Source organism: Grus americana, chromosome 9, assembly GCF_028858705.1.
Source record: "Grus americana isolate bGruAme1 chromosome 9, bGruAme1.mat, whole genome shotgun sequence".
NCBI classification, from domain to species: domain Eukaryota; kingdom Metazoa; phylum Chordata; class Aves; order Gruiformes; family Gruidae; genus Grus; species Grus americana.
In genome coordinates, this window is record NC_072860.1 from 5715999 (window position 1) to 5855417 (window position 139419).

At 49.9% G+C, this 139419-nt stretch overlaps 5 protein-coding genes and 2 long non-coding RNA genes across 20 annotated transcripts; 4 read left to right on the top strand and 3 right to left on the bottom strand.

Annotated features, from left to right (window-relative positions):
• The first annotated feature begins 909 nt into the window (after positions 1 to 909).
• Positions 910 to 46896, top strand: ST6GAL1 (ST6 beta-galactoside alpha-2,6-sialyltransferase 1). Of its 9 annotated transcripts, none has more exons than XM_054835193.1 (9): positions 910 to 1039; positions 8954 to 9078; positions 15812 to 15978; positions 31871 to 31998; positions 32860 to 33541; positions 36688 to 36785; positions 41936 to 42037; positions 43279 to 43453; positions 45417 to 46896. In XM_054835193.1, exons 5-9 carry the CDS (start codon positions 32911 to 32913, stop codon positions 45656 to 45658), a joined length of 1248 nt encoding a protein of 415 aa, XP_054691168.1. In that variant the 5' UTR covers positions 910 to 1039; positions 8954 to 9078; positions 15812 to 15978; positions 31871 to 31998; positions 32860 to 32910; the 3' UTR covers positions 45659 to 46896. The 9 variants fall into 9 exon arrangements, with proteins under 9 accessions (XP_054691168.1, XP_054691167.1, XP_054691170.1 ...); XM_054835197.1 differs by lacking the exon at positions 910 to 1039 and adding an exon at positions 28013 to 28160; XM_054835192.1 differs by lacking the exon at positions 8954 to 9078.
• A 7706-nt stretch (positions 46897 to 54602) lies between these two features.
• Positions 54603 to 89300, bottom strand: LOC129210009 (pinopsin-like). 6 transcript variants are annotated; one of them, XR_008578285.1, is made up of 6 exons: positions 88878 to 89300; positions 86413 to 86738; positions 71296 to 71529; positions 65890 to 67036; positions 64751 to 65791; positions 54872 to 54946 (listed from the first exon to the last, which is right to left on the bottom strand). XR_008578285.1 is itself a non-coding variant. In XM_054835416.1 (4 exons), the coding sequence occupies exons 1-4, from the start codon at positions 89221 to 89223 to the stop codon at positions 54884 to 54886; spliced, it is 969 nt and encodes a 322-aa protein (XP_054691391.1). In that variant the 5' UTR covers positions 89224 to 89300; the 3' UTR covers positions 54603 to 54883. The 6 variants fall into 6 exon arrangements, 4 of the variants coding, with proteins under 4 accessions (XP_054691391.1, XP_054691389.1, XP_054691390.1 ...); XR_008578284.1 differs by lacking the exon at positions 54872 to 54946 and having other exon boundaries at positions 64072 to 65791; XM_054835416.1 differs by lacking the exons at positions 64751 to 65791; positions 65890 to 67036 and having other exon boundaries at positions 54603 to 54946.
• Positions 89301 to 104282: 14982 nt separating this feature from the next.
• Positions 104283 to 113556, bottom strand: LOC129210208 (uncharacterized). The gene is made up of 4 exons (XR_008578345.1): positions 112396 to 113556; positions 110643 to 110837; positions 109056 to 109481; positions 104283 to 106883 (listed from the first exon to the last, which is right to left on the bottom strand). It is a non-coding gene; the product is annotated as an uncharacterized LOC129210208 (long non-coding RNA).
• LOC129210207 (G-protein coupled receptor 35-like) lies at positions 109481 to 114498 on the top strand. Its single transcript, XM_054835898.1, has 2 exons — positions 109481 to 110441; positions 113520 to 114498. Exon 2 carries the CDS (start codon positions 113557 to 113559, stop codon positions 114487 to 114489), a length of 933 nt encoding a protein of 310 aa, XP_054691873.1. The 5' UTR covers positions 109481 to 110441; positions 113520 to 113556; the 3' UTR covers positions 114490 to 114498.
• LOC129210209 (uncharacterized) lies at positions 114022 to 122457 on the bottom strand. The gene is made up of 3 exons (XR_008578346.1): positions 121572 to 122457; positions 114259 to 114442; positions 114022 to 114159 (listed from the first exon to the last, which is right to left on the bottom strand). It is a non-coding gene; the product is annotated as an uncharacterized LOC129210209 (long non-coding RNA).
• LOC129210206 (G-protein coupled receptor 35-like) lies at positions 115636 to 121573 on the top strand. Its single transcript, XM_054835897.1, has 2 exons — positions 115636 to 116697; positions 118311 to 121573. The coding sequence occupies exon 2, from the start codon at positions 118323 to 118325 to the stop codon at positions 119277 to 119279; it is 957 nt and encodes a 318-aa protein (XP_054691872.1). The 5' UTR covers positions 115636 to 116697; positions 118311 to 118322; the 3' UTR covers positions 119280 to 121573.
• A 2115-nt stretch (positions 122458 to 124572) lies between the features above and the next one.
• LOC129209990 (G-protein coupled receptor 35-like) lies at positions 124573 to 129157 on the top strand. The gene is made up of 2 exons (XM_054835376.1): positions 124573 to 126010; positions 127404 to 129157. Exon 2 carries the CDS (start codon positions 127430 to 127432, stop codon positions 128363 to 128365), a length of 936 nt encoding a protein of 311 aa, XP_054691351.1. The 5' UTR covers positions 124573 to 126010; positions 127404 to 127429; the 3' UTR covers positions 128366 to 129157.
• The last annotated feature ends 10262 nt before the right edge of the window (positions 129158 to 139419 follow it).

Genomic DNA, 139419 nt, shown 5'->3' on the forward strand with positions numbered 1-139419 from the left:
ACCTTTGCTTTGGCTTGCATGGCCAGGGTCTCTCCTGTTCCAGTGTTCAGGCTTTTGTGATAACAATAATCATGTTAGCCTGCCTGGAGCCTAATGAGTACATAACTTGGCAAAATGTATTTGCACACACTGTCCCTGCTCGTGCTTGTATCTTTGACGGAGAAATAGAAAAGGCTGAAAGAGGTTAAAGCCTGAACCTAGTTGAAGGCAGAAAGGAGCCGTGAGCCCTGTTCTCCGTGCTGCGGGCAGCCCTCGGGCACGTGCCCTGCACCACCGGCACGCACGGGGCTCGGTCTGTGTTTGTAACAGGGGTGCGATTGCTTTTTGTGTGGTTCCAGAAAAAGCTCCCTAAAAGCAGACGGGCAGGGAAGGATGCTGTGTGCTCCCACCCAAGGGTTTCTGCGGGGGCATGTGGAAACTTTCTCCCAGGCAAGCGCACCACCGAGCAAGCCCCTCTCCCCCGGCGCGCTCCTCCATCAGAACAGCGTCACCCTTCACGCTTCAGCCTCGCTAGCGGCTGCCCGGGCTGAGGACAGCTCCGTTCCCGCGGGGAGCGGGCGAGGAGCACGCAGGGCCGTGCCGGGGGAAGGCTCGGGGTCTGCCGGCCGCGGGCAGCCCTTTCTCTTCCCCGCAGCTCTGCCATGGCGGGAGGAGGAGGAGGAGGAGAGAGGATGCTGTGGCGCCGCTGCCCTGCTCCGAATGACTCGTCCTTTCCAGGAAAGCAGCCCCCCCTGAGTTTTTGACCAGGCTTTACCGGTGCCAGCCCCCCTCCCCGGTACCGTTTACCGCCTAACACCTCTCAGCTCGCTCCCCACCCGGGGCGGCTGCGGCAGCGGGCAGCTCTCGCCGGCGGGGCGGGGGCCGCTTGCCGTGTCCCCGCCGGAGGCAGCCGGGCTGGCGGCGGCGCCTCCCCCAGTGCGGCGGCCCCGGTTCCCCCCACACCCTCCCGCCTCGGCGCAGCGCCGCGCGGGGGAGCGCCGCTTAAATGCCTCGGCCGCGGCGGCAACAAAGGCGGGCGGCGGCGGGCGCCGGAGCGGCGGTGAGTGAGTGCCCGAGCGGGCGGCGGGGCCGGGGCCGGGGCCGCAGGTGCCGCGGGAGGGCGGGAAGGGCCGCGCCGCCCCCAGCCCGGCCAAGCCCCGCGGCCCTCGGGGGTCTCGGCGTGGCCGGGCGGCCTCGAGTGAGGGGCGCGGGGCGCTGCCTTGATTGACAAGTGCCAGCTCCGCTGCGGAGTGGCTTTATTAATTCCTCTTATAATCATTGTTGTTATTACGCCATAAATATAAACTTTTAAGCGGTAGTTGTTCACGGCTGTAGCTGCCCGGGGCTGCTCGTCCCCACTGCCTCGGCTGGACGCCCCGGCCGCTGCCCGGGCTCCTCTCCGCGGGAAGCGGCGGGGCCCCGGCGCCGCTCGGCAGGGCTTTGCCAGCGGAACCCCCGGTCGGTCCTGGCCGGGGAGCCTGCCCGGTGCCGGCACCGAGGGAGGTCGGGCGGGGATGAGGCAGATAATGCCGGCGGAACCCGCACCCCGCGCCTCCAGCCCCCTCCTCGCCTCCTGTCTGTGCTTATTTCGTCTCAATTCAGCCGATCCTGGCTGGCGTGGGTCAGTCCGCACGGACCTACGAGTTGTAGCAAGGGAGAGACACCGTAATTAATTTTAGAAGTAGCTAGATTTGGTTTTAATAGCTCACAGCAGGTCAGACTGCAGAAAGGGAAAATAACGTTTAACGTGTTTTCTGTGTTGCCGTGCACTAGCGTTTTCTTTGGGGGCAAATCTCAGCTGCTGTGTTTACAAGTTCCCCTGCAAATCGGGGCAGTGGAAGGGGACCCGGGGAGGTAAAGGAATGAAAACTGCTGCTGCTGGATGCTGTTTCCATAACTGCTTGCTGCAACTGGATCTAATCACTGACAGTGTCAAAACAAAAATAATCCGAGAGGGAAAAGGTGCCATCGCGGGGCAGCTGGATGTAGCAGGAGATTTTCTTGGCTGTGAGGGAGTGAGAAACCAGAGCTGCCTATTAATGTGTGAGGAACGAATGTAACTTGCAATGTGTGACTCCTTCCTTAGTGGCACGCTCACCGGACTGCACTTGCCTAAAAGGTTGGTAGCTAACCTAACGGGATTTTGTAACCCTCCTTACACAAAGGATTGGGGAAAAATTTTCCTGAGCTGGGATAACCTTAAATATGTGGGAGCATTGTGATGCACGCCTGCACCTCCTCCTGCTCTCGCAGGGGAGTCAGTGGAAGGAGACCCCAGCGGCGTGGGGCAGGCTTACCTGAAGCGTGTTAGCGAGGGGGAAAGGGGCAGCTGTCTGTCACAGCTTTTGCTGCAAAACCTGGCTGTCGGCCTTGGTCGTGCGTCTTACAGTTGTTCTTATCTGCTGGGGTCCAGGACAAGATAAGGTCACTAGCACACATCCCTTGCACTTCATAACTGTGCCCTTTTGCCTGGGTCACTCTGTCAGGGAAGGTTTAAGTGAAGCTTTCAGTAACTGAGGAGTTTGTATAGACGTGAGTGATGTTGAATGTTCCCCAGGAGGAAGAATATTCCCAGGAAAAACCTTCCCCAGAAGGCCCCTGGGACAGAGGCCAAGAGCGTCTAATGAGGCAAACTTTTCCTATTAGCTGCAGCTTTTGCTGTTGGAGGGCGAGGGCTTGGGGGACTGGAGTCAGCAGGCATGGGGACCTCCGAGGGCAGGCAGCCCATCTCCAGGTCTCCTCTCCTCCGAGCAGCCGATCTGCTCACCTCGGCATAAGCTGCTGCTTTGGAGGGGATGCAGGTGCTGAGTCTAGACAAATCATCTGCTTTCTTCTGGTTTAGCTAATAAATTGGTTCGCCGCTGCTGGAGGTGATCGTGCTGCAGAGACGAGCAGCTCCGCGGTGCTGAGGAGGAGCTCGGGGAGCTCTGGCACAGCCGCCATGGGTGCTGGGGACAGGACAGCCGCGCGGGCTGCAGCTTGGCTCCAGGCAGATCTATCCACCGGCTCGCTTTCCTTCGTTTTGTGGTCGCTTCCCTTAGGCACATGTAATACTGTGGAAGGAGCTGTGGTTTGGGCTGCGTTTGTACGCAGCAGCGGTGACTTAGCGTGGGTTTTGTGGGTATATCGTGGGGTTCTCTGCCTAAACGTGTGCCTCTGGCAATAGGCGGTGGCTGGCCTGCCGATGGAGAGGGACAGGCAGCCTGTGCGGTGAGCTGCCGCGTTACCAGCGGGGCTGCAGTGCTCAGCTGGGCAGGTATCTGTCTCTTGCTGACAGCAAATGTGAGGTTAAATTTCAGAAAACAGGAGGAATATGTGATCGTCTCTACCTGATTCCTGCGCAAACAAATGTTTGTTGATGAGGCTTTAATAAGCAGGCTGATTGCTCTGGTGGCTAGTGGTTGTTTGCAAATAAGCTGTAACTTGGTTAAAACAAAACTGTGGAAATGGACGTGCGTTGTCGTTCACTAAGACCTGGTTTTCTAGGGACAAAACAGGCACCTACTTAAGTCTGGATGTGAAGCGATTGCTGGCAGAGCCTGTTGCAGGAGCTGGAAACACGCGGGAGGAATTAGAGGTGCCGGGATGAGGTGGCCAGCGGGGGTCTAATGAATGGCGAAGCAGACGCAGCCAGTAATGCTTCGTATCTTTAACTCTGTCCTTGAGACTGTGGTGCAAGAGGAGCTCGGCTGCAGAAGCAGATTACTGTATATTCAGAGGCTTATTTCCCTGCCCGCCTCTGTCAGAGGATAGATGTCCTGCTGAAGGGCAGCCCTTTGCCGAAGGTAGTGCGTGTGTGACGCCGCTCACGCCGGCGTCTTGCCCACAGACACTTGGGAAGCGCGTGTCTCTGCTTCTGCGTTGCTCCAGACTGGAGGAAGCGGGGGGTGATAATGGGTGCTGGTCAAAATCCATTTCAGGTTGTACTGCCCTTTGCTCTCAGGCTGGCTGGCACAGAGATGTTCGAACTCAAGTTCTTTCCCCTCCTGTGCTTCTCCTGACCCACCTGATCCGTTGCATTGGCAGATTTTGAAAGGGCAGAAATGATGCAGCAGAGTCGTGGTCCTTCTCCCTTCCGCAGGAGAGGCTCGGCGACATGCACAGCGCTCAGTGAACATGGCATTTTCCTGTTCTCAACTCGACGTTCACAAAGATGACAATAAAAGATCTCATGGAATTGTTCTGATGATCTTTTACAAAATGCACAGACCTTTTCCGTAGCCCTCAGACTTTGCTAGAGTGATGTAAATCACAATTCTGCACAGGATTAGCAATCCAAGAGCATTATGAATCAATCTGATACTTTGTCTTAACCGTAGCCCTTCTTAGATTGATGACCTATATATAGCTTTTGCTATAAGTGCTTCACTGAGGACAGGCTTTGTTTCTGAGTGTAAGGTGGTGCAACTGCTGGAGATCTTTGTGTCTGGAGAACATTTTCCTTGAGATTATGTAGAGATTGACTACAATTTCTGGTGACTTCAGATGTGCTTGAAGTCTGTGCTGCTTGACTGGTAACTTGTCTGTGAAGTGTGAAATAGAAGTGGTTCCTTTGAATGTTCTTTTAATTATAATTGTGCTGATTAAAGAACTAGAAGATGAAATAAGATGCTTTCAGTGTAAAGTGCTCTTAGATGTCTAGCTAGCAGGGATCATTGTTATCAGACGCTCTAATCACTTGTGTGGTTAAAAACCTTGGAAAAATACGTGTGAACCACTTGTAAGAGAAAATCACGGTTTGTTGCCTTTCTGAAACGTGCACTGCCGTTCAGCCGTTAGTGAGATGTGCGCCCAAAGCTTCCTCCATAAAATCCCTCCTTGAGGCTCACCGACGGTACCAATGTGAATGCACATCTCTTTCTTCCACTCGCAGGTGAGTTTTCCTTCTGATTGCTGGAGTAACGAGGTGAACGATGATACAAAGGAGGCTCTAGAACTGGGTCTGCGAAGCAGTGACTTAGCTGTTTTATGGCAGCGCTTAAGCCCGTTCCTACCTGTTGTTGTGATTTCAGCTCTGCAAGATAGATCCCTTAGTTTGAAGGATGCCGGGAAGCAACGAGAAGTGCATGTACACGAGAAGCGTGCGTGTGCTTCCCAACGTAAAGGTCCTTTCAAGTGGAGTGTGTGTATGGCAGCACGTTCACCTGCAGATCTCGGGTGTGGAATCTAATTTGCTCCTGTGAGCTGCTGAGGAGCTCATCGGTGAAACTGGTACCAGGGCTGCGTGACCGAGCACTCCTGTGCAACGCAGGAGCTCTGTCCTCTTGGGTTTTGTCTCAGCAGGTCCCAAGTGGTGCCTCTGCTTAGCTCGGGTTTGCCGGTCCCTCAGCAGTGTTTGGAAGCCGCTTGCTGAGTCTCTGCCTTGGGCGCTTGGCTTGCAGTGTCTCTGACCTTACAGCTCTGCCAGCATGTCATCAGATGATCTTAAATACCTGCTCATCATCTGTTGCTCACAAGTTATCACAGCCCCTGCTCTCAAGCAAAGGTTGCACAGAAAGCTGTAACACAGCATCTTGCTGCTGCTTCTTCTGATAGCTCAAAAAAGGTCTGTTTATGAGATCTGTATTTAAAACAGAAACATTGCACAGAGCAGCCCCCCCTGTTACCAACAGGATGCTGAAGGGCAGGGAGGCCTCCGCTCTTTCACATTTACTCCTGTGCCCCAGATGCCTTGGCCTGGGAGCGGAACGTCTGCGCAGGCCGAAGAAGAGAGCTCTTTGCCAGGCTGCGCTGACATCTCTGCGCGCTCCTGATGCGTGTTTCCTCTGGGAACTGGCAGCTACTGAAAATTAACTGAGCGAAGCTGCTTGCTGCTGGAGGAAGCAGAGAACCTCAACGCATCGAGCGCAGGACGCCGATCTGTGTGCGCGTTGCATTCTGAGCTTCCTTTAGCAGCTCCCGTGGTACCGCCGGGCGGGTTTGTCCTGGAGCCCCGGGTCGTGCCTGGGATTCCTGGGGGCCACAGAAACTGGAAACAAGCTAACGCTCCCCTCGTGAATGTTGCATGCATTCCCGCTTACGATGGATGAAGCGGTTTGCATTTTCAGCTGTAAAATTTTGCAGAAAAATAGAAGTTGTTGACAGCACTGATTCATTTTTTTTTTAGTATGCATTATGGCTTGCCCTTTGTATCTTTGTAATACAGCATTCACTCATTAGAAAATCAAAGGGGTTCAAATCAGCTTGGCTGCGCTCACCGGATTTTCTGCAAATACCCAGGGTGTGCCAGCGACGTCCCTGGTCTGTGGGGAGGGCGTGCTGGCACTCCACGGGATGGGACACCAGTGGAAATTGTCACACCAGTCTTGCAGCAATGATAGCTACTTTCTGAAATGGATCTCCTGGGGACTAAAAGAGATCTGTGGTCACGGTTTTCCCCCTGCAGATGACTAATCTCAAGGAGCTGCTTTTTATCTTGAAATAACATTTTACTCTCAATACCAGAGTAAGGAGGTTTTTGGTTTTTTCTAAATTTGTTTGTAAGACAAAATCCTCAGGAAACGCTGCTGGCAGAGGGGGAGCGTAGAGCTCCCTGCGCTGTCTGATCCGAGCGGCTCAGGCACAGAGCATCTCGAAAGCAATCAGTTTGTCTTTTAAATACATAAATAAAAATCATCTCTGATTGCTTGGAGAAGACACCCTCATGCTATGAGCAGCGTTGCCTAGCAGGACGGAAAATGCGAGCGTGATCCTTTGTTAGCTATGTTGGGACGTTATGTTTCTTTGGTTGGTTGGTTTTTGTTTTCTCCTGTCCCCAAGGTATAGTTCTGCATAACTTAAAGATTTTACTTTGGTCCAGGGATAGATAATCACCGTGTTATTTCTTGATTGTCCTTATGGCCCGACTGTAATCCTACCGTTCTTGGTGCAAGGGATCTTAAGGAAATTAGAGGTTTCGATGTACAAGATTATAATTGTTGGGATCAAACTATGTATTTTTTTTTTGTTTGTTTACATTTTTATATAAATATATGTTAATACTCCACCCAGCTCTTATTTCCCCAGCAGAGATTCAGTATAAAGAATTGTTGGGGAGTTGGGTGCTTCGTAAGTGAGGTCCGTCAGCAGAAACGGAGCAGAGATGGAAACGTGGTGTTCTGGCTCCTCCGTGCTGGTTTGTTCACGAGCAAGTCTGACTGAAATACCGTGTATGTTTTATGAGGGTCTGGAAGGTGCTGCGTGGACTTTGCTCTCATCCAGATAATCGCCTCTGTGAATTCTGTTCGTTTCCTATTAACAGCTGTTCTTGCAATCTTGAAATTCACTTTTCGCAAATGCTTATGTCCATGTTTCAAAGAGCGGGGCTTTCCTGGGAAGATCATAAAAGAGCGACCAGTTGTGCCTTAACAAATTCCTTCCAGAGCTCGATGGCGTATATTTTATGGAGTCTGTAACTCTGCGTAGGAAGCTGCCTCGTGCCTCTCTGAACGCAGCGCATCCTGGAGAGGAATCTCCTCTCCGGTGAGTGACGTGCTCTGGGTTACACCTGACAAGTGCTGCAGGGGCAGGTTTCAGTGGAACAGAGATGGGACTCAGGTTGAATGAATCAGGAGTGGAGATGACAGTGGATTTAGATGAGATCTGAGGAAGAAATTCTTCCCTGTGAGGGCGGTGAGACCCTGGCACAGGTTGCCCAGAGAAGCTGTGGATGCCCCTGGCTCCCTGGAAGTGTTCAAGGCCAGGTTGGATGGGGCTTTGGGCAACCTGGGCTAGTGGAGGGTGTCCCTGCCCATGGCAGGGGGGTTGGAGCTAGATGGGCTTTAAGGTCCCTTCCAACCCAAACCATCCTGTGATTCTGTGATGAAGGAAATAGTCCCAAGGATGCGTTTTAGTGCTGGAGGCAGGGGGATTCCTGAAGTGCCTGTAACGTGAAAGGGTGTTTTGAGGGCAGGAAGAGAGGGAGAGCAACTCTGGAAGGGCACTTTAATTCAAGAATGACTTGTGTGATGGGTTAGTCAGGCTTTCTGCTCATGATGCAAAGTGGGGACTGAGGGATCACTGGCATTTTCAGGCTCTTCAAATTTAATTTAACGTGTATTTAAATACCAGCCATCTTGAATCTGGCAAAATGAGTAGTTCACCTATGGATTGAGGAGTCTGAAAAGGTGATGGAGACTCGACGTTGAGTAGCGGCCCCATGTGTTGTGTGCACGGACCTCTGCTGAGCTGACCGTGTTGAGCTGGCAGCAACGCTGCCTGCTTTTAACTGGGATCTGGAAAGCGTGGAGAGATGGGAGAGCTGCTCAGAAGGAATCATCTCATTTTCTTCAGATTTATCTGCTGGTTTTCAGAGCAGTCACTACTTGCTGCCTTCTATTTTATTCTTTTATAATCTAGCGTGGATGTGGCCTGGGAATATTTTAGGTCCCGTGGATGTGGCTCAGCAATTTCAAATGCGGTTAGAAGTGCATTTTTAAAAATTAAGGTGAACTTCTTCAAGTCTGCACCTGGGGTAAAAATCAAGATAATTTTCAAGTGTGGCGTAGCTTCCTTCTGCTTTTCCACGCTTTAATTTTGGAAACTTCTTATCACTTGGTAAATCACTTTGCAAAACACTAATGTCTTTCATATGGACAACACCATTTCAATGAACTACTTCTTCTGAGGTTGAGGCATTTTCCCTAGTTACTAAGGGAGTGCAATTGGATAAATATTTTATTAGATATTCATGGATTGTTTAATTAGATGAATAGATGATCATATACTTGCAATCTACGGAGAAAAATTCAGAAAGGTTAATTAAAGATTAGTTGTAAAATTTGATGTCAGAAACGGCGTTAAGTTTCAGCATGGACAGTATTAAATAAATTTAGTTAAGTTCATGCTGGAAGTGAATGGAAATGAATGCAATTTAAGCTTACCGTAGCTACAGATGTGAAGGTGTACCAAGGTCATTAATGCGTATTAACTCATACTTTTAAAATTCATGCCTGCCATTAATTTGGCCTGATTTTTCCCATCTGTCTCCATACAGACAACATAGCGGAACCCTGACTTTTTTTGAGGCGTTGCAGAAATGCCTTTTTCCCCCTACTATCCCTTCGCAACCTCCGAGCTGAGATTTTACGCTGGGTGAGGACAGCGAGCAAAACCCCACGGGTAATAGTTCAAATGCTTAACTTTGCGCCTAAACATTGTCTCGCCGGCGTTTCACACCTGTGAAGCGTTCTCGGGTGCGAACGTCACGTCCTGCCGCGCGTGCACCGAAGCAGGCGGGTACGGCGGTGGGGTGGCAGCCTCCGAGGCTGCAGGAGGGGGGTGGCTCCGTCACAGCCGCTTCTGCTCGCGGCTCAGCTCCGCCGTCCGCAGGGTTTTAAAGCCGAGTCTTAGCCTGTCCGTTTGTCAGAGCCCTTACCAGGCCGCGCTCAGCACCTCAGCGGTGGTCTGACCTGGGCCGAGCTGATAAAACCAATTGCTGCTTTCAGGAGGTCTTGGGTCTTTCTTCCCAGCTTCCACCGGTGTGGACCTCCCCTGCTTGCTGTAACCCCATAACCTGGAAGAAAACAAACCCGGGGGGTGATTAAACCCTACGCGGGGCTCCCAGTAAGCAGAGGCAGCGGCTGCGAGTGTGCTGCCAGCCCCCCGCGTCCCTAGAGCATGCAGCCCCAACAGATGCTGTTCTGGGCCAGCTGGCCCCGGGGGCTGCGGGACAGTGGTGGTGACTTTTGGAGAGCGTGGCCCGCCACGTCTGCCCTAAGCTCACCTGCCAGGATTTCGGTTACCACGGGCTGTGCTGGTGGGGGGGTTTTGTGGCTAGATTTTTCCATTGCTGGCTGCTTTTCTAAAGTGAAAACACGCAGGCTGGGCAAGAAGGTAATCACATCCCACGTCTCCCCACCTGAGATTGCCCCGTGGGCTATTGCATGTTTTAATGCTGCGCGTCGCAATCTTAAAATGGTTTTCAAGCATTTCTTAGATGGGCAGCCTCGAGAGCACCTTGCAGCCATTCCCAGAATATCAAATCTGCACACCTTTTCCCTTGGCCAAATGCCTGGCTAACCATATGCCCCAAGAAACCTTCTTCTCCTTCCAGTATTACTGCTTCTCAGCTCCTGCCAGATTCCTAAGCAGCCATCTCCTAGAGAGCTTTGGGGGTCTCTGGCCCTTGAGCATCTTTGAGCCCCCCCCCACATCTTTTTGCTTTCTTTCTCTTAGGTTTCATGAAAACACACTCTGGGGAAAAAAAAAAACCAAACCCAAAAACCAACCCAAAACCAACCAACCACTCCAATGTCCAGATACGTTCTGCCTCTCTCCTCTGTAGTTACACTTCCTATTTTTCCCCAAAGTGAATTTAACTGTTGGTGTTATCAGTAGTTCTAATGAATTTTTTATAGCCAATTACCAGGAGTCTATTAGCTGTGTGTTTGTGTCAAAAAGTAGGTGTACTGGTTCAGAGCAGATGAGCTGCAAAAACTACCTGCTTAAAAAAAGCCCGGGGAGAAGCTACTTTGGTGTTGCTCACTGGAAAAAGAGCAGTTCTTCAGCTCTGGTTTGGGGAGGAGGGTCGAGGAAGTTGAGTTTATCTCGAGCAAGATGGGTGTGAAATGGAAGTGTTTGTGCTCGCAGTACCTTGTCTGGAGAAAGCAGTGAGAAACTTCCTCAAAGCCGGTAGGTGTGGAAGAAGGATCCTGCTGGGGTATTGCCTGGGTGGAGCTGCTGCTGGGGCAAAGAGATTGGGTTAGCTGTCATTTGCACAGGTAATCTTTCTTCACGGCCATGATGTAGCTCCTGCTTGAACCGTGGCTGTAGTGTGGGTTGGCTGTGTTCCTGTTCCTGCACTGTGTCCTGGTGAGGTGTGGGAAACAAAGTCCTGCCTTGCCTTTCAACAGAGAAGTTTCTAGCTGTGTTCATGGGAAGGTGGTGTGATGGCAGGGGATTTCTTCACTAGCGTATCCTGGTAGTGTCACACCTTGGGCATGTGCTTCCCCAGGCGTACGGTCAAGGTAGCAATCAGTAACTGGAGTTTCAATCCCTGCCCTTGAGGGCTGTAACCCTGTTCCGGGGTAGCAGAGGTTGAAGTCTGGCAGCAGTGATTGCATCATCCCCAATTCCCCGCCAAAGGTAGCCCCTTAGTGCCTGCGCTGCTCTCTTTGGCCGCTGAGCCCCTTTTCTACAGAAGGGATGGTGTTTGGCATACTGTGTCTTCTGCAGTGCAGTTGCCTTTGTCCAGTGTTTGCAAAGACTTGTTGCTCTGAGGTGGAGTTGGGCCACCTAAGCGTAAACTGGCAGTATTGTGAAGCGTTTGGATTGAGGGAGGGTCAACAATAGCATGTTAGGCTGAAGGCATCAAAACCAAGCAAAGCTACATCCCATCAAAATGAACACAACTCATGGAATTCCTGTAGTTCAGGCTACGTTCATGCCTTTGCTTTTATTTTTTATTATAATTTATTTATAAGAAGGTTCCATTTTGTAGCAGAGGTAGTAGCATCAGCCATACCAAAATTTATATCTAAATGCAACAGTTTACATTGTAGAAATGGCAGGTTTATCAGGTATTATTGTGTCCTTGTGGAGTTGTTAAGCTGTCAACCTCGGCCTCAATAGCAGGAGGAAAGGGTTGCAAAGCCAGGCTCCCAGAAAGCAGGATGGCGTTTAAGTTACTTACACAGCCCAAATTTGACTTGTGTGTGCACTACAGCTTCTGATTGCGTGGTTTCACAGCTGCTTCTCAGCGTGGCGCTGCCTTGCTCATTTTGCACAACGAATGTCTATTTGTAGTTCTGTGATTTTGGTTTGGGTTTTCTTTCTTTTCTTTATGCTGCTTGAGATTGTGCTTTACTGGTTGTGCTCTTAAACCATCCCCCAAAGATAGAAACCCAAGTTCTCCAGTGTGCTTCTCTGTGGTCTTCTCATAAATGTCACAGCGTCCTGCAGTTTGCAATGCCTTTGTAGGAAAGTATCTGTCTATAGATGAAGACCTAAGACATGCACAGGGTGCCCAGTCAATTTTGGGTGCTCTTCTGGGAGTTTGCCAGGACTTTGCTCCTCTTAATAATTTGTGATGTCCCTGAAATGCAGTTCTGGTGCTGAGAGCTCAGCCCATGTGCAGGCTTGATCATGGGTCTGAGCTTGTGCAAGGGTCTGGCAATAAGGGATGTGAAAAATTTATTTTAAGGTGTGTGTTTGGTTTCATAGCAGCTCTAACAGAAGCAGGCAGGAATTGCTTCTCTCTGGCAGCTTCGATTTGCCTCTGTCATGGGACTTCTTCTGGACTTTGTGCCTTATTTATGGCACCTTTTTTTTTAATTATTTTTATTTTTAAACTTACTTAGTGGAAAAACCCCAGGCAGAACCTTGCTTCAGTGCTGTCATTCAGAGAGTGCTTCTGCTGCGTGAAGGAAGTGTGCTATGACAAAATGAGGTGCAGGATTATAATGCTGTTGGGGTTTTTTTTGGTGTTTCGTAATGTGTGGGGAGAGGAGAAGGCTGTTCTGCCAGGGGCTGGGCTCCTCAGTCCACCACATAGGCTTCTGCCGTTTGAGTGATCAGTCAGTGGTAGCAGTGAAACAGTCTTCTCTATGGACCATCGGTGGGGAGTATGAGGTGCTTCGCTGATAGCTTGCGCAAAGAGGATTTGTTGGCTGGCGGGCACTGCTGCCCTGGGGAGCCGTGGGCTCTGTCAGTGGCCCGAGAGGCAGGTAATTGCTCCAGCCATTGCCCCTTCTCCAGCCGGTTCCCAGACCACCTCCAGGTCCTTGCCTTGGTCTTCTTCATTGACCAGTCCTGGTCTGAAGCTCCACAGCATCTCATTCCGGTCCTTGGCTGAGCCCTTGTCTGGGCTTCACGTCCCACTCCTCTGCATCCGGCAGACCCAGGCTCCTTCCTTCCTCATGTCTTCTCCTCATCCGACTGACATGAGTGGTGGGTGCAGGTGTCTCTGCTAGCGGTGATGGGCATTCGTGCCCCTGCTCCTGGGCAGGATGCCCTGCGTCAGCATGCGGGTGCCCTCCCGGCCATGCTGGCACCCTGCTCTGAGCCGCTGGCGAGAGGGAGCTGCTGCACCGCTTGGCCTGGGGGCAATTAATGATTTTTCTATTTAACCATAATTAACCTGACAGGCGGGGTTGTGATTATGTTGTAGAACGAGTCGTGGTGGCAAGATTTCTAGTTTTGGGATGAATCAGCATTAACAATTAAGCAATAACCACGTACCGTTTCTTTTACAAGAACGCAGACAGCAGGATGTTTTCCCCTGCCGAAGCAGCCGCCAGACACTGGTTGTGCTGCAGCTGGGGAAGGCGGGAAGGGGAAGTAATTTCTCACCTGTAGAAGGAAGATGAGCCGTAAGTCTCTGCCAGTGGGAGGGATGCTGAACCACAGCGCAGGCTTGCTGCCTCCTCTTGCCTCCTGGTCCCACTGCCTGTGGTTACTGGGTGCTGGTGCACGTACCTGTCGCGCTGGAGCCTGGGTGTTACTAGGGCATTAATCCAGTCCCTTCGGGCAGATAAACTCACCTGGGCTGGTACGAGACCTTCAGCATCCTCCAGTATCTTTCCATACAGATCTTCTGTCTGAGGAGGGAGGAGGAACTGATGATATATTAATGGTAATTTTTACAACATTGTTGTGCATGAGGGGATAATTTTGGGTCCTTACTTAACCTTGGCATCTTCCAAGGTATCTTCTCTCCCAGTAACTCCCTGTTATTATTGCTGGGGGTGCAAACGCTTGCCCTGTAGAAATGCCGTGTTGATGAATCTGTCAAACCCAGGCTTGACCAGAAGGCAAGGGGGGCTGATCACTCCTGTGCTTGTGGCTTGTAGGACAAGCGCTGAGGATTCCAGCTCTGCTGAGGGACGCTGCCCATCCCACAGCTGGTGGCTGCTGGCTCCCAGCACGGGCTCTGTGCACATCTGGAAGGAGCCGGGCTGCCAGAGGTGCTCCTGAGCAGGCAAACTTGCTGTCCTGCTGTGGTGAGGGGCGCGTGTCTCCTCAACTCTCTTACCTCCCGGAGATGCTGGTGAATGTTTCCGAGCATCGTGCCCTGTTAGTGGGAGGGAGCGGACGGACAGCTGAGCAGCTCCCTCGGCCCCAGCCTGGCCGTCGTGCTTCTCCCCCAGCTCTGCGGCTGCCCCAGGCGCTGCCACGGCAGAACCTGCACGCCTCTGATGGCATCTCTGGGTTTGCTTTTCAGTCACTCTAAAGGCTGGCTCGGGCAGGGAGGGGAGAGCCAGAGGTGGGTTGTCGTATGTTTTTAAAAGTGTTGTCCCTGAAGAAGTGCTGTGTGGCTGGACAACCAGTGTGCAGGGCTTGCTCCACCTCCTGTGCTCCTCTGCCTCCCTTTTCTCTCCTGTTTGCACCGTTTCCCAAACTCAGATGTGCCCTTTCTGCAGGTCACAAGGCCCGGTGGGAGCACAGCCTGCAGCCAGGGCATCTTGCAGCTCTGCTGAGCTCACTGGCCGGGGATTTCCTAGCCTGGCATGTAAATGTGCTGGGGCTTAGGCTCATCATTACTCATCCAGTCTTCCTGTACTGCGTTACAGCTGTCCTGTGGTCTGCCTGTCCAAATTTCCTTGCCGGAGGGTGGCTTGCTCTAATTGCTGGCTGTGATGGCTGACCCCTTGCTGGGTGAGGTGGCTTTCAAAGGTGCAGCTACGCTGAGCGAGAAGCGAAGAACTTTTCAGTCTAGCAGCCAGCTCTTTGTTTTCCTCCCCTTTGACCTAACCCTCAAGTGCCATTTTAGTTTCATTATTCCTCACCCAGCGAGAACCTGCATCAGCCGGTGCTGGTGGAACCTCAGCACCTGTGGTAAGGCATTGCATGTTGGTGTCTCTTTGCCCCTTCTTTTTTCTGTCTTCCACCTTTCTTGCCTTTTACCCCTCTTTTTTTCTATCTTCCTTCCTTTCCTCATCACGCAAACTTTGTAAAGCGTAGGCTTACCTTTTTCCCCGCTGCTTTCCCTCCCCTGCCGTGGTGTGCTGCAGTGGGTCAGGGTCCCCGGCTGGTTCGAGCCGGCAGTAATTTGGGATATCAGCGTGTCAGGACCTCTCCTTAAGCTGTGAGCGCTTGGGTTCCCTGCTGAGAGCAGAAAGCCGAGCTGCTGGACACAGGGGTGAAACATATGCCGGGCCATGCACATACACTGGAAACTTGCCCAGGGCAGGATAATTACGGGAGGCGGTGGTTTTTTCGAGCGGACCGTGTGCTCTCACTTGCTAAACAGTCTTGTGATTAATATCTTATTTAAGAGGATTTTAGGACACGTGCTGCAGTTACACTGAGTTTCTTTTAGAAGTAGAGGAGAGGTTAGAAAAATAAACTCTGTAAAGGCTCTTTTGTGTTTCCAGCAAGGGTCATCAGCTGAGTGCAGCGCATCACTGCTCTGCTGCGTCAGTGTAGGCGGCGGGTTTTGCTATTAGTGGGTCAGTGGGAGAGGGGTCCGCAGGAGGGGCTCTGCACATGCCTTTGTACAGGCTGCACTGTGGAGATCTCCTTAGGGACCCACAACTCCAGTGCTGAGGGCAAGTTCTTCTGCCCCGATGGCGGCATTACCAGCTCTCCCTGACCCTGGCTCCTGGCGTTAGACTCTGGGGAGTTCTGCAGCCAGCAGGTCTTCGCCAGCAGATTTTGCCTTCAAAGTAAGGCTCTGTGTGCTGTTTTACTTGAGCACAAGTTATCTTTACAGGTGTTGGCAGCTCGGTTCTTGGCCTTACCCAGGACACCCTTGCCTGTGGTGTGGGCGCAGCAGCATCTGCAGGCTCTGGGTGTTTCCTTGTCACTGCTGACCTGCTGTGTGGTCCCAGCTGGCGGTTGTCATCCCCAGTCCGGTGGTTCCTGTTCAGTCTGATGTGGCTGTCTAACATCTTCCTCTTAATTTCTTCCCTAGGCTAGAGAACTCGATTAAAAGGGAGATGGGAGCATGAAGAATTGTGTGCAGAGCACGGATGTGCTCCCCGTGGTGGCATCTCCTACAGATCTTACCTGGCAATCTGTCCCTGCCTGGAAGGGTTTGACAGGAACTGCTGCGGCCAGCGAAGGAACCTGGAGTTGAAGGTGATGACCATGGCTCTTCTTCTTCTTTTCCCTGCCCCTCTTTTCCCTTTCACACGCCTGCAGCAAGAGCACGGCTGCTGTCGGTGTGACGAGGCCACGTGCGTTCAGAGGCGCTGCCGTTTGCACGGGGGCTGTCTGGTGTTGTGTGCAGGGTCGGGAGGACGGTAAAGAAAACAGGAAGGGTGCTCTGCCGTTCCCCTCGTAACTATCCTATGTTTCTCTTTTAAAGCAAAATAAAACATGTATTCTGCTTCTTGTGGGAGTCCTTGTAGATGTTGATACGTGTTGGTTGTGCTCCAGAGATACATGCCTAAGACCCAGTGAATATTCTTACTTGCAGAGAATTAATATAAAATGTGTGCTGGGGGTTGCTTCGGTTAGGGCTTTCGCCAGAAACCCTCTGGGGGTCCTGCCAGTGGTGCTAGGTTAGAGTCATTAGCTGGCTGCTTTCATAGCTGACCGCTGCTGAACGTGCCTCAAGTGCTTTCGTTACTGGTGCCACTACTTTTCCTTTCTGTCACTCTTCCCCACCGGCACGCTGCCCCTTATTGCCGGCTGCCTCCTGGGAGCTGGTCCAAAACGTCCGTGTCATGCCCTGAATATTCCTAGAGCTCTGTGCTTCGGCTTCGGGCCTGATTAGTGCCATAATTGTGTGAACGCTCCTGCCCTTTGCTATACAGCGAGTGTACGCCGTGAGGTTTTGGTCATGCGAAGTGAAACTTTGGGGCAGCGTGAGCCATTGCAGTGACTGGGGAAGGTGGTGATGCTGGGACCCCCCTTTCCTCTTGCGCACGGGAAAGCTGACTTAGCAGGGCGCATTCTTAGAGGTGACTACAAATACAAGTATTGAATTCAGGCCTGCTTTCATGTGGGAAGAAGGTTTGGGATGACCTCGTTATGTAGCTGTTTCTTTAAATCCTTAACTTGCTGGCATCAAGAGCGCCAGATGTTGCTCCCCACTTCCTCTTCTGCTGGTAACACGCTAGTCTCCTCTGCTCTGCTCAAAACCTGAATCTTTAATATGGAAAATGCGCCACTCTCTCTTCCTTTCTGGCCAGGGAACTCTTCTCCCTCCCAGTGTTGTGTTACCTTTAGCATTGCAAACCGCGGCGCTTGGGCTGGGGCGGCGGAGCTCCAGCTGCCTGCCTACCTGGGGGCTGCGGGATTCCCATCCCCACAGAGGACAGAGGGCAGCTAAAATTTGCGTGGATGTCACAGACAGAGTAGTGTGGGGCCTGGGGAGCACTGACAGGAGTGACCATGCACTGCTGGAGGTAGGTGAGTGGAAAAGGAGGAGTGTGGCATGTTGCCTTGGGCATCTTCGGGAGCTGCTCCTTTCATGGGGAAAGAAGGAAACCAAGCTGGAGACAGCTTGACTTCTGCCTAGGTGGGATTTGTATGGAATAGAGAATCAAAAAGCAGGTCAGCTATGGAGCTCCGCCCCTGTAAAAATTTGGGGGTTTAGTTTTGTTTTTCTTCCTTGTTCCTCTGTGGAAATCCTCTGCTCGCTGGACAAAGATGCGTCTTGGGGTGTGACCTCACGTGGGCTGGTGAGCTAGCAGGATCTCGTGTGGGCACGGGAGTCATCCTCCCTCGGGAGGCGTGGGAGCACGCGGCAGCCCTGTGTGCAGGGAAAATACAGATGTGCAGCAGTGACGGGTTACTGTTATTTTGGCCTTGGTCGAATCCCAGTCTTCGGGAGAGCTGAAATCTAAGGCCAGGCCAGCCTCTCAAGCACAGGTTCGCTTTTGGTGCAGAGATATTCCTTCTCTTAATCTGCTTTGCTAACACTGACCTGAAGAGCTACCTTCCATTAGTGCCAGGGCAAAACCTTTAGCCCCTTTTGAAAGGCTCAGAGCTCTTCCCGTGGAACAGCCAAACCCAACCCCCTGTTCCTAAACACGGTTTCAGGCTAGGCAGCCTGCTGAGGCCTGGCTTGTAATACGCAAAGGCTGCTGGGGGAGTTGAATATTTGAAAACCGGCAAAGTGGTATATTTGGTCTGTAATATCTGTATCTCTCAGTCTGCCCAAGCCTCTTGTCAGCAGTTACGCTGTGTGATGTGTTAATATCTGAAATGGAAAAGGGCCTTTTCTCCTTCCTCCTTTGGGCGCATCCGAAATAGGGAAGTAAAACCAAAAATAGGCGCACCCCCTCCATCACCCCCCGGTGCTCCAGGTAGCTGTGTGGGAGCTCTGACCCCCGCTCTGCGGGCAGCGTTTGGGCTGAGCAGAGCCTGCCCCTTGGAGAAGAGGGGCTGTCCGTGCGTTGGGGCTGGGTGGTCGAAGGCGGAGGAGAAAAGGACGGGGATGTGCTTCGGTGTGTCGCGGCCAGGTTTAGCAGTGGTTCGCCAAGGTGGGCGTCCAGACCGGTGGGGCACACTCGCAAAAACCTTGGGCCACGTATTCATGCATCGGCCCCGAAACGTCTTGGTGAGCAGAGGACACAGGCACTGCACACAGGGGATCCAGGAGAGGTGGGAGAAGAGCTGGCCGAAAATGCAGATAAGGAAAGGACTTCCAACAAGGAGGGTTTGTGGAGGGTGGGAGGAGGGCTGGAGGTGGGCATACGGATCTCACCAAGGCGGGGGGGGCAGCTGCCTGCCACTGCACTGTGGGGAAGGGCCACGGAAATTGGGGCATCCCGTCGTGCGGTGCCAATGCTGGAAGGGGTGTGGGAGGATTTCCCAGGAGGAAGAGGAGAGTCCTGCAGATGCAGACATGGTAGGAAGGCACCCGGTTCCTCACGGGTAGCACGTATATCCATCTCCAGCCCTCCTCCCCTCCTCCACGCAGTGCTGTGCATCCTTGGTGTCTTAAAAACAGCTCTCCTAAGTACCGCTGCAGTCAGAGGAGCGGTTTCGCCGGGCGCTAACCACCGGTGCTGCCACGCGAGCGTTTGATCAGACGGTGCAGAGCACCTTTCATCTTCCCGGGCAGCAGCGGCGCCCTGGCGAAGTCAGAGGGAGCCGGCGCCTCTAGACGAGCGCATGGGAAATTTCTGCTCGGCTTCCTGGCTCTCACACAGATGGTTTTTCACCTCTTTGGGCTGTAAACTGGTGAGATATCTGAGAGCTCTGATGTTCGGTCAGCTTATAACAACCTCCCAAAAGAGGTCAGGGGAGGTTAGCTGCAAGCGTGCTCGTTTCTGAAGCGCTGATGTGCTGTTTGAGGTGGCAACAGATAGAGCCAAGATAAGGCTTTATATACAACCCAAAGTGATAGGAAACTAAAAACTGGGGCAGGCTTATAATTTTTACCACTTTGCTTTGGGGAAAAAAAAAAGAAAAAGAAAATTACTGTTCCTAACTGACTTCAGAAAATATTCATCAGACTGATGCATTTTTTTAACTAGCGATTTCTGTATTTAATAAATTCAGAGATGACTCGTAGAGTAATTTCCCTTGACGACTTACAACTCTGACCTATATGCGTGTTGGGCAGCTTATGAAAAAGCTTTTATTTCAGCAATATCAATTTGTTACTGTATCCTTAATGCATTACTACCGAATTCAAAAGTAGGTGGGAATAGGTATATAAGTACATACGTATAGGTATTTGTTATATCTTGGAGAGACACACACGTTTCAGTGGAAGCAGAAGAACTTTAGCTGAATTGGCCTGATTCTTGAAAATAAATTAAGAAAAACCCAAACCCGAACAAAAAGACCAATGAAATGCAAATTAATAATCCCAAAATAGCGTGAGGGCTCTGCTAGGCTTCTCTGTCGTTTTCCTTCGCTTTGATACTGGAGCGCTGCAGCTCCTCCTACACGAAGAGGAGACGGTCTCACCAGCACAGCCAGGGCTTGGTGGCTCTCTGCCTCGGGGGCTGCGGGGGTGATGGCCTGAGGATGGAAGAGAAACGGTGTGCCTCCTGGCCAGGGAGGAGACGCCGGGACGGCCAGGGCTGCGTGCCTTCGGATGTCTCTGCGACAGAGCTTCCCACCCTGAGAAGCTGGAGCGGGAGGTCGTGGGACAGAGCGAGGCGTGCCGTTGGGAAGGATCCCTTCGGAGAGAAGGGGGAGGAAAGCGGAGATGAAGGGTCGCCCAGGAGCAGCTCCATGAGACTATGGTGGCGTTCCCAAATAAACACCCTAAAAACTTGTCCCTTAAAAGCGTACTGGAGTAAAAGTTGGCAGATTTGTTTAAATAAAATGAAGGAGTAACTTTTAACCTAAAGCTTGATCTGAGACAGATCAAAAGTCAGCCTTGTTTGAAGTTCGGTGAACTTTAATGCCAGTGCTTTTCCACTTTGAGCTTGGATCAGACGTTGAGCAGCAAGAAGAAATGGCCTTGGCTGAGGTAAATTGGGCATGTGCTGAAGGTGGCACGAGAGCCCCCTGCCAGCCTCGAGCACCCTGCGGGGTGTTGCAGCGTGCGAGGTCACGGCTGTGTGGAAACACCGTGTGGGCGCTCTGACGCGGTTAGGCACGGTGCGTGTGTCCCGGGGTGTCCTATCAGCCACCCCAGCAGCTGGCAGCCACCGCTGCGCCTGTGGAACATCTCGGCTGGATTTCGCCAGGTTCCTTGTCCGCACAGAAGCGTGTCTGCTGCTGGGATGCGGATGGTTTTGGCGCTTGCGCTTACCTGTGCGGTCCGCCGAGGCGTGGTGTTGTTAGAGATGACTGTACGTAGTGTTTGCTGCACAGCCTCACCTCGGAGACGAGTTTTGCAGTATTCTGCATGTTCTCCCTGGTTCATAAAGGTTTGTTTCAACCAAATGACAATTTTTGATGCTGCGGCACAGTTTCCTTCTTCGAGGGTGGGGGAAGCCCCAGCAAAGCACTTTGGTCTTCTGTGTCTGGGCTGTTCAGTTGTTGCTTGAAAGAATTGGGTGGATTTTGGGATTAGGCTTCCTGAGTGATGCAGCATACATTTGGTTAACGTTGAAGTTGAGGGCATCTGCTTCAGTGGTGCGCTCTGGACCGAGATTGTGCCATCGAAGCTGACCTGCTGATCGCCCCACGTGTACCGTGTTTCCATCCATACTGGGAAGCAGCTTCTGATCAAAGATAGTTCAAGTCAGGTGAAACCCGACAAAAAGAAGCTTTCCAAGAATGGTCCAACCTCTTGTGGTTGCACCGGCTACTTGGGTTACTGCATTTCCCAGCAGCAGGACACCAACAGAAGTCATAAGGAACACCCCCTCCTATCCCCCTGATTTTTCACGTGCACTTTTTTGAGCTTCCCTTTAGGATTTACTTGGTGAAGAAGATGAAGTCGGGATTGGCAGTGCTGACTGATACGGCGAAATGCTGGAAGAACTTCAATATTAAATCAGAACCAATTGGCGATGTTATAAAAAGAGAAATTGCAGTACAGATAAATTTGGGTTTCTCTCGGGGGATGAACTTTGCGAATTAACGCTGTTACACGTGTGCTTATCTCGGGGCCCTCCAGCTCTTAAGTGCTAGGAGGTTTTACAGTTATGTTTAGAAAACAAGGTGGGGGTGAGGAGTGGAGTGTGGTAACCAGTAATGGAAATTACTGGTGGTTGAGAATGGCCTCTTCCAAAGCCATCTGTCCTAGGCACGACAGATGCCCGACTTCTATCTTTGGGGGGAGTTTCCGTCACGAAAGTAGTAGTCTGGTGTCTTTGTGGCCAGGTGGCACTGAGCGGGCGGGAAGAGAGCTGCGTGCCCGTGTGCAGGAGTCGAGCTCTTGGCACTGACGTCTTCCTCCCATGTCTCATCCCTCCTCCCGTATCTCATCCGTTCTTCCAGCGAAGTGCTGGTGGTCCTAGGGGAGGACAGGGATCTTTCATTGCTCTGGGAGGTTCAGAGAGCTTTTTTAGGTCATGCAAGAACTCTGTAAGACTGCTGAAATGTGTTGTGCTAAAAGCAGTGCGAGAGCAAATATTGAATGGAGGAGATAGATACAAAATGTCTGGGGCCTCCTTTACTGCGTTAGGGAGTAACTTATGTTTCTGCTGGAGCTACCTGCCTAGCTCTCCTCCTCCATGCTGTAAGTTGCTACCTGGCTTTGACGAAGAACACGTTTGCGCTGAGATTCATCGGTTGTCTTGCTTTTTTTCCGCTTTCTCAGCCACCTCGTTCTCTGTTTCGTGCGCCTGGTTCGGCGCGGTGCGGCGAGCCCTGCACGCTCAGCTGGTCTGCCGTCGTGCCGTGCGCGAGGCTGGCACGCTCAGCCTCGTGCCGTTTGCACGTGTGTGCCTGCAGTGCCTTCAGAGGCCGCTTGCAGCCGCGGCTGGCACAAGCGAGCTGGCTGCGTTTCTCCCCGGCCCTGCGCGCGCCCGGGGAAGACGGGCCGTGGTGAGTGACACCCTGGGAGAGCCGTGTCCTGCAGGCATCAGGGACGGGTGCTGCCGTGGGTCGTGACCGAGTGAATCCTGTCCGCTCTTGCCAGTGAGGTTGGCGCAAGGGGTTGGCATCCTTCGTGGTGGAGGCACAAACTCCCGTGAGCGTGGAATTTCTGCGGCCACAAATACCAGAGTGGAGCGAGCAGCCTGCTTCGTGGGGAGGTGCGCGGTTCAGGTCCGTGGCGGATCCGTCGAGCTGCCGCCTGCGAGCTCTGCTGCCAGGCTGATTTCTGAAGTGCCGACGGTGGGGAGCGCGTGATGTGTTTGGGGGCAGGAGCTGGGTAGCGCTCGCCAGGCTTTACACCCGCTCTCCTGACGGAGGAGGAAGCAGGGTAAAGGCACCTGGAGCAGGAGATGCTAAATAGAGCGGAGAGACACTAAAATGGCTTTTATTGCCTTTTTGGCCTCTCTGAACCTCAGCAAACTTTAAATGTGTTTCAATTTCCCAAGCACGGTGTTTTCCTCCCTCCAGCAACTGCGTAGATTTGATGCACTTGAGCTCACTTGGTATCATGCCCGTAATCATGCTGCTCCGTCGCTGGGACGCTGTCAGGGTGCATAAGTGGGGAAGAAAAAGGGAATTCCTTGGGTAGGTCGTACCTGGCACCACGGAGCTGCCGGATGCACGGCACGCTCCATTCAGGAGCTTACGGCTGGAGCCGGTGCGAGGCCATGCCAGGTCCTCTGTCCCACCGGAGAGCGGGCGTTGGAGGCCGGTTTGAGAGGCACCTGCTTGCCCCTGCAAAGCCTGCTCCGTGCTGGGTCCTTAAGCGCAGGACGTAGCCTTGGGTTTGGGTGGGAGGTATCGTTGAACCTGGTTTTCTTTCCTAAGCGCCTGGGGGGGATGCTGAGAGAAGAAAATAGCAAGGAGGTTTTCAAGGGAGGCTTTATCAGGAAAGTTTCATTAATGTTTTCTGATAAATACCTATGTGAAACTTGGAGGGCAGAGGAGCGTCTAAAGCTCTTGCAATGTCTTTATATCTAGGCACCCAGATTTGCGCTATACATTTGTGTTGCCCGTGATTTACAAAATTGCATTTTATTCAGGCAAGGTCACTTCTCTGGCGACATTCTTGTGGGCTGATTGACGGTAGACACATTTGAAATGATGCTCCAAGGGGATAGCGTTACCAGATGAATAAATCAGACTTTTGTTTAAAAACCAGAGCCGTTATTAACATCTGAAGTCCAGCCATGCTGTGAGCTCCTCGCACAAGGACGTGACTCACTGACGTGCCTTGGCAAAACGCGTATTTGACATCTGCTACTGCAAATATTTTGATTTCTGAGAACCTGGCTGCTGCTTCGCCAGTGAGCGATGTCCGGGACTTTGGGGTATATGGATTCCTGCTACCTCGGCTGCTCTGCTGCAGCCTGACGCTGAGCTTGGACCAGGGCTTCCTCGACAGCTTGCGTTGAGTTAGACCCGGCTTTCCTGTGGTCATTTCAGTCTTGGTTTAACCAGTGGAACTGATGATGCGTGGTAGAAGCTGTATCAATTTAGCTTACCTAACACCCTGGCTGTGGAGAGCGAAAGCAAGCATTTTTGGTTTGTGGAAAAACATCTGATTATTGTAATGTCTTTTTTTCCACCTCCTTTTCTGTCAGAGATGAAATACTTAACTGTAATTTTGGTGTTTCCAGTTGTCTCCCATGCCTCAAGTTCCTTGCATAGAAAGGAGCTGTTTTGATTTTTGATGGATAAGCAATCAAAGTGCTTGTTAAATATTTTTCTTACGATTCCTCTGAACGTTATTTGCTTTGATGGGCTCTAACGTGTGTCCGTTCCGATAGTCTCTTTATTGCCATCGGAACGTGCCTCTTTTCACAGCGCCTGATGCTTCTTGACATCTGTATGCCTCTCTTACGTTATGAAGTGTGGATTTCTTAGTGGAAAACCGATTTATTTTAAATGTAATGCAAGAAGTGTTTTGCTTAACACAGAGGGGGTTGAATAGTGCTTTCTGAAGGCAGTTGCCAGAATTCCCATTTTACTTCTCTCCTCCAGTGAAGTTGGCGTGATGGGGCGCTGCTGTTGAGTGCCAGCCCTGCCATCCCTGCCAGGGATGAGCTCTGGGCGTGAGAAGGAAAACCAGATCTCTAGCAATGGCAGACGCGCGGTTCTGCAAGTGTATTTCACTGTCTTAATTTCAATTGAGACGCTTCTCTGAGTAAGTTGTAAAGCGTTATTGCGTTGTCCTTGAGGAGATGGAAGGACACGTGTACGGTGTTCTCATGAGGAAGAAACACAGGTGTGGTGTTCTTCACCATGGCCGGTATCAGAGAAACGGTACCTTGAAGGGTATCATAACTGCAGCTGGCACAAAGTGTGTTTATTGTCCTGGGGCCATGGAACACCAATTACATGTCTTTTATATTGCAGAGGCATTAAGTGTTCACCTGCCACATGCTGCTAGTTTAAAATAAGGAAGTGCTCCCCTCCCATTTGGAAAGATAAGCATCGTAGAGAAACATGACTGTGGGCAACGGACAAGTGATTTGTTTGTTTGATTTGAAGGTGAAATGTTCCATGTAAAGTAAATAGTCCTAAATGAGTGATCAAGAGTTGGGGAGGATTTTTATTGTTGGCTTCAGCGTGGGAATGGTCATGGTAAAGCTGACTGAGAATGAAAACCTCACTTGTAAAGTCCCGATGCTGAGGGGTCCGGGTATGGGAGGAGAAGCAGCACTTTTGGGCATCGGTGCTCTTCAGGCATGGTAAGATGCACTTTCTCTTTCTTCAATTTGAACATGAAACTGGCAACTTTAGAAACTGAAAAGGTTTGTTAAATGCAGTGGTCTCCAAACACCTTACGGAGCGAGGCTGCCACGGGCACATGCCCATCATGACGTGGCTTCTGTGTTGGACCGCACTCTGAAGGCTCCCGTGGTGGCTGGCTGGCCGCGTCCGAGCGGGAACACGCTGCCAGAGCCCGGGGCTTGCCTGGGGCATGCCGGCACCCCACGCGCGTGGGGTCTCTTTCCTGCCCATTACTATTAAGGGGGAGTATTTGGCAGGCGTCTGTCCGTGGCGTAGGAAGCAGGGGTTTGCAAGGAAGAGGCGCTGGTCCCACCAGCCGAGAGCTCGGTCCTGTTAGAGAGCTCGTGAACGCACCGTCCCTCTGGGCGAGTAATCCACCAAGCAAGAAACGTGTGTGGCATTCTCCACCATGGCATGCCTTGATAATTATTTTTTCTTGTCCTAAGAGTTAAATTGTCCTTCCAACTTCATGCACCTGCACAGGACCGTGCAGTAGCCCATTTCTGCCTTAGCCAGCAGGGTCAGGGACTGTTACTGGTGATCCAGGGCGATGGTTAGAGCTTGTGGCTTTGCAGAAGGAGAAGATAAGCTTTTTGGTGTTAACCGCTTTCCTGACAGCATTGGAGGGATGGGTGGTAACATGATGCGCTTGTCGGAGCTGAAGGTCGTCCCTCTGCGGGTGCCAGTCTCTGCACAGGAAGGCGAAGGGGCAGGAGGACCGGCCCTTCTCCAGGCGCCCGCTGTTGGAGCACGCTGCAGCGCTGTTTGGGGAATCCCTCCCTTTCTCTCTCGCTACGTCGGTGTTGAAGATGGTCCCTGCACACGTGTGTGTGTGTGTGTGTGTGTCCCCACTCCGGGTCTGGACAGGAGCACAACAGCAAACTCGCTTCTTGGGACAGCTGCTTCTCAGGCCTGCGGGCGCTGCTGGGCGTACTGCGTCTTGCTGCGGCCGGGACGCTTGGTATGTCCTTATCTGCGTGCGCTACCTGGTTCGGGCGCCCTGGAGCGGAGTTGTCATCGCGTATGTCATACTCGCTAACATAAAGCGGTTTATTAGAGCTGAGCTCCGACAGCTCCAGACATGCGCTTTGTTTAAGGCCGTGCCCTGGTACGGGCTGCCCCGGGGCCAGAGCTGCGCTGGCGCCCGGCCGGGGTGGGGGGACCTGGGGACGGGGAGCCCCAGCAGCGCCGGTCGCCTCTTGGGGCTGGGTGGCCGATGGAGAGCGTGCGGTTCTGCAGGTGCCTGGCGGAGCATCTGCAGTGAGTGAAAGCAAAACTGCTGCTTTTTAGTTGGGGCAGAAGGAAGGGGAGGCAGCGTGCTGCTGCTATGCAGAGCCACCCTCCAAAAACAACACGGGACCTCGGAAAAGGGGGGGATAAAGGGCTGACACAGCCAGAAGCGAAGGCTGCTGCCTTTATTAAATCCCACTGTTTGTTGACACGTAAACCCAAAATGAAACACATGCTTAAGCTGTCCCCCGTGCCTCCCCCCCAAAATCTGCCTCTCCTGTTCTCCCGGAGGATTGTTTTTCAGCTGTGACAGCAGCGTATTTTTTCTGGCACATGCAGAGATTTTTAATGCAGGCAGGACTAATGGAATGATTTACACAAGTGACTTGTATAGCTCCTCAACACGTCATCTGAAATTTAACCATGTTCCTCACTTAAAACACTTCTTTTCCTCATTCTCCACTTTTTTTGGTTGTTTTTTTTTTTTTTTGTTCTGTTTGGTGGCATTGGAAGCACTTACATAAATATATGGCTTAACAGATGTTTTATTTTCACAACACAGTGATGTTTTGAAAAAAACCTCAGGAATTGCTAGAAGGGAGTCCTCCCTGTTTACGTATTTACAAAATTGAAATACACACAGTTGAATTAACAGGCCAGGCTAAAGAAAGTATCAGAGAGATCTTCTGAACCTCAGGTCCAGAGGGACAGATCTTTAGCTTGAGCAAATGTATTATCACCTTTCATCTGATGTCTTGAGTATATGAAAAGTACAGCTTCTTCATCTGCAAAATGGCATGATCATAGTTTGTTTAATACTATAAAGGATCTTGACTTTTTTTTTCCCGAGGACAGGAATAGGGAATTTTAAGAGCAGATGTGGATTCAAGGTTACTTCTAGAATCTGAATTTTTTTCTCCTCTTCAGTTTCTTTGGGTATGTTATTTTATTTTGAAAGGACGGATTCCTGCCCTACACCTCCATGTCTTTCCTTCAGGTATCCTCTTTTCCCACGCTTTCACGTGAAGTCGTTCTGCCCCAGCCACCAGCCGCTGCTTTCTTCACAGCCGCTTTCCAGAGGGTGCTGGGTGGAGGAAGGGATTAGTAACAAGAATGTACAAAAAAGGAACAAAAAGGGTAGCTGAAGTATAAAATGTTTGTGTGGGGGAGCATAAAAGCCTTTAAAAATACACCGGGAAAAGCTGGGAACGAAGCTTTGCTGCTTTGTATTTGGGCACGGCACAGTTGTAGGTACAGATGGAAAGGCATCAGTGACGGAAGCCTGGAAAGAAATGTAAACGCTCCAAGTTTAAATATGAAATCATTATCACATTACCCAAAAAAAGACTAAGGAACAACTTGCTAAAGTGAAAAGCTTCTGTGCGTGCATCAGAGGCAAGAAAACTGCAGGTGAATGGTGCCGATGTGTGAACGGAGGGAGCGAGGAGAGGCGCGGGGGAACGGGTGGATGTGACCCCCGCACGTGCCCATCCCCGGGGGCTGCCTCTCTCAACTTCTCCTTTAAATTAAATTAAAGGCGTTATTTGACACGACCGCGTCTTAGAGGCACTCTGGTGGGATCCATTGCTTCAAACCAGTAAACATAATAAAAATAGCTAACACCTGTAGAATACGTAAGAATTAACGGAGAAGTCTCATCATCTGTTTGCAGAAGGGTCACGTTTCAAATCTATCTGGCTGTTTCCTCTTCTCTCATTTTCAGAAGTTAGTGAACCTGGAGAGGGGGAGACAGCACGCTTGAATTTTCAAGGTTTTGGTGAGATTGCTCACCAAGAGCCTCAGAAAAAACCAAACCCTAAGCTGTCGTGGGATGAGAGAGTTCCCGTCCTGGATTAGTGACTGCCTAGCAGGTAGGAAACCAAGCGGTCAGGTTTCACATCATCGCAGAAGTCCCACAGGGATTTGCTCCGAGATCTCCGCCGTTGAGCAGCGATAATGGATCTGCGGAGGAGAGGAGGAAGGGCTAGGTTATGGGCTTTGTCTTCTGAGGGCTGCCGGGACCAGAGGAGACACCGGCAGAGGGATCCGGTGGTCCCGGGTGGCTGGGCAGCCTGTGTTGGCATGGGCGGGATAACGCTGTCTCGTGCTTTGCTCATGCCCTGCGCTGGGGACGACTCTCGGAGAGCCAGCGCTGCTTGCAAAGTGCCCTGAAGTCACTGCTGAGAGCCTAGAGCTCAGGGCTTAGAAACGGTCGGGGAGGGAAATAGAAGGGGAGGAAGTTTTGGAAGGAGAACAAAGCGGCCCCCTTGTTGTGTTTCTGCTGGAGTACGTGGCCTGAGCGCGTGCAGCTGGGGCGTCCCGGTGTGCCGGCCTCGCGGGATGTTCACTGGCTGCAAACAGTGCCAGGGAAGTTCACCGAGAGAGTCGGAGGTACGGAAAAGCTGCTGTGCAAGGCGGGATTGGAACAAGTGGGGTTCAGCCTGGGGAAACAACGGGTGGGGAAAGGAGGGTGTTTGTTAGGAGAGGTGGTGCGACCGCGAACGACGGGCAGAAGATGCAGGCAGAAGGATTACCGTTGGTGCGATCGGGTTTGCCCGGGTGAGGCGGAGAGAGGAGGGCTTGTCTCTGTACGGTGCACAATTGCAGAATTCATTGCCTTGGGCTGTTTGGGAAATGCGAGTGGTTTCAAGAAGCAATTAAACAAATGTGCAGAGGATGGGCATTGGTACAGCTGATGACACAGCTTTTTGGAAGCTGTGTGTATTTACTGGAAGAGAAATATATTCATACGTTTGCCCATACGTACGTGGTTTCTCTGTGTATCTGCTGTCGGACGCTACAGGAGACAGGTAAGGGCTTGATGGACTTTTTCTTTAACGAGGTGAAGATGCTGTTGTTAGCAGTTTTAGGGTAAATCTGCTGTGGGTTGTGGACATGGGGATTGCCTGGCGTTCTCTGCAGGGGCACTGCTGGCCGCAGCTCCCCGGGCGGGTGGCAGGGTCTGGGACGCGAGAGCAGGACTTTCGCGCTCTTCTGTGCTTTGATGATCAAGACCTGAGTCCAGTGAGATATTTGGACAATAAAGGTTAAGTATAAGAGTGTGTGGACAGGATATAATGCCCCGACTTCCCTGAAGATAGCGCATCACTGACTTGTTCTCCGCGCAGGATTAATTTGTGCCCGGGGGACGTGCTGTGTGGGGTTAGCCTGCCAGCCAGCGCTGCACCCCGCAGCCGCGGCAGGATCTGGGTTTCAGGAAGGCAGCAGCTATTTATTTCAGTATTTTTATAGGTTTGGGGGATTTTTTTTTTTTTTTTTGTCCTTTCTCAGTGCTCATAGCTGACACCTTGTGCTTTGTGTAGGTGATAAGTTTCCATCAGCTCCAGAAGAGCTTGTTTGTACTAACCGCTGCGATGCGGAAGCACACGCAAGTGACTTATCTAAGGGCACGGAGCTATCCTACCTTGCCTGGAAGGGTGGCTGCCTTCCCGCTCTTGCAGAAAAGCTTCGGTGGCAAAATGCTACATCACGCTAGGACGCTACTTGTGCAAATAAAATAGAATCGTATCATGTGAAGCAGTAGTAATAATTAAACTGAACTGCAGTGAACCCCTGGTGAACAAAAGGTACCTTGAAATGTTGTGGCTCTGCTGCAGTGGACTCGCTTGCAGAAACTACTTTGCCAACTGAAAAATCAAAGCAAAATAACTGTTCACGTTGCAGCAGCACGTATAGCCATCAAAGGAAGGGATCACGTTGTGATCTCCTGAGCGCTGAAGGTGAGTTTTCCAGGTTCCTTTGTGTGGCCTGGAAAGGAGAGAAGGTGTCGTGACTTGTTGGACATCTTCAGCTGTGCGGCATCGGGAGGAGCGTCCCAGTGGGAATTTGCACTGAGCTGTAAGGTTGTTCCACCCTGATGAACCTGCCACTCGAGATTATCCTAGCCGTGGGAAAGGAGAGCTGACAGCACTGAGACGCCCTGCTGTCACCGACCCCTGGAAACCCCTCAGGAGACGCTTCTGGAGCCAAAAGCCTGGCAGATCCCTCCAGGGCCCGGCGCGACGAACTCCGCTCCACGGGGCGGCGGGACGGCCGAGACACCTCCCGTGGTGCGGAGGCTCAGTCCTGCCCCGCAGAAGATCTTGGCTGAGTGTCCTGGAAGCCAGATCCTCATCTTTGGTAGAGAAGTACAGCGTGAATAAAGTCAGGTCGGGGGCTGCACGGAGGGAGGTGTCTCGGAGTTCTGTACTGAGCTGACGTTGGACAACTCTATTTCGGTGTTTCGATTTGGAGAACGTTGCTGTCCAAGTGTGGTTTGTTCGCAGAGCCCCTGGCAGCGTGGGGGCTGGCTCAGCAGCACTTTCCGCTGTAGCAAATGGCTTTTGCAGTCCCCCGCCTTCACGCGGCTCTTTCTGTTCCCGGGGGCACCAGGCAGACCCCGAGCGGGCCGACCCGCTGGCGTCTCTGGCTGCGGAGGGGACCGGGACAGAGGCGGGGGGAGAGCGTCTTGCAGAGACCGCAGCAGAAGAGGAACTGCAAACATCACAGGGAACCTTGCAGTAACTCCTCGCAGAAGAGAGCGCGGTGACGGCCCGCACCCCCTCCTGACACCCCCCTGCCCCAAGCTGCTGCACCTCTGCGTCTGAAAACACGCCGGCCAAAAAGCTTCTGCATGCCTTTATAGCACTTGCTTCTCGAGCAAATGGAAAGTGAGGTGGTCTGTCAAGGCGGGGGAAATTATTTCAGTAAAAGCTAGAATTACTTGTGCTTCTTGAATCTTTTTTTTTTTCTGTCGTTGTTGTTTAAGAACTGGAGGTAGAACAATGTTTGCTTTTTAATTGCGGGGTGCTCTGTGAGGAATCGAGTTCCGTAATAGAGTTAAAAGAAAATGTAAGTAGTCAGCATTAGGAAGCTTTAATAATTTAGTGTTTAATCCCGTGAAGGGTAACATTCGTGATTTAGCTTATGTAGCATTGTACTGACTCGGAGTTCCTGCAAAAGCAAGCTACTTCTTGAATTGTACAATACCGTGAAATCTCCCTTTCTCTTGCTGCGTTTCCTTGGTAGAGTGAAGCCGTAAAGTCTAAAATACATTTTTCTGTTTTGTGAAGTCCTGTGGATTGAGATATATGTTATAAAGGCACTTGTCGTACGACTTCCTCCAAAAAAGCAGGGAGACTTCTCTGCCACTGCATTTGAGGAAGAGAGCGTGACCTGCCCATGAATAGGCAGTAAGACATTTCCCTAGGAAAAGTTAGCTGTTTCTTTCCTTTCCCCTGTTTGTCGTGCGAAGCATCACCACTGGGATTTTTCCTTCCTTGCGTTACGGGTGTACCCACTGCCAGTCTGGTGGGAGCGGAGAGCAGGCAGCCCGCGAACTGGTTCCTGCTTTGGCTGAGGCCGGGTGTCAGCCTGCGGAGGAAGATGCCCATGCTGAGTGGGCGTTTAAGCGTTTAAAAGGCTGACGTGGTGGCAGTGTGTTTGCTGCTGGCCCTTCCCTGCCGGGGTAACAGCTTTTGTGGGACTGCAGGGCTCGTCTGAGGAAATACTTACTCATCCCCAGAATGATGAGGCTCTTCCATAATAGGATTTTTTTCCTCTTTTTTTCTTTTTTTTGCAGATGTTTCTTGAACTCTTCAGTGCATCACAGAACCATCGTGTTTTGGGATATCCTGCTTAAACCCTCGGAAGAAAATCTGCCAACGGCCAAAAATGACTTGAGTTGGAGAGCTGCTGCCTTATCCACAGGTAGTGCGTTGGTAGCTCAGTATCTTCTCAGTACCACGGCTTAGCACCGCTTGCTTTTCAGCGGGCGGCTGAAGGAGGGAGCTGTTAGGAGTGCCTCTCTGGCATGGGTGGTGAGCCACATGTGTTTGTCTCTGGAGCAGCACCGGCACGCCTGCTGTCTCTATACTGCTCCCATGTTTTTGGGCACATCCCGGAGCAGCCTGGTGTGTTTGTCAAAGCGGGTTTATGAACCCAAACGTGCCTCCGACCCTACTGTGGACTAACTGGCTCCCAGCCGCTGTTTGAGGTTTCATGTGGGGAGCGTGCTCAGCCCACGGCAGCCTTGCGGAAGTTTCCTTTGAAGTCACCAGATGCGTCAGTACCAGGGTGGTGAAGCTCCTGGTGTTCATGAACTCACAGCTTTTTATTTTTTTCCATAGTTACATGTCTCATTATGTGCTTCATTAGTGTTCATGCCTATGGTCAAGTAGAAGCTCAGTTCTGGAAATGCTAGTGGTGGGATTTGGCTATTGGCTGGCTGAGATGGGAGGTGAAGGAAAGCAAAGTGGAGACTTACCCTGCCGCTGCTATGATACTGGCTGTGGTAAACTTGACGGTCACTTGTGGAAAGGAGTAGAAGAATGGTTTGAGCGGCAGTGGCCTCAGATCACCGTTACATAGCATGCAACGGCTAATAGCCAGCTCGAGGCTATCCATTTGGTGTTGGAGGTGGCGGACTTTGAAATGAGCTCTTTAAACAACCTGAAATTTTAAAATTGCCCCTCTGTGCTTCCTCTCCCCTCCCATTGCCCGCACTCCGCTATTTATATATACGCACGGCTGTGCGTGCAGCCCTGACTGAGATGTGTTCCTCTCTCCCAGGACCAGCTTCCTGCCCGGTGTTCAGCGTCCCGTTTGGATGCACCGTACACTATGGTTCACATCAATGTGTTGAAAAAAATCACGTGTGTTCTTGTGGTGATACTGGTAGCTCTGACCGTTTGCCTGTGGAGAGAGACGAGAAGAAGCTACTACGTTCCTTTCAAGACCGGGAGCGATGATTCGCAGGTTCGCAGGACTTCGGAAAAATGGCACCCACTTAAATCGCAGGAGCTTTTCCATGAAGCAGCCAGTGAATTGGGTCAGATACCCAAAACTTGGTTTAGTAACCACAACAAAGTGAAAGGCAGCACCTCTGGAACAGCCGAAAAGTCCAAGAGAGCAGCACACTCTGTGAAGGTATGGGATAAGGACAGTTCATCCAGAAATCTCATACCCAGGCTGCAGAAAGTCAGAAAAAACTACCTGTCCATGAACAAGTACAACGTGACTTACAACGGGAAGAGGAATGCTGCTAAACTCAGCCCGGAGAAGCTGCTCTGCCAGCTGCGGGACAGGGTGAACGTGACCATGATACAGGGATCGGATGGTCCTTTTGATACACCTGAATGGCAGCAATACCTACCAGGGAAAAGCCTCAATGAAACAGTGGGCCGCCTGGGTCGCTGTGCTGTTGTGTCCTCAGCAGGGTCTATGAAATCATCTCATTTGGGACAAGAGATAGGTTGGTATTTTTCTATTAGCATAAAGTCAGATAGCATTGTTTGATAACTTACGCCAAATAGAAGTAACCTACTGTCGTGCTCTTACCAGTAAGTCTCTGGCGTGGTCACAAGAGTGTTTAAAATACAGTGAAATATTATCCTTAAACTTCTTCTAAAGTTAGTGAACATTACGGCCTAGGAGGTGATGGGAGTGACGGTCCGATCCTCCCTTGCCTTCTGAGCGTACACACCGCGCAGCGCAGGCTGCCTTACGATGCCCTGGATCGCAGCACCTGTGAGCCTTACACCTTGGGCAGGCCAAAACGGGCAAGCCCCAAGGGCTTGGGTTGGGTTGAGCTGAGAGAACATGATGTGTGTGCAGGTAGTTCTATTCCAGCTAGTCCTTTCAATTTTCATGATTGCGTTGGCATCCCCAGAGGGCAGAACTAATACTGGATACCAGGGAGAGGTCTTGGTTCCTCAAGCATTTGTTTCTTGGGAGGGTTTGGGGTGGGTTGAGTAACGCCGGTGTGCTCATCGCACAGTCAACGGTCAGAAAATTTTTCATTCAGAACGACTTCTTCAGAGAAGTAGTACAAGCAAACACTAAAGGGGGAAAAACCCACTGAACACAGCCCTGAGCAATCTGGTTTTCTTTTGGTAGTTGCTCAAAAGTTCACCCCCAAACTCCTTTGTGCTCCACAGGGCAGGTGGGCAGGTGCTGGAATGAAGTTGAACAGTCTGAAGTGTGTTAAAATGCTATGAAAGATGTGATGAAAAAGGTAGTGGTGGTTTATTAACCGGGATCGCATTGCCTCCTGGTAAAAATTACAGGTGGGAGTTGGTTGGTGTAATTGTTTGCTCCTCTTACAAGTGTTTGAGGTCAGGTGGGTCAAGACTTGAGAAGCCAGTTCTGACTTGTGTTGTTTGAGTGCCTGCCTTGGCTTGTTTAGGTGCCTCTTGAAGTTCAGCAGCTAAAGGTTTCCACAGAAGTGACCTGCTGTTGAACGCTGTCCTGTCGCACAGCTGGCTTGTGCCCAAAGATGTCTCTGTTAGACTCTAGCGTATTGATAAAACTGCTCGCTCCTCCGTAAAGAGACCTTCTCAAGAGCTGAGGGTGGTGTTTATGCCGTGCTGGAATGCAGTCCATGCCAATGCTGGATTCGGTATCGGAGCAGCGAAGAAGTGCAATGGGCTGTGCTCCGGCTGCGGCACAGCTGAGAGGACATCAGACGTGGAAAGCCATTCCGTTGTTCTCTGGGCCTGTCCCCGAAACTGAAGCACCACTTTGTTCCAGATCTCAAGGGATGGATGCTGGGAAGGTGACTGTGTAACGTGCCCGAGGCGAATGCCGTTAACCCCTGCTGGCGTCCCTGGCTTGCGTTCCTCGCGCCGGGGTTGCGGACTTTAACCTTCCTGCCAGCGATTCTGCAGAGTTTTGGGCGCTTGCAGCCTGGAGCTGGGCAGGGTGAATATCGAAGGATTCAGGAGTATTCAGTGTCTATATGTACAGTTTTTTCAGTTTTGCTGTGACGTGATGTAGGAAAAGCCGTGGTTTCGTTGGAGGAAGGTGCCAAAAAAGGTACTATATCTGACAGGCCTAAAATTAAGTATTTGCATAGATGAGCACAACGCGTTGCTGAATTATTATCCCTTAAATGGCCTGGAAGTATTTGTTCTGTGTAATCACGTTAAGATATCAAATGAGCAATTAGTGGATGTAAGGACAGCTGACAGAGCAGAACGGGGAGAAGCTGGTAAACAAGCAGCTCTTCTCTTACTGGGCTTTTGGTGTTACGGGAGGTTATAACTCGCCGGTGAAAAACGTGATACGGGAAATACCAAGTGCAGCACAACCACCTGGAGACAGAGTGCTTCAGAGAGCCAGCTACTCTGCCTGTGCAGTCATTAAACACCCTTTTTAAATGCACATTTAGGGCGTAATAACTCTTGACGTCTAGCTGAAGTTGTATGGGGAAATTATAACCCCGTACTCCGTTGATGCGAGGTAGGATGTGGAGTGAAGGGTCTGTAGTGGTAACTACAGAGCTGCTTCTCAGTGTGGACACGCTGCTTTTCGGAAACATCGCTTTTCTGGGGTTTGTGTGTTGCTTTGGAAGGGCTCTAAACAAGATCCACTTGTCTATGAGAATGAAGTAGCTGAGAAACTAGTCTTCTCTGCCAGTGATTACTGATGGTGCTCCACCACTGTTTGCGAGAGCACTCTCGTTTTCAAGAAAATGATGTTGAAAAGACCCTGTTCTGGACCAGACGGGCCCTCCTGCCCTGGCTGGGGGGGGGGGGGCTCAGCAATTCCCCACGGACCCCGAGTGCAGCCGCCGTGAGCTGTGGTCGCGTGGCCTCGGTGCGAAGGCGGGGAGCTGGTCCTGCTCCTGCAGCTGAGCACCTCTGGCCCTGTAAGAGGTTTCCTGTCCAAATCTATCCGGTAGGTATGGAGAAGCTGGTTTGCCAGGGTGACGTACGCCCTTTGTGCAGCAGCAGGAGCGGGCTGGCTCCGTGGCATTACAGCAGCGTGGCCGGCTGTGCGGATGCTGGAGGAATGCTGCGCTATCTTAAGAGATGATGCCAGCAGAGGAAAATGCAGTGAATCCCAAGGCATGTAACAAGCAGTGCCTGTTCAGTGCACAGCGGCAGTTTTATTTCTGTAACGTGGGAGGTACGCTGGCAGGCTGAAGCCAGCTTCATTTTCCACTGGGGCGGTTTACATGTTTCTCGGGCTGGTCACCCTCCAAGCTGCAAGAGAGGATGCTGGCTCGCCGTTATTGCCTAGTTCCTTAGTTTGCAGCCAGCCACATGGTAAATGAATTGTCCATCAGTCTCGCTCCTGGTAAAGTACTTGGAAGGAAGGGGAGAGAGAGGGAGGGAGATGCGGCACTCCTCCGTGCGGGGCAAATGCCAGGGCTGTGCTCTCAGCCTGCCGGTGGATCGTAGTTTAAAAAAGTGGATTTTTAAAAGGGTATTGGTCATGAAGTTAGACTGACAGCTTGTTCTACAGAATCTGGCTTGGTACTTCTCGTTGTTATGTGGAAAGCCAGGGGGTAGCCAGATTGTATTGAAAATGCAGGTGAATAACCTATTACGTGTCTCTTCTATCACTCAAACCCCAGTTGTTAGCTCACGGGTTTCCACCCTGTTTTGCTTTCAGACAGCCACGATGCCGTCTTGCGATTCAATGGGGCTCCTATCAAGGGGTTTCAAGAAGATGTGGGGCAAAAGACAACAATTCGTCTTGTGAACTCCCAGGTAGGTGTGACCAACGTGTGCCAAACGGGCCAAGCGTGGCAGAGCTGCGTACCTCCCCTGTGCCCGCCTGGGAGCTGAGCCGCAGCCTGAAACAACAACGTGCACGGGGCTTCTGGCTTCACCTGCCGCTGGGAGGTCTTTGAAGTGGAGCTGGGGAGAATAGGGCTTTCCATCTGATTTCTCCTGCCCCTAGCAGATAGCCGTAGGATGGGAACGTCTCTCCTTGTAACGGGGGGCAGTTGGTAAATGCGAGGTTACCGCAGTTAAACTAGCGCGTGCTAGCGAACCTGCAGTAGCCTGCTCGCGATTTACGGCAGGCACAAGGTAATTTGATTTTTGTCTTGGCTCGAAGCGTCTTTGTTAGTACAGGAAGGCCAGTTGTGTGCTTGCTGCTGTGCTTTGGGAGCGTGAGGCAGGACGGCACCACAGCTCGGCTAACGCCGCTCAGCAAACAGAGGTGTGCCAAGAGACGAGTTGTGCCTGCCCCAGACATGGGCTATTAATAAAAGAACAATGCTTCTTTTCTGCGCAGCGATGCCTCAAGCTCTGTAGATAACGTGTAACCAGGGCGGTTACATGGCTGAAGACAACTGGCGAAGGACCCACCTTTGAAGCTGTAGCCTGCACCCAGCCAGGAGAGGGTATGGGCTCTGGTGGGTGGGTTGCAGGGTCCAGGACCTCATTGCAGAGCACGGCAGAAAGCACCTTTAATGCAAGGCGTTGCTTGCTGAGTTAAATTTTCCCTGACTCTTTGAGAAGTCTTCCTAGGTATGAGGCTGTCCCTCTGCTAATTTTCTTTGGAACTTCAGTAGGCTTTGAGGGATCCTCTCAGCGGTTAGGACCACGTCTAGCAATACGTTAGCAGGGCCTGTTCAGAGCAGAGGGAGACCCGCAACAGAGACCGTCGCTGCTCTGAGTACATCTCAGAGAGTGTCTGCGCCCTGCCTCCATGTAGCTGGTACCCTTCATGTTTGTCCGTTTCGGGGGCACAAATTTTCAGGTGTAGACACGCAGAGCAGAGGGAATCCCAGTCGTGCATGCTGGTGAGGGAACGGGGCACAGCGGTGAGGTGCCAAACAGGCCAAGAGCCATTGGGCGAAAGAGCCGGTGCAGCGTTGCACGCCGAGGATGAGCCCCTGCTCACCCGGGGCCGGGGGGGAGCAGGCTGTAGGCACGTGAAGGCTGAGGGGGTGAGCGGGGGAGAGATGGGGGGCTGAAGCGTAGCTTTTGTACTCCAGAAGCAAAAAGGCGGTTTCCTTGGCTCACCCCAAAGCTGAGACTTGCAGGCCAGGAGTTTTCTCCTGTGTGAGGGGCCCGTCAGAGCTGTGTAACAGGGTTTGAAGTTTCTCAAAGCAGCAGCCGGAGCTTGGCCGTTCTCTTCAGAGGCAAGACGTGGAGCTAGCTTTCCCTAGTTCGTTTTGCACGTCTTTTGAAGCACGTTCTTCTTGCTTCTTGTGCAAATGCTGTCGCTACCTCTTTCTGCTCTGGGCTCTCGCCTCCTCCCCTTGCTGCCGTGCTCTGTTCTGCTGCTCGTGGCATCTCAATTCCCCTGTGTCAAGCCACCAGTCGGATGTGGGATAGTTTGTCCTTTCTGAACCAATCTGGGTTTAACAGACGTATCTGGCTGCTGACCTCCTTCTTCCTCTGCCCTGTTTGACCTTTCCTTTTTTCCATTTTTCCCTTCTGTGTGCATTTTTATGATGTCAGATAGGTGTTATCACTTAAGAAAACTCTCTCTGGAGGATGTGCTCATTGCCAAACTTACTGTGATATGAAGTCATTTACCAGCAGCACTGTGTACGTGACCTGTGCGATACCAGGGTCGTCTGCACAGGGAGGAGGGTCACCCTGTAATGGGGCACTAATAACTCTCCATACAGAAGCTCTTATTTTGGACAAAGTGTAGTTACAGCCACGCCGCTACAGTGCTCCATGCAGATCAGCCTGCAGCCGCGGGCGATGCTTTTTGTCTGCCGCCATCCCCTCTGAACGGAGACAAGGGCTTAGAAAACTTCAGTTACAGGGAGAGCAAAATTGTTGCCGTTTTGAGAGGCTAAAGTTAACTCAGAATGCAGCGTTGATGTGGCTGCTGAGCAGGGCAGAAGGTGCTCTCCGTGTGGACAGTGAAGGAGTCTCTGTGCTGGAGTCTCTGAGCTGAACGGCTCTAATTGCAGTCCCTGTTATCTTCGGGGATAACTGGGTTGGGAGCCTGGGTTTCCTCTGTATTTTTATTTGCGCTTTTAATGGTTCAGTGGTGTTCTAATTGCGGCGACATCATTTAACCTTCTTGTTAGTGGGGTTGCCTGGGAGCATTCTGTTTTCAGCTACTTGCAGGCATCACCAGATACGGGCTGGACAAGCTGTGATTTGTTCCTGTTCTGGCTTTGGCTTTTCTTATGTTGTAGGCGGTCACTGGGAGCAGGGATGGGATTGTGGCTTGGCTGCTCTTTTTTGGCTCTTACTATTGAGCGATCCTCGGTCCATTCCCAAAATGAAGGAAATGGGATCTCCTGAATCTAATCTGTCTAAACTATCTAATCTGTATTGAGTAGTATCTCTTTGACACGTGTGGCCAGCGGCCCTAAGTCACTTAATAACTATTTGAAGATATTTTTGTGTAATTTGCTGACCACATATCTAGGGGTGGATGGTTTTAACAGAAGAGTGGGGTATCTTGTACATCTGTGCGCAGAGGAAAAGATTAATAGATTCCTGTTGGCAAGGGATTTGAAATTTGGATCCTCAGATCTGAGGATAGGCTTGTAGGACCACAACCTTGGTAGTTGTTGTAAAGAAAGAAATTCTTTAACGTTGCCTCGCTTATTTTCTTAGACCTTCACTGGTTCATCAGTACTGCTTCCTCTAATGGCATGTTTTCCTGCAGTCTTACGCAAGGCATCAATTCGCCCTGGGAAAGCGCTCGCTTCTTGCACAAATGAGGGCTGAAGAGCGTGTGGGGGAAGTGCCAATGTCGTTCTGTAGACACAGCTCCCTTCTGCAGAGCTGACCGAGGACCAAAGTACCTCGTTCCTCCCAGCCCTTCTTCACAGTTCTCCTCGGCTGGCTTCTCGCCGTCATGGAGAGCACTCTCTGCTTTGGCTGCGTTCGCTGTTATTGGCACTAACGAGTCTGCAGGGAGGAAGGGAAAGGAGATGGCACGTCGGTACAACGGGGTGAGATAGTGATGGGAAGCGGGAGCGTGTTTTAGATTACAGGGCATTGACTGCAGCAGCCGGAGAGAAGGATCTCGTTTTGATACAGTACCGGGAGGGTAGGGACTCTATTAGCAAGATACTCGCTAATTAGTGCATTGGCTAAAGAACAAATTAACTAGGAAATCAATAGATCATTTAACTACTTGGGATCTAAAAGCTGGGCAAGACAAATAAGTCATGAAGCAATTTAAATTAATTTAATGACTTGGAAAGAACCATTTGCTATTAAACAGAACAAACAGTCCCTGAGGGTGTCTGGGGAGGCAGGTTCCTCCCAGCACGCGGGTTAGATGGCTGCTGGGCAGCTGGTGGTGCCAAGGACCAGCTCTGCGCTGGAGGGAAGGAAACAGCACGCGCTTTGTGCCCGCGGGGTTGCTCCCCACCTGGTTTCTTATCCCTGTGCTTTTGTGCCCGTCTCAGCTCTCTGGGGGCTCGTGTGCCTCTGCCAGCTCACGTGGCTTCGCTTTCCCCGGTGCTCAGTCTCTCTGGAAGCCTCCTTTCACGTGTTTCACATCAGAAGAGTTCCTGAAAGATTTCTACCCTTTAAATAGAAATGATGAAATCTAAACAAAGCGCCCGCGTTCCTTGCCCTCGTCCCGTCGCGTTGGGGTGCCCCATCCCTCTCGTACCCGGCTGGGGGGTGGCTGGTGCCAGCTGCCGTGTCCCCTCCTTGCCCCTGCTCTGGTGTCCGTGGCACGGAGGCAGAAGTTCACACCTGCAGCGCTGCACGCTCCAGCTAACAACTGGCCCAGATAGTTTAACTACTGCGAGGAAATGAAACCAGGCGGTAACGCGCGGTCAAGGCCAAAGGCTAATCCCGCAGAGTTAAGAACAGATGCGAGGCAACTCTTTTTGGTTTTGGAATGGTTCACATCTGGGCTGGGCAGAGCGTCCTTGTGCTCTGGTTGTGGGGACAGCCGGGAGGGCAGCCTGGAACACTCAAGGATAAATTGGCTAGCTCTTAATTAGATCCGCGGAGAAAACAGGACAAATGGGAGCTGATTTCTGTGACGATGCTTTTCTTCAGCAGGTGTTCACAGGCTGTGTCTGTACGGGTTATGCCGTTGGGTGGGGAGGGCAGGAGATCAGTCCCTGGCTCATTTGACTCTGTTTGCTTTTTGCTGCGGAGCTGGGTTACCCTCGGGTGTCATGAGCTGTTGACGGTTGTGTCCAGGTTGTAGAGGGACACTTTTCTGTAAGAACCGCCTGGTTTTGTTCGTTTGGGAGAGCCACTGGTGGAGCAGTCTCTCTCCACCGACACTGTCTGTAGCCCGCGGGCTTTGTCGCGGTGCTTTCCTTCTCGGTGCCGCTCTCACAAGGCTCAAACCTCCCTTGCCCAAGCTGCATCGCCTCCGGAGAGGCGAGGTGGGGTCAGCGCAAGGGCGGGCTGGGGTGCCGTGCTCGCTTTTGCACCGGTGCTCTCCCAGCCCTGGCTGCCCGGGAGAAACCACCCACGTGCAGGCTTCTTTTGGTTCAAGCGAAGGTTCTTGATAAAGCCAGCAGTGTGTTTGCGTTAGGCTCTTCCTGGACTGTCCTGGGGCCTGGTAGCAGCTACTCATGTTCCCACCCGTTTCTAGTAGTTGCAACGATGGTATCCATCGTGCAAGCTGGGTCACTCCGTGGGGCCTTTTTTTTTTTTTTTAAATTGAAGGCAGATAGAAAAAAACCTTGTGAAGTGTAATGGCAACTTTTCTTGCGACTGTGCTCGCAATCCTGTGCTGCTGGGTAGGACTGGAGTGGGCGCTGGAAGGGCATCGCCGGGAGCCGTGTCCTTGCCTGCATGCAGCGGGGCACGCTCAGTGACCAGTAGTGGGGGGCTGTGGTATATTTTACCACAGGTATGTAAAACGTACGTTCAGAGTATGTTTTACTGCCTGGCGGCTTGCTAATTCTGACAGCGTATTGTATATTATCGTATGTGTTGTGTTATTCAAGCTTGTGACTGTTGAGGAGCAGCAGTTCCTGAGGGAAGCACTATATAACACTGGAATCTTAATTGTCTGGGATCCAGCACCGTATCACGCAGAAATTCATGAGGTAAGGCTGAGTTTTCTATAAATAAAATTATATTTGTATGCTTTGAAGCGCATCTCTTAACTTGCTTCCTCCTAACGTGGGCGATCACTCATTTCAAGGCGATTCTTGGTTACCTCTTCGTTATCACGGATATATCCATACGTACTTCTGATCACACGCCCACGTGTGCTCCTGGAGAGGTGCTTGTCTGTTCCCCACGGCTGTGACAGGCCCCAGGCCAAGCGTAACGCGTCACCGCCTTTACTGTCCCATGGGCTGATGCCGCAGGGAGGAAGTCACCGCTGGCTGCAGCAGCTGTCCTCTCGTCGGAGGATAATGTCCTCTTTCTGACAGCTGCTGTAAGATTTGCTGGTATTTCAAGCACCAGACAGATAGGAGGGATATTCGGTGCATTATGAATGGATTGGGGAACCCTCTGAAGGTCTTAGCAAATGCACCCTGGCTATGTCAGCTAGAATTCCACTTGTGGGTGTCACAGTCCCTCTAGCATTCGCATTTCATTTTGATTACAAAAGGGCGTTATTTGATAAGTGATGAGCTTTGGAGGCTCAGGGTGGAAGCAGGTAGGAGTGAATAGCCCATTCTTTACTTTTATTTTAAGCTCTGTCTGTAACTGAGAGGTCTTTGGGTTCCTTTCTCTGGACTGCGTTTCCTATTGTCTCACTGATGTTTATTCTTGTGTCTGGTCCCACACCTCCAGGAGACGCGAGGGTGTATGCACAGCATGTTTAAGAGTCAGTAAAACCAGCATGGGATATTTTTAGCATAGGGGAAAAAAAAAAAAATCTCAAAATTACTTTAAGAAAACAGAAACCCTTCCTAAGTGTTTTTACTGAAAGGGGAAGTTTAGGATGCAAATCAGCCGAGCCTGTTTTAGGAGGCCGTGCTGAGGACACTGGCCTGCAGATGCTTTGTACTCCAGCGTGCAGAGGGGTCGGGGTCTGTAACATTTAAGGCAGACTTCTCAACATCGTCTGCTATTGGGGGGTGCAGAACAAAATTACGCCAGATGGCCCTTCACTGCCAGAGAGAGGAGATTGGGGTTTTTTCCTGCTCTGTTCACTGAGCCAAGCCACCGCCGCGACCCAAAGGGCTGATGAGGCGGCGGGGCGCAGGGGGTGAGGGTGTAGCAGCGCCTCTTCTCCCTGGCAGCAGCAGGTTCACCCGTCCTCGTTTCCCGCTGGTTCGGAGAAAGAGTGGGCCAGAAATAAAGAGTCTGACTTCTTGTTTCTGTTTTCCAGTGGTACAGGAAACCAGACTACAACTTTTTTGAAAGCTATAAGTCGTATCGCAGCACACATCCAGAGCAGCCCTTCTATATCCTGAATCCAAAAATGCAGTGGCAACTCTGGGATATTCTGCAGGAGAATTCCCTGGAGCATATTCAGCCTAATCCACCGTCGTCAGGAATGCTCGGTAAGATAACTGCCCTCTAAACTTCTCGCTGGGTTTGCAGGAACTCTCCAGGATGCCTTTTTTCCAACACGACTACAGATTTATGGTGCTTATCAGAGTTCCTTTTACAGTGTTTGTCTTATGCCAAAATTTAAGCTTCCTGTCTTTAAAGCAGCAGCTCAGTTGTGTTAAAGCAAGAGGTTTGCAGCACCCCTCTGAAACAGCAGTTACAAACGTGGCCTGGTTCCACGTGGAAACAGGAGAGCAGATTGCAACACCAAGATGTTCTCCAGGATTTCTAGCTTCTAGAGCAGTTCCCGCGGGGTGCCAGAGGAAGGATACGGCTCCTGCGGGCTCAGATCTTGTCAGGCAAATACATCTGGTTACTGCAGATGAAATCTAAGTGCTCGTCTATTTTTAATATATATATATTTATATATAAAATATATATAAAATATGGAAATATAGACATATGGAAAAAATATATATAGCTAAAGACTTAATGGGGGGTCGGGGATGGTCAGGGTCAACAGTTGTCCTGAAAAGTTCAGCGACGTTCCCCCTTATTCACTATGCTAACGTCTTGTTCGTCAGCATCCGAAATCCAGCCTCTCGGCAAAGAGGCTCGTTTTACATTCTGCTGTCGCAAAGCTTTTCCTTCTTATTGGAGAGCAGATCTCATGATCGTCTGACTAAAAAGGAGTGAACTTCTCAGGAAGTTCACATGTATTTGAAGTCACAGCATGGACGTATGGTTTCGTTTGCCACGTGGATGTCCGACTGCTGTGCTTCAGCCCCTCCTCTGCTCCCATCGCTGCTGGGGCACCGGCGCCCTTCTGTGTCCGTGTAAACAGAGTCGCTTCTTATTTTTGCCAATCCAGCCTCTAGTTTTCTTCCACAACCTCGTTCTTGCCCAGCACCTATTACATCATTGCTGGGATACGTGCGGAACAGCTGCGTAGCAGCGTAGCCAATGACTTCAGCAGCAAAATTGTTGTTAAGTGGAGTTTAGGGGCTTGACAGCAAATTCCTCTGTGGCTTAACGCCGGGCCAGGTTCCCTGCTTGGTAACACAAGTCACCTCGCCAGGCTCGGGGGCACAGACGAGTTCCAGTTTGCAGCTCTGGGTTTCCCGGAAGGCCTAAGCGTGGATAAAAATTCTCATATGAAAAGGTGGATGATAAAATGCACGTTAGTTAAACAAGTGGTTTCGCGTGTGGGTTCTTCTAACGTCTTGCAGACTGTGTTCCTCTGATCCTGCGTGGTCCCTGATGTTCTCAGACACTGCGTGAATTTTCTGTGATACTATACGTTGGTTCTATTTCCCTAGTAACAGCAAGAATATTTGCTATTTCTTACGCTTGGAAGAAAAGTAAGCAGTAACTTTGGCTTACTTCTGGCCTGGCCAGAAGGTTGACAGGTCCGTGCCCAGCACTGGCGTGAATGTCCTCGGGTGGTCGGTCTGCCTGTCGGAAGAGACAGGAGGGCAGCGCTGCTCTGCTGCGGGGGACCTGGGGGAGCCTGAGGAGCAGGGGCTGTTCCGTCTCCATCAGCCATCTCCAAGCACAGTCGCTTTTGTGTCCCCTGCACTCCCAACAGGCAGGTGGGGAAAAGCTGAAGGTCTCATCGCCGCTCACCCAAGCGGGTTTGAGATGGGCTGTTTGGATCGGCTAATTGTAGCACACGGCTGGCAGACGCCCAAGTTTCCACGAAGGTTGCGGGGAATGGTAGCGCTCTTAAAAACGGGCCTTTTGGCCTGGCTGTGGCTGTAAGCAATCTGCTGTAATCAAGTCAATCGTAGGCTTTGCAAGGGAGGGCTTCAGAGGACAGCCCCATCAGGCTGGACGTGTTTTCTCCCCCTCTCGCCTGAACGTTCGGAAGGGAAACCCTTCCCCTTGGAGCTGGATGCTCCTTGCTGTCTCGCTGCAATGTTTAATCGGTTCTCTGGTTTGACACGGGGATGTCTGCTTTCTTTCCCTCCCTAGGCATCGTGATCATGATGACGCTCTGTGACGAAGTGCACGTGTACGAATTTCTCCCTTCCAAACGGCAGACGGACATTTGCCACTATTACCAGAAGTTTCACGACCGTGCCTGTACCATGGGAGCTTATCACCCCCTCCTGTTTGAGAAGAACTTGGTGAAGCATATAAACCAGGGCGCAGATGAGGACATCTATACTCACGGGAAAGTTACTTTGCCTGGCTTCCAAAACGTGCATTGCTAGCAGATCAGTTTTTAGTGCGTTTAGGAATTTTTCCTGACTGTCAAAGCACTTTTTTAAATCAGGGTTGTCAGTTTTGTTAGGTCTAAGCACTGGGGTGTTTTGACAGCTCTTCCACGTTGCAACACTTGCTCTTAGGACTTTGTTGCCTCACTTCTCCCGGCTGTAAGGTGGCGTTAAGGCATTGCGGTACGTCCACGTGGTATCTGCATGAGCCACCGCAATACATTTATTCCCGGTGGAGCCAGGCTCATGCAGCAGGTGGATATCTCTGGCATCATCTCAACCAATGATGGCGTATGGGAGGCACAGAAGAGGCTTGCTAAGCAGAGTTTGCACAAGTCAAGATCAAATGCTGATTGTAGTTTGGCTTGCTTCAAAGGGGTTATGACAACAAAAAACCTGCTCCAATGAGAAACAAGAAAAATAATTTAAAGCTTGTTCCCATAGTCCTAGGAGCTCTTGAGAGTGGGGCTGATCTGTGGAAACACTGTCAAAGCTGTGTACCGATAAGCTAAACTCAGTCCGCAATAACCATGGCAACTTCCTTTCAAATCGTAAGCCTTCTGAAATGATTGAGGTGGCATTTTTGGCAAAGGAAGAGGGAGGCAATTCACAATTCAGTGATTCTTGCAAGACTTTTTAATCTTTTTACTTTTTTTTAATCACTTAAAATAAATTTTAGCGAACACTTAGTTCTCCTGTACAGCGCAGTGCTTGGTACAGAGGAAGCCTTATTTCAGAAACGTTTTGGGGAAGGTGCTCCAAGGCACAAATGGGAGAAGTCACTGGAAGTCGGTACCTCTTTCCAGCTCTTTGCTGGTCTACCTTTGCAATGATAGACAAATTACTTGCTGGCTCGTCTCTGGTAACAGAAAGGCCACGTAGCTGTTGGCCGGATGAGTTGCAGTTCTCTGGAAGCTAACCGAGGTGCACTCTCAGTCGCTGCGTGCGTTCTGGGTCGGGGGGGAGCAGATGCATTGCCCCCGTGTTTCATGAACGGTGGGGAGGGAGGGTGTGCTCTGCTTCTCATGCTGAAACACAGGTGGAATTGGGGGGGGGGGGGCAGCTTTTCCCTGCTCAAGGGGACAGCCCTGTAGCGGCACGGTGGAAGTAGTAGCTCTGCAATCTCTGTAGGACAGTGAGAACACCTTCCACGTCCCTTTCTGTACTGATGTGTTCCATGATGTCTGTAAAGAAAGCTTTGTCTTCTCCTGTTTTCAATAAATCCTGTGAAGTCATTGGCCTGTTCTCGCCTTGATGAAACCAGTGTAAATGTCATTGCTCCGCGGCCCTGGGGACTTGTACCAGCGTTGCACTGGCGCAGGCAGAGCTAGGAGGCGAGCTGCTCAGCTGCTCGTTTCAGTACGCCCATGGCTCTTGCCCCATCCTGGTGAGAGGGCCGCCGCGGAGCTCTTCCTCCAGCTCTGAGGCTGGCTTTCTGCACGCCCGTCCGTTGGGATGGATTGGATCTCTCGGTGTTGACAAATTCTATGTCGTGTCATATAAATATATACGTAAAAAAACTCAGGTCCTTACGCTACTGCTGAGGGGCGCTGGGACAAGAATGCGATGAAGGCCATGAGCAGTCGTGGCTGGTTAGGCATTCGTTTTCACTGTGAGGGAAGGAGAGAGCTTACAGAGGAAAAGCCAGCAGAGGTTGTTCAGGAGACCCATAGCAAACCTCTCTCCACCTCCACTCTTAGACTGGAACAGTCCTACCTCTGGCCCTTAGATCAAGGGGGTGTCTGCCACAGCAATTTGCCTTCTTAGTATGTGTTTAGTTGGGATTTGAAGAGCTTCTGCCTTTTTTCCTAGGCTGTCTCACTTGTTATTTCTCACAAAGTTGTTTTCCCCACCTCCCCTGCCGGGGTGACTGGACCAGCCACCCTCCTCGTCTCGGGCCGTGCGATGGGCGGATGGTACCTTGCTGCAGGGGGGCAAGCGCAGTCTGCTGTGGGGAGGGGGGGTCCCCCAAACCACCTTCTCCTCTGCAGTGCTCCTGCAAGAGGACAAAACGTCAAACAGGCTCCCCAGGGTCATTCAGAGCCCTCAGTTACTTACCAGCAATAGTGTTGTACTGGGCATGAAATTTCAAGCATGACGCTAACAGTTTTAGCTAGATCCAACATGTGATTCACCGGCAATCTAAACAGCGTTTTACAGGAATTATGACGAAGCTTAAAATAGGGCAGTGCTAACCCTCCTTTTTTTTTTTTTCTCTCTCTTTTTGGCTGCACAGATCAAAATCTAACAGAAATTGCAAGTGACGACAAGTCTGGTGTTTAGAAGAGCCAAGTTTGAGTTAGTGGGCAGTAATAGCTAGACTGTGACAAAAGCCTTATCCCTCCTGCAGTCTCTAACCGTTCCCGGAGTGTGAACAGCTTTCAATCCATGTGGAAAGCGGGAAGAGGACAACGTTGCCCTTTCCAGTTAGCCACGGAAGGGCCAAGAACTGGGAAAGATGCTCCATAATGATATGGGAAGGGTGTGGGGGGAAGGTCAGCGAGTCTGGGGAGGAGGAGGATGAAGGGATTATTTTGGCTTTTGATGTTGGTAAGATCTCTCCTCTTGACTGTGGTGGTGTTTCTGAATATTGCTTAGAAATACTCTTCTTGAGCTGTAACTTCCTCCCTGCAGAATAATCTATAGCGCTTGCAGAGGCTACAGCCTTTGCATACTGAAAGGGGACAGGAAAGGGAATGAAAGGGAAGAACTGGAAGGTGGTGGAAACTGTACCTTAATGTCAAAGAGAATTGTCTTGACATCAAGTTTAAACTTTGCATTATCCAGTATTCCACTTATTTCTGCAGCTGTGCTGATTAACTGACAAAAAGGATGTTTTAGTATGACGGTGAATTGACAGGTAGATAAACGCTGTCAAGATAGCTTCTTTCTAAGTGTGGGCTCTGGGGAGCACGTATCAGCCCATTTTGAAAACCTAGCTGGTCCAGATTTAAAAAGTAGCTTTAAATTCCTAGAATTCCAAAACCAGACACAGTTTCTGGAGGAAATCTCAACTTTTGCTAAGACTCGTGATAATCAAATATTATAATTTTTTTAGACAAGGCAGTAGAAACCGATTTGTGATGTTAAGGTATTAGGAAGCGACAGGATTTTTTTCTCCACGCTATAAATATACCCATCTTACAAAAGACCCTAGTCTTAAATGTATTAACATGCAACAGGGAGCAGAGTTTGGTCCTGATCTGGCACTCCTGCTGGAAACCGTTTCTTCTTCTTTGCCTTTAGGTGCACTAGAGAGCTGGGGGCGTGGGTGCGGAGACTGGAGCCCAGAGGAGGTGAGGTCCAGCTGTCGGGGGCTCATGGTTGGATGACTAAATATTTGGGCATTGTAAAAGCAATGACGGTACGTTACTGGCAGAGGAATGTTGGACTTCATTGTCTTTGAAAGAGAGCTTTCATTGTCTGGGCTGACAAAACCACCCGTGCTTTTTTGTTTGTTTGTTTTGCTTTGCTTTCACTAAAGAAAAAAAAAGGAGAAAAGTCCCAGAAATTCAAATTGTGCGTACCTGAGTCAACACACCCTCCCTCGCCTCCCCAAGAAGAACAGAGCGTGTGAGTGGGAACTAGATCTGACAAGACAGTTTATATCAACAGTGATGGCACTCCCTGGAGAGCAGCACAGCCGCCCCAGCCACATATTCCTTTTGTTCCCTCCGTGTGCGCCCAACTGAAGGAGCAGGTCCAAGCAAGATGGCTTATTCTTCTCTGTTGCGTACCATGAAGGCTGGTGCTCTTGTCCAGCACTGCAGATGTTTGTTTTCACTTGTGAATTGTATCAGCTTGGCAGGGAAACGTGTTCATTTACTTCGGGTGATGACGCGAGGCACAGTGCAGAAGCATCAGGCTTCATTTTGGAGCAGCTAATTAGCGTGCACGGCCATTGATATCTTAGATCCCAGCAACACTCCAGAAACGATGTGCCACAGGGATGGAAATACCCTGGTGCATTTATAGCGGAGGTGAAAGCGGGAAAGAGCTTGTGGACACGTTACCTGGTGTCCTGAGAAGGGAGCTGCCTGCAGTCACCATGTTCAGCGTGGCATCACCGGGAGCTAATGGGCTCCCTGGGAAATGTTGGGAGCAAGCTGTGCCCCAGCTGGCTTTGTGCCTCACTCCAGGTGAGAAGGAGCCACAAATCAGGACTCCTTTTTGAAGACAGAGCTTGGAAGGAGGAGGCTGTGCTTGTTTCTAGCTTGTTTTTAAAATGAAGATGAAGGAGAGCTGGTAAGTGGCCCTCTCTGCCTTGTAAGCAAACAGCTGCTTCTCTCTTTGAACTAAACTCAACAAGATGCTTAGCAGCCTTGTCTTCTGAAAGGTATGGAAAAGGGGTTCAGTATGCAAGACCGTGACTGGTCATGCCGATAACACCACGCAGGGAGATCTGGTGTCTCCTGGAGCTGGCAGTGCACAGCCACTGTCTGCCGTTCGTGTTGTGCAAGTGTCACGCACAACTTGTCTGCTGTTCTACAGTCGGGCATGGAGGGCTTCTTTCAGGGGATTGTGCTGGGGGGGTTGCAAGCACAGCACCCTCACACTACCTCCTCTGGAAAAGGAAGGATCACCCGCAGGGGCCAGCTTTCACGCTCCACCTTTCATCCAAGTCCCGTGACATGCCGTCCGCCTATAGGTAAGCGGCTCCTTACCCTGCAGGATGTCAGCTCTGTGTTCGGGTGGGATCTCAGTCCGTGAAACTCCCCCGTTTATCGTTCGTTCACCTATTTGCTTTTCCGAGCGTATGCGCTGGCAGACCTTCCTCTGCCTGTGGGCGGTGCGCGTCCAGGGGAGAACAAACGCTCTTGCCCACTGCCGGTAGGGAGAGAGGTGACGCAACAGGGTATTGGTGTCTCCGTGTTTTGCAGGAGTCTGTAGCTGTTCACCTGCCTAAACTTATCTTGCAGCTTCATGTGTGATAAAGGGGTAATTTTGTATCAATTGCGTCTTTGGACAGCCAGGCCAGACTTGAAGCTTAGCACTCTACCGTTAACTTGTGTTTAACGTACAATGAGCAACACTGATTTGGGGAGGAAATTTAAGCAATGAGTATTTGGAAAAAACAAACAAACAAAAAGTCCTCTGTTCAAAGTCTGTTTTGGGAAGATACATGGGTGTTTGCAAAGGCAAAATGGAAGGCGAACAGGGAAAAACTGACCTCGTAAATGGTTTGGCAAAGTGTGTCTCTGGTGCAGTTTGTTCCAAGTAACTCTCTGAAAGCCAGAGAAGGGGAGGAGTGGAGGTACTCAATTGGAAGTGGTTTGGTTGGGTGCAAGTAAGTTCGAGCAGAAACCAGACCTCTTTAAACAGAAAGGATACTTTCCCAAAGCAGTGAGCTTGGCTTGCCGTCTCCGTGCCAGCTCTGAGCGTGCTGCTGGTTTTGAAGGCCGGTGTGCATTGAAAGCTGTGCTTCTGGGAGCAGAACCAGCTTGGAATGTCTTCATTTCTAGTCATGCAAATATCTTGCAGTGCTTTTCCAGCCTGGCCCTGGTGTCCTTTACAAAACCAGTAGCAAGGCACTTCCATGAACCAGCGCCGTGTCAAACCTGTGACGAACCCTGTGGCATCGGTAGGTGCCGATGGCTGTTCTGCGTGTCAGAAAAAGTTCCAGTTTTTACATGAGGATGTGTAGTTTACAGTTTCAAGGAAATTCTAAAACCTCGTGTGGGCTTCTGAAGGCCCTAGGGTGGAAAGTAGTTTGCCGTAACAGGCCAACAGGAGTTTTCAAAATCTCCGTCTGGGTTGGTCATTCTGTAAACATAGCAGAAGTCATCTCTCTGTCCTCTCTGAGAAGGTGTAATTCGCTAAGCCCTCGATGGGTGCTTACCTCATACCGTCTGGTGATGCTGAAGTGCCCTGGGCCACTTTGGGTCTATGAGTCTAACTTGTCTGAATGTGGAATATCCGAGTCCTTCTCTGAAACGGAAAGACTAGAAAGAAATGCAGGGCCCTGGATAGTGAAAATCGTATTTGCATTTGTAGCACGACATCACTAATGTGTGGGGAAGCAGGCTGTATTTCATTAAAAACTAGTTTCAGGTACATCCAGCAGCGTAAAAACAGGAAAACTGAATTGCACGCTCAGTGTGTGGTTTATATATTACCAAATCGGCATTATTTGTGGTGTCTGAAGTGTTACATAAACGCTAATCTTCACAAGTGTACGGAGGAGGGACTTACGGAGCTTTTTCCTGCTCGGCTGAGTGTTCCACACCTAGTCTAAATGCCAAATAGCTTCATTACTGCTTAAAATACTTCCCAAAAACAGAGCCAAACCTTGACCTGGGGTAAAGCAGTGAAGTATCCCGCCTTCAAGGAAGCTATAAATCATTTTCATGAACTGAGAATCTCTTTCCCCTCTCAGCCGCCTGTTTTTTCCTCAGGTGTTTTCATGGGCATTATCCTACTTGATTGTCTCTTGGTTTACCAAAGGTATATTAAAGGTCCGTGTTTCTTAAGAAGATGCGTGTGAGGGGGCATTTGCACTTGAATGTGGGAAGAAGGCTGAGCAAGCAGTCGAAGCTGGACCTCCTGTGTCTAGGACAAACTGCAAAGCAAGTTAGTGTTAGGGGAATGGAGTTTTCCAGGTAATTTCGAAGGTGCTGTCTCGTCCCAGGTGCCAATTCAATGCTATTTCTATGGGCTCTGTGAATTTGGACTCAAGCAAAAGAAATTAAGGAAAATGATGAAGAAAACTTCTTATTTTTTAGGACCGAGATGTTCAAAGCAGTTTGAACAAGCAACTTAATCTTATTAAAGGAGGACTGTCTTGGCAGATTATTTGAGCCTGACTAGGCTAATTGTGACTGGTAGTTTAGAAAAACTCTTTTCTTATTTTTAATGTTTGAGTTCTAGCTTGTATAAATAAGATAAGTGTAGTGGTCTCTTATCTTTATTTTTCCTACCTCAAATTCTAGGCATTGTTTGCATAGGAAGACCGGTGAGCGACTCGGGCAATGCGATAGCAATTTAGCATTCTCGCTTTTGAATGGCATGAGGTAATGCTATGGATAAGTCATGTATCCTGGCAGCAGGTCTGAGCTGTGTGTGTTCAGCTGGTCTCCAGCTGTACAGGTCTTCGGTGGCTCCAGAGATGCCAGGCGTGTGGAGCACTTTTTCTGCCCAGTGATTTCAAGACTTTCAAAGTCTTGCTCAATAAGCTTTGGGAGAGCTTGAGCTGTCTTTGAGCTCACCTCACCCATGAGACAAGCCATTGCCTCTGAGCTTCCGTATTGAGCTTGTGTCCAGGTCTGAGATGTCCCTGTGGCCCAGGGGGTGGAAACAGTTCCTCTTTGTCTGAATCATTTTGGTTCTGCTGCCAAGTGGAGGTGACACAGCTGTAGCTGGGAGCGGTTGCTTTGCATGTCGTGATCTGACTGCAGATACTGGTGAGGGATGCCAACAAAAAGCCACAAAATGGGTATGTATTCATAAATGAAACCTACACAGTCATTGCTGGATTGTCTTCTCGTTGACCCTACCCAAGTTCTGCTGGGACACCGGCACTGAGTGGGGTTGGCTGAGTGGGTGCTTCATGCAACCCGTATTACAACAATGCCAACTTCTGGGTCTCTCTTCTCATGAATATGAAACTCGAAAACAGGCCTTCAGTGCCAAGCCAACACACCATGTCCTCCCTAGCTGTGTCCTACAAGGAAGGAAGGAAGGAAGGAGGGTCTCTTCAGATCTCAAGGTGTGTAAAGCAAATGAGGGCAGAATGAGTGTGGGTGGGTCTGGGGTACCTAAGGACACCTGCAGCTGGAAGCTGGACTCTGGGGTAGGTGTGGTGCCCCAGGTTTCATGGTGAAAGTTTAATCCAGCTCTGCATGCAAGTCCCTTCTGACATCCTCCTGCCTGTATGCGCCCAAACCCGTGCAGTTCTCATTTACTCATTGTTTTAGTTTTACTCTTTTGTTTAATAGTGAAACTTAATGATGGTGCTATAATACAGCACTGTTATATGTGGCGGAGCACGTACTTTTTTTTTTTTTTTACTGTGTTGGGGAAAAAAAGAAAGGCAAATGAGTAGCCTTGGTGATACGTGTGAACGAGGAAGTGGTACGTCAAGAAATCAGCTATTTTCATTGCTATTTGCCGTAAGATGGACAATACGGGAAACAGCTTTAAGTTAATTCATTTTCAGTTCTCTTATATAGCTATTAATATTAAAACAAAGCTTGCGTTGTCCCCTGCTCCCCCCTTTTCTGATCAAGCCCTGCCACCCTACGAGTGTGAACGGCCGTGCTGCGTTTTGCGTTCCCTGCACCGCCGAGGGGCTGTGTTTCACCCTGCCGCACCTTTCCCTGCCCTGGAAGGTCTCCGGGGAGTTGGAAAGAGGCGATGCGGGTCGTGGGTGTGTTTTGCCTTTATGAAACCTGTGTGTGCGTAGTGGTCTAATCCCATCGTCGTTCGCTGTTCATCCTGCGTTGTGAGCAGATGGTTTCTGTAGATCTGGGCTTGACGTTTCCATAGCCTCAGCATTATGTGGATGCTTTACTCCGTAATCTTCCAGCATAAGCAGTAAAGCATCTTTGGAAAAGCTGATACGCAAATTAATAGCAGCTGAGCCGATACCATCACCTGAAGGCATGCTTTGTTTTCATAAAGTGTAATTTGCCAGCACGCCCCTCTGTTAGCTGAGGTCTTAAATTCCCTGCCGTGCCCAGCTGTAACTGAGAGCGGCTGGTCACAAGGGAGCTGCTCAGAGGAAAACCAAGGAATACAGGAAAGTTCTGAAAGTGGGTCCAGGCAAGGTCAGCCTCATGGTTTGCTGACGCAGATGAAGCTGAGGTGGTAATGCAGCGAGAAGATCTTTAAAGGATGGGGAGAGGGATATGACTGTAAATGGATTTTCAAGAGAAAGAGGTATCAGTTGTGTACCACAAATACACGCAGGAGCATACGCATGCTGCTTTCAGCAGCAGGAAGCTGAATGCGAAGGCAGATTTTATTTTTTTTTTGCATCTCTGGTAGAAACAACATGGATGTGAGTACAGCTGTCTACGCCAAGTGTTTTGTTACAAAAGCCCATACTGCATCGTTAGCTTAATCACTCCAGACTCCCCAGAGCAGCTGGGAACGCCTGAGTACCTTCTTGCTTGAGGTTTTCGGTTGTGATGAAGTTGCATTTCAAAGTTCTTTCCTGGATCAGCAAAACCCAGAAACACTTTCTATTTTGCTTCCACGGAGAGCTGAGACCGCAGGGACTTCTCAATACACGGTTGAGAATCGCAATGCTGGTGGAAGCACGGAGGCGCTGAGGTCGGTCTGACCCTGTGCACAAGAGACACCCATCAGGTGTTTAATTTAGAGTTTGCTTGCTCCACGTGTGCTCTGGAGAGCCCCCCCCCCCCCCACCAGCTTGCTTAACTTCCTTCAAGTTAAAAATTTGCTCTGTATTTATTTGCTAACGTGCCTTTTGCTTTGATGCATGAAGACGGCGATCTGGCAGAGCCGACCGCAGCAGTTTCCACGAGCAGAGCCCTTGCGAGCAGATCTTTCTTCGAAGGGGGAAGGTGCGTACGGAGGGCAGCGCTTGGCACTCCTTTGTTTGTCAAACAGTAACAAAAAACTTAACAAGCATCGGGAAACGTAACCGGGAAATTACATACTTGATGGGAACGGGAAGAACTGTGAAACAAGTTTCAGGAAATTGTAAGCGTACTTCAAAAAACAAACAGAAAAGAAAAACCCCCGCATCTCATCAGCTGTGTGTCTAATGGGCAAAGTACCCGACATACAATTTCACAGCGTGGCGCTCTGCGTCCCGGCTGGCAGTCACGGGGGTCCTAAGTCAGCGTGATTTTGCTGCAGTATTAATATTTAAGGCCCTTTTACTGGAGCAAATGCACAGGCACACGTCAGAAGTCCTGTAGTGCTACAGAAAGTGTTTCCATTTGCAAAGCTGTAAAAAAGCCCTTGCCTGGTGCAGACACTGGAGCAATTTCCCTTGTGGAAGTGATGCGAGGACCCGCCGCCCCACAAGGAGAGATTTGGTGCCAGGGTGCTGGGCTGCTTCTCGCTGAACCAGACTCGTGACGTCCCCTGTGGGTTAAGAAGTCTGCTCTTGTACTGTTGGGACTCCGCTGGCTTTTCGCGCCACGCGAGAGAGACGCGCACACGTGCGCGCGCGCGGACACTTGCGCAAGGAGAAGCAGCAAAAAGACGCACAGTGAAGCAGGAGTGTTTTAAGCAAGAACGGCAGGGAGGGGCATTCCTGGCTCTGGGGATAACTTTGGGGGTCTGAAGAGCCAAATTTTCCCATAATAGTGCGATATGTGGCCAGACTGCACTTCTGTATTACACTTGCGATGCTCGTTAGTCTGGTGTATATTTGTATTTTAATTTTGAAGTCTGGGTAAGGTCATTAATCTGTCTTGGTAATGGGTAAGTGCCTACGTGCCACATGCAGATCCACAAGCTGGAGGGCCGTCATGGGCTGAGATTCTCTGTATTTTATGGTAGTGTGTTGTCAATGCACAAGAATTTCTATTTTTGCAACGCGTAGCCTCCCTTTCTTGTCTTTCGGGGTAGGATGGAAGTCTCCAGGTGCTTTTCTTGTATTCAATATTTCATTATGAGGGTGGAGCACAGGTTGGAATTTGGGTACTGGAAACGTTTGCAGGCGCTTAAAATGTGAGCAGATAGAATCAGTGGGAATTTTCACACTTAAAGACATGTGGATGAAAATGAGTTTCTTTCATTCAGCTGCTACTGAACGAATTTTGCCTGCCTTAATTGAGTTCCCAAGGGCAATGCTTCCAGTCCTTTCAGGTTGTCATACGGTGGCTGGTGCTTTCACCGCCGCTTCAAAGATGGCTTGTCTGATTAGTTTTGTAGTCTTTGAAGTCATTAAAGTCCCTAGTGTAGTCTAAAACTACCTTTCTAATGTCTGTTACCACAGCTGTTCCTCAGTTTCTCTCTCAGGATTGGTCATTTGATGCTTTTAGATATCTGGCTGGAAGAAAAGAGCTCAAAAAAAAGTCTAAATATATCAAATGGGATAAAACCACAGGCTCCCTCCCCAACCGCAAGTAGATATTTCCCACAGAGGAAAAATAGTATTTAAAAATATATTTTTAAATGAAAACAGCCTTTGGTATGTGTTATAAAAACTTGCAGAATTGCAACTTTCTTATTACAAACCTAAGGAATCATACATTTAAAATGAAGAATCACTTGAATTTTTTGAGACCCCTGAAATAACCTGGAGCCTGATGGTTTTCTCTTCTGCAGTAATTTAGCATCAGCTCAGAATGGCAATTGTACTAGTTTGGGGTTTCCCTTTTCCTTGCTACAAGCATATGGGAGGCATAATGTTGTACAACGTCAGGAGTCTCTTGTTCCTGTCTGTTTTTAAGAAATGGGGAGAAAATGACACCATTTTAGTATTCATCTCAGCCATTTAAATACGTGCACGTGGCTCTCCCTGTCTTGCACATTTTTTTTCTAATTAAAATTTTCTAACATACTTTCCTCCTGGAAGCCAAAGTTATTAATATCTATCCCCTCAGGACCCTGCTCGTCTCCGAGTCACTTTCCCAATTACAAATTAATTTATCCAGTATTGCTCTTTGCTGCTATGAGCACTAACGAGAAACACACCAGTCTCGGACTGAAATTTGCTGAAGGGAAGAAGTATCATGTCCATGGTGTATCTTTGGAGTACAGCTTGGTGAGAGGTATAGTTACTGAAACGCGCTGGGAAAGCAAGCGCTGGAAGTGCGAGGACTGAGCTTTGCAGTGTGCGAGTGGGACAAACCCCCAGGGGTTTGGGGTGTTTCTTCACCCCCCCGCCTTCCCTCCTGACTCTTGGGACACCAGCTTTCAAATTGGCCTTGGCTTTCTCCCTGCCAACTTATTCAGGAGAAGATACGGATTGCCGAAGATGTCCGGTGCTCCGATTTACAGATCGACCGCAAACTTGCCAAAGAAATGGCATGTCACCGGGGTAGCTTGAGATCGCTCTTTCCTGGCTATGGAAAAATGCAAATATTTATCCGTTTGTTATTCGAAAAAAGAAAATGCTGTTAGAAATACTCTTAAAAGATACGGGTGGGGAAAGTGAAGGCTAAAAAGCTTTAGTTGTTTTCAGTGCGATGAAATCTGCAGTGCCTGTAGCCCAAACCGTGGGCTGACTGGCATGAATACCTGCTGGAGCCACGGATTCGGTTGACCTGAAAAAGCCTGTGGGGAAATCACATTCCTGAAACACGGGGAAATGGCATTTGCTTTGGCGTTGTCTGCCAGCGCAGAGAAATCTCATGAGTCAGTAAGTTGATATCTTAAGGGCATCGGCCCGTGAACCTGCCGCGCAGTCGGGGTTGTCAGTGAAAAGGCATAAGCTAAAACCCCTTTGGGGTCACCTGCGCTGCGGCGAGGATGCTCCCATAGCGTGGCTGCGCGTTGCCCGAAGACGGAACTGATGGCTGACCTGGGGATCTGCTCGTTCAAAGCTCGTTGTTCAGGAAGCTGTAGCGTTGCTTGGCTGGGTCTCAGGTACTCTGTAAATAAACCTCTGCCTTGACAGAGGGGTCAGACCTCAACCCCTAACGGATGGGTTTGGGTCCCTTCGTCGGGCTGCAGCCATCCAGGAGAAGCTCAGGCTTGCAGAGCGTGCTCGTTTCTGTGACTGCTTCCCTTTTCTGATCTGTTCTAGCAGGTCTAGATGGATTTCCTCTGTCCCCCATGTCTTAATTACTTCATTCTTATCCGAAAGCGAATTCGGAGAAGTACAACTAAAATAAACATCCCCACTCTATTCTGGGAAACGCAGATCCCTGTTTGTCAGACATGTCTACGACCTTTTAGGTTAATGAGCAACTTTCTGATGCGGCGTGGGGGTAAACCTCTCCTGATGTCAGATGGAAAGGTCAGTAGACGGAGGCATTTCCCGCTGCGAGGGGCTCAGAAATGTGTACAGGGATGAGCAGCCTTGATGGAGATGTCTGCACGGGGCAGCTGCATGCGGCACGGTACCGCTGCGCGGGTCTCGGCCAGCGATGGAGTGAGGGGCAAGTGTCCCTCTCCAGGAGCAGTGAATCACTGGTGTTGCTGAGCTGGGTCACGACACCAAAGCAGGAGCCAGCGCTCCTGGTTTCATTAGCAGTTACAGACTCGGCTACAGATATTTTGGCACTGAAAAGCCTGTCTTATAGAGCTCATTCTCATTGATTTACTAGTGTGGTGTTTTGGTTTTTTTTTTTTTTCTTGTAATGGGGGAAAAAAAAAAAAGACTGATCTATTTAAAAAAAAAACCCACAACAAACTTCATCTACTTAGGCAAATTATATTAAAAAACAATATGTAGAAATAAGATTGACTGGAGCTCTTACTGCTGCTTTGATTAATCAATCCTCCTTTGTTACGGAAACATTTTTATTCTATCATCTTCTACACTTTTTTTCAAAGTGAAATGACTTTATGATAAAGTACTGTGCTATACTAGATAATTCTGATAATAAAGAAATCTTGGACTGTTAGTCCTCCTAACTGCATACTCTCAAACATTCTTATATTTTCCCTTGTATATTTTACGATACTCTTTTGAGATGTGTCTTATGTACATTCAATAGAATAACCAGCTAATTAGCCAGCGATGATGAGAAGGCTAATGTGGGCACGACTGCCCTCATTCTTCATGCTTTGCAGTAAAAGAAGCACGACTTTCACTAAGTACAGTGAGAGATGACGGACTTCAACTCGATCAAACAGAACGACTTTTCCACTAAAAATTAGCTGCACCGAAAGAAGGGGTGGAAAATTATGTGGCTAGCAAGAATATATTAAGACTTGAATAATTTTATTCCAAACCTTTTTATTCCCTTTTGCTTCAGGGGTAACAGCAATGCCTGGTAAACAGGAATGAAGAAGAAACTTCCTGTAAGGGTATCTTATGTGGTGATGGCTCGCTATAGGGGGTTTCTCCTGCCTTTTTCTGGAGTTGTAAGAGCGGTCTGCCTCCAGACAAAAGCAGCGCTACTGAGTGCCTTGCTGCTCTTGAGGAATATGGCAAGTCAAGCGCAGGGCTTTGAATACCGTACCGAAGACCAAATCTGAGCTCGTTCGGTGGAGAAGTCCCAACTCCATTCGGAATGAGTGGGGGCTCTCTGGAAACCAGGCAAGTGTGGGGCAGTCCCGTGGGCATCTTCCTTTCATGTTCAAAGCCTAAACCCAACAGTAACTTTTAGGATAAGCCTCAAGAAACAAGTGCTTCCTATTTTCTGCTTCAGCAAGCGTGGATCAGATGAGGCTATGTTTGCCGTTAAGATGTTATGTAGTATTAACCTTATGGGCTTATTCTGGTATTTAGAACTGCATGTGTTCCCACGGTTGGGTTAAGCAGATCTTGTCTGAGTTTAGCACAGTTGACTCTGGCAAGCAGAGTGGCTTTGGCTTGTGATTGCTTTAACACCGTAGTTCCACTTATTTATAAAGAGAGTGGTTCTTCAAGGGTTGAAGGAAAGCAACTGTTTTTGTTAGATTGGTTAATCAAATGCTTGTTAAAATCCAGGGAGCTTCTCTAGTAGCAGCAGAGTGCTAGTTCTGTTTCAGTTATTCCTGAGGTGGTTAACAAGGGTAGAGAAAATTGAGTCCTTCAGCAGACATCACTGTATTGTCACCAAGCTCCAGGTAAGTGTTGATTACATTTAACCTGCCTGACACTTTTTTATTCAGTGCTTTTGTTGGTAGTTCATAGACAGTCACCTACAGCCACCACTGGTTTTCCCTCAAGGACAGCTTATTCGGAGGCGTTGCAAACAGCTAAGCCCTTGCTCTCAAAGATCGCGTAAGGAGAAATGCTCTGAGATTTAATATTTTTTTTCCTACTTTCGAGCCTGGGATAGGTTTTCATGGGTGTCTGAAATCCTGCTGTAAGAGTTTGCAGCAGTTCAGTGTCTCATAAAACTGCCTCCTAACTGCCTGCTGGGGTGTTTGGACACAGCTTTAACAGCAGCCCCAAAGAGTTAGATAGCACCGGGGGTGATTTTACCAGCTCGGGAACAAATGGGCTTATATAGGAAGTCATAAAAGCTTCTTATAAGACATGAGCATCCTATTGGGAGGAATAACTCAGACCTCAATTTTGAAAAAAAAAAAAACAAACCCTAAACCTCTCATCTTTATTTATACTAAAAATAAACCTGTGGTTACGAGACGTTTTCTACTTTTGGATCGAGAGGAAATATTTTTTTTGTTATTTACCAAATTTATAAGTGAGTTATCTTGGCTTTTTCTTTGCTGTTTTCCTCTCTCTCATTTGTATTTCAGTTGTAAGATAGCCATTTCAGTGTAAAACCCACGACTGATGTTGGGTTTTTTGCAATGGGAGACTCTGATGTGACTAGAGAGAACCCACCATTCCTTATATCACGCGCGTGGACCTTGACACATCGTATCTGCAATTGAGTTGGGCATCTTGTTTTAGCCCAAGCAGAGTTCTGTTGGTGTCTGTGCTACGGCAGGGCGCTGCCGGGAGTGGAGACCCCCACCTGATGGAAGGGCTCTGTGGGGAGCGGCTGTGGAGAGGTTGTTACAGGTCTAACCACGGAAAAAGATTGTGAAACTTCCCGCTGATATATTTGAGATCTCAGTGCCTTTCATGCTAATTTTAAACTGTAAAATGTTTCTCATGGACTATTTATAGACTGGTTGGCTTTTCAAAGGTCCAGAGGGATGACTTCTGTAGAGCAGGCCTGAGAACTTCACCCGAGGAGGCTGGCCAGAAACCCAAGTCTTCCATTTTTTGCGCTCAAACGTACGGCTCACGGAGTAGGCTGGATCCTGCACAGACCGTAACTCGGACTGACGATACTGGTGCTGAGGGAACTACTCAAAAGCCTTCAAGTGAAGCTATGTAGGTATGTGGGACTGGAGTCAGAGATACCGAGAAATTCCAGTGCCCCAAATCCTGTACCTTTTGAAAACCAGGCTGTTGGGTTACTTCCTGAGTGAAGATCTTCTCCAGATGACATGCTCCTAAAAAGTTAGGAGGAGGCCACATAACATCCTCACAGACCAAGCACAACTCATTTTGAAGAAGTCAGTTTTCATACCTGACTTACTCGGTACGCAATTATTTCCTCCTTGGTTTCTGTTATGCTGAAAAACTTGGAGCATGGCTGGATCTGAGGTTTGGGAGCTTAAGTGTGAGAGTTAAATCCCTCTTCTGCTTGGTAGTGCACACGCAGAGGTTTTGTACCTCTGCATGGCGAGGATAAACATCGACGGGCAGAAATAAATGTAAAGAAACAGGCGGTCCTGTCTCTAAGGTCATTATAGAAGGCCTTAGGCAGGAATAATTCAAGTTACCGAAGGGATCTGGGTTATGTAGATGTGCAAGATAGGATCTTTAGCCTCTGTGTGGGAGTCACTCTTGTTTCATGTGAATGAATTACCAAAGCAAAGGCAGGTAATTGGTCATATAATGCTTGCATAAATCTATTTCCAGTTCTTATGATGAAGCGGGATTGTGTGCACTTTGACTTCAGTCCTCTTCTATGTTTTATTTTACATCTTTCTTTTAATAGATACTGAAATACTTGCTCCATCGTTCATCCAGTTTGGGCTGTGTAACTGCGCCAGCTGATCATTTAGAGCGAGTGAAGTAAGATCTTCTGTATTCGTTCCTGTCGCGTCTCCTTTGACGGGATGTTTTTCTTCTTGGATCACGGCGACTGCTGCTAGAACTGTTTGTGGCTGGCACTTAGTGCATTTTTACTACATTTACATCATAAGTGTGACTCTTGAATGAACCCTCACCAGTGGAGCTTTTTTGAACATCTTTGCCTTCAAAAGTGCTCCAGGCTTTCAAATCTCCTACCTGGGAGGTATTTTCTGAGGGCTCATTAGGCAGGAGCATTAGGCTTTGATTTATTTGATGAAAACATGGTTACCGTGTGCCACGCTGGCTGCTGTGGGACTGAAAGCAGTGAAAAGTCTCATCTTTTAGCGGCATCAAATGTGACGTGGCAAATGCGCTGCCATTAGGACATGGCAACAGGCATCCTTTGAGATCTTTGGCTTCGTTTTCAACGTTGATTATAGCTGTGGCTTGGGGTACTGTAGGTGTGCAGCTGGGTCAAGCTGTCTTGTACAGAAGCCATCAACAAAAGCGTGGTGGTACCTCATTGAGGCTTTTGAGGTCTGGAGCATCTCTAGCGGCTGGGGGAGGCCAGCCCAATGGCAGGGGCTCTCTTCGCACCCGTGCGGTGGTGTCGGTATCGGTGTGTCTGGGGTGCGGCGGTGGGCTGGGGTAACGTGGTACCCAAGCCGGTGCAGAGCTGCGGGGGCGAGCGCTGCCCCGCTCAGCCCAGCCCGCCCCGCTCACGGCGGTCCCGCTTCCAGGCACCTTGTGGGTGCTGCCCTGCACCTTCTCTCAAATAACAAAACCAAATAAACACAGCGGCGTTCAGCTCACGGGAGGCATGGGAAAGAGCTGGCGAGAGCGGAGGCCCATGATGGATGCCTTCGATGGCCCTGGACATGTCCAGGCCTGTGGTGCATTTTGCAGATTAACAAGGGGATGCTCAGGCGTTAGCAGGGTAGGGACTGACTCGGTTGACAATCCAGTGTTTGCTCTTTGGAGGACTTTTGGCTACGTGAGGATATTCAGGACAGTTGATCTGAATTAACTTTTTAAAAGCAGATTGCTTAACTTGCATTAAACCCTCATGTGAACTTAGAAACATTTCCTCGGGGGTGGGTGTTATTTCAGTTGCCAGCTGGGTGACCAAAGAGCGCTGCTCTTTTTGGGTCATGGTCTCTGGGGCCTGTAGGAGAAAATAGCCATACATCCCGTGCAGAAGACAAATAAAATCAGTCACTACAGCAACTGAAGTAAATGTTGATCATGCTAAATACAGTTGTCCCCTGGGACCGAGCTATGGAAAAATAACTTGTCCCTCAGCTCCCTGCCTTTCTGGGTGCCGTCCTGTCTGGGTCCTGCACTGACGAAAACTCTCCTGCTGCTTATTGCCGCAAACCCTGCAGAATAACTCCGGCGTGAATGCTGGCTGTCCCCTCTTGTACGCGACCAGTGAAACCGCGAGTTTCCTCGAGTTACCTCTGCGCGTCTCCTGCGGGCCCTCATCCTTCCCCCAAAGGACTGCTGCTAGTTTGGTTTTGCCTAAGCTTTGCCAGACTCTTTGCCTGGGAAGAAAGCCGAAGTCTCCCAAATGCTTAGGAAGGATTAGAAACCTTTTGGGGCTGTAACATTTCACAGATATTTTTTTGTGGAGTATGCTGAGTTGTGGCGATCCGATTTCTCAACCTACGATTTCCCACTGCTGTTGCTGCTGCAAAACTCAGCCTCAAGTCCTCTGTCAAAACGGCTTACCCATGAGAGCACGGAGAGACCGAGCTGTTCTGCTTGCACGTAAGAAACGAGGCTAGCAAGGTACAGCACGAGAGTATTTTTATTCGTGGTTACAATGCCCTGCGTGTTTGCACCCAGCATTGGCGCAGTTACCTGCCGCTTGCTGGAGCAGAGTTACGGGCGGTGTTTGCCACAGGTGACGGCGTCAACGGAACAGAAACTAACAATTTGTGTTGAAGACACAAGCCACAAACTATTTAACACCTCAAAGCCAAATCGGTATACTTTAAGACACAGCAGATTCTTGCATATACTAAAATCACCAGTCACATAGTTACAAAATTAATGTAGAAATACATATTGAAATTTAATAATCCACCTAGAGACAGTATCAAGGAGCAGAAAAGATGAACTGAAAAATTCCTGGTGTGCTTTGTAATCTGAAAATAACAAAGCACCCTTTAGAGATGTGTGCTTGGGAATAAGTAATTGATGTGTATTCGTTAGCAATAGGTGCATCCGTTGCTTTGATTTCACCCGCTAATGTAACGTCAGCAAAAGCCTCACTTCATGGGTTCAGCTTCTGTACTTGAAGTATTTGGTGTTATTTAGGTTAATACTACAATTGTGGCTTAGGAAAGAAAAAAAAAAAAAAAGAAATAGGTTGTGCAGTAATGCATGAGTATGAGAAGGCTTTTGGTAACATTGCAAGGAAAAAAATAAACCCCCATCCCTGGAAGGAGAAGACAGCTTACAATCACCTGCAAAAATCAAAAATTTCTCCCTGCAACAGGGACTGTCAGAGCGATGTGCAGCGTGCTCTGTGGGGGCGAGGACGTGGAGATGGAAGCCCATCTGAAGGATGCGGCACGCTGTGCTGCGCCAGCCCTGCTGCCGGCGAACGCCCTCCGCCTCCGAGAGCGCGCGCGAAGGGCTTCCGTGTTCGGTGGCAAAACTGCAGGTTTAAGACCTTTTGAGCAGGAATCTTGAGCAGGACTTTTGACGGATCCGAGCGCGTTTGGCAGGCTCAGCGGGGGAAGCGGCGGTGCAGGGGCTCGCGGCAGAAACCGTGCCTGGTCTGGGCGGTTTGGAGACGTCCTGCATGGGGGAATCAGCCTGAGAGGTTTTGTGGCAGTTCCTTCTCACTGCTGCTCTCCCTTAGATGCAGTACTCAGTTTTAAAGTTTCTGATGGTCGGGTCTAGGGCTAGGTATTTTTACTTCCAGGAAAGAACTACAGGCAAATAGAGCATCCTCTCTCCCGGGCAGCTGCAAGCGGTGACTGTGCTGAACTCCTTAGCAGTTTGCTTGCTCCTGAATGTGCTATATGTACATATTTATAGGGAAAGATCTAACCTGGGCAATTTGAAAGGGATCCAACTCAAGCAGTGATCAAAAAAATCCAATTAGCTTTTTGTCCCACGTTACCCATTCCCCCACACCGCCACGTTTCCCGGTTCTGGCTAATGCGATAGCAGGTTCTGATAGCTGCCTTGGCAGTGGCGTGGACGTACTTCAGTGTGAAGCTCATGTGAAAGATGGCATTTCCCTCTAGTTCGGTGGGATTTGAAAAGTAATTCTGCACAGACTGTTGCTATTTCATGTTTTCCTTCCCATTTGGGATGACAAAAATATGTCAAAATATTGGGACAGCGCTCAGCGTTAATGAGGGAGAAGGTTGTTCCGTGTTCGTTTGTTCTTAATTCTTCCTCCAGCTGTACTTGTGAGGCTTTCCAACACCTTTCTGTTTGTAGACGATACCATCTGCCACCTCGATTCCCAAAGATGGTCCAGGAGGAAGATCCTGTAAAAAAAAAAAAAAAAAAAAAAAAATTAAAAAAGTCCCCAACCAGCTTTCCTGGTGGGGTCACTGGGGCTGTTCTGGGTGAGAATACAGCGTACCTGCTGCTGCTGCTCCGTGCCACAGGGTTTCACCTGGCGTAAACAAACGCAGCCGCGCCGCTCACAGCCCCCGCTGCCTGGCCTGGCCCTTCAGGTTCCACGAATACTCGGATAACCACACCTCTCAGAAAGAGCTGGAATCGCTCTCGCTTGTGTCTTGACGCTCACAAAGTGGCAGATTTCCAGAGGTGAGGGCTTTACCCAGCTCAGTGCTGAGTATTCGGAGTTGGTTGTTTGCTGGGTGTTATGGGGAAAGTATTCGTCGGTGCAATGACTTTCTAGGCTAATAATGAAAACAAAAAAATTTTCCCTAAAATACTTGGCTTCTCAAGCTTCGGCTGCAATTTCTGTACTTTGAAACATATCCAAGATATGCACTTTTAATTTCAGTAGAGCTTTCCGTCGTAACGGCAGTTCTTCGTAATCTCTTCAGGTTTGTACTGAAAAGTGAAGTGAGACTTTGCAGGTACAGTGTAATCCAAACCAGAGAGACCCCGTCTGCAAGCTGATAGTTTCCCTCCTGGAGAACAACGTGTTTGCTTCCCCCCTCACACGCAGATGGTTTCCTGGAGCTATTCTGCAGCAAGGGGCCCCGCATCTCTCTTTCGTTGTTGGGTTTGGGCTTCTTTGGTTGGGTGGGTTTTGGCAGAAAGTCTTTAGAACACGTGGGTTTGGGGTTTTTTTTTAAAAACCGTTTTCTAGAAGCATCCATGTTTTTTATTTTGTTTTCTTCCAAAACTCCCAGCGTTTGATTAGGGAAGTTCTTTGAGAAACTGGAAAACGTCTTATTGGTGAAACCAACCCCTGAGGAAGCAACCAGGCGAGCTTGCATTAGAAACAAAGCCACAAAATGAGGTTATTTGGCAAAACTCTCCCGTTTGGACTCAAACTCCCCAAACACGGCGGCAGCCGGTGGCGTTGGCCCGGCAGCCTGGGTCAGGCGCAGTAGGGAGCCACCAGCACAGATTTTTGTAGCTGTTGGGGCCTCTTCCGGAGGCGGGTGCGGGTTCCCGGGGGGGTCCAGGCTCTCGGCTGCAGGGCCGGTGTCACCCTGCGCCCGCCACAGCATGCAGCAGGACCTGGACTTGTTGCTGGAGTTCACGGTGGCTTTGTTGCATCTCAGAAGTGCCAAAAAGCACCTGTAAAACTATTGCACACATGTAGAGAACAGCAAGTTAGCAGGAATTTTATTCATTTCGCTTTTTATAAGACAGGCTTCATCTTATGGTCTTTATATTCATTTATGTTCCTGGAATGGTCATGAAAAAAAAAAAGTAATAATATTTTGTATTAGAAATGGAATTGTTTTGTAGAACAAAACAGGCCCGTGTGCTAGGTGGGCGGTCGTGCCGAGGCCCAGGTCTCTCTAAGGTGAGGTGGGACGGGGTCCCAGGGAACAGGAAAGAGGTCCCTGCCTTTTTCCTTCATCCGGGCACATCGATGAAAGAACAACGAACCCAAGGAAAACAAAAGAAGTCATTTTGGCCCGCGTTTCATGATCAAGGCAATGTTAGCGCCGCTGCAATATTTCAGCTCTACAGGGGACAGGCGAAGTGTTAAAATCCAGACGGGGCGTTGTGCTTGCTTGCGGATTGGGTGCTGCGTTTATTTGGGGGCAGCTGGGTTTTTAAATTTATATTTTAGATCAATTCATGTTTTCGTTATCCCTTGATTAAAAAGCAGTAGGGAGGGAAGAGAGCCAGAAACGAAATTTTCAGACCGGCCTGTAGCAGCGATCCCGTGGTTTTATTTAGCCCCAGTATTACTGACTATATAGCAGTACAGAGAACAGAAAGGACTAAATGCTTTTCAGCTTCTTTTCGGGTTTGTAGGAGCCTGGTACCTGACTGAGCCGGCTGCGGGCTTGGATGGAATCGCCGTCGGTCTGCCGTGGCGCAGAGATTTTGGGGAGCCCTGAGAGATGGCTCATGCTAGCCTGCAGTCCAGCTAGCCGTACGTCCCCTTACTAGAAGCACGGTAGGGATTGAGCTGATTGAATCGCCAACGAAAGCGATGTTGGCTGGTTTGATTTGCATTCGACTGGGGAAAAGAAGAAAAGCTGTGTAATGTGCTTGGTTTAAGCTCTCAGATGGGGGTCGGTTCCACATCCGTTATTCAAGGGATTGTTTTCAGTTGCATGGCAAAGCACACGGCGCATCTGAGAGCGGAGGGAGGCTGTTGCGTGAAGCTGAGGAAACTGCCTGCAGCAGAAGAAATACCAGGTTTAGATCTTAGGGATTGTCTCTGTGGCCTCCCTACAACTGCACAGTCAAAGACCGATAGCCGATCTCTCTAGCGTCAAGAGAGTCCAAACCAGCTTTAATAATAAGTCTCTGTACAACACGGCTGATAGCAACAAGCTCAGACAACTCTCGCTATTGACGGCCAAGGGAGAAATCATGCGGCTTTTTGTTGGCAGAATTGCTTGCTAGGGAAAATGGCTTTTGAGAAGTTTCACACAATTTTTGCATCAGCTGCAATTCCCTTTTTTTTAATGAGAAACTGAAATTTCACAGGAATTATGGACTTTCTTTGTACAAAGAATTAATCATTTTTATTTCATTATATTATATATAATGCCTATATCTATTTTATTTATTGTAAATTTCTATTTTTCTGGGTTTTGCCTCCCCCCTCTCCCCTCGTGGTCAAGTTCACGAGGGTGGGTGAAGCTCTTTGTGTAGCTGCTGAACCCTCAGGGAATTTCTGTTACAGTGTCGGAGTCTCTTTTATCTGTCTGACCTTCACCCAGCCCTTGCCTGGAGGCGCTCACTCGATGCAAATGTTATTTTATCCGGCCTGTTCTCTGATTTTTTTATCCAGCCCTATCAGAGATTTCTGATCGTTTACCAAAGCCGGGGGCGGGGGGGAAGCCTGGATGTAGAATGGTTTTAGAAATACCATGAAATTACAGGGCAATGACAGCTGCATCAGTTGATGAGATATCCCCTATAGGTAGATTTCCATAACCATCTTCGACACAGACAGCGTTCCCAATGCTGTCTGGATGACCAGCACCTCCTGTTTGCACTGTAAATCTGTCTGGCACCCGTTTGCCCCCCCCCCAGCCCCCAGGAGGGTAGGTGCAGCCATGGGTGCAGCGCTTCTCCCTGTCCCTTCGCAGCCTTGAGTTTGCAAAATTGCCCCGTCAATATTTTGCAAATCAAACGCGCAACAGGGACGCTGCCGGAGAAAACCACGCCGGGCTGGGCGCAAGGGCGAGGGGGGGATTCTGGTGCAGTTCTCCCGGGACCGGGCGGGCTGGAACTCCGTGGGTGCTGGATTGCTGCCGGCAGACGGAGGTTCCTTGCGGAGAGCTGGGCTGCCTCCCAGCTAGTCTGTGCTCTGGTGCTCCGCGGCACAGCTCGCCGCTATCCCAGGGGCAGCCGACAGTTACTCAGGGGTCAAGAAAACACCTGGCTCGAAACAGGAATAAAACTTCTGTGACCAGTTAGATGCTCCAGCAGCCCCAAAGGTCAGACATCTAAAATTTACATATAAATAAACACCAGCACTTTGAGTGCCACGTGAACAAAGTACAGTAGTTCCTGGGAGTTCCTCTTGTGACCGTGGCTGTGGAGTTTAATTTAGAGATGCGAAAAATATTAACCTGCAGCGTTAGACGGGAAGAGCAGGCTGTGTGAGAACGTGGATGTGATGGAGAGGGCGGCAGAGGAAATGTGGGGGGAGCGCTGGGTCGTCGTGCTGAAATACAGCCTGAGACAACACGGGTTAATTTGATTATCTTGTGTGGTTTGGGCTTGGTTTGTTTTTTGGTTTTGGGTTGTTTGGGTTTTTTTGCATGGCTTGCTAAGGAATAAATCTCACTTCATCCTGCTTTGTCCGTCCCTCTTCTCGGCACACAGCTCACTTTTGAACCAGTTTCGGAGCCAGCTCTAACAGAGGAATTAGCAGTGCCACTCTTCTGGATGAGTCTGATGAAGAGAGGCAGCTGGACAGAGGTGGGAGAACCGGGAAGAAACAGCAGAGTAAGCACGAAGGATCTAACACCGCACCTGCGAGCTGTCCCTGGGCGCTGCTCCGTCCGGGGAGCAAAGCTGTCACGTTAGCAGAGAGGCTCAGGTGTTTAACACGGAGGATTTCACACGTGTGTGTGAAACATTGAAACAACCTGCGTCAGCATTTTCTCATCTGAGGCGCTTCTACTGTCTTCTCTCAAGCATAGTGAAACTCAGAGTATTGACTTCTTGGTGGTCTGAATATAAAAACCTGAATGCTGATCACTGCTAAAATACTAACTGAGCAATGAAAACCAAGTGGCATTTAAAAAAAACCCAAACAACACCCCCCCCCCCAAACCTACCCCCCCCACAAAGCACATACATAACCCTAGTAGTAAAAGTTTATGGTGATCTTAAGGGATGCGTTTGGCGTGGATAAACCCAGTTTAATTTGTGTCTGCCTCCTGCCTCAAAGCACCCTATTTAGTAAAAGGATTAAGAAAGCATCTGTAAAAAGGTAACTCCTCCGCAGAACTGCATTGTTCCGTAGTGATCCTTCCGGCCCATGAACACGTTAAGACTAGCCTGTGATTTATAAACCGCCTCTCCCGATTTAACTGGGGTTGCTCGTGTTTGAAGCGATGCACGGGTGCCGTTGCAGGGTGGAGACGCTCTCAGGCGCAGAGCGCGCTGGTGAGCGGCGAGTCAGCCAGGCCTCGCGTCTTGGCGCTGGGATTTGGGCTGCGGCGGCAGTCACCAGCTACTGCAGCTACCTCGGGGCTTCCATCTCGCCCCCGGGTGCCAGATCAGCTGGTCACGCTGCTGCGGTTTATACGCTTGGAGCTGGCTGGTGCTGCTCCGGGACGTGGGAGCAAGGCTCAGCGCAGTGCAGCACTCCTCCAGCAGCATCTCCAGACAGATCCTCGCCGGTCATGGCTCCCACCAGCTGTTAGGAGGGGCGGAGTAGGACAGAAGAGCGACCGGAGGAGTTGAGGGGGGATTAAAAGAGTAAAATCAGGGAAGAGAAAGTTGATGTTGCGAAGAAGAGGAGTTACTGTGGGCAATGCGCTGTGCCAGGGCATGGCGTAGGGTAGTGAAGGCTCGTGTCCTTACAAGACTTCACGTATCTGAATCAACTTCAGACGGTATCTGATGCCTTCTCGCTTGCCAGAACGTTGATTTCTCCTCCTCCACATTTAACTTGCTGTTCATCAAATTGTGTAGTGGAAAGGAAGGACCCATCAGTTGCTATTTGGACATGTGGGAAGTTGGTTATCTGACTTCCAAAAGTCCAGACTTGTCAGTTAAATTTGCTCCTCTTAGCCCTTTTTCTGTGCTTCCCTCTCACATGGTCTTTCAGTGATGTCACCAATATACTTTTTATTTCCCCTCATTATTTCTTTACTTCTTGCGTACATTGAATCTGAGTAAACATTTTACTTACCTGTTTGTTCAGAAATATGTAGATGATGGGGTTGTAGACTGTGCTGTTTTTGGCAAGGATGGATGGGATGACGCTGGCTGCGGGGGTGATAAGACCGGGTTTCCCAAACGTAGCTATGAGTGCCACGGTCGCGTACGGCAGCCAGCAAAGGAGAAAGCAAATTACCATCACCACCACCATGATGAGGATGCGCTGCTCCCGGCTCCGACCCGTCCCTTTATTGACGGCACTCACCTGGGTGGGAGAGAGGCACAAATACGCGGTTAGCACTGCTCATACCGGGAGCAGGTGACGACGGATGGGAGCTCCTGGAGTGGCCGCGCTAGGGCAGGGTTGGCAGTGTCATCTGAAATGTTGTCGGCTGGAGAAGAGCTAGCCAACGCGGGCAGGGTTTGTATGCTACGTACCCAAAGTGTGTACGTAACAGTTGGAACGGGATTAGCGATAGAGCTGTTCATCTAGAATAGCCTTCTCCAGCTTTCTCTAAATCACAGCATTTAACAGGAAAATCTTGGGCAGGAGAGAAGAAGGGGGAACCTGCCCTGGTCTAACTGGCCCTGGAGAAGTGGGTCCCAGTGCTCCCAGAAGGACGTCTTGTCCGAGTCCTACCAGCCAAGGATGAAATGCTCTGCAGCCAGAGGCCACTGGGGCAGGACACGAGACAGGCAAGAACACGAAGAACAAAGGTTTGAGAGAACTTCCTCCCCTGAATCCACTGGAAAAGTCAGCAGTTGAATTCAACTGATTTACAGCAGGCTCCTTCTCCGCACTTAGGCGTACTCGTAAGTAAATCATACTGTATATAAATACTGATGTCTTACGCCTCTCCCTTGTTTCTTAGTTTTCAGGATGTTTTGAAAATTGGACCTTTTACAGATTGCTGTGGAATGCCTGCCCTGCAGAGTGCTGTGGTAAGCACAAGAAACTAGCTATTGCAAGCAGTTTCACGGGGGATCCAGCGGGATGTATTTGTGTGCTGGAAGTCACCTTGAGACTAATTAAAAAAAACCAAAAAGTAGAACATATCTGTAATTGCCTGCTGAGGGAACTCTAATACCGAGTACTTTATAATAAATACCGCATTAATGTGAAAATGAAATCTTTTGTGACACTTGTCTGTGATTTAAAAGAAAAAAAAAGTGGTATTTGCCACTAGGCAAATAAAGTTGTTAATCAAAATATTTCCATTAGTGAGAGGTGAATATTTCACTGAGACACACCCACAGGCATCAGCAGCTCAGATTTATTCACAGACATCTCAGACAGAAAGCTCACATTTATCTTCTTGTATTCCATGGAGCTGATATGAATTCTGTATGACACCTTCCCTGCGTTCAGATTTTTTGAAAGTCTGCCCCAACTTGGTATAAAACTTTACAGATGCTTAGCCTGCGGGATGACGTAGAAGCAGCTGGATTGGGGCACACGTGTACGGGGATGGAAATGGAAGAGGGGTTGCATTTTGCATCACGTGTCCTTGACTTCTAGGCCTCTGAGAAGAGGTTGCCAGCGTCCTTTATCCCCTCACCAAATCCCAATTTCTTTGTGCCTTCCTGAGACCCTCCTGTCCGCCCTCCTGTGCCAGGAGACCCCCGGGGCGGGTGGTGGGTGATGCACCTTAAGGAAACCCAAAGCGCCTTCTTTTTTCCTGTTGATTTCTGTTCATTTTAGAAAAGGCAACCCAACAACCCTTTCTCCTCGCTTCAGGTAAGGTCAGAGAAGACCAATGTTTTTCTGGATATTTTCCAGATCAAAATCAGCCTGGTCTGAGGCCGGGCGTGAGAGCAGGACTCTGGAGGTATTTCCCGTCGAATAACCCGAATAACCTTCAGCAGAGCTCAGGTCACAGGGCAGCTGGCGTACTGCTTGGTCTCTGCGTCCCTCTGCCTATCCTGGTGCTGCGTGACACGCTGAACGGGGAGAAGAGGCTGCTTTTTCTCACTGGGCTGAACACTGACATAAAGCTAGCGGGGTATTTCTGATGGTACGTGTTCTACCAGCGCAATCCACCCTTCTTAGGCAAACCTATATCATATATATTGCTCGCTTTTGCTTTTTAAGTATTTCCCCTTTGCCTAAAAAAAGAAAAGCTTGCAGTTTTCAGACTGATGCTGCCAGGGAATGGCTTCGTGGGTAAGCAAGGAAAGGTTTTAATTTCCTCGCCAGCAGTAGGAAATGATTATTTTCATCCTACGAGGCCAGAAAGTTTGAATATCCTCCCCCTTCTGTAATTCTCCTTGAAGCATTTTTGCTTTCAATTACGAGGCTCCCCTGGTCACCCAAGGAAACTTGAGACCTTGATATTAATGTTCAAGGCACATGCAGAAAACTTTTGCAAAACTAAACAAGCTCAGCAACCTGGAGATGTTGCTGGCACATCAGATGGTGACTTGGATATACCACACGACTCCAGTGCTGTGCTGAGACTTCGCTTCTGTCCATCTACACAAATCGATCCAACAGCAAAAGAGCTCTGTGATGCTGGCAAGTGATGCTGTGGGCTTTTACTTTAATTTTGTCTTCATAACTTCCAGGAAAGTAAAAAGCACAAGTCTGGGCCAGGTAGCTTGTCCGTAGTTGCTGGCCCATAGAGACTGGAAAGTCGGCCCCGGTTGGTTGTGGCGTAGGGCTAACGGCGGTGATGCTGCCGCAGGAATTCAGCGCAGGGTTACCCTGGCCGTGCACTGAGCTGGTGTAAAGCGTCCTTCCCTTCTGGTTTGGTCAAAAACATAAACCTCAATCTACTCTGCAAGAATTGAGGGGGAAAAAAAAAATCTCACTATTTCTGTAGGTTTTGGTACACAAAATATCTACGGAAAATGTGCTTTTATAGCTTTATGTTTTCTTTGCTGGAAATTGAGTCTCTGTTTCTCCTAAAAATGATCTTTTCAGTTTTCTAGAATTTATGATGCCTCTGTATCGCTCATTCCGTATGTTGCACGTGTGGTCCGGTGTACCGAGTTAGCAGGATTGGGGGGGTTCATCTCCAGCGTAGCTGGAGGCCCTGGTCACATCTGGCTCTTACAGTGGTGTTTTCACATGCTTCCCACAGGTGTTAATTTTTACATGGAAAACTAACAAAAAAAGTTAGGAATAGGTGGGGATCTCTGCAAACATCTGCTGTACCCAGTTAAGGTCCTGACCACGTTTCTCCCGGGCTCTGCTCTGCATGCAGCCCGTGCCAAGGGCAGGCAGTAGAGGCTGATGTTGGGAACCACTGCTGGGCAGTGAAAAGATGTTTTCCCGCTGGGCTGGAGTCACAGCCCATGACAACTTCTGTGAGCAGATAAAAGGGTAATGCCCTGGAAACGTTGCTGTGCGTTCATTCCGCACGTAAGCGGTCCTTTTCGCCCCAGAGCTTGCTAGAGCTCTCTTCGCTCTGCCCTTTCCAGCTGAAACTCAGCTGAAGCTTGATCACAAAGATGCCAAACACTGAAGGCCCCGATGAAGTGTTTAATCCCATACATTATATTGGCATTTCTATATGACCTGATGGAATATGCACTCTCTTACGCACCCCACGACTTCGGGGGTTTGCTGGATGGCGGAGATGGCCATGAACACAGCAGAAGGACGGTCCCTGTGCTGAGATCTGTCATTTCATAGCTAAGTTCCTTTATGTTTTCTACTACAGAGAAGCATCTCCAGGTAGCAATTCAGCCTGCAGAAGTGATTAATTTGCCTCTCTCTTTTTTTTTTTTTTTTTTCATTGACCGTAATTGGGAACTTTCACATCCATCCTCCTATTGTAGGAGCAGAAATGCTCACAAAGACAGCGTTTGTGTGGTGTGGCACCGGGTGTCACGGACAGGAGAAAGACGTGGATGAGAGACTAATGCAACGAACAGTAAGAACAGGTTTAACTAGAGGTCACTGTGGACACAGCAAATTCCTGGCTGATATTGCTGACACATACTGTGCAGAAATAACAGAGTCATCACATTGCTAGGAGAGTAAAATATGCGTTTTCAGCAGTGGATATGGAAATTGCTCAGCAACACCCAGGACCCGGGAGCACAGCTGAGTATACCCAGGGCTGCCTGGGAGGCTTAGCCACGAAGCTCCTGCTGGGATTAATTCCTGCATCCCCAGGTGGATCTGAGGATCCCAGCAGAGTGACTATGTTTTCTCTTGTTTTTTTGTGAAACCACCACAGTATTTACAGCTTGGAGAGTTGACAGGGATGCTCAGGGGATTAGGAGGATGATCCTTGAGGAAAAGCTGGAATAAAGGGAGACAGAGGGGGGAAAAAACCTCAACCAAACTGGGTATGTGATGCCCTGAGCACACCAGCCGAGGCCCCTGGCTTACGTGAGCAGAGCTGCTGTATTTCTCTAAAATGGGCGGCGCAGGCACCCCGAGCTGTGGCAGCAGCTGAACCACCTGCAGACATCACTGCTTGTGCATCAAGAAATAGTGCCCGAGTGCTATGAAATCAGATACACCCCGTTCTCCTCTGCCCTGGTCAGTTAACAGCTGCAGTTACTGGAATGTATACTAGAGAACCAGACTATAACCTAATGAAGTTGCAATTCAGTTGCATTGCCTGTACGTTAAAGGCCAATCCAATTTCTTCTAAAGTGGATGCGAGACTTCCTGATGGTCCCTGCACGTCAGCTTGTGCCCCACTCTGTGGAATCGATAAATGCAGGTGGTGGGTCTGCGGTAGATATGTTGGATGCTTCAGGGGAAGCTCTCAACCCTTTGAAGTGTTACTGTGCCATCCGTTCTTGGTTGGTGCTCATAACTCAGGTGAGGAGATCCATGGGCATGCACATCATTACATCTGTGTGTTGCTTGGAAAGAGCTACGAGGCGCTTGAAATGACATCAGGTGTATCCCGTGCACGAAGCAGGTGGCCAAGGGAGCCTGGCGAGCGTGGACAGGAGGCCCAGAGTCCATGAGACCTCTCGGCATGAGAATAGCCTACCTCTGCAAGCATGGGCTTGTTTAGAAAAGGCTGAGCACAAAGAAACGGAAGCCCTGCAGAAGACTTCAAAGAGTGAGTCAACAGGGTGCTCACAAAAAGGAAAGAAGTTAGCCTTGGAAGTATTGCTCGGGCTAATGAGAATTTCCTTGAAGCTCTGAAACAGTAGGCAGTGATACGGTGGCTGGTTTAATAGGAGCTCATGGTCTCTCCGAATAATAAAGAAAGTTTTGGCTGGAAAGGAAATACTGACGTTTATGAAGGAAAATAAATGAGTGATGCTACCATCCAGAAATGATGCGAGAGCAGATGAGATTTTATTTTTAAGGAAGTTTTTTCTATCCTTCCTAACATCTGAGTCTTTGAATTACGCTTAAAAGCTTCCCACTGCAATCGTAAAACCTAGAAACATGTTACCTGCATGCATAATGAAAGTATTTTCGTATCATCTTTGATTCAGAGCTTAGGCTTTCTCAAAATTCCCATGAATTCAGTGCCTTGCCATGAAATCAAGAGCAAGAAAAGCAAGTTGCCAGCTTTGCATTGTCTTTCCTTTCTAATTCTCATCTATGCGGGGAGTGCTTTGCTCCTGGCAGACCTTGTGCTTGTACTCCCCAAAACTGAGTTTACATTGGTGTAACAGGTTTGAACCCAGCGGGTCAGGCTGCGGCACAGCACAGGGAGAGGCGGGGAAGAACAAAGCAGAAGACAGGACTTAAAATGACTCGAAGCAAAAAGCAGCAACAACGCTGGTTCGTCACTGGGAACCTTTGGCCTCACTGATTTCTTAGTGTGCTGCTTACCTGGTCTAGATCTAGTACGTTAACATCTTGGGGGGCTTAGCAGTATCGTTGTCCTGATGACAGAACCCCAAATCCCTTCGTCTGAGTCAAAGACAAGCCTTTTCTAGTGCCCCTCGCGCGGCGACAGCTACGCGAGTTCCCAGCCGGTTGGGCTTGTTGGGGTCCAGGTCCTCCCCATGTGCAAAAGGGCAGTTACTAAACCCCTCCGAGACCCGCGTGCGCGCGTGGGTGTGTGTGTGTTTGCACGCTAGTTCTCTGGGGGTGTGTGATTCTGTGTAGAGGCTGTGAAATGGAAGAGGTTTACCCGTCCCCTAACAGTCACGGAAAATGCGCCAGCACCTTCCGCAGGGACGGGCAGAGCTTCGTACCCTGCCTCCAGTGAGGCTGGGAGGCTCTTCTGGCTCCTGCTGCAGCCCCAGCAACACTGAGCTAGCGGAGCAGAGGCGGAAACGGATTTCAAATAGTTGGTATCAGTTTCAGCGGCAAAAAGTGCAATTATTCTCAAGGTTGGGAAGTCTTCCTCGGGCTTTCCAGGAAGGAAGCAAGCGTGTCTGTGGGTGGAGGGCTGTGGAGACTCTCGCAGTAGCACTTGCACGTTACTTCTGTGACTGCAGCGGTCTTGGCGCTTGGTTTCTTGCCTGGGACTAAGTGTAATTTTATGGATAATGGAACACCTTATGCACAGGGAGGAATAAAACATCTGTAAGAAATTGCTTTTGCCTCAAACCGCTAATTACTTTCAACCAGAATTCCATCTTTTTTTTTTTTTTCTTTTGCAAAAGAGATGTAGCCTGAGTGAGCTGAGCCTCGTGTTTGGAGTCGCTTAGGAGGGGCTCTGCTTTCCCTGCTCAAGGCTTCTGGCCTCACCTACACTGCCCCGTGCCCACCTCTTGCCCACGCAGAGCCTGGAGAGCGAACGTCTATCAATTACGCAGCTAGGAGATGGCACCCTCTCTTCTAAGGGTGTGTGAAAATGCAAAGAAGTCTTCGACCAGACGAATACTTTTTTTATTATCGAAGCTTGGTAACTGTCCATGTGAGTGATCTATTTTTCCAGCCAAACATTTCCTTTTTTCCTGCCTTTTTCCTATGCTGTTTTGCCGTTCACTCCCTCAGTTATTAAGGCACAGTTTGGGCTGCGCTGAGCATCCCCTCGCTTTTGGAACGCTGGAGAGACTTCCACCTCATTTGGCTGTGCAACAGGGGAAGGGAACCAGGTGACAAACGTTATGACCGTTCATGACGTACAGAACGTCTTGTGCTCCCGAATCCCACTAGTGCTTGTGCATCAAGTTGTATTTTAAAACACACAACTTCAATCCTCAGTGAAGTATGCAACAGAATATCCCAAGTCTGCCTGCTCATAAGGAGGGGACCCTGACAGCTCCCTTTTGGTGGGTCCAGATAAAACACTTGACCCTGGGGCTGTGCTCTCGGTGCTGCCCAGCTCTAAGAGTCGGGTGAAGATTTGCCTCCACAAATCATCTTTTTTCCAGTAACTGAAGGCTGTGGAAAATCTCCGGTGGTAAGTGTATTAACAAGAAAGATACTGTGGAAATTTGGCCAAAAGCACTTCTCAGAGCTGGCTGTAAGCCCCGGAAGGTGGGCTCAGGCTGTGACCTGCTGGAAGGGGATCACACAGCCCCTGCAGGGACCTTCACGGCATGGGCAGAGGGACCCGGCCCCACCGCTACCGATCGCTGTCTGGGAGCTGCGGTCTCCAATATCAATGCAGACCTCTGCCAAAGCGTATGGGGAGGCAAAGGGGGGAGACAGAGGAGAAGAAATCCATTTCCATCCGCTGCGCTGACGTCTTTCACCTCTGCTAGAGTTATTTTTGTCACCAAGAGGGCTTGGAAGGTGCCAGATGAGTAACAGTAAGGGCCTTGTGCTGTGCAAGGCAGAGCGCTCTGCAGCTCAGACGTGTCCTCGAAGGGCTCGCAGCATCCCCTCGCACTCACCTCTGTCCTCGCAAGGGTGGGCCACGTGATTTGAGATTAACACGTATATCCAAATTCAGTTCCTCACTTGCCTTTATAAACGTAGAGGGCTCCATAACTGTAAGGAGAGGGGTTAAATTAATTTTAAATATCAGAGTATTAAAATAATTCATCGTGGTTGACGTTTGCAAAAGCTCAAGTACCGCGCGCAGGTGCGGCGCGGCGCTGCTGGGAGGTTTCTGGGTTCTCAGCGTTGCCTCGTCCTTCTCCCACTGAGTTCTCTGTAACAGCGGGTGTGCTGCTGGGTTTGGGGGTGCTTAAGTGTGTAAAGCAGAAAATGTTTACAGTTCGAAGGAAGCATGTCCTTTGGAGCCATTAATCTGCATAGCACATCTGTCAGTGAGAATGAATATTCAAGTACTTCAGCACTACTTATGTTCACACTGGTTTGGTTCCCCTCCTGCATCTTTCTTTGATGCTTTAATCAGTAATGACGGTGATGATAGCACGTTCCTCTCACGGAGAGTGGAGGGTTTCTCAAACATTATGGGATGTCTAGATACAAAATCAAATTATTAGCAGAACAGGAGCCTCAGGATATGTTCACCCAAGACTGTCCAGAGCGTCCTTGGGGTGTCCAGGCGGGCAGGGTCAGTCCTGGCATGCAGCAAAGCCCAGACCTGGTGGCTGCTGCCCACCACGAGGAAGGGTGTCCTAGTGCCTCCCCTTCCCCGGGAAGTGGGACGCCCTGCGCTGGTCTCCCAAACAGCACAGGCAATAGCGGTGCTTTTAAAAGCATATTAATTGAATTAGTGCTAGTGCACGTGGTAACAGCCCCGTATATCTGTATAGCAGCCCTACGCTGATGTACGCTCTTCAGTGGGACCTCTGCAACTGCAGGATGTCTCAGTGAAGACTCGGGCTCCTCTGTGCGGAGTGGTTGCAGTGCTAAACCTCTTCTCCTTGGGGACAGGGAGCGCTCGCTGTGCACCCAGAGAGCTGGCGATCTGGTGGCGTGCCTCTTGTACCTTCCAGGGCACTCGGGTACGGCATTGATCATTTGGGGGTGACACCTGCCTGCTACCGTGAAGCCCGTGGTGTTTGGGGTAGAGCTCCGTTAGGCTTGAAATGGCTCCGCACTCCGGGTTAGCGGTTTGCTCTCCTTTCGTCCTGTGGTTGTCTGAGCTCAGAGAGCAACGGGAGCCCCTGGGGGTGCAGGCTTTCTGTCGGGGCAGGGGAGCTCGGTCGCAGTCCTCCTCTAAAGGCAACTGAGCCTCTCTTCCAGACTTGAATTTTTGTGATGATACTTTTCTCTGCCAAGCCTAGAAGACCAGTGATCAGACCGAGGCTTGATGGGCGAGAGGGTGTTCTCCCAGGGCAGCTGGAGGTGAGAGGTAACGTGCCTTTGCCTTGCTGACTCGGGGGGATTTTCACCAGCAGTTCAGGGACTGCTGCGAGGGGTGCTCCTGTGGAAAGATAGAGATGGGACTCGCCCATTTGCTGAGCCTCCTCGTTAATTGTTTTTGCCTGGTGACAAACTGACTTAGTTCTGACGGCGGATTTCTCCCTTCTGGTTCCCGCAGCACACCTTCCCTGCGCGCTCGGTGGTTGTGGGGTGAAACCCAGGGCAGCGACGGGGCAGAGAACAGGACAGACAGAAACGCTGCCTGGCGGGTAGCACAGCACGGGACACGAGCCCGGGCTGGCCCTGCGGTCCGGCGATACGCAGAAGAGTAACACGAAGAGCCAGCGCAGGAGGAAAACGTGGCTTCTGGCGCTGGCGAGGACCGTGCTCTGGGAAGAAGGAAAGTGCAGCTCAGGCTGCGGGGCACGGCTGCTCCCTGCTGTCCTGCCGGCTGAGCGTGCTGTGCGAAACTCGGCTTCCCCAACTGCAAATGCCTGGACGTTTCACTTCCGAGTTTTTGAAGCAACTGCTGAAAAGTATTTGAGCTAGAGGGGGGGAAAAAAAAAAAAGGTTCACAGCTGCTTCGTTTGCAGCTAGAAAAATCGAAAAATCCTCGGTGTGTTCCTCAGGTAAGTGACTGCTGTTGGACAAACCTCTGCTGCGCACAAGCACAGCAGGGGAGCACAAGGTACGACCCCTCCAGGATTTGGGAGAAGCCGAGGACAGTCGCTGTGCCCTGCTGCCAGAGCAAGTCCCACAAGGAATCACAGTACCCGGGGGTGGACGCGTTGTCCCTTGCTTCAGAGCCGTCGTGTGGCCTGTGGCCCTCGTCGTACGTGTATTTTGTGTTCACGTCGATGTCTGACCTTCCAGTGCCCACGGTTACTGCTGCCAAGGGAGGAGTTCCTCCAGCTCTGGGAGGGAGCACCTCCTGCAGGAGAACCTGCGGGAGAGACCAACCAGCTAAGGGCAGCTCTGACGATGGGCCAAGAATGAGCAGCTCTAATGAGCAGAGTGCCTGCTACCATTCGAGTGGGAGAACAGGAAGGCATCCCACAGTTGCGTTTTCACTGGGATTGAAGTCAAATGATGCAAAGAAACCCAATTCCTTGGTTATTTTGTGCATGGGTGGATTTTTCTTGTTTCTAAAGGTGATTGCTCTCTTCAGTCCCCTGGGCTGCACTGTTACCGCAGGCTCCTCTGGGTTCAGCTGTCTTAAGACTGATTTCTCTGGCATCTGAAGTATCTCAGTACTCGAGCTTTACTGCTTCCTGCCTTTGGGAATGTGTTCGTCTCACATCCCCAGTTCAGCCTCAGTAAGGGTAAGTGCTGCAGCAGCATTAATAATTGTCTAGATAAATGCTTGAGAACCAGTGTTATTACCTCTTCCCCTTCTTGCCAGTGGAAGGGAATTGCTGGAAAACAGTGCTGGTTCCCCCCCCTGTTTCCTCCGCCCAAGCTGTACGAAACTGTTGCCCCAACATTAGAAAATGTTGGACTTGCTAATCGACATAATGAAATTAACAGGTAACACATCAAACACCTCGCTGCAGTATTTCTTTTTTCCTTTCCATAGCACTTGAGGGACCAAGGGGGCAGAGAGCTGATGGAAACCATGCCTAGATGCTGGCTTTCCCTGCCTCGCCTGTGATTACTGCTGGAGCGAGGGGGCGAGGGGGGCTCTGCAGCGGGTGGTGAGGACCGTACGAGCCTGGACACGCTTTGAGAGCCCACATGTGGTTATTTCTGCAGCGCAGTCCTTGACGTGCCTTTGCTCCCCATAGCCAGCGCGTCTGGGAGGTGCTGGGGGCAGCAAGCCTCACCCGCGGCTCCGCTCTGCCCGCTCGCCCTCCCCGCGGCTGCCCGGGGCTTCGGGCAGGAATTTCCCCTGGGCTGCCGGTGCTGGGCACCCGTCCCCTGGCTGGCGTGCCAGGGCCAGCTGGAGAGCAGGAGATGGGGCTGCAACCCTGCCGGAGAACCTGACCCCTGACGGGCTTTGCCGCTTCGCTGCGCTGCTCCTTTTCTCTCTGCGAGGAAGGATGCTCCGGCAGGGTGGGACAAGAAGGGGAACTGAAAGTCTGGAAACTGGTCAGATTTAGAGTCTGGGGTGAAAGAGCTGCTAAACTTCCCTTAAACCTCAGGAGCTTTGCGTCACTGCACTGGTGGTAGTTTTACACTGACGTAACTCAACCCAGGGCAGGAGTCAGCACGGAAAAGCAGAATATTTAGCCCGTGTACAAATCTACTAGGATGAACGCTGGTCAGTAATGTGGTGGCGGGACTTCAGATTCATTTGTCAAGGAGATGACAGAAAAGTAGCCTGTCAGTGAATTAAGGGAAAAAAAAAACCAAAACCCCACACTAATACAGCGACATAAAAGCTGGAATTGATTATATTTGCATTCTGACAATTCATGTAAGAGGAGTCTGCCAAGCTTGCCAAAGACTCTAACCCCTGTGCTCAAAAAAATGATTTCTCTGTTTTCAGTGAGCATTTTTAAGGTTTCACGTGCTGCCTACAGCTATTCTGAAGCCTGGTACCAGAATGGTTGTCTCCTGCAAGTTTCATGGATGCAACGGATCAACGGCTGCCGTGTGTTGCTTGCAGTGAGCCAGTAATTCCCGGCGGGGGGCCTGGGATGCAGACCACGTTTGACGAGATGGTCTACCCAAGCAGGTATGTACTTGGCACCTTTACACCCCATGCCTTGGGTTGTGCACGCTGCTGAAACACAGGAACGGCCATAAAGATCTCTTGCTTCTTCAGGACATCCAAGAGCTCAGGGTGAACCCGATGCCGGCTATCAAGTATTTGTACTAGAAGAAATCCCAAACTATCGTTTTCGGTCACCCATGAATTGTTTGCATCGCTGAAGTTGTCTTTGAGAGTCTCATCCATGCACACTGTTGCTGCTGGCTACAATGGTTTTGAAGCAGTCATATAATAGCCACGACCGAGCGTTTCAAACCAGCCACGGGGCTTTGGAGGACGCATCCCGCTCTCCTGCGCTGCCCAGCTTCGTGTCCCAGAGGGTTTCCCCAGCTGCGAGCAGCCGCCCGCGTGCTTTGCCCTGAGCACCAAAATGGGTTAGCCTGACGTCCTCTAACCCTGCTCGGGCTCCTCGGACCTCCTAGGGCATCGGGCTGTGTGAAATAAGAAGCGGTTGTTGGATTTGCTTTTCTGCTTCTCACAGCTTGCTCAGCCTCGTTGCCGGCTGTCCCCCAGGCTCCGTTTCGCTCCTGTCGTTTTTGTTAACTTCTGAGTCGATCTGAGCTGAGGGATTACAGCTTCCCTGCTGCGGCACGTAGCGTGGGTGAGATCCTGCGCGCTCATCTGAAGCTACGTACTCAGCTACAGGGGAACGACGCGCTTTCAAGACTCTGCTAACAAGACTAAGGCATTTATGAAGCATCCTTTTTGCAGCAAACCCCGGTCGGCAGGTTTCTGCTAGCAGCTCCCTTGGGGACCGGGACCGGCCACGGGAGGCAAAGCCGGCTCCTGCCGCCCCCCCGAGGCACTGTGGAGAAGCCCCCCGCGCAGGAACCTCAGGAAGAAGAGGTACCCCAGCCCTCGGGCACCGCACCACCTCATCACGCTTTTGCAGCACAACAGCCCCCCCGGGTGAAGCAGCTGCCTTGGCTTTCACCTGGGTCCTGCCTCACCGGGGGGTCGGAAATCAGTATCAAACCAGAAAGACTTCTCGGAAAGGAGAGAATGAAGAGGAAAGCTCCATGGCTTTGGAAGCCTAAAGACCCCTCATTTTCTAATGGCTGTTTCAGTATTCAGATTTGCTGTCAACAGCGCACTGTAGTATGTTCAAGCTCCTTTGGGGTTCGTTTGAAATGGCTCCGAGCAAACCCTTCCCCAGGCCATTGCCTGCCAGCCTGAACTGAGACCTGGGGGCAAAAATGGGTCCTCTCTTAGTGGTGACAATCTTCTTCAGGTTCAAGGGAACTGCGAGCTTGAAGCAAGCCGGTGGGGTCTGTCAGCTGTCTGCAAGCAGCACAGGGGAATACGAGAGCCTGGACTGACTGCAAAGATTTTAAGCATCCCTGCATATCTCCTGTGATGACAATCATGTCAGAAACCAGAGCATGAAAATACAAATGTCAAGCGAAAGGATACAATTTTTCATGCCTGGCTGAAACCAAACACCCCGATGTCCCACTACAATTTTACTCCTCTAAGCGGTGCAGATAACCTCGGTTACGGGAAGCCATTCCCGGCAGGAGTTGAAAGCATGGTAAAAGGCTTACAGAGTACTGCCTATAATTTGGGGTTGTCTAAAAGCACATATGTCTGTTGTTAGATTCCTTAAATATTTAGCTTGCATGTGAAGCTTATTTTGTTCAGGTTGGGGTTTTTTTTTCCCCTCCCTCTTACACATGCCAGGGATTTTGCTGCTTCTGCACCTTGCTGCCGTGGGGGAAGCGGAGCGGCAGCGTAAGCGGCCGGGAGAAGCCTGTGTCGGCCGTGGGGATGGCTCCGATGTATCACACAGCACAACCTTCCCACAGGGCACAACTCTCCGTCCAGGTTTCCTTGTTGTTTCTTGCCCGTGGAGGAGCTTTGGAGAGGAAGAGCCTCTCCTACAGGCACTACCTGCTCCAGCCTCCGCTGCTGTGAATGACTTGCAAGAAGCAGCGCCTCTAAACCAGTGCTTTTAGCTTCAAAAGCTGGAAAAACTGGAGTGCCGTGAGAGCCAGCCCCCCGCCTGCGCTCAGGGGACAGGTCCGTGGCGGTGCAGGAGCAGCCGCCGTTGCCAGCAAGGGGGGACCAAAGAGGAGTGAGCTCACTATTGGGGAACACAAGGGATGGGCTGGGAAGGTATGAGGATTAACTCAAACATCGCTGCTGATTTGATTTAATTCTGCCCAAAGTCCCTCAGCAATAATAAGCTTAAGTTAAATGTTTACATCTGCAAATGTGGCTCACAGAGTGATTGTTATCTAATTCCCTCTTATCTTTCAGGCGTTCGCTGCTGGAGCTGAGACAAAGCCAGCTAGATCTTGTAGCACTGAGGGACCTCATGCCCAGCCTGGGGTGGGCTCCCGGGGCGCGGGGGCCGAGCACGGGGCTGCGTAAGGCAGCGAGAGCTCGCTTTGTGCTGGGGGAGAGCGGGCGGCCCAGCCTGTGCTGCCTGCTCCTGGCCTGCCCGCAGGCCGGCCCCCGACAGCGGGGCTGCCGCGCTCCTGGGTCCTCTCCCGGCGTCGCCGTGCCGTGAGCGGGCAGCGCTGGTGCATCGATGGCTCCCTGGGACTTGGGGCGCAAAGCTTGGGGCTTTTCACGAGAGAACAGCAACCTCTGCCTCAGCATTCCCAGCTGCCTGACTCGGTGTTCGGTACCTAAGGCTGCACTGGGTGGGTCAGCGCTATTGAAAGCAAACGGCCCTTATCTTGGGAATAAAAGCTCACCTATCTTGGGAATAAAAGCTCACCGTCATTCACGGATTGGCTTTGTTTTGTGTGCACGGAGTAAGCTTCACGCCAGAGTGACTGCCTTACAGCTTGTATTTGCTAAACTCCAGCTTCTTGCTTTGTCTGGGTCCTGCCAGCAGCTGGATTATGTATGACTTTCTTTTTAGCACCCTTTTTTTTGCAGGGTTCACTCTCATGCTTTCAAAGCAGCAGCGTTTGTCTTCAGGAATCCCAGCTCCCACACGCTCCACGGACCGTACAGCCTCTGAACCCGCAGGCGATGCTCGCCTCTCCGTAGGCCTGCTGCAGATTTAAGTCCTAGGACCAATCGCATCAAGGTAGGTATTAAAACTAGGTACCCCTGGGTTTAATTAGGGGTAATTGGGAGTATCTCGAGCGGTTTGGCAAACTTCCCTCACCTGCCATAGGGACTCTCAGCTGCTCACGTTTGAGCGTGACTTTCAAAGCCCCGGCAGCCTGTCACCACGACAGTCACGGGACAGCCAGCGTCCGAGGGTGGCAGCACATCTGACAGCAGAGAAGTTAGAAAGGTGGAAAATGGTGGTTGCTGGTTTCTGCTTGGTTTGGGGTCGCAGTAAAAAGGGAGTTGAGGAACCTACTTACCCGCCTTACAGTGCACAGCAGCCTCCCGTATGAATAAACAATGACAAAAGGGATCACGAGGCAAAAGATGAAAAGACATATGATATAGGATGCGTTGTTAGCGTCCTTTGAATGCCAGTTCACGGAGCACGTTGTCCCTGGTCCTTCTGGGCCATAGCTGCTCCAGCCAAAAAGGGGGGGTGCAGTCCAGACCAAGGAGTACGTCCAGGACAGGACAATGCCTGTCCATGTCTTCCTGTAGTTGGTGGCATCGGCCTCTGTTTTTCCCGTCATGGTGCAGTAGCGTTTGTAAGAAAGCACAGCCAGGGAGATGAGCGAGACGATGCCTGTATCAGAACATACAAGAGCAAGCCTGTTATAAATGCTGATTAATAATTAAGCACATCTGTCTGCACGTATACATATGTGTGTGTGACCTGCAGCAAAATCCTGGTTTCTCAATCAGATTTGGTGTTTGGTGCACCTGTAAGACTTAAGGAGTAAAGACTAATAGCTCTATTTGCCCAAAGTTCAGGGCTTACCCAGCTTCACAGGCTTCCGTAAGCTTCACTGCTTCTGCCTGAAACTCTAACACTTGCTCTTTGTTTCCTGCAGTTTAGGCTTTTGCCCAGATATCTTTTTTTTCCCCTGCAGGAAAGGTGTGTGAGGAACAATAAATGTCCATGCCTGTCCCCGATCTCTTCACACAACCTTCCCCATCGCTTTTCGAATACACGTGAAGATGTTGAAACACATGCAGGTAGTGAAGGAAACAGGAAAAAGCTACCTTGTCCCTGCCCTGACCCCAGATGTTACAGCTTCTTGGATGTTTTCATGCAGCCATATGAGTTTTGGAAACACCCTGGTGTCCCTCAGCACGGCCGGGCAGGGGTGTGGGCAGCTCCTGAGCCCTTGCAGAGACATTTATGGGTCTCCTGCAATTGGGGCACTGTCAGCAGATGTGAATGGGGCAAGAAAACCACTTAGCAGCAAATCAAAGGTTTCTTCTGCATACAGTAATGCTATGGGAGGGAGAGTAATTGCTAATGCTGATATTAGAGTTTGTAGTTTCACACACACCCCCCTCCTGCCTTGCATTTTGGAGGTGATGCTGTCAGGTACAACTGAGTAACTGGAGCTCCTGGTTAACGCTGACATATTCTGTTTAAACTTTCCTTAGCACATAAAGGTTTTACATACACGAGCCTGGCTTGCTACCCTGTGTAACTGTATGGGGGAGCAAACATCTAAACAGCAGCTGAAAATGTTGTATCTTTAGAGTGGGTGTAAGTGATGTGAGTGGCTCCAAGAGCAGCGGTGTGCAGCCTGGAAGCCATGCCAAGCTGTTTTCCCCTGGTTGTTCAGGTCTGTTACTGCTGGGCAGAGCGATGACTCTACTGGTAAAGCTTCTGACCCCCGTGAGTGCTAGCTGGGGGAGCCCCACTGATGTCTGTCAGTGTCTGGAGTGTTAAAGCAGGCTGGGAGAGATTTTCAGTGCTGGGAAGCTTGAATATTGTTAAACTTAGCGCAACATTGCTCCAAACTTGTCTTTCTATAGGTCAGGCAATACCGCAGAGCTGGGAGGGCGACCGGGGGCAGGCCTGCGTACCCGCTGTCCCCACAGCCCCCTTGCCACCTCCGCCGCACCGCGGGTCTCCCTCCACGTGCCTGGCTGGCAGGCGAGGAAGGGGCTGGGTAAAGGCAGAGGCGCAGGGTGGGTGCTCTTTCCCGCTGACTGCCCTCCCTTGCTTGGCAAACACGGCTGCCTTGCCCAGAGTCACACCGGTCCCCAGGACCTGGAGCTCTGTGCTCCCCTCCCGCATGCCGGGCTGCTCCCGACCGAGGTGCCTCTGCACCGGCATCACAACTGCCCTGCCTGGCAGCATCCTGGGGCTTCGTCTGCCCCCACCTCGCCCCCGCCGCCCTGGGCTGTGCAACACCGTCCTGGCCTGCCCGGTGCTGCCCATTCCCGCAGTCAGGATCTGGGGTCAGGTCTGAAAGCCACGAATTCCAAAGAAATTGTGGCTCCCGAGGCTCCGAGCCGCCTGCTCCCTTTTCATTCTTTACAGTTTGAGGAGCCACAAGAAACACGCACGTTGCAGCCTGAATGAGGACTCATACTTAATGCTGCCTGGGGGGTTATGACATTTTTCCAGAAAAGCAACTGAAGTTGGGAAACTTTAACTGTGCCTTTTGCATGCTTGGGGGCCCGCTCCCCACACTCACACGAGTGCCCCATCCCACAGGCCCTGCTCTCCTGCCTGCCCACGCTCAGACAAGCACCCCCCACGCACATGCTGCTGCCTTCGGGGCTCCTCACCCTCTGCTCCCCTGGAGCCCACGGGGCTGTCCCGTCCCGTCCCCCCCCCCGGGACGGGAGCCTGGCCGGGCGCAGCCTCGTCCCCTCTCCGTGGGTGCGGACCCCCGCCGAGTTCCCCCGGCCGCCCCCTCCCTGCCATTCCTCCCTCCCCACGGCCCCCACTCACCGCAGAGGGCGTTGGCGAAGCCGTGCCAGGCGCAGGCGGCCCCCGGCGAGCCCCGGCCCCGGGCGGCGGCGGCGGCCAGGCCGAGCGGGGTGCCCAGGGCGCAGACCAGCAGGTCGCTGACGGCGATGTTGAGCAGCAGGAGGTTGATGGGGGAGCGCAGCGCCCGGTACCGCCAGAAGAGCAGCAGCACCAGCAGGTTGCTGCAGAAGCCCAGGCTGCCCACGGCTCCCAGGCAGACCGCCGCCGCCAGCCGCCCCGAGGGGCTCAGGCACGGCCCCGGCTCCTGTCCCGGGTCGCGGGCACCGGGCGAGGCCCCGCAGCTGGGAGCGGCGGCGGGCACCGGCATCCCCGCTGGGCGCCCGCCTCGCCCGCGCCGGGCATTGCAGCACCCCCCGCGCCGGCAGCCCCCGCCGCCTCTGCCGGTCCCTGCGCGCTGGCGGGGGCGGGGGGGGTTCTGCTTCGTTACGCTAAAAGGGAAGGCGAGCAGGGTTCGTGCCGGCCGTGCTCCACCGTGTGGCCGTCAGCAGCTCGCTCCTCTCCTGTCCTCTCTCCGCCCAGAGAGCTGAGACCGGGCGAGACTTCATCACAGCTGTGGGTCGGGAAAGCGGCCCCGGGGAGCCGAGCCCGGCGCCGAGCGGCCGCTGCGCTGCGGGCCAGGGAAGAGCATCCTTCAGTGCTTGTCTGAGGGTCAGGGGAGAGCATCCTTCAGTGCTCTCCTGAGGGTCAGGGGAGAGCATCCTTCAGTGCTTCTCTGAGGGTCGGGGGAGAGCATCCTTCAGTGCTCTCCTGAGGGTCAGGGGAGAGCATCCTTCAGTGCTTGTCTGAGGGTCAGGGGAGAGCATCCTTCAGTGCTCTCCTGAGGGTCAGGGGAGAGCATCCTTCAGTGCTCCCCTGAGGGTCGGGGGAGAGCATCCTTCAGTGCTCTCCTGAGGGTCAGGGGAGAGCATCCTTCAGTGCTTGTCTGAGGGTCAGGGGAGAGCATCCTTCAGTGCTCTCCTGAGGGTCAGGGGAGAGCATCCTTCAGTGCTTCTCTGAGGGTCGGGGGAGAGCATCCTTCAGTGCTCTCCTGAGGGTCAGGGGAGAGCATCCTTCAGTGCTCTCCTGAGGGTCAGGGGAGAGCATCCTTCAGTGCTCTCCTGAGGGTCAGGGGAGAGCATCCTTCAGTGCTCTCCTGAGGGTCAGGGGAGAGCATCCTTCAGTGCTCTCCTGAGGGTCAGGGGAGAGCATCCTTCAGTGCTCTCCTGAGGGTCGGGAGAGAGCATCCTTCAGTGCTCTCCTGAGGGTCGGGAGAGAGCATCCTTCAGTGCTCTCCTGCCCTGTGCTGCACCCGTGGCTGCTGCTTGGAGACCTCCACGTAGCAGAGCCCGCTCCGGGGAATCTCACTGTTGAGCAAGGGCTCGGAGTTCAGGGAGCTGCTGCAAAGCTGGGAATACAGATAAGTTCAGATCAGAACAAAAGAGCTGGCTGTGTTTAGGCACTGAGTGACACGAAATGCGAAACGCACATAGCTATAGCGCTAGGTGATGTATGTCTCAGCTTGGCCAGATAGAGCCTTTCGGAGTAAAGCTGTGAAGAACACAGGCTGGTCCAGATGCTCCTGTCATAAACAGTAAGGGTAAAGCTTGAACTGCCAACCAGCCATGGAATAAATTGTTTCTTATCAATTCAAATCTCTTAAAAATCTATAGCACACTTCCTACAACACAGCCAGGTTCTGGCCACATCCCAGCCCTTGGAAAGGAGAGTGTTGCCTGGTGTCTAAACCTGCCGTCCTGGGGCGGGGGGGGGGGATATCACACTGTTCTACTCTAAGGGGAGTTTCTCTGTGTTTGCAAATAAAAAGGGAATTTGTCTCATTTCCTGCAGCTTGGTTGCTGGGAGCAATTAGTACTGAAAAGGAGAGGGTGAAGGGTAATTTCCCCCCCCCCCCCCTTTTTTCTCTTTTTATTGGATGGTTGTTATGAGGAGGAGGCAGTTCAGAGTATCTCTGCTTGTAATGAACTTTCAAGTTATTTTTTTAAAAAAGCAAACATCTGGACTTTGGGAAGGCCGGCTGCCTCTTTCCTTCCCTCTGGGATGCCAAGGGTGTGTTGGGTTAAGGACGGGCACAGCCCAGCAGAGTGCTGTCGTCTTCTCTTCAGCAGTTCTGAAGACCAGGATGGTAACTGGGCAGGTAGCACAGGCAGTCAGTTGGGTTACCTTGAGAGTAGGTATTTAGATAAAAAGATAAGGATGGAAAGTATCTGATCCTCAAACTTAATTGAAGAAAGAAACAGCTAGACAAGGCCAGAGCTAAGCCCTGATGAAGGTAGGGTGTTGCCTATCGCATTTAGCTCTGTCCCTGAGGGCGCAGCCTCCCAAACGCTGACACTGGGAAATGGCTGCACTGGCGGGTGATAAATTCTTGCTGATGGGTCTACTATATGGGGCGCCTGTAGGAAGCAAGTTTCTGTCTGCTTTTATAAAAAAAAGATCTGATTCATTTCAAGATTTGCATGTCCCTATCTGTGTAGATAAGCCGCAGTGCTCAGGGCGGGCTGATTACAGAGGGCACTGCCTGCGCAGGCAGGCAAAGAGCTTTGCAAGCGAAAATGAAGAAGATGATAGGCAGAGTTCACGTCAGGCTGGCTTGTTGGATGCTCTAGAACGCTACATAATCTGCACGGCCTGCGTGGAAACTATACTATAATTATAAATATTAATAGACGTAAAATAAATTCTAAGTAAAATTCAGGTCCTGTATGTTTCTTAAAAGGAACTTTGATACGAGATGAAAAGAGGCTGCAGCCTCTGGTGACAATAAAGCCAAAAGGTTGTTCCCGCTGGCTTGAGATGTTTCAGACCATTTACTGAAAATGTGTCAAATAATCCTTTTGATAATACAAAATTTCTTTGAACTGACCATTTAATTTTAAGCGATGTGATTTTCTAGGTGAATATCATGGAGTAGAAATTTTCACTCCCTATTAAAACAAAACCCAACAAGAGAATATATATTGAATGTGAAATTGTGTTCTACAAAGCAAATCCATTAAAAGCATCTCATGAGATTTCACATTTATTTCTAGGTAATTCCTACCCATTTTTCAGAGGAGAAGCCAGTTTCACCAGCAGCTGTGCAATTTCAGCCAAGTTCCCAGATGATCAAATTTGGTTGCGCTGCTGCGCAGCACCTTTCCTGCAAATGAGATGCCAAGTCCCTTTGCTGCGTTAAATAGTAAGTGAAGAGGAAAGCGAGGGAATGAGAGATTTAGGCAAGGCAGAAAGATAGCAAAGGAGCATTTTGCACTTTGCAGAGGTGGAAGACTGGGCTGCATCTGGGATGCTGTCTGAGCATCCTCGGTTGCTCTCATGTGGGGGCCCGGTCTGCATCCCTGGCTATTCTAATCCCCTGATCACATCCCACTGTGGTACAGCCTGTGGGACTTATTTTCCTAAATTCCATTCTTGTCATTGACTTGGGTAGTTAATGGCACAGAAATCTATTTTGGTATGCTCCCTAAGAGCCTGCAGCTTATTGATTGTCAGCTGGATGGATATATCAATGTGCTGAACTTCCTTTGAGGAGCAGGTCTTGGATTTTGAAGGCAGAAGAAAGGTATTAGCAACGTTAAATTAATTTATCTTGATGACAGCTCTTTGGGGATGTTTCAGAAAGGGTAAATTCTAGTTAAAAAATTGCAATAGGAACAAGGGAAATGTCATTTGCTCAAAAAAACCCCAGCTTCTGCTTCTGGGTTAACAGCAGAATTTCACCAGTCACGTCACAGAGGATGGGCTGCAGCCGGGAAGAGCTGCTCGCAAAACCCAGTAACTTCTGCAGCCCTAAATCCAGTAAGAGGCAGGGGTGTCCCAGCACCGGGGCCAGCCGCAGCTCTCTGTGGCACTGTGCAGGGATGACTTTGCGCTACAGAACCTTCTGCCGGGGTGCCAGTGGGCCCCAGGGAGGGTGAGCGGGGCCGGGGGGGGCACAGCTGGCCGGGGGGGCCAGCCCTGCCTCTGCTGCCAGCGGTCCCTTCCCCGGGAGGGGTGGCTGTGCCAGAAGGGATGTGAACTTGGGACAGTTCAGCCCTTTTCCGGGTCTCCCCTGCTCTGCAGAGACAGTGTAATACACATTTTTAGAAGGTTTTAGAAGGTTTCTGAGCTAGGCTAGAGCTGGTACCTGGCGAGGAGCAGGGTGCCATTCGGGCACTGGGGGAGCGGCAGAGGTGCCTGCTGAGAGCACCAAAATAATTTTCCACCAGACTTTGCTGGGAGAAAAATAATTAAATCCATATAGTCCAAGTGGTTTCTCTCTCTGCTTCATCACTGGTCTTGTGCTAGAGATCTTTTCCATCCTTCCTGATGTGAACAAAGAAATAATGCACTTGTCCTGAGATCTTTGCACCTCACCACCTTAATCTGGGATTAATTTATATAGAGTGAGAGCTCTGTTATGCATGTGATGTGATGATTTGTGAGTTCTGCTGGCAATGCCCCTGCCCCCTGGGTTGGGCCGGGACCCCGTGCCCTGGGTCTGAGCACCTCTCGCCCTGCCCGGTGCTGGGGGGGCTGCAGTGTGGGTGCTCGGGGCACCCCAGGGACACGCTTGCCCTTCTTGCATGGCATTTGGCATACATTTTCGGGGGTAAATCAGAGGTAAATTTAGGACATATTTTCAAGCAGAAGTGGATCTGATTTCACTTCAATTCTCTTTTCCATTTTATTCTGAAGAAGCCTATTTTGCTGCCGGGTGCCGCAGCAGTGGCGTGTCCAGCGGTGGGGGCCAGGGGCCGGGGCAGGGGCTGCAGCTGGCAGCAGGTTTTTTCCTTCGGTTTGGTTGAGTTTACCTCTATTTTAGCAATGGCCACAAGATGGCACAGGGCCACTCCTAATAAGATGCGAATGCGATCACCAGAGAAATGGCTTTTTCAGGTTGCCTGAATCCAGGCTGAGGGAAGGCTGCTTGAAAACGAGCTCCAGGCGTACGATGCCCATGAGACCTGGCCTTCAAGCCGTCTCTGGGACGTGCCAGGCAGGCAGAGGGTAGCCTGCACCCCACCTCGCCTCGGCAGGTACGGAGCAGCCCTGTGATGGAGGGCTGTGGTGACGCTGGGGGCCAGCGGGAGCTGGGAGAAGGTGGTTACCAGATCAACGTCTTGAACAAGGGCTGCCTTTTGTGGCACCCCAGCTTGTACGCAGGGACAGGTAGATTCTTCATCAGGCTGGGAGATGCCTGTATTTGGTCTTGCAGACTGGCTGCCGTGGATGGTGCGGTCAGCAGCCACGTGCTGGAGGTTCATGTTGGCCCTGCGGCAGCTCCCACAGCTGACCATCATGGGTCGGGGAGCGCAGGGCACGCAGCCGCTCGGCGAACCGAGAGGAGAGTTTTGCAAGGCAGCAGAAAAGGCAGTTCCCAGGGGTTTTTGCAGCGGGTTCGAAGGCAGGATCCCAGCCACCCAGGGAGATGACATTTCTGTTGGTGGATGCACACTGCAGCTCAAAACACGGCATTAGCAGCTGGGCTCTGTGCAGGCTTTGCCACTGTGTTGAATAGCATCCAGCTAGTATCCAAAAATGTATTTCCTACACAAATATTTTAGTAATGTCTGGAAAGGGGCGGGAAAGTGATCCAGCCAATTCCTACTGGGTTTCACCACTCTAGGGTTTGTGGTTCCCACTGGTGCGTGTCCTGTAAATACCTTGTCCCGTGGTGGAATCGCAGCCTGTGGTGTGTGGGACTTGGCTGGTATTTGTGGGTCATTAAATAGATAGTGGAGGTGTTGACCAGGTTTCACTCAGAGCATGGAAAGCTGTCAGGGTGATGTGCTGGTAGGATGTGGGTGGCTGTATGGGAGCCGGGGCTGTTTGCTGGGAGGTGTGCAGCGTAGCGGGGAGGGGGGGTTGGCTGGAGGGAACCCAGAGTAACCTCTTGCACTGCTGTTGGAGCTATTTAAGCCACCAGTCCACAGCAAGTCCTGCAGGGATGATGTGGTGGCAGCACAGCACGGGCATCACGGTTGTGGGCAGTCCCCAAGGGCCATCCCCTCACTGAGGGACCCCCCTGTGGCATTTGGGCCGAGGGAGGGAGTGAGACCCCTGCAAGCCCCGTGATTCCCAATGGCCCTGACCAGCAGCAGCGGCGGCTGTCAATGGCAAGGAAGTCAGCAATATTGTGGCAAAGTATCTTCTCTCTCTTATTAATGATAAGAGAAGTAATAATGTTCCAACTGGATTAATTACAGCCAGTGAAAATATGGTAATGAAAATAACTCCCACTGCCAGTATCTGAAGAGTTACAATTCTAGTGGAGGGTGTCCCTGCCCATGGCGGGGGGTTGGAACTAGATGGGCTTTGAGGTCCCTTCCAACCCCAACCATTCTATGGTTCTATGATTCTATGAATTTACGTAAAAAAGAGGCTTATGTGAATAGCGATTATTATTTTGTGCATGGCTCTCTCTTGTCCCATCTATGCTGATCTCAGAAAATCGTGGTGTAATTAAACGCAGAGGATGAAATGCTGCAGGGAAGGGCACGGGAAATTATGTAAAATCAAAACTCTGGTTGGTTTTGCCTTAAAGTAAACTTGGGTTATCTGTCACACAGAACATATTGCCTGCTCCGCTGCCTACCTGCCAGCTCTTTCTTGCTGCTGTTGGAAATCAAAGCAATGTCCCCAAACATTTCACAGCCCGACTGCTTTCCGGGTGTCTCCCTAGCATTGCATGGCTGGATCCGTGTGGCTTTGAAGGCAGCTCCCTGGCTCTTTGGGACATGTGCTGGGGAGGTTGGGTGCTCTCCTGCCTTGTCCATCCTGGCTTGCAAAACACTGGTAGACGTCAACCAACAAGACGCAGGTTATGGCCAGCTGTCTGCTGGGAGGTCATTTCCCCGGCTGTGCTGGGGTCAGTAATCGTACTGCCTGCCAGTATTTCCCTTGCCAGAGCTACACACGGTTGTCTGCCAGTAACACGCACGATAAACTCCTCTCACCGTTAATTTACCTTGTCCTGGATGCCTGCACTCCGTAATTCCAGTTACTGCACAGGATTTCTTGCCCTCCACCCTTTGGGTCTGGCCAAAGATAGTGATGAGAATGTGTTTTTCCTGGCAGATCAGCCTAAGTTCCTCCAAAAGGCAATCCTCTGCTGGTAGCTGAACATTGGTACGTGTGGAGAATCATTTGATATTCTCTGTCTTGTTGCTGTTGCCGTCCATGACGATATCTCATCTTTATCCCCTGAAATAAAGTCTGTTGGCTAATGAGTTTCTTAATGATTGTGTGTGCCGGTTTTGGCTGGGATACAATTAATTTCCTTCACAGTAGCTAGTACAGGGCTGTGTTTTGGATTTGTGCTGAAAACAGTGTTGGTAACACAGAGATGGTTTTGCTCCTGCTGAGCAGTGCTTACGCAGAGCCAAGGGCTTTTCTGCTTCTCACCCCACCCACCAGCGAGCAGATTGGGGGTGCATGAGGAGCTGGGAGGGGACACAGCTGGGACAGCTGACCCCGACTGACCAAAGGGATATCCCATACCGTATGACGTCATGCTCAGCATATAAAGCTGGGGGTAGAAGAACAAAGGGAGGGACGTTCAGAGTGATGTAATTTGTCTTCCCAAGTGACCGTTATGTGTGACGGAGCCCTGCTTTCCTGGGGATGGCGAACACCTGCCTGCCCATGGGAAGTGGGGAATGAATTCCTTGGTTTGCTTTGCTCGTGTGCCTGGCTTTTGCTTTAGCTATCGAACTGTCTTTATCTCAACCCACGAGTTATCTCATTTTTATCCTCCCAATTCTCTCCCCCATCCCACCGTGGGGGAGCGAGCAAGTGGCTGCGTGGGGTTTAATCTGCCGTCTGGGGTTAAACCACAATATGGCGTGAGTAATTTCTGTGTGAACAATTGCTTCTCTTTGCTATAAATGGGCAGGCTTAGAACAGGCTTTTCTATTTTTTGCCTTTTAAAGATTTTTTTTTTTTTTCATTCTTTATAAATCATCATCTCCTTGCAGGGCTGTTAGCCCCAACGTATCTTAATGGGGTTGGTGAATTTGCACAGTGCAAAGAGTTGGTGTCATCTCGTTATCTTGATACACATCATTATAAATATCAGTTATTGCTTTTCGGGAGCACTCTTTAATGACAGTCCTACTAGATTTTTTGGTAGGATTTTAGTGAGGTGCTGAGTGCCTAGTATGACCTCGGGTTTTTTTAAGCAGCCGAACGCTTCCCATGGGATCCCTTCGGGTTGTCCTATCAAATGTGTGTTTTGCTGGTCCTCTACAGAGAATTTTGTCTCCAAATTTGTTGCACTTGTGAGTGCAGCAGCTTTGGTCTATTTACCCTTTTCTAGCCACTAATGAATAGCTGTCAAATTAAAGTGGTTTTAACTAAAACTCGAACAACAGTAGCCATGGCTAGTAATGAAGGACCCATATGAATTAGCAGCCAGTTCCCCCCGCGTTACCAGGAATGGCTTGCGGTGTGAGGACAAATGGCAACAGCTAAAAACATTTACAGGCAGCAGAGATTTAATTGGACTCTCAGGACAAGCTTTGCCTGTGGTGGTGCTCTCCTGGGACACAGCTACAGCGACGATGCTCCCCAGGGGGTCTGCGGAGAGGCGAAGTGCTGGCAAGGTGGCGGTGGGGGGAGGCAGGAGCAAGCATCTGCGCCTGCCCTGGAGGTCCCCAGCTGGCAGGACGTGCACCGAGCCATCCTGCTGCCCAGGAGCGTGCGTGCTTGCACAGGCACACACACGGAGTTTATCGGAGTCCCGGAAATGCTCCCCAAAATATTTCTGGGCCACTACCAGCCTTCATAGCAAGAGGTCTGTTCCCCCCCGCCCCCCAGTGTCCCAGCAGGACTTCACATAGGAAAGCATTTGCCTCCCGTTAAGCCACAAGCAATGTCTTTGCAGCGACAGCTGTGTATGTTTAGGGGTGCAGAAAGTGTCGATACTCCCTTCTGGGGGGGGCTGGGAGACCCCCCCCAGCTTGAGTAGCAAGGCTGGACTGGCACGCAGCCCCCTGGCAGCAGGGCAGCCTGAGGCAGCGCAGGGAGGTCGCTGGCATTTCAGGCAGTTTGTTGCGTTATTTGCCCTGTGATGGGCCATGAAAGAGAGTGTCAAAGAGGAGGATAGATAATAGGCTGTGAAAACAAAGAAAAAGCTTAATGGCTTTTTCTTCTCCTTTGTTTTCAAGGCCTATTAAGGCTTCTGGAAGTGTGCTAAAAGCCAAAGAGGTCCTTGCGCTCTGACTGTAACAGGCATTTCCAGCAGTTATTTTTCCAGAACTGGGAAAGGGCACATACTGAGGGAGTCCCTCCCTTGCAGCCGTCCGATGCTGCCGGGTGCACACAAAGCTGCCCCGCTCCCACGGCCATGGGCGTCCCCGGCACCGTGACGGTGTCGGCAGCCGTCGAACAGGAGAGGACGCTGCCTGCGTGGGGAACGCACGGGCAGGTTCCCGAAGCCCTGAGTTAAAATTTCAAGACTTTTCAATTCCCATCCCCAAAGGCCTTATATCTCGTCCTCCTACGGCACTTTGCCACGCTTCACTGCAGGATCCGAGGACCTTGTCCCTGCACGGCCGGGTTCGGCGTCCCTCTGCATCCTTTGCCGCTGGGCTGGCCTGGGCAGCGTGCGGTATCTGCAGGGCTGGGCTTCCCGGAGGCTTGGGGGTCACCAGGGTGCGACAGCGGCGTCGGTAGAGAAGGGGCTCTGGATACGCGCCGTCTGCCTGCACGCACCTCTCTGTTATGGTGTTTTCTTGAAATTAGGGGGTTAGAAATACGGCCGTCCCTGGGAGTGGCACCTGGGGCTGCCAGGAAGGGGAGTCAGTGGAAAAGACTGTGTGTATTATGGTCTGTAAGCCTCTGTCAAATAAGGTGTATTTGACGTTTCATAACTGTAAAATGTCTAGCAGATGGTACCCTTTACTGTACTAGAAATGTGCACTATTGCTGCATGCCTGGCAGGCTAGGAAACAGAGATAAACTGTGGTTTGTGCACAGGAAAGCTCTGCGTCCCTGCTGTGGTTCAGATGTCATTTTTTCTCATAGGTAAATGGCGCAAGAGGCTCAGGCCTCCTGCGGAGCCGGGGGGTCCCGCTGTCAGCTGCACCAGAGGGACCTTGCTTTCAACGTCTGACACTCGCTGCACTGATAAAGGACTGGTCCAAATAAGTCGAAAGAGAAGTGTTAATTTTCCCAGAGCCCGGTGTTATTCACACCTGATATTTGTGGTACTGATGAGAACGTCTGCTAGATAGACCTTAGTATTTCAAATGAGCTCGTTTCCCCTCTTTGGCCATGTTAAAATTAATTTGAGGCTCTGTCCCCCCAGCAAATTTTACCTTGGCGGCAACAAAGCACATTAGCTCAAGGTACTGAAGACGAACCTCAGCAAGAGTACAAACCCACCAGACACACCAAAGAGCATGACATCAAGAAGCCCTTCTCATAAAAAGAGTGATAATTGTGCCTTTGGGGGTTGTTTTTTTTTTGAAGATCTGAAGATGCTCTCAGCAGCTGAAGGGAAATGTCTGCATTCGCTGGGGTTGTAATGCGGCAAACCTGTATTTTCTGTTCCCCCCTCCCCGCACTACCCCAGCCCTTACCATCTCCTCGGCGGTGCAGCTCAGCTGCTGCAGAGCTGGGCTTGCTCTCAGGGAAACCAGCTCTTCTCAGCGCTGAAACTGCCCCGCCAGCCCCCGCTCACACAAGCAGATCAAGACGGCAAAGCTTTTTTAATTTGCGTCCGCCCCCTGTCTAAAAGATACAAACAACAAGGTTTGCACACCATGAGTACCATGGTGGACTCCCACTGGCTTGGAAAGGCTGCACGGGTACTAACTCAACAAGACAAGACCCTGGGCTGTAAACCCTACATTTCAAACAAAAGTACAGAGTGCTGGTTGCAAAAGCCTATCCTGGGATAGCAAAAAAAAAACAAAAAAACCCCACAGCAAAAGCTCTGTCCTGGAGGCCAATGTTGGTGGTGCCACCAGCTGTGCTCATCACAAGGTGCTGCCTCGGGCACATGTACAACGCCGGGCACTGCCCGCTGGCACCGCTGCTTGTGCCGCGTTTTGACTAATGCCGGTGATGCCAGTGAGGCCGCTTTCAGAACTGGGGATTTTAAACTCCCAAGTTCTTTCAGGCAGGAATTACTTTTACTGTGTGTGTGTAGGACCTGAACAGAGCCCCGACCAGGTTTAGGCCATCAGGTGCTCCAGCGCTGGTACGGCTGACTGCCTCCCTCCCAGCTATGGGCTGAGCCTTTCCCGGGAGCGGGGCTTGAGGCTGCGGAGCGGTACATATCCAAAGGTCAAGAGGAAACGTCGCTCTCATAAGTATCTGCCCACACAGATGGGGCTAATCCAATCTCTCGCATTTAAAAACTCTGTCGAGGCTGCCAGTGATGACTCAAAGTTAAAAAATTACCTTCAAACGCTTAGGTCGGACACTATTTCCCCTTGAATATAACTTTCTGGTGACCCGCATTGTTCTAGCATTCAGGAGGACAATTAGACAAACAGTAGCATTAATTCCCCACAGAGCTCCTGCAAAATAGCCTGCAAGCAAAATGAAGATCGATTGCTGTCGAGAGAAAAAGCAACGCAATGATCGGCAATCAGGAAAGCAAATCAAGCAGAGATTTCCTGTGACATGAGGTTTTCAATGAAATTAATGTTATTCAGTGGAAGGGAAAGGAGGAACCGTGACTTTTTGAATTAAGCACGTAAGCAAGTTGAGCGAATCTTTTCTTCCCTGTTCAAGCAGAGGACCTTTTTTTTGCTTGGATTTACCGGCACCAGGTATTTATGTATGAGCATCTAGGTCTGTCCCACTGTTCAAATGTCACTCTGGATTTATGCTAGTGTAGGAGGGAACAAAATGCAGCCTGTGTTTGGTGCAAGGTGCATGAAATTGGGAAGGTCAAAGGAAAAAAAACGTGCTCGGAATAGTCCTGGAGAAGAGGGCTTCTCCCAGAGTGGTGGTTTCTGCTGGGGAGAGCAGTCCTGTGCTGCCCGAAGGCTGCCCAGAGCCTCCTACTTGTTAACCTGTGGCAACAGTTAAAGGAAGCAATCTTCCGGGAAATGACACTTTGGCAATGGCAAAAAAAAGACAAACGGATGCGGGGGCTGTGGAGCAGTGGGTTGCAGCGGTGTGGACTGCGAGGGTGGGAGGGCTTGGGGTGCAGGGGGTGCCTGTGCAGCTTTCCCATCCCGCTGTGCCCAGAGCCCCTCTCCATCCTCACCCTGGTTTAATCGCTGCTGATGGCTCCTCGGCGTGGGGGCACGGGATTGCTCACGCTGAAGGAAAGCCGGTCTGTGCGGCTGGTGCCCCTTCGGCGGCGCGCACCCTGCCGTGGTGTCACTGCTGAGGGACGTCTCACGGAACGTACGCTGGTTTACATAAGATGGACACGTATGCGCTCGCAGTCACCTAGGATCAACATCTTTCTTCCTGCGGTGACTAAGGGTTATGGGCACATTAACAGTAACTGTCTTTTAGTACCTCAGAGTTTCCATAAAACAAATTTATAACTCTGCCATCTTGTAGCAGGGTAGAAAACTGCTTTAAAAATTAATGTAATTTGTGGAGAATTATTTCCTATACCTGCAAGTGTTTAAACCTAAGAGTCTAGGGTGCAGAAAATAAATATCGCAGCTGACTTTGTTGCATGTCTGGTAAAACCAGCCGCAGCAGTTCATTATTCCTTGACCTTTTACTTCAGGGAGGAAAGGAGAACTACTAGAGGCGCGATTTCGTCTGTGTGCAAAACACCCTGTAATGTGCTTAAGGCCGTGGCAAGTAGAGTGACTGCACATCTTAGCTGAAATGCCAAAAAGATCCCGATTCAGTGCAATGAATAAGGCGCGTCTGGGGGGCGGTGGGCTGACGGAAAGAAGCAATTCTCTGAAGTCGCAGCAGCAGCGCAGCAGCACGTGTGTCCTCAGAGGTTCCTGCTGCAGCATGACCCAAGCGTTCACGGGTTTGCTCTCTGTAAAGCACTGAGTTAGAGGGTGAATTCTGAGCGTGCATTTTAGGCAGTGCCAGCAGCAGATTTGCTCAGAAACCTCAGGTTTCAGATGGGGGTTTCTCAAGAGCTCCTACATGTGCAGCAGTGTTGCCGCCAGCAGCAGACAGAGAAAGTCCCTGTTTCATCTGCAGGTGAGCATTGAGTGTCCTTGCTATCCCCTCAGCTCCTTCTGACCTCACAGCGGGCCTTTAATTCTCCAAAATCACCAATACTGTGATAAACGAGTATTTAAAACCATTAAAACTAGGGAGAGGTAAAGAGGGGACCTAAATAAGAGGCTATTGAGACTATTGCAAGAACAAAACTTGGGCAAGTCTAGAAGTCAGACAACACCAAGTAAAACCCTGCCCTGAATAGGCAGAAGATGGCATTGAAGTCTTAAGGTGGTGGGGTTTTTTTTTTTTTTTAGTTTATCTGCAGGCTTGGGGTCTGTATCACCAGCATCTGGAAAATGCATTGTGGTCAGAGCTTTGCACAAGGGAGCTGTGGGGAAATTTGCTGCTTTCCTGAGTAGGAAGCTGTGGTGAAAGGCTGTCGCACAGATGACATGTCATGGAGTGAAGCAGACAGAGCCCCAGCCACCAAATGAACTTTTTAGTTAAACGGGATCCAGCACAACTTCATGGGTTTCTTGGGTTTTTTTCCTTCCCTCATGTGCTCTGTGACACCCGCAGCTTGCTGTTCTGTGCAGCGCTGTGCTCATGAGGGCCGGGGAGGAGAGCGGCCACCACAAGTGGATGGTGTCTTTTTGGCCAAATTTCCTGCCTAAGTTTTGTTTCTTCTTTTCTAGAAAACACAGAGGTCTTCAAGTGGGAGGCCCGTGGAGGGCATGTGTACGCTCGCAAAGCTGTCACATTTTCAGGGCTTGGGACAAAAGGTTGCCTGTGGCATGACGGCAGGGGTTTTAAGTGTCGTGCTGCGTTGAATTCTCACTGGTGGTGAGTTGGATGACAGAGTAAACGAGTGATTAAGAGTGAAAATGCCTTGGTGCAAATCAGTAGCTCTTTGCGGGTGCATGCTTTCAGCTCTGCTCCCTCACACACAGACACCAAAAGCCAAGCTCAAAATTAAATTCCACTGGCAGAGCCTGGAGCTGAACTGCCCAAAGCACCTTCTCCTTGCTTTGTGTCCGTGCAAGGTGGAGGTATGCCCGTCTCCCAGAGCATGTGCTCATCAGCCAGGTTCATATTCTTTGCTCTTCTGTTTTATCGTCTGAGTGTAATATGTCAGCACAGCTCCAGAAAAAGGAAAGGCTGACATTTATCAGCTGCTTATGTGCTTCCCTGTGCTGAAATGCAAACACAAACAACTTAATCTTTGAATCCAAAAGGCAGTCCTGCAAAGATTGTGAATCAGTCCAGTCGCTGACATATTACATGTTCTATAAATGCAGAGATAGTTCTATAGGTCGCCCAACAGGCTCAGGGTAGCGTCATTTGCTTTAAATCCCCTTATTCCAATGGCACAGTTTAATTATATCAAATGCTTGGTAGCATACACAGGAAGGTAAAACCCGTTTGTCATCATTAGCTGGTGTGCCCTCCGGCCCCGGCGCTTTGGAGCTGTGTGACGCTACTGGTGGCTCTGGCGTGTCCCTGCTCAGAAACAAGTATTTAGCTACTTCATCCTTGATGAGACATTGGTCTTCGCTGGAGCTGGGACAGGTGCTGACAGTGCTTGTGTGTCGTAACGTTACCCGGCCGTTCACACAGGAGGGATAAACAACGTGCCTAAGTGCTGCCACGTCCTTGGTTAGCTGGGCACAGCTTGTGCCTCGCGTAGGGTTTGGAAACTGATGGTGTGCTTGAGGCCGGGCAGGAGTTCACACGTTGGGTTTTGCAGTGCCGCTGGCAGCAGATCCGGTGCAGGTCACCTGTGGCGTTTGGAGGACCAGGTGGAGATCACCATCCAGCAACTGCTCCATCCTAGTCTCTCCCAGTGGTGGGTGCTTCGGTGTCCCGGACTGCTGGTGCTTCGGGGACCCTCCACCAAATGCTCTTTGCTGGGTTTCCACCTCCCATTCAGTGCAGCCCATGGAGGACACCAGCCCAGGCACTGCTGAGCAGCGGTGGCCGGTGCCAGCACATGGGCTCCCCATGCAGGCAGTGCCCTGCGTGATGCTGGCACACAGCCGTATTGCTAACAAGGCTGCCATGTTGTATTATGCTTTTTCATGTGATTCTGAGATTTTTTGCTTATCTGCTACCTTCCTGTGCACAGCTCACCTTTCCAGCAGAAACGTGTGTGGTTATCTGGTACACAGTAATGAAGAAGAGATTAAAATATAACTCCTTGGTGCTAATAATCTCTGCTTAACTTCCCTCTCGAGAGTTGGTTAGTTTCTGAAAATATTGAATCAAAGGGTGAACAAGTTATTCCTAAAATTTCATTTATTAAACTTATTATTAAACTATATTCCTAAATTTGTTTTCTATTTCAGGAAATGCAAACAGATAAGATGAAACATTTGCTCATGAATGTTTTTGAGATCTGTGATAAACCAGCAGCTTTTTGGCACAGATGCATTATCACCTTTCACGAGTGATGCGAGATGGATTTGTATCTATCTGATTTGTCAGCTCTCCCTTGCCGCTTCATTGCTAGTTCTTAAATGATGGGATAATCTTCTTTCTGGAAAAATGCATGTTTATGGAAAACTCTTCCCTCCGCACCTCTGCGAACGCTCTGACTGCTTTTCTGCCTCTGGCGTCCCGCAGTACAGTTTCACGGTTTAATAGCGTATTGAGTCTGTGTGGCAGGGCAGGGCCACCTGTCCGTAAAGGCAGGATCACCTGAGGGCACGGGACCCCGAGTGGTGACTTTGAAAATGAGAAAGTGGCCCTATATCATTAGCTTTTGACCTTTTATAATCTGTGCTGTTCTCTCTGTTCCATTTTGCCTGCCTGCAGGCGTACAGCTAGCTCCAGGTTAGCTCGCGGTCTTGAGCAGCGCTGCGCCGGAGCCACCAACCACCTCAGCGCCGACAAGGCTGATGCTGTGCAGATTAGCCACCCCTGCACCCCGGGCCAGGCAGCGGTGGGTGGGGTGCCGTGCCCCCGTTAGCTGGTGCAGAGCGGGGATGGGTGCAGCGCGGCTTGCTTGTGTGTCCTGTAGAAAATACCACCACACGGGGCAACGGAGCCATTTCTCGGCTATGCTGCGCGTTCTCATCCGCATTTATGAAAAACAAGATGTAATGTAGTTTAGAAGACAAGTGGAAAAATAAGCATGGGGGATGACAGGCAATCCAGAGGGCAGTGAGTTTTACGAAGGAAATCAGGGTGTATACATTTCAACCTAGTCTATGCCAGTAATTCTTAGAAGATCAGGAACAAAAAAAACCCCATGGGCAAAATTCAAAAAATAGAAGCAAAAGCCTCTAACATTCGCATGTGCTACAATGCCGGAGTGAACGCTCTCCCTAGTCTGAAAGCACCTCTGCTCAAATGTAGAAATGGGGAGGGTAACTACAGGCAAATTACAGACCAGTTGGTGAAAGCAGAGGATAAACTGATTTGTTCTTCTGGGAGCAGGACAAGGTCAGGCAAGCATGTGTTACAGTTACCAGCCCTATCTCTGCTCTCGTCTGTTGCTTCCCATTAGCAAAAAACATTGGGGTTTTGGGTTGGGGTTTGTGGGGGTTTTTTTGGTGTGTGTCTTGTAGTTGAGAGTAAGAGATAAAAAAATCTGCTGGAGCTCTTGAAACATCAGGTGTCTCCATCCAAGCACAGGGCGCTCAGAAACAAAATGGTTCTTATATTTACGTAAGAGCAAAAGGGGTTTTTTTCAGCTTAAGAAATCAATGATGTGAGTCTATAGCATCAACATTAACGAGGCTGAATAGGCTGGTGTGCAGCCTGAAGAGCACTAATGATCTGTTCCAGCATGTGTGCAGGTCATATGTAAAATTCATTCAAAACAGAAGGCACCTGAATGATTTATTTCTACAGCATTGTACAAGTAGGGTATTGCTGCAATTGGCCCTTGAATAAAGCATGGCTGGCTTTACAAACAATGCTATCCTTACATCATCTCTGTTTTCCTCCTCCTTGGACACGTGAATGGAAATTGTAAATAAATTAAGGTTTGAATTTGGAACTTTAATAAAAGTGAAGACCTTCCACACCCAAAGGATTGCACAACTAAGTGACCTTTCAAATTGATAACGTAGGAAAGGATGTTCATGGTTGAGGGGTGAGAAGAAAAAAAACAACACAAACCTGAAGTTTAAGAGTGTTTTTGCCTTGCTGCCATGGAAAAGGTGGTACTTTCAAAGGTCACCCAGGCTGTCTTGTGAAGGTCTGCAGCATCCCATGTAGGCGTTCCCCCTGTTTCACACCACAACCCAAACCGCATCATCTAGGCCTGTTTAGTGTGCTATATTTTAGCAAAACACAAACAGATGTAATTTGTGTTAGTTTAGCATCCTCCAGCACAAATTTGGTAGGAGACTGGTGAAAAATGCCAGGAAAATATACAGGTCCTCGGGATGACTTGGTATGTACAGCCTTCTCCTGTGGAGGAACTAATCCCTGGGTCCAGGCTAGACACTCCACTTGCAGGCTGGTGCCGCCGGCCTTACCGGCACAGACCTAACTTCTCCCAGTGCTGTTTGGCTGCCTCTCCTGCCATGTCTTTGTGTCCCCTGGCCACTTCCAGCCTTTGCGCAGGGTGGAGCACATCAGTCCTCACCGTACGGCCAGCCCGCCTCCATCTCTGTCCCCACACCCGTGGTGGATGAGACGGCATCAACAGGCTCCGACTCCCCGGCTCTGCGTGGGTGACAGCTCGGCTGCACAGCCATGGCAGGGGATCAGCCTCTCCCCACAGTGGGTGTCTGGTCCCATCACGGCGGGGCCGTGGGCACGCCGCCGCCAGCAGTGGGCTCTCAGGAACGTGCAGTGCGGCTCCCGGGGCTGACAGCTGCATTTCTGCAAAGGCGACACTCGTGTGACTCATCTCGATGCTGTCTCATGCTGCGGACACAAACGCACTTATCAACGAGTGTCCCCTGGAAGGGAAAGAAATTTGTGCTTTAATGGTTTCCACTGCATCGTTCCCACCATGCCACACCATCAGACACTGAAGCATGCTGCTGCCCCAAGCATCGCCCCTCGCAAAGCCCCCAGGGAGGTATTTGCTCCCTTCCCCACTGGCCTGTGGCTTTTGTCCACGTAGCATTTCTGAGTTCAAAACCTTGTCTACCCGGTTGGAAGATGGGTGTCACTGTCTTTCTGCTTCCTCTCAGTCAGTGCATCCGCTCTGCAGCTTCAAGGGGCTGCAGCAAGCACACTCAGTGAAACTGCTCCTGTCCCAGGCACTACACCCAGATTTTTGGACAGCAGCACGCAGAGGTGGAGCTGGCATCTTCCATTGAAAAGCTTAGCCTGTTCCATTTATTTTCCCTGCCCAAAGTAATTTTATACTGGTACTCATCTCCTCTCCTTTTACAGCCAGGTCTGCACGTGAGCTGCCACTCATGGTGTGCTCTTCCTTTTAACACTGCTGACTTACTCACATGTCATCCCTATCTTCAGGAAAGGCAGGAAGGAGCACCCAGAGAACTACAGGACAGTCAGTCTCACCTTGATCCCTGGGAAAGAGACGGATGAAATCCTCTTGGAAACCATTTAAAAGCATACTAAGGACAGGAAGGTGATTGGATTTAAAAAAAAAATCATACCTGACCAACTTGATAGCTGCCTTTAAAGTGATGACTTTGCTTGGTGGATAAAATGAGAGCAGGGGATGTTGTTCATTTCAACTTTAGCGTTGAAAGTCTTACTGTCTCCCATAATACCTGCCGAGACAGACTGATGAAGTATGGGCTAGATAAATGGACAGGGAGGTGGACTGAAAAGTGGCTGAACTGCCAAGCTTCAAGGGCTGTGATTAGCAGCATGAAGTCCAGCTGGAGGCCAGTCCCTAGTGGAGTTCCTTGGAGCTTGAGACTGGGGCAAAAAATGAAGACGCCAAAGAATAATGGCCTGGCGCTAGGACAGAGTGCACCTCGGCAAGTTTGCAGAGCATATAAAACCGAAGGGAGCGTCTGATACACCTGGGGGTTGTGCCACTGCTCAGAGGCACCAGACAGGCTGGAGCAATGGGCTCATGGGGTTCAACAAGGGGAAGTGACCTGGGGACGAACAGCCCCAGGCACCAGTATAGGCTGGGGCTGACCGGCTGGAAAGCAGCTTTGCAGAGAAGGAATTGGGATCCTGGTGGAAACCAAGCTGACCATGAGCTGGTAATGCACCGCGGCAGCAAAGGCAGGCAACAGCATCCTGGGCTGCATTAGGATGAGCATTGCCAGCGGGTCAAGCGAGGTGATCCTTCCCCTCTACCCAGCACTGGTGAGACACATCTGGAGTGCTGTGTCCAGTGCTAGGCTCCCCAGTACAAGAAAGACATGGACTTACTGGAGCAGGTCCTGGGAAGGGTGATAAAGACAATTAAGGGACTCCTTTCATATGAGGAGAGGCTGAAGGAGCCAGGACTGTTTAGCCTGGAGAAGAGAAGGCTTGCAAGGATCTTATCCATATGTATAAACACCCAATGGGAGGGAGTAAAGAAGATAGAGATCTTCTCAGCAGTGACAGTGAGAGGACAAGAGGCAATGGGCACAAACTGAAATACAGGAAAATCCATTTAAACATAAGAAAAAAAAATGTTTACTCTCAGCGTGATTGATAACTGGAACAGGTTACCCAGAGAATTTGTGGAGATAGCCTTGGAGATATGCAAAACCAGACTGGACATGGCCCTGGGCAATGGGCTCTGAGCAAGGGCTTGGAGTAAATATCGAGAGGTCCCTTCCAACCTCAACCTCTCTGTGAACAAGGCCATCATCCTGAGGCAAAAAAACCTCACAGCATTGGCCTCTGTTTGGGAAACACAGCTGCAGCTACCACAGGCAAACAGATCCCACAGCCTTTCCTTTGTGGTTCTCCTTACACATGTCTTTCCTGGCCTTAAACCTCTGCAGTGACCCTCCAGTTCCTCTTTCATGCTGCAACACAAAGAGCCTCTGCAGTGTTTCATATCAGCATGCTTCCCTGCCCTCTTCCTTCACAGCACCTCACATATGCTAGATAGTATCTGAGGGTCTTATCAGCATGTGGTTCAGAGAAATTTTACGTGGCTCCTACCTTATGCATGGATCATTTGTCCTCCGTGACAGAGCAGCCTGGGGGCTTTGGAAGCCTGGTTGCCTCCTGAAGGCTGTGATCAGCACACACATCTCTGTGGTCATAGTGTTGCTGCAAGGTGCCTAAGCCTTGTGGTAGAGCAGAGCGAGTGGGTCTTTTCTTCAGGTTCTGTTGAGTCCTCTCCCCTGCACAGCCTTGCTGGACAGCTGTGCTGCAGCACTTCCTCTGCCTGATGCCACCTTGTGCCTCCTGAGCCAGGGACATCTGGGCCACGTCAGCATCCTGCGGTCCTTCGCTCACCACACCAGTGCCTGCATGCTCTCACCCCTGAGCTCCAGCCAGCAGGTTTCTCATCTCTCACAGCTCACACAGCCAGGAGAGTACCCATCGGGCTGGTTTATGAGCAGCCAACCACCATTAGCATCACTGCAATGGAGAAGTGTTACAGCTGGTCAGGTACTAAGGGTAAGTGGGCAGCGAGACAATTCCCCACTAGCTAGATTGCACACTGATTATCAACACCAATTAAATAGCCCAGCACTGAGCCCTTTGGGGCTTACAGCTCTCTCTCACCCCTTCACTTCTGTCAGCGCAGGGCCCGACAAGTGAGGCTCTGCCACCCATGCAAGATGCCAAGGCCTCGGTTCAGTTGCCAGCCTGAAGCTGCCGGGTGCTTTGGCTGTACCTGTGCTCATACCGAAGTGCAGGCTGGAGCCCTGCTGCTGGCCCCATCATGGCCATCTCCTGCTCCATCCCTGCCCCAGGCTCCCAATCCATCCCAAGGGGCCATTTGGGTGCAGCAGTCTCTATCCAAGGAGAGCTGAGGACACCTTCTCCAGCCTAGATGGAGCCTATGCTATGTGCCAAACTGCTCGGTGTGCCCACCTCCCTGCCCAGAGCTGTGCAAGCATGACTCAGTTCAGCACTTAGCTGGAGGTCCCTGCACCTTCAGCTGCATGGGGTGATCTAATACCAGATATCACATCCTCCTAGCCTAGCTTAGCTTCAGCTTCAGCAGTGCATTTCAAATCTACAGTTGCTGAGTACCATTGCTAGTTGTTGAAAGCACCGTTTTAGAAAGCGCTGAATGATGAAGTTAGTGAGGCCAGACCTCACTGGAAAGTGTTGTCACCATTTATTTGGTCAGCAGATCGATATTCAAGACCAAACTGACATGGAATCTTCTCCTACGCAGGAGGAGGAGGTGCTACAGAAACCCTCAAGTAACAGTGAGCTGTTGGTGCCGGGCACCTACCCTGTGCATGCAGCCCGTGCCCATCCTGCAGCTCCACGGCTTGCCCTGCTCCTCCTGCCTAGGTTGCACAGCCCCCACATGCCCTACCTCCGGCAGGACCTGCTGCTGATTTTGTGGCGTTAAATCTACAGGTAACATCATTTTGTTTTATCCTTTCGCTATCTGTGAACTGCTGCTCAGGGTTCTGCTGTGGCTGGGAGGAGGCAGAGGAGGCTTGGACAGTTTCTGCAGGGCAGTGCAGTCCCCGCGATGCAGAGGTCCAAGCAGTAGGTTGCGATCTCTGAGCCTTTCAGTTTCTGTTCTAACTTCAAGATATTCTCCAGGTACTCTACCTGAAAGATCAGAGCGTATTACTTCAGCAGCTGGGAACTGGAAGCTAAATTCATCCCAACATGGGAAATGAGTGATTCCAAAAGATTTCTTTCTTGTCTAAGTGAACCCTTGATCCCCTTCCAGGGTCTTTCAAAGCAGTTCTGTGGTTACGGTGACTGCATTACTGTTTTCAAGGGATTCAGTGATAGATGAGCCTGAAAGAACAGAAGTTTCAAAAACAAAAAGAAAAAAGTGCTGTGCTTTAGATCATTGTGCTTGAGAGCTGTGAACAGCAGCAAGGTCAGAGCAGGCAGTTTCCAGGTTTCTTTTTGCTATTTGGAAACAGAGAGGAAAAGCCCCTCGCTTAAGTTCTGTGGCAGGAGCCTCCCCTAGGCCTCTTCTGCCACGGAGGCAGTTTGTCTGCTCACTCTTTCTGGCTGTGCTTCCCTCCCAGGTCAGCTTGCCAGGGCCCGTGGTTAACACCCCTGTGAAGTATTGCCCTGTCCAAGTCTATTCTCAGACCTGTGCAGCGTATTTATTAAATCTTTGCTGATAGTTACACGTTCAATTTATAGGAAAGTTGGTGAAAATCAGGGCAGTTGCCATAGAGGTGGCAGGTTTGAAGGCAGTTGATGCAGAAGATGCCATGCCGTACCCCATCCTTCCCACCCCATTTCCTGCTTCCTCTCCCTCTGTACAGTTCCAGGTCCCTTCCCTTCCCCACCCCGGCAGCCCCCCTTGGCTCCCATGATGTCCTTAGTCATTTCACCCCCCACATTCACCCTTCGCTCCTCTGGTACCTGCTCGCTTCTGAGTTCCCCCCACAAGGCAGGAGGAGGATTTTACACACAAGACTCCCCCTCTGGTGCAGCTGCTTCCCCATGGGCATCTCACTGGGAAACACACTGGGTGCTTGCCACCACGGTGCTACTGCAACACCCACTGAGCCTTCAGCCTCTGCCTTGCTCCTCTTCCTCCAAGCTCCCTGTTAAGGGTCTGGAAGGAGCCTCCTACTTCTTGAGCTGCTGGAGGAAATGTGCCCAGCCCTAGCCTTCTCCCCAGCTGGTCACCAGCTTCTATGGCGAGGGACAGCTGCTGATCAGCTCTCCCCAGGCTATAGCGGGGGGGGAAGCAGAACACACTCCACAGTACTAGTGACCTTGTGCGTCAAGCCCCAGCCCGTTCCTTGTCCTCCAGCAGCAGCAAGACGCTGTTTTAGAGCCATCTCCATCCTATTCTCAAAGCTGTAGGTTGCTGCCTAGCCACTCTGATGCTGCAGCCATCTCATCTACCTCACCTTAAGCATTTCCAGCAGCCACAGGATATGCTAGCTTATCAAACAGCATCTCCTTAAAAACATTTTGTACTCAGCCATACCCTGTCCGTGCTATGTGACCTGCTTTAAAACGCTCTGCTCGTTTCCTCCCTCCTCCCCCAGTCTCTGGGCTGCCTCATGCCCTGGAGCACTTGCAAGCCCTGAGCTGCACCAAAGCCCCGGGGCAGGTCACTGATGCTGGGAACTGGATTTGGGCCACATCTCCAGCTCCAAAGGCAGTGTCAGCCAGAGCCCTTTCACGCTGCAGAGCCCACCAGCGTGGTTTGCCTGCGTTGTACCTCAGCACGGAGGCTGCTGCTGGCATTGCAGACCAGGGCCAACGAAAACCAAACTGAGCATCAGCCATGCCAGCAAAGACATCTGCGTTGTGCAGTTAAGAGCATAATGATGTGGCAGCTTCAGCCCTTAATGTGAGGTGTTTCCCTGCTGCTACTTACTGTAGTTCAGAGAGGGTTTTTTTGGGTGACAGCTGTCAGCTTCCTCCCAGGGTGCAGGCAGCAAGCAGCAAGCTTCTGTTGGGAAACCCAGACCTGAGCACACAAGGGCTGGGAAGATAGCTCTACACAGGAGTCACATCAGTGTCCACTAGCACCCAATACGCTTGCATATCCCCCACAGCAATTGAGTTATTTGTGTGTTTATCAGTTACTTCAGAACTGAAGTCTGATTTTGCAGGCAGTGCTCTCACCAGCTCACCACAAGGTCTGCATTGCTTGCAGAGGCAAATAACTGCTTAACCAGGCATGTTCAGTCACGGTGTCCCTGCATGTCTGAAAGCAGTAGGATTTCACCAGATCCCTCACGACATCACTCTCCTGTCAGAGTGGTAAAAAACTTATTTTAAATTAAAAGGTTAAATTCTTTCCAAAGTGCATTTAGATGCAAGCAGAAATTCAGTGACATCAACACAGAATCATCAGTTCAGAGAATTGTTCCATGTGCACGTCACATGAAAGCTGATTTTTATCAGCCCATGAACTCACACTCTGCACACAACCAATACTCTTGCAAAACATCTAGTAGCCAGTGTGACAGAGGCTCAGTACCTACTACTTACATCTCACGGATTTCCCGGGGTGGCAGGATGCCAGCCTTGAGCAGGTAGAAGAGCTTTTGCTCATGGGTTGTGCTGGGCTTTAGCTTTGGTTGCTGCAATCCTTGCCTAGGTCAAAACCAAGCTAAGGGTAATTCTACCGCATTTGTACGGCTTGGCTTAAGGAATTAGTGTTCACGTTGTCACAGGATGCCCATGCTATCTATGGGAGCTCTTCTAAGTGCTATTCTGCTCCCCCCCCCTTCAAGATTCCCCTATTTAATAAAGGCTGTCTGTCATGTCCTATTGGAAGTGTACCTTGAAATATTTACTCATAAACTGAGTAAACATAAACAAAGCTTGACAAAGGATGCATCCCAGTTACAGGCTGACTGAGAAGGCCAGCTTTGTAGACTCAAATTCACATTCATAACAAAGTAAATATTTACTTAAATACCCTTTTTTATAGGAGCCATGCATCTTTTAAGAGACAGGAGGAAAGTCTTACCATGTCTTTTCCCATTTCAGGACTCAGAACATCATACAACATCTACACATCAGGACAATGAATGTGTCCAACAACTGCAATGTCACAAACCTAGAAATATATCACCATGTTCGTCTCACTGAATTTGCTCTGTATAACCTCATTTTCTTTTTTGGAGCACTATTTAATGCCCTTGCTCTCTGGATGTTCTTCTGCAAGATAAAGAAGTGGACAGAAACCAGGGTGTATGTAATCAATTTAGTCTTTGCAGACTGCTTCGTCATCTGCACCTTGCCTTCCATGGCTTATTTGCTCTGGAATAAGTCAACCCGAGATGAACTCTGCCAGTTTACAGAGGCAATGTATTTTATCAACATGGTAGTGAGCATCTACATAGTTTCATTTATCTCCATCGATCGATACATTGCCATAAAGCACCCCTTGAAAGCCAGGACCTTCAGGTCTCCATCAAAGGCTGCCCTTCTCTGTGGGCTTCTGTGGGTCTCTGTGATAACTGGTGCCATCTTGCAGCTTTGGTGGCGACACGCCGATCTCTGCTTTCAGAAGGATACCACCATGCCCACTACTCTGAGGCTGCTTTCTATTTTCTTCGTTTTTACTCTTCCATTAGCAATCTTGACTTTTTGCTCCGCAGAAGTAATCAGGAACCTTAAGAGATGTCTGAACAAAAATTCACCAGAGGATAAATTAATCCAGAAAGCTGTTCACATTATTTATGCAAATATGATTGTATTTCTAATATGCTTTTTACCAGCCTACCTTGGGCTACTTGTCAGGTTCATAATGGAGAGCGTCGGAGCTACCTGTTTCCTGCTCCAGGTTATGAAGAACTTCTCCTCTGTGACGAGGTGTATTGCCACATCCAACTGCTGCCTGGATAGCATCTGCTACTACTTTGTAACCAAGGAGTTCCATGAAGCCCTTCCACTGCCCAAACCCAGCACTGAAAAAACAGATCAAATCCACCTCTCGCAGACACACACTTGCTAAAGAAAGATATTGGGGGGGGCTGGGGGGTGCAGCAAGGGCGGACGAAAAATGCCAAACCCAAAAAACCCCAGGACAACTCTGTAACATCGAGATAAGATACAGCTACAGCGTTATTTGGATAACTATGGCTCTTTCTCTCTAGGGAGATCTTTGTTAGGTTTAGCATTACTAAGTTAATTGGGATTTATACTTTATGTTTCTATTAAACAAGTTATTTCACAGAGATGTGTAAAAGTGTGTATGTAATCGCTGGTCGTTAACATGTCTCCAACCCATCCTCCAGCACCTGCTTGTTACTCTTACAAGCAGACAGGTGAGTCATGTATGTCTCACTGTTTTATTTCATTTTGCAGCTTAAGCCAATTCATCCTCATTGTCAACATGTACAAAAGAATATATCATGTTTTATCCCATTGTGTATTTCAGGTTGTTTCCATTAATAAAATAATCCAGTTCATTTTTATCATATTCCTCCGGTGGGCTGGGGGGTCCAGGCAGTACCAGCATATTACTAAGTACAAGGTCCCACAAAGCAGCCTAGACTCTGCTGACTGCCCTTTCCCTTCAAGTCAACAGGTCAGACAGACGTGAAGGAACACTTTTAGGATGAAAGCAAGATTTGTCCAGTGCCATAAAGGCACAAAGTCCTGGAGATTTCTGAGCTGAGTCCTCCTGCCGGCTCCTCTCCTTGCTGCACTGCAGAACCCTGGCACAGAGACACCTCCTTGCAGCAGCCATCCCTGCGGGGCCGCTGCTCCCACCCGTGGGGAAGCCCTTTTAACTCTGTCTAGACCTTTGCCACCTGTGCATTGCTATTCCCTGGATTTATGTTGTGGCACCAGGCTGGCCCCCAGGTTCACCCTCCCGGCTGCAGCTCAGGGTCAGAGTATCACCCCACAGCTGAATCCCACAGCTGGACACAGCTGGGTCCAGGTTGCTGCATCTTGCCCACACTGAGACCCCTAATGTTTCCATGGGGGAAATGCATTTGTCCCTGAGTCAGCAGCCTAGAAAAGTCAGGGGAGATCGGGAGTGCATTGACCCCTTACATGTTATTCAAATGCTCGCTAGGACTGGGCTTTTTTCTCTCTAAAAACTGAAAAATCTCCAAAACGGCCTCTGAGCTCTACCCAGGCAATGCTCAGAGTGCTCCAGGAGAGAGTATGGAGGAGCCTTCCCTGCCCACTTACTTACACAGTTTCCCCTGTGACCTAAATCTGCCATCAGGGAGCCCACGGCTCCTGCCCAGTCTGCTGCGGTCACCTTGGGACCACCAGCTCAGGACCCAGGAATTAGTGGGAGAAATCCTGAGGGAGTCAGAGTCTGGCTCCTGTCAGCTGGCTCACACAGATGGAACTGCAACTGCTGCAGCCAACAGACAAGAAAGGCCATCAAAATGACTATAAAATACCACTGGGGCACGTTCTTAAACATGTTTTTAAAGATCCTGACACCTTTGGTGTGCTCACTGCCATACCGGTATCTCTCACCCGTGCCCAGTTGGCAGTGACTATCGTTACCAGCTTGGGCTTTCCAGGGATGCTGATGAGCAGTGCTAGACACCTGGCTGCTTCGCAGAGGACGAGTAGGCTTGTAACATCTGTCACCTTTTTGCAAAGGCACCGAAGAGAAGCATGCTGGGTCCCCTCGCCCTGGGCTCACTGTCATAGAGTGCACGAGCATTGACGCGTCCCCTTGGAAAGGCCATCGGCCCCCCCCCGCCTGGGGCACGCTCTGCAACCGCACCGGAGGCTGTGTGGGCTGCTGTGCTCCCCGGGGGACTTTTCACTGCCAGAAGGGCAATTTGCAACCATTATGGGTTTTATTTCAGAAATTATGTTTTCCCACGACTGAAAATATTAAATTTTAATTGCTAGTTTGTGTGAGGTGAGTGGGGGGAGCACAGACTGAGAAAAATGACGGTGCAGCATTCAGCGGATTGAGTCGAACAATAGAGGGCACCAGAGACTCGACCATCCCAAAAAGTAGGTGATAAATGAAGCACTTTTGAGGAACAAGAGTTCATTGCTGTGCTTCAGCGCTCCTGGGCTATCAACAGCAGGCTCCCAGGCAGCTGTGCCGTGCACGGAGCAGCACCTTGCGCTGGCACCTACGGCCTCGACAGATCTCCTCCCCTGCCAGGACACCCGCATCTACACTGCAACCTTTCTGAGGACTAAATCCACCTGACAGCCCCGCAAGAAACAGGTAATGTCTTGATGTGCTTGCTCACCTCTTAATTGAAGCGCCAGCCAGGGCTGTCTGTTAACATAATCCTCAGCGGTGCACAGATGCCTCAGTTTCCTCCTGCTTTCACAGCTGTTTTGCCTCACTGTTTTGCAGCCATTTGTCATTTAGGGGGGTCTTCATCCCTTGCTGAGGTTTCACACCAGTGCTGCTTACCATGCCTTTTCTGTGAGCGTGGAGACACCCGGCTCCAGGCATGCTGCGGCACGGGATCTTGGGAACCGCCACTGGCTCTGTGCTTACATGCGGGATTTGATGGGGCTGGGATGCCCAGCCCAGCGGGCTCAGCTGCTCCTTGGGGCAGTGCTATGCATGCAGAGACTGGCTTTTCACTGTAGGATGACCGCTATAGGACAGCATGGAATGGCTGCAGGGTAGGTGGTAGCATAGTACAGCCAAAGACCTATGAGGCTGACAGCCCAAGAGAGCCAGGACACTGGCTGTATGTTAGTTCCTCCATAAATTCCACCCTAAAAATGACTGTAACCCTGTGGTTCAGTAATGCCGTACCAGTTCTGGCACCAGGGCAGGTGCTGCTTTTTCCTCCGTGGTTGCCAGATCCATCTCCCAGACGTTGTTAGTCAGACATTTTCACTACAGTTTAGATGTTGATGCTTAGAAGCCACTGACTTATAAGGCAATATATTTATAAGAGATTGTAGGAATCTGGGCATTTTTCTTTTGTGCCTCACTGTAAACACTTCCTTTATGAGCTGCAGACTAAGTCTAATTCATCCTCTGCGGCCTCCTTCCTGGTAGCGGATGCCCTGAAATATTAAAGGACTCCCAGGGAATAGTCTAAGTTCTTGGATTCGTGTTTTCTGCTCTAGCAACATTTTGGCTTCCTATCTTTGAAGGTTGAGATCAGACACATGTGCTCACTTTCCCTTCTCTCTTTGGAGACCTGTTATCTGCTGGGGCTGGTGGTACCCATGCTGAGCTATTCCTTCCCAGCGTCCAGCAGCGAGAGGACCAGGTTTGTTCTTGGGGGTAGCCTGCCCGCAGCAGGCATCCACCCACCACCCCCAGGAGTAACGCCACCTGAGCTAACCCGTGGCTGAACGGGCTCGAGTCCCCTGCAGGTTCACAAGCCTGGCAAGATCCAGAGCAAATCTACGGGGTGGCTTCAGCAGCAAGGCAAGGACCTTGGAGGCAAAGGGGGAATGCTGCCCAGCTCTGCTTTAGGCTGCCCTAAAGCCAGTGGCTCTCTGATAACCCCAGCAGCAGCAAAGATAAGGGACCACAAAAATTATCATTCTGCTTTGCAGACCCTTTGCTATTATCCAAACTGTGCAAACCAGGACTGGATGGAAGGCAAGGCAGGCTTAACCCCGTAATAGCTGCAAGGCAGGCTTAGCCCCGTAATAGCTGCTGGTTTTGTGTTAGCTGGTGCTGACAGTGTTACTCTGATAGATGGTGCTGATGAACCACCGAGCCCCTCCAGGGGCTGCCTACACATGCACTGCAGGGGTGTGAGGGGCCACAGAGCCATGAGAGCCGGGGCACTGCAGCAGGACCCAGCCCAGAGGACCTGTCCCTGAGCTTGATCTCATGCCTGCATCCTTTTCTTGCAGAGAGTGCCCAACATGGAGAACTGCACTGAAAACGATGTGCGGCAGAATGACACTGCACAGACTATTTGGCTATTTCAACTTACCGTCTACATCCCAGTGCTCATTTTGGGGATCCCACTGAACGTAATTGCTTTCTGGGTCTTCTGCTGCAAGCTGAAGAGGTGGACCGAGACCAGGGTGTACCTGATCAACCTCATGGTCGCAGACAGTTTTCTGCTCTTTGCCCTGCCTTTCCTGATATATTTTACCAGCTACAACCATCCCATAGACAATCTCTGTTTCACCATACAGAACATCTATTTTGCAAACATGCCTATGAGCATCCTTATCATCACCCTCATTGCGATTGATCGATACATTGCAATCAAGTTCCCTCTAAAATCAAATATTCTTCAATCCCCACTGAAATCGGCTTCTATCTGTGGGTTTCTTTGGATAGTACTGATAATTTACTCCTACTTGCGTCAAAAATTTCATAAAGCAAAGGAAAACTTCTGCTTTCGGAAAGAGTCTACTGAACCTAACTATTTAACATTATTCTCCATTATCTTTGGGTTTATTATTCCCTTAGGGATTGTGATTTTTTGCTCAGTACAAGTCATCAAATGTCTCAAAAAGAAAATGGCCACGAGCCCTCATGAGACAAAGTTAATCCAGAAAGCAATCCACATTGTTTCTGTGAATTTGTGTGTGTTCGTTGTATGTTTTTCACCTTTCTACATCACACTGCTCTTGCGGTTTGCAGTGGATATTGCTGGAGCTTGTTCTCTGCTCTCAGAAGTTAGAGCCTCTGTTTGGATCTGTGCATGCTTAGCAAATTCTAACTGCTGTTTGGATGCAGTTTGCTATTACTTTGCCGCCAAGGAATTTCAGGAATTTCCTTCTCTGTTCACCACTTTTATATCAATGAGGTCCAAGACGAAGCAAAGCCAAGAGTCACAGCCACCCACAGAACAAGTCATGATATAAACAAGGTGTAGCGCACTGTAGGTGTTGAGAACCACAGTGCTGAAGCAGAGGGAATGGGACCACCTACAGTATTTGCAATCATTATAGGTATAGGCATACCTGCAAAAAGGGGCAACCCCCTCCAATGGGTCTGATATTAACTTGATTTTTGTCCGTCTGTCCTCAGTGACTTGACTCCAGCTCTGACTATTGTCTTGGACTGTTGTATCACAGCTTCAGGCATCTCCTGGTCCAGAGGGAAAGCCACGTGGTATGGAGAATAGATAAAGCTATTGTTTCTGCCATGCGCTTATTTGTACATATCACACAGCTAAACATAGGAAACTGAGCACCCTTACAGCAATACACAAATCCACTTCTAACACTGTAATATATACGGTCACTTAAAAACCAAGAGAAAGCCCCTGTACTACAATGCCAAACCTAACACATCTGTGCTGCTCACATCAAAGAATTTGCCCGTACAGTGGTAGTTTCCTGCCAACCTATATAATTTCAAAGCTCACATCTATTGCCAAGATGCAGCTATTGCTGTGCATGGAGTAAACCGCAGGAGTTAGACAGTGGCATGAGACTGTTGTTCCATTGCTGCCATAAAACACTTGTATTAGCTTGTAGCAATGCCCTGGCATTTGTGAGACTAAAATATTTGTGGGTATAAATAAAGCCATTTTTGCATGGATAAAATGAGCTACACAAAGCATTGCGGACCACAGAACAGATCCTTTGTATTCTGCATATCAGTTATAAAGCTGTGAAGATCTTACCTCACCCAAGTGTAAGATAAGCCCTGGCGACAGATTTGTTGTTGTACTTTAATGGGATCAAATCTTCAGTGGGTGTCCTGTCTGGTGAGAGATGATTGCATCTGCCCTAGTTGTCACAGCCTCACGCTGCAGGAGCATTGATGCCCAGAAAACAGCAACGAGCAACATGGAGCAGATGCAGCCCTGATCCCTCCCTTACCACCCACGAACAGTTTTCAGGGGAGGTTTGGTGAGAGTGGAGTGTGTAAGGCCCTTCTGCAGAGACAGGGCAGATCCACAGCTGAGGGCTTCTCAGCATTCCCTGAGTGATGAAGCATTGCTTTGGATTTGGGTTTTTTTCTTTCAGCTGCTTGGACAGTGCAGGGTGGGGGTTCACCAGCTCTCCTATACCTCATTTTGAGACATTTAACTCTTTCCAATACAAATTACAGAGAGCCTTGATCTACCCTACCTGGATACCAGATCAGGCATCAGTTTTAATGTCCAACTTTGCAGGTACCAAACTCTATAATATCCCTGCTTGCTGACTATGCACAATGTATCCTCCCACCCCACGGGGAAGTGACACCAGAGCACTCAAAACAGTTTAGCCACAAAGGGGCACTGGAAGGAAGTAGCACAAAGAGAAATCTAGGCTGAGAGGGGAGCCAGTGCCAGGACGTGACTACTTGATGTTTATCTGCACAGAAATTTCATCTAACATTTTATCACATAGTCACTTCAATAACTTAAAGTCAGCATGGGAAACATTAGAAAGTTTTTGAAATGCATGTGATAGCTGTATCTTGGTTAGCTTCATGGTCCTTGACTTTCAGTGTCTTCTGACTTGTAAACCCCTAAAAAATTCCTCCAGGGAATGCACACCCATATTCCGCTCATTTAAACCTATAGACAACTTTCTTAGTGACAACTTACAAATAGTTCCCCTACAAGTGGCCTGTCACCTTCTAGTGTCTGCAGACCACATGCTGAAACCACTGTCTTGACATTTGCCAGACAACATAGGAAGCAACTATTGCCATCACAGAAAGTACTCCCCATGCAAACATTAGATCTACCTGCTTTATATCAATACTTTGGCAGAGGTCTGAGAATGATGGAAGGTACAGTGAGCAACTGTGGCATAAAAATGGGTTAAACAGCTCAGGTCATTCAGATGATCATTTATGTGCTAATTTTCTTCTTTGATGTATTATTTATGCTCTGGCATTACTGGTATTTTACTGCAAGCAGAGCAAAAGGGACATGTGTGTATGTGACCAACTTAATCATTGCACACTGTTGTTTGAACCTCAATCTGCCTTTAAAAGTCTGTTTTCAAAGACAGGAAAAGATACAAGAGACAAATAGTGCCTGATCTTAAAAACCATCTGTTGCTTAAGGAGATGAGTGAGCGTTATCACCCTTGTAGCTGTCAACAAAGAGGATGCAATTAACTACCCTCGGAGAACAAGAGGCTTAGGGTCCCTCTTAACCCATTCTCCTTTACGGCATGCTGTCAATCTTCATGACAGGCATCACTTACGTGTCCAGGCAAGTGGGGTTCAGCAGGGAACTTCTGTTTTCAGAAACAGCGTGGAGGGTCTTCAAAAACACTTTGGGCTATGGGATCCCCTTCTGGGATGTTGCACCTCATTGGTTATAATGAATGCCCGTCCAAAGAGATTATTATGAAAATTTTTATTATTTTGGAAAAAGATGAAATTTGATTCATATCAACCTGCTATCATACTTTTAACCCAGAAAGAAAAGAAAACAACCTTTTTCTTTTTTTTTTTTTTTTTACGAACCCAGTCATGTTCGTGTTTTCTCCCTGTTAACATGGGGCACCTTGTCCAATTTACAATGGGTTCCAATTAAGTCGCCTACTCTGAAATACAAAACAGTAATGCTTTTGTGCACGTGGCCTCATGTATAGGAGGGCAAATACTAGCAAATACTATAGCTGTATAGCAAATACTAAGTGCTATTAAGATGCCATTTGCTACTGTTTTGTAACTGAGGAATTTCAGAGCACTTTCTGCTTACCCAAGCCTATAGTTTTTAAATTAAGGAAGGACCACAGACAAGGCACTCTAAACAGCTGCCATGGTTTCACCCCAGCCGACAGCTAAGCACCACATAACTGCTCGCTCTCTCCCCGACAGTGCCAAAACCAGTACAACGGCTGTGCTAAAAAATTTATAGGTGGCATTCCTATACATAGCCAAGCTTGCTGCATATAGAGCTGCATGAAGTGAATTTTTGTAGAAAGCAAACTGAGGTCTCCCACTGTTCGTGTTCTAAATTTAAAAGATTGTGTTCCTTTTTCTTATTGTAAATTAGAAATTTGTTGACTTCACAACCCCTGTTATCATTAAGTAATATTTTTGTTGTTTGTACCAAATTCTACAAAAACAAAAAAGGAAACATTCTTTTGCAAGTGAAAATAAAGATATCTTATATTACTGTATCTATAAATAAATCTTCATTTATTACCATTATACATCAGAGTCCTCTATTATCAATGCTAAACCTCTACCGGAGATTGTGAGAGGAGACTTCGCTACCATAAGATCTGCCTTACAACAGGATATTTATAGTGTAACCCAAAGACGAGCAACGAACTTTCTGATTACCTGAAGACATATGTACTTCCTTGGACAAAAATAATCATCTGGTTTACGTGTCAAGTTATAATGATGTTTATGATGGGTTTCTGATACCTTCCTTCAGTGTGAACAAAACCTCAGCTCTCTGAGTGCTCCCGGTAAATCAAACAGATGAGTTATCAGCACTTGGGCCACAACAAACTACCAGCCACCACACCACACTGGAATAGCAATCCATGAGGATAGCGACACGATTATCCACAAATCTCTCCCGTTTCCTAGCACAAGTGTTTGGCTAATGATAGTGGGGAACAGCAGCCACAGACCATCAGCAGCTCCAACAACCAGCCGATCCCTCCAGCATTGATGCTGCGGGAGTGTGGAGAGGGCTGTAGTAGAGAGCCCTGCGAGCGCGTTATCTGCCATGGCTAGGTTCCTGCATGGTGCTAAGGAAGGTGAAAGAAGAAACAGTCTCAACAGTCAGGGTTGGTCATGGCGTGAGGTTGATGCAGTTAGCCTAGCACTCCCATTTCACAGGCTTTCCATGCTAAAAATAAGACCAACACGTTCTGCTCTCAACCCTGTAGTTCTGTTTGGTCACAATCTACTGTTGCAACATCACAACTTCCCGTGAGAAAGCCAGGATAAAAGCCACACAGAGCAGAGGCGTTGCAGAACCCGAATGCTGCAGATTAGCACAGTGTCTCGTGTCCCCCTTACACATTTGGGGGAGGGTACGGGTACCTCTGTCACCTTGCCAGGGGCCCTATCCCACTGTGATGTGCCAGTGGCTGTAGCCAGCAGGGCACAATCTCCGGGAGGCAGAAGAGATGGAGATTTTCCCTGGCAGGGAGAGGAGGCAGGAGCCCATCAAACCTGAGCTGTCCTGCCTATTAGCAACCTGTACCAGGAACACAGGAAAACAGCCTCAAGCAGAACATCAGGCAGAGCTTACAAGGAAAGGAAAAATGATTGTGCAGAACAGAAACATGTCTTAGAGATCAAGAAGTGTAAAGATCAAACGGGTCTTAGCAGATTTTTCCCTTCGATATGAAAAGCTATCTATATACACAAATTACAAGCAAAGAAGTGAGATCACCCAGTGCTGCTGCTGATAAAAACAAAAAAATTGTCCAGATATGTCCTGAAAACTACCTGATTGCTTTGTCACAGCTTTCAGTAAGGATGAGGAACTCAAGAAGTCCAGGATTTTAAAGGAATTAGCACATGAAATCTCACACCAGCAACAAGGATTTTAAATAAGTCAGCCAAAACAGGATCAGGAGGCAGAGACCACCAAATACAGTCCCTTCTCTAGGTTGCGGGAAGAAAGGGAAGGGTCTGGCCACCAGCAGCTCTACTATGTTCGGACCTGAAAAATGTGCAGTTTCACAACACGTCTGAATAACATTAAACGGGAGGGAACAAATAGTGCTTCACCTTACAAGAGTATTTTGCCTCACTGGCTTCTTTCACTAAGAAAAATCACTTTTCCAGCCAAGCTGTGGTAGACGCTGGTGTCAGTAAAAGGTCCTTTGGAGCACACTGCGAGCAGTAACACGCTTTGTAGAGGCACTGGTACTCAGCAGCGCGGTAGGCCCCCACGCTACCCCGCCAGAAAGATGCCAGCAAGGAAGTGAGAAAACAGCAGGAGTGTCACCACCACCGTGCCACACGGTGGCAGCACTCGCAGGGCTGAGACAGGCTGAAAACTGCAGAGGCAGGGAAAAATACCACGTGAGCATCATTGGTCCATGGCAGAGGTAATAAAACTCATGACTTGATGGAAAAAGGGTGCCATAAGCAGCTGCAAGAGCCTACAGGGTGGCCGATGGGGAGCCGAGGGGGAGAGAAGAGAAGCATGAGGATCCTGACCCAGCGGTATCCAGAAATTAGACAGGTACCTGAGAGCCACACCAGGAGACACGTAAGTTCTCTGTCGATAACACTTCATCGTAGCTTTGCCTACTGGTAGCTGGTGTTGAGTTGCTCTGACATATCCTGGTGAACCTGCTGATCACAGCCAGCTGCTCTGTGCCCGGTGACAGGCTTTGTCCTTCCCTTGAAGCCTCACCGGGCTGATGGGAGACGTAGCTGCCCTCATCTGGCCACCGCAGCCCCAAGCTGTGCATGGGAAGCATCACACTAGAGAGCTGCCATGAGCTGAGTTCCCTGCAAGCCTGACTTTGACTGTTTATGGTTAATACTGGGAATGATTGCCTTGACATAGACAATAGGAGTGATTGGACAACACTTGAGGATGATGTGAAGTGTTTTCTGTACAGTGGTGAAACTATCACAATCTCAGGAGCTGGATGAAAACTGAAGTACTAACAAGGACTATGACATGAAAATGATGGTGTTGCGGATCAATGAGCTGGGTGTACTAATAAGTCAGTAACTATTTATGAGCATCCACCAAGAAGCAGCCACAACAAAGGCAGAAGCAGTCCCTGGAAAGTCAGGAGCAGTATTTAAGCTAAGCTCTACACTGACTGCACACTGGCAAGGAATTAATCTCACAAGCTGGTTTATAAGGCACAGACAGACAATGTGGAAATATTCCTGAGGCTGCTCTAAGGCAACCTGGAAAGCGGGAAGGGGCAATGTGTTTGCCCAAGACAGCAATTCAAGGTACTAACAGCGGGACCTTTGAGTTTGTTGACCAATTATCTGAGCTCTTCTTGTAAACGGGCTGCAATGGGCAGCCAAGGAGGACTGCAACTGCAGAGGGTTCACAAAGTCAACAGGTCACAGGGTCACATTGCCACATTTTCTCAGAACTTCTGGCTGATAAGAATTATGGAAGACGAGAATTATCATGATTCAGAATGAAACCCAGTTACGATAATCACAAAACTGTCTGCAAACCACTGTCCTCACATCTCCAACAGCTCTGTGAATGGGACTGGGGGTCTGCTGGAGCTGCTCTGTCCTGGGGCTCAGCAGTGTGGCAGTCTAGAAGACAGAGAGAAGACCTCAGGACCCTCCAGAGACATCAGGCACTGGAAGGTAAATCAAGGGGGAAACCCAAAGCCATTCCATCGCCAGAGGAATCACAGCAGGGCCGCATGGCAGACGAGCGTTTCATCTCACTGCAGGGCTACTGCAGGCTCCTCAGACAATAGGGGGTGGTATGAGCCATGCCAGCGGTGACAGAAGAAGCTCAACCCCAGGGAAATGCGTTGAGGAGGGGCGGGGGTGCTTCCTCCACCAGCATTGTAGGTGCCACAGCCACTAGCAAATGGTCATCGAGGAACACCTTGCTGGTCATGGGGCAGGAGCAGCGCTAGGAGGGCTTATCGTGCCTGTGCGTCGCACCGCAGCTGGTCTGGAAGAATATCCACTCTCTTCAAGGACAGTGAGTGAGCAGGTAATTCCTCCTGGCTATTTGCTGATCTGGTTATTTGAGCTCTGCAAGGCACTGCCTTTCCCCAGACATGGTGGGACACCAAAATGGTCATGGAGAAACAGAGAGTGCTGGAGCCTGTGTATTTTCAAAGGCTTATTTAGATACTGGCCATATTTGGCATGTTTTGGATGCTTAAGGGCTGTCTCAGCCTTTGCTAGATCTCCCCATTGTCTCTTACGATCTACCCTTATTTCTTTTGGACTCATAACTCATTCCTCATGTCCAAAGCACAGAGCTGCTGCAGGTATTGGCAGTAGCACGTTCCCTCACCTCTGAAGAGGTCTCCCAGTGTGATTCCTCAGCAGCACGATTTTCAAAGCTAGCCAAGAGCTTCAGCTGCACTTAAACGCTGCAGGACTCGCTTGGGATGCTTTTGAGCCCTGGGAACGTGCACCCATGGAGCCATGTTCTCCTTGCAGGGAAGATCCAAAGACATCGCAGACCTCCTGGGTCTTTCCTGTCCATAAATAGTTGCACCTAGAAAATATTCCTGTATTAACTCCTCCAAAGCAGGAGGGCAAACAGCAATATTGCCCTTAGATTCAGGGGAATAAAACCACCCGCTAGACCAGATACAGCTCATCTCTCTATTTTGCATGGCTGCTGATCACTTTTCTTGCCATGATATTTTTTTTTTGCAGGTGGGGGTTGGGAGTTTGTCTTGGAATGTGGCAGATTGCTCTAATACTTCTGAGACGACAACCGATTTTCACAATCCTTTAAAAGCAACGCATAGCCCCCAGTACTCTGATTCTTGCTGCAAACCGCTAAATGCTACCACTGAACATAGGATTCAATGGCAGCCAAAAATAATGAGACATGTACCAATAATTGCTCTTATCACTAATGAGAAGTGATGCAGAGACAGCTCAGGACTGAAGGAGAGGACAGCTGTCCTTTTGCAGCACATCTCCCAGAGCATTTTGAGCTGCAAGGATGCTGGCTGGCTTCTCCTAAGCACCGCTATAGGGAGACGGATGAGAGCTGAGTTTAAGCATCCCCTTTCCATTTCTGAATGGGCCGTAACAGATCATACAACTCCTAGCTGCAGGATACCTGCTTCTGCCTGATCTGAATCTGGTCCAAAACTGAGCCCAAGCATTTTCCCCTGCTGCCCTCCGCAAGCAGTCTTCCCTGCATGGGACCCATTAAGAACCTGTGATTTTCTCTCCTCCAGAACTGATCAGGCTTGTCCCTCGCCCTCCGTTGCCACTAGGTACCCTACAGACAGTTGTGCTATGCAGAGTCATCTCTGCAGTCTGGTTTTCACTGTTGGTAAAGCCCTGAACTATCTGAATTAATCACCAATTCAGTCAAGAGACTAGCTTCTAAAAGGTTTAATCTGCTTTTGCAGGAACTGTGCCTCTTAGTACCCTCAAAATGAACCTCAGCAGCTGCAGTATCACAGCCTATGAAAGCTTTCCACTTGTCCAGCTGTGTATTTACGTCCCAGTTTTGCTTTTGGGCATTTTGCTGAACGTGTTGGCGCTGTGGGTGTTCTGCTGCAAACTCAACAAATGGACAGAAACCAGAGTATACATGGTCAACTTGGCTGGGGCTGACTTCTTGCTGCTCTTTACTTTGCCTTTTAAAATGTTATCCCAGTTCCATCATCTGAAGGCAGATAGGTGGTGCCTAGTTCTGGAAGGTGGCTATTTCATAAACCGCTTAATGAGCATCAGTATCATCACCGTTGTAGCAGCTGATAGGTACCTTGCAATCAAGTACCCTTTGAAAGCCAAGGTGCTGAGGTCGCCACCGAAGGCAGCTTTTGCCTCTGGATTTCTTTGGATAGTCATTATCTGTGTGATGTCCCTCATTAAAAAGTTAGAGGACCGAGGACAAGATGAACTTTGCTTTGAAAAATCTTCTGTTAAGCCCTCAGTGATCACACTGTGTGCTATTATTGTAGGGTTTTTCATACCACTGATCATCTTGAGTTACTGCTCCATACAAGTCATTGCAGAACTCATGAGAAAGAAGAATGAAAACTGTCACAAGGAAAAGGCAATCAGGAAGGCCGTCTACATCGTATCTGCAAACCTGACAGTGTTCATCGTATGCTTTTTGCCTCTTTACCTCGGGCATCTCCTTCGCTTTATCATGGACTCCATCAGCTCCAACTGCTCTGCAATACAGAGGGTTAACAATTTTGTTCACCTCGCCTCGGTCCTTGCAAACACAAACTGCTGTCTGGATGCTATTTGTTACTACTTTGTCAACAAGGAATTTAAGGAAGCGTCTCCCAAGCTAGCGAAGTCCAAATGTGAAGCCAGTGAAGAAACTGAAATTCAGCTTCCATGCGTAACACCTTAGTGCAAAACACATGCAGCTCACATTTTATACTTGCTACGTTCAAGTTCAACTGGGACTCAATAGCAGGCTTTCACACTTTGGTTTTGTGCGAGAGGGACGGAGGGACTTTCTGCTAATGGGAAGGATTCAGACACATGAAAATTAGCCCTGATTCAGACAACCACAGCAGTCCAGAACCTGATGCAATGATCTTGGTTGCCACTAATAATTCTCTTATGCAAATTTGAGTAAAATTTGAGTAAAATGATAGCTTTCCCCTGAAAAAAAAAAGTCTTCCATTTTCCCAGAAAACTCAAAACAAGTACAGCTAGTGGTAAAGGGGATTTTTGTCCCTCATCCCCACCTTGGATCAGTTTTTATGCAGCTGTAGGTGTGACAAAGAAACAGGTTATTGCGAATATTAAAAAAGAAAAAAACGTCTAAGTGAAACCACTGCAGAAAAAGAAAGGAGGATGTTTTTATAAGTCACAAATGTCTTGTTTTTCAATTGGCAATAATGCAGTCACAGTAGCAGAGGCAGATTTAGCCTGCTTTAGACAAGTTTACAGCACCGTTCATACTACGTAACAGCTACAAAATGGTCATGAATTGCAATACAAGGTCAGAAGAAATTGCAATTGCTTCTACTGGGGAAAAACTTTACATCCAAAGTGTTTGAGTGAACTAGCATTAAAGCTACTATCCAAAGAGTTGGGGTGGGGCAGTGGGAAGAAGGACTCTGTATTAGGGTCTATTCAACCTTATCACATAAAGGACTGCCTAAAGAAAGTGGCAGCGAGTTGTTCCAAAGTATCCAATATAAATAAAGTTGTGTTACTGGCACAGAGTGCAGTCTCTTAATGAGTTAAATGGGAATGGTAGAGGATTGGGTGGTATGGGATCTGCTCTGCTGTCTGTCCCCAAAAGGGACAGCTCACCTCCTGGCTGTCCAAGTGAGGGGCAGGGGGTATGAGCTGCAACTGAAACCGGGATTTTCAAAGGCTGAACAGTACATGCCACCCTGCGATGCACTTACCCAGAAACAGCTAAGTAGGTAAAGCCACTAACTAGCCACTTTGTAACGATGCTCAGACCTCACCGACATGCCCCAGGATGGGACGTACCAGGAACGTACCTCCACCCACATTTCCTGACCCTGGGCTTGGCTTTCATCTGCCTGCACATGCTGGGCCAAACCCTGCTGCCACTTCAGCCGCCTTACAGCCCCACATCCAGCTCGGCCTTTGCATCTCCTCCTACTCAAGACGCATGCCAAAAGGAAGAAACCCCTTAAAGAGAGACCTGCAGGCAACTGTTGAGCAGAGCCCTCCATCCACCTGCCCAGCAAAGCCCACACCACTAGCACAGGACAGTAGCAAAGCCCTGACAGTTTCTCAAGGGCATGTAGGCTTCTCACCGTGCTTGCCAGAGATTCAGGCAGAAATCTGCTCTGTCAACACCAAAATGTGAGAGCAGGATCTGGCCTTCATTCACTGCACAATGGGGAGAGGGAGTAGGAGAGGCTCCGGTTGCAAAGACGACCTTTTAAGGAGGTTGGTTTCTCCCCTCTTCTACCCCCGCATTTTCTTTGAAAAGATCAAAGCAGCAACAAATGGCGCTGTGCATGCAGAGATGGGTATCTCCTCCCAGCTCAGCCTGAGGTGCAGCACAGCCCTGGCAGTGATTGCACACTGCTCGGCCCAGCACAGTGGGGATCACACTCTGCCTTCCCCAGCCCTGTGTGTTGATGGATCTCCTGCATCGCTGTAGTAACGTGTGCACCTTTGTGACTTTAATTTGATGGACTGCTCCCAAATAAGGCTAAACATATCTTTAAGATTCCCCCCCCCAAACCTCCCCAGTATGGGATTTGTGTGCTGAGAGCGCAGTGATTTGAGAGATTCCCTGATTGCAAGTGTGTTTTTTTCTGTACCTCCAGTCTCACCAACATTGGCATGAGCTCTTCAGAGGTGAAAGCTCTGCACAAACCAAACTGCTATTTTAGATATGCAGGGGAAAAAACCCCAAAACTTCTCCCCAAGTAACCTCTCATTAAATGGGTGGAGGTGGTACAAAGCTGCCTACAAACAAAGCATTTCCGAGCAGATTCTGCTAAGCCGTCTCACTCCAAGTAACGCCCCTTCCTCTAGCAGCTGAAGAAATAAATACCATGCACACTTGGCCAGAAACTCCCAGACTGCCTCACCACCTCACACCAACGCCTCTGTGCAGCTGTGAGTCCTCAGGTGCTTACTGAGGTTTGGAGAGGGAGGGAGCCTTGAAGGGGTTGTGGAGGAGACAGTCAGGTTGTGCCAGCGCAGGATGGTGCTGGGCAGGGAGTGCAGGGATGGTCCTCACTGCCACAGCCAGCCTCCGCAGCAGCTCTGAGCAGGACCACTGCCGCTCCTAATGACTACCCAGGAGCAGCTGTTTAATGATGCCAAGGAGGCAGGAGAGCATATTTCACTGTCAGAAAAGACATGATAAACTACCCCTTTGACATAGGGCCAAACCCTCTGTTCTTCACCATTTGAGCAGGGTCTACCCAAGTACAGGGCAGTCAGGGATTCAGATGTGCTGGGGCTCAAATATGTGGCACAAGGACCAAGAAACCCCCTCAGGCTCCCTAGCTAGAAAACAGGATTATGCTGTTCTGCTTGCTCACTTTTTTCTTTTTTTTTCTTTTTTCTTTCTTTTTTCTTTCTTTTTTTTTCCCACCTGGAGCTTTTGGGTTGATTTAGTAGAAGAACTGTCCTCTAAATTCACAACCCATCTGGCCAAGCTCTCCCACACCATACAGAGAAGAGCTAAGGGATGAATTAAGCAGTGAGGAGGTAGCATTAATCTACAGTAGTAGACAGTTCTGGTGGGCTCAGCAACCTCCAGGAGACAAGGGGGATCCAAGCACTTGCCAACAAGATACTGATTCTCCCACCACTGCCTGGAAGGCAGACAGCCCCCACCCCGCTCCCAGACAGACCGTAACTATCCAGGTGGAGCCGGCCTTGCCTGGCTTGCTTTGATCTTGCTGCAAAACCTTACATATTTCATCACATCCACCAAGCTTTCAAATATGTGCAACTTAACCTTCTTAGCATAGGATGCGCTCTGTCATTCAGGCTTCCCAGATTTCTCTGGAGCCAAGTCTGGATGACATCAGCCTCATGCTTTCCAAGTGATGAGGGTACAGGCGTGAGGAGGGCTGGAACCTACACCTCGCAGGCTGGCCAAGGCAGGTATCTCCCACTATGCATGACCACATCCTGCCCTCATCAGGCCACGCTGCCCTCCCAGCAGCTGCAGGACACAAGTAGGCACAAACATCTTGCACTGGTGTCTCCTACATTAGACTAATTCTAATTCCATGAACTGTTGGCAGAGCTGGACACAGCCAGTTTGATACCCTTGACAAGCACTGAATGGACTTGTTACAAAAACAGGTCACTGGAAAGCACAAATGGAGCTGCTGCGGTGCACTGGAAGTGGCTGCACAGGTGGGACACAGATACAGAGTGTAGGAACACATCCAAACCTTCCTTTAACGTTCATGTTGGTGCTCACAGAGGTCTGGTAACGCCTCACACCAGTTTTCTTGCTTGGGGCTTTCCGTTTGCTGTTGCTGTCACATTTAAAATGAAGCTGCCTGCTGCCAAGTACTGAACCAGGGCAGCTGACCGAAAAATGAGAGTTCAGCTGAATGTCAGGTGTAGGGGGAAAGTGTGAAAGCTGTCACCAAAAAACTGCGACATATTTCAAAGATGCTTTCATTGAACATAGAAAAAGAGGGCACTTCTGGGGAAGTGAAAATCAGAGTGGCTCATTATCGTTAGCTTGAGATAGAAGCATTCCTATGTCTCAGTTTCTGAATGAAGGCTGAGAAACATCACCAAGTCACTCCAACAGGATGACCTTTGGGCACTGCATGCACCAGCCAGGGACAGCGTCTAACACCTTCCACTCCTCATCCTCAAAGGTGCTAAAAGGCTGCAGCATCTGCAACCCTGTTCATCAGAAACCCTGGCAGCAGTCTGCTGGCAGCTTTACTAACTTCAAAACTCCCGTTTCGCTTCTGCTGTTGACATCTTCCTACCAAGATAAACATTTCATAGTTCAGCCTTTATGGTCCTTGGCTTTCAAGCCAGGCTCCCTGCTTTGGTTAAGTAAAAATTTGGCACAGATATTTCAAGCCTGACTTTTATCAGCCTCAAAATTGCAAGAGCACGTCTGTAGGTCTCTTGCCCTTGGTGGGTGCCACAGCCCACAGTCACTTGTTTAACTCTTGCCCTATGTTGCTCTATAAAAACAGGCTCCAGAAACATGACATTTCCACCAAAAGTCATGTTGCACCAACCAGGGACCGAAGGACCAGCTTTTCTCAGTGCCCCAGCAGAGAGACTCAGCATCGTGTCTCCACCACAGAGGTGTTGCATTTCAGAAGGGTAGGACACCACCACGCACTCCCCATGTGGGTCACACAGCTCCTCCATGTTGCTGCAGCTATTTCACAACCTGCTTGTTAATCACATTTACACTTATGCCTGTCACAGAGGTTATTCAATAATTTCCCCCAAGAAGAGCCCCGGGTGGCAGAAGGGAGGGGACTGCATAATCTAGTCTGGTTTTGCAGCAGAGATGCAGCCATGGACAACTGCTCATCAGCCACTGCAGGCAGGGCAGGGCAGGGCAGGGCAGGCAGAAGATGATCAGGAGCGCTCTTGGGGCAGGAAGGAAGAGATTCTTGTTTAAGTTATAATATAATGGTAAAATAGATCTTTTACCGCTGCTCGCTTCCTGTCTTTGCTATTATTCTGGTGAATGGAAGAACGCAGTTGATGTTCAATACCTTTCTACTCTCCCAATGGCAACTGGGTGATCATGAAGAAGTAAGCCCTTTATTTTATCATTTAGAGGCTTTCATGTTCTGGGCCCTGACCATATCAGACTTGGGTGGCATTTAACACGTCCCTAGGGGCTGCCTGCCAGTCCCCGCTGCCGGGCAGCCCCCGGTCACCCACAGAACCACCCTGCACCCAGGGGACAGCGGCAGAGCGAGCCCTGTGCCCAGGAGGAGTGCACCCACCAGCCATGGCCCTTCGCCATCACTGGGACCTTGGCTCGCTGCCACTGCCATTACACGTTTTCATCTCAAGTGACACGGCTATATTCACAGTGTTTAAGCAATTTTAGAGAGGAGGTGGCTTTTGGCTTCTGTTTTGTTTTTAAAGAAACAGAACTTTGAAAAATTTCAAAGGTGCTATAAACTGTGCAATGATAAAAGATATATCTGACTTTAATAACATACCTGGAATTTTTTTCTTGTACCAGCTGGCTGGACCCAAACAATGGATTTTGTTGCTTTGGGAAGAGCAGGTGATATTTTCAGTAGGCAGAGAGCAACAAGGGTGGATCTCACCTCCTGTCTCCCGGAGGGATGGTGGTCTGCAGCAGTCCCAGCTCTGGAAGAAGGGACAAGGGAGCTCAAATACAACAGGACTGCTCCAGGTATGCATGTTTGAGGTTTTTCTGTTTTGTTTTTTTTAAGATTCTTCTATTCTCACCTCTCACATCAGGGACCTCAGAGCTATTTCAGTCTCAGCAGAGAGATCTGGTCAGATGCTTGACTAACTTCGCTGCTAGGTAAAGTGCAATCTAGGAAATGGAGGCTCTGCCAAAAAGTTCCCATGGAGGCCATGCACTGCCCTGCATCCAGGTGCCCACCTCCTGCTACGCTGCCCAGGGCAGGGCCACTCCAGCACCCACCTCCCTGGACACCCGTTGCCTTCCCCCAGCGAAAAGGAAGTGGATCGCACTGCCTGCCTGCCTGGGACAGGGATACTAACCAAGCAGCATCCCCCACTGGTTTTCAAAAAAATAAACATTAGGAAAAAGATAAAAGGCCTACCATGGAGATGAGAGCATGGCAGAAAAAGCACCCTGTTTGAAAAAGGGGTTTCCCAGATTTTGCATTTAAGACACACCCCAGGTTCAGACTGTGCTGCTGGTGACAATTTGTTTACACGATCGTTGTGAGGCGGATTTGAGATGACAATACTGAAACCAGTTATGAAATCCAGAACATTTCTAGTTTTTTATTAATTCAAATTGGCTTTATTTTTTGGCAGTAAACCCCAGGCCAATTGATTTCCACTAGTGTATTTCAACACTTTCCTCTTCCTCATAAACACACAACCCTCTCACTTCTTACTTTACTTTCCCTTGAAACGTTTCCCTATTTAACGTCTTAAAATTTTTGGTTTTTTGGTAAAAGTGACCAAAGGAGTAATTGCTTTTCTGCTTTCAGATAAATCTGCGTAAGCCAGATGCTAAAGAGTGTGCGTCACTTTTGTGCGTGGCCAAGTTTCTTCAATTTCCAGCTGCACAAAGGCACAGCACATCAGTCAGCATGTACAGAAGAGAGAAATCACAAGAGCTTCTTTTCATGCACTTACAACCTCCCCCATAGTGCTGGTGAACACCCCGGTGGCACGAAGGTTTCTGCCAGTGTCAGAAGAGTAACGGGGACACGCAGCTTCCTGGTGCAGCACACGCAACTGCAACAAAACAGCCCTTCTTTGCTCCATCGCTGTCGGCGCTGACAGTGCTGGTTTGCAAGCCCTGTCCCCAGCGCAGGGACTGGCCCGTCCTCTCCCCCTCTGTGGTTTGTAACTGGATCTGCACCAGAGGCATCCCACAAACCTCTCCTCCATGGAGGGATGCTCAGGGGAGCTCTAGGAGTCTTTCAGGTCCATCTGTGAGGCAAGAAATGTCCTCCTTTGGCTCCAGGAGGTGTGCGTATACCTCCCCTTTCTCCTCCAGTCTCTCTGGCATGGAAATCCCCCACCCCAGCGCTAGTCCCCATACCCAGCCTGCCCCAGGATCCTGCTGCAACTTGAAACTGCCTTTATGCCTTGTATCGCTGTGACAGAGGAAAGAAATAGAGGTACAAGACCCACATGAAAATCCAGCTTTAGAAATTGCTATATTAGCAATTACCCTTCCCAGAGAGGGAACTGTGCTGCACGGCCCTGCTTTCTTTTTACTTTTTAGATGCTTTCCTTCCTCAGGCAGCTCCATCCTCAGCAAAACCCCAGCGCTCGGCAGAATCACCTGAAGTCTCTGACTGCCTGACGGCACGGCGGTATGCCACAGGCTGGACTGGCCTGCCTGTGAACAGCCACGCAGGATCCAGCTGCTCAGCAAAACCACCCAGCCTCCCCCGCCATCAGCTGCAGAAACAACGGGTTTCCCCTTCCCTGGGAAAGGATGGACATGACCAGGGTGAGGAGATGAAAGAAGGTGGGCTATCATGGCTGGAGGAGGCAGGGAAGGTCCCATGCCTGCAGGGCAAACTTTTTCCGGAAGCCCTGTGGTATCCACAACACAGCCTGAGGGTACTCAGTGCTGTTCTCAATGAGGAAACACATGCACTACAAGAATTTCCATAAATGCAAGGAAAAAAGGGAAAGAAGGAAAAAAGGGAAAGAAGGAAAAAAACCCCAGAAAACCAAACAAAACCTCAAACGACACACAAACCCAAAAAACTTAACAAGCAAACTAACCAATCTTCCCGCCATAGAAAAAGTGACTCATGTGCGACAAACTCTTCAGTGTGCAGAGAAGTGGCCAAACTGGGAGGAAAGAGGTTTGCCTTAGAAAACACGCCACTTTTTTTTTTTAACGACGAACGTGCAAAGTGCTGAGCTGTGCCAGCCTGTTCCTTTCTGCAGCACCTTCTGCTGCCCAGCCACCTGGTGCCTCACGAATGCTGTAGATTGCAGCACTGCTGTGAGGCAGGGGCATGATGAAGGATAAGCGGCAGGCTTGGCAAACAGCAATATTTTGGGGGAAATGCACGCAAGTTAAAAACATACACTTTCTCTCGTCAGTAAGGTGACTTCACAGTAAGAGCAGTAGGTGCCAGAGCTTTTCATCAGGCTTGTATTTATACTCTTGTTGTTAAACATGTTTATAAGCCATGCTGACGCAGGTGGTAGGGACCGTTGGTTTCATGAAAAGCCAGTGCTTTTCTCTAAAAGCAGCATTGACTGTTAATTCTGGTGCAACCTCACCCACCTCTCCAGTGGCAGCAAAGGCTGCTCTCACCCCTCCCAACAGGTGCCAATGCAGGGCCGATGTGGTTTCGTGAGACCATTAATCACCCTTGGCTCAGGCAGGCACTGGGAGAGCTGGGACTGGCAAATCAGAATGTCTTGGTGTTTGGTGAAGTCCCCTCACTGCCACAGCTTAACAAAACTGCCCATGACTGAAGAGAAGAAAGGCAGCCAAGAGAGGAAGGTGAGCGGGTCATAGACCCCAACCAGCAATCCTCTTCCCCAAATGGAACAATGATTATTGAAGGTCTGCTCCTCCAACCCATCCGTGTGGGAGTGACAAGCCTGGGGGCTTTTCTGCCTTCCATGAGCACCCAGAATCACTTTTTATACCTATAAAATTATTTTAAAAATTAAAAACCTAACCGCACCATCAACATCTAGCTTTCACAGCATAGTCAGCATGCCCCTGCTGACTACCTGCCGGAGTTTGATGCAGCATTGCACCAGGCAGAGCAAAAGGAGCCAACGGCACCCAGCGCCCACGAGGTAAATCCTGAGCTGGATCCTGCTCTGAATAGAAAACATCTGGCCTCACCTAGAGCTACTAAAGATTGCTCTGAAACTCCAAAAGGCCCAAGTTATGCTGTTGTACTTACAGGGCTGCACAGCAAGGGTCAAACCACTAAAGGGAAACCTGACCTCTGTCTGTGACAAACTCTCCAGCCCACCCGGGAGCGGAAGGGCAGACGGCAGCGTTAGAAAGCAGGAAAAGGCGTTTTGGGGCAGACTTCTGCTGGGCTGCCCAAGGGAGAGTCCCTGGGAACTTACACCTTTCCTCGGATGTCTACAAATACATTAGAAACACTCATGCAGCAGTATGTCTAATACATCTGGAAAAGAAAAATCACTCGAAAACTTATTTCTTAAATGCTTTTCCCCATCCTTTTTTAGCCAGTTTCTTCTCTCCCACAGAGGTTTATGCAGTAGCCTGGGAGACCTCAGCTCACCTCAAAGCCAAGCAAATGGGATTTGGGGGAAGAAGGAAACCCAAATTGGGGTTAAATGAAAGGGAGGGGGGAAAGAAACATGGGTGCAAGGCAAACCATCGATTAGTATCAGTTTTGATACTTTTGAAATTCATTCAGCTCCTCTGAAGTGCCTTTATACTCATGCTCTCACTCTGCTCATTTCCATGGGCGATGGGATGGGAAGCAAAGACTAACCTTAACCAAGAAATGTCATTTTTCAGTGGAATTCCCATTCTACGTCAGAGGGCTAATATAAAAAAAGAGAACAATTCTCACAGACATGTTTCCACCCCAGGTGATAAGCAGGAAGACGCTAAGTCCTCAGCTCCCCGTCCCTCTCTGGGGATGGGCACTGACTGCAGAGGCAGCCCCCTCCTGCGGCACTCCGGCTCACGGGGCAATTCTCCTTTCGGAGACAGCTTCCTGGAAGGATGGAGCCATTCCATCAGGGTAACACCTCTCCCACGTGCTATTGCAACCAGCCACACACTTGCCCTTTGCTGGGGGAAGAGAATGAAACTGATATGTTTTGCTTCTGGAAAAGCTTTGGTCTGTGATTAAAAACATCCTGCACACAGAAAAAGAAACGTAGTAGTTTTGGGAAGGCCTTGGCATGCTGCTGTACCTTGAGAAAAGCCTCACAAAAATGGTACTTTCTTGTTATTGTCGGTCATATGGGCTATTAGAGTATGCTATTAGAGCTATCAGGGACTTTGGAGTTATTGGAGATAAAGATTTTGAAGGGAATAGTTTAACCTGGCCGCTCTTCTCAGCTCAAACCACTGCAGCAAGCTGAAGCAATGCATGTGGGCCCTCAGCTAGCACCTGCACCAGCTCAGGCCAGAGGCAGCAACACTGGCTCTCGAGGGCTGGGGCCACCGGACCCGGGCACCTTTGGCCACAGGTGAGTGCACTGAATTGCAGAAGAACCTGGCCACAGGGGTGTTTTGTGGCAAGCAACTTCACAGGGTGAACCACTCACATCAGTGAGGTGATATCATGTCCTTTGTACGTGCCTAAAGTGATATTGTTAGGGTTAACACCCAACAATACACATCACATCTGCTTCCATCTCATAGTCTGTAAGTTTTTTTAAAAAAAGGTAAATAAAATAAGTCATCTTTTTTTGGCTTCACAAATTAACAGACGGACATCCTCCCCGGCCTCGGGCTGCCCACAGCCGGACACGCGCTGCCCTGCCTGCAGCGGAGCCTGGCCCCAGCGCACACAGCAGCCTGCGCTCGCCCGTAACCTCACGCAGCACGGCTCTCCGTGAAAGCTTTCAGGTGAGTTATTAAAGTGCCTTTGCACCTGCGGCACTGAGGCTTAGGCAGCTCTCAGGCTGTAAACCAGTGACCCCTGCTGACAAGAGCCCTGAGCCGCCATCAGCCCTCCGCAAGCTGCCAGCACCAAGGCAGCCTCTGCTGCTGCACCGTTCTCTTCCCAAACGCTCACCCCAGCTCTAAGCAGGGCTCTCCCACACGTCTGCCTAAGAGCTCTTGTGCCTGTGACGCTCAAGTGGTCTAGATTCGGAGCATATAGTGAGATGCTGCTCAAATGCTGGAAACACTAGATGAAGAGGCAACGCTTCAAAGCAATTCTCTGACCGCCGCTTGCTTGCAATGCAAGCAGTGCACTGGGGCAAGCTCTCATTATTGAACTTTGGTACGGCAGAGCAGAATCTCACAGTGTTTGCCATAAGTGATTCTCCTAAACAGTAAAAATAAGGCATTTCTTTTACTGTTAAGCAGATACCTTGTTTGTATCTATTTACTAGATTCTTTTCCATGTTAGATAAAATAAACTGTGGACAATGGGGAAAAGAGTGACCTAGCCAACAATTAGTAGCAGGCCCCAGGTTTGTCATCTGTATTAACTGTAGCTGCATGGTATTTCTGCCCTTTTCTTTTGCAGCACTAGTGATTTTGGCAGCAGAATAATGTATTAAAAAACATTTAGACATTGTTTAGTCAAATGATACAAAACAATATAC

Excerpts from the sequence above, each read along its gene's own strand:
- ST6GAL1 (XM_054835193.1), top strand. The coding sequence starts at position 32,911 with ATGGTTCACATCAATGTGTTGAAAAAAATCACGTGTGTTCTTGTGGTG. Across the intron at positions 42,038-43,278 it reads ATCACGCAGAAATTCATGAG|TGGTACAGGAAACCAGACTA; the intron begins GTAAGGCTGAGT and ends TCTGTTTTCCAG. Across the intron at positions 43,454-45,416 it reads ACCGTCGTCAGGAATGCTCG|GCATCGTGATCATGATGACG; the intron begins GTAAGATAACTG and ends TTCCCTCCCTAG.
- LOC129210009 (XM_054835414.1), bottom strand. The coding sequence starts at position 89,223 with ATGCCGGTGCCCGCCGCCGCTCCCAGCTGCGGGGCCTCGCCCGGTGCC. Across the intron at positions 86,739-88,877 it reads CTTCGCCAACGCCCTCTGCG|GCATCGTCTCGCTCATCTCC; the intron begins GTGAGTGGGGGC and ends GTTCTGATACAG. Across the intron at positions 71,530-86,412 it reads TGCTGTGCACTGTAAGGCGG|GTGAGTGCCGTCAATAAAGG; the intron begins GTAAGTAGGTTC and ends TCTCCCACCCAG.
- LOC129210207 (XM_054835898.1), top strand. The coding sequence starts at position 113,557 with ATGAATGTGTCCAACAACTGCAATGTCACAAACCTAGAAATATATCAC.
- LOC129210206 (XM_054835897.1), top strand. The coding sequence starts at position 118,323 with ATGGAGAACTGCACTGAAAACGATGTGCGGCAGAATGACACTGCACAG.
- LOC129209990 (XM_054835376.1), top strand. The coding sequence starts at position 127,430 with ATGAACCTCAGCAGCTGCAGTATCACAGCCTATGAAAGCTTTCCACTT.